The sequence below is a fragment of the Eleutherodactylus coqui genome, chromosome 3 (genome assembly GCF_035609145.1).
Source record: "Eleutherodactylus coqui strain aEleCoq1 chromosome 3, aEleCoq1.hap1, whole genome shotgun sequence".
Classification (NCBI taxonomy): domain Eukaryota; kingdom Metazoa; phylum Chordata; class Amphibia; order Anura; family Eleutherodactylidae; genus Eleutherodactylus; species Eleutherodactylus coqui.
The window spans coordinates 257566109-257710287 of NC_089839.1; the positions used below are offsets into that span (position 1 = coordinate 257566109).

General features: G+C 45.6%; 3 protein-coding genes and 1 long non-coding RNA gene across 4 annotated transcripts; 2 read left to right on the forward strand and 2 right to left on the reverse strand.

The window, feature by feature from the left end:
• The first annotated feature begins 5813 nt into the window (after positions 1 to 5813).
• On the forward strand, positions 5814 to 86348 carry LRRC8D (leucine rich repeat containing 8 VRAC subunit D). The gene is made up of 2 exons (XM_066597337.1): positions 5814 to 5951; positions 83418 to 86348. The coding sequence occupies exon 2, from the start codon at positions 83420 to 83422 to the stop codon at positions 85985 to 85987; it is 2568 nt and encodes an 855-aa protein (XP_066453434.1). The 5' UTR covers positions 5814 to 5951; positions 83418 to 83419; the 3' UTR covers positions 85988 to 86348.
• Positions 86349 to 105277: 18929 nt separating this feature from the next.
• Positions 105278 to 108511, forward strand: LOC136620300 (uncharacterized). Its single transcript, XM_066594999.1, has 5 exons — positions 105278 to 105356; positions 107008 to 107096; positions 107183 to 107324; positions 107467 to 107617; positions 107707 to 108511. Exons 1-5 carry the CDS (start codon positions 105278 to 105280, stop codon positions 108509 to 108511), a joined length of 1266 nt encoding a protein of 421 aa, XP_066451096.1.
• Positions 108512 to 108946: 435 nt separating this feature from the next.
• LOC136621678 (uncharacterized) lies at positions 108947 to 111092 on the reverse strand. The gene is made up of 2 exons (XM_066597338.1): positions 111031 to 111092; positions 108947 to 110325 (listed from the first exon to the last, which is right to left on the reverse strand). Exons 1-2 carry the CDS (start codon positions 111075 to 111077, stop codon positions 109371 to 109373), a joined length of 1002 nt encoding a protein of 333 aa, XP_066453435.1. The 5' UTR covers positions 111078 to 111092; the 3' UTR covers positions 108947 to 109370.
• Positions 111093 to 111121: 29 nt separating this feature from the next.
• Positions 111122 to 111705, reverse strand: LOC136620013 (uncharacterized). Its single transcript, XR_010791109.1, has 3 exons — positions 111525 to 111705; positions 111270 to 111373; positions 111122 to 111177 (listed from the first exon to the last, which is right to left on the reverse strand). It is a non-coding gene; the product is annotated as an uncharacterized lncRNA (long non-coding RNA).
• Between the last annotated feature and the right edge of the window lie 32474 nt (positions 111706 to 144179).

A 144179-nucleotide genomic window follows, 5' to 3' on the forward strand; every position in this document is an offset into this window, starting at 1 on the left:
ATAGACACAATGGAACATGCCTGCTCATGTTATTATTGTATCTTGTCACCACCAGGAAGGTACTGGTTTGACAGGGCTTGGGTGCAGGAACACCCCTGTCACACACCTAGCTCCTGATAGGGTGACTTCTGTAAGGTCCTATAGATGCAGCCTCTGCCCTTCTATTTGGCTGACCTGGAGGGCTATAAATGAAAGCCTGATAGGACAACTAACCCCTAACCCTAATCGGCAGCCAAAAAGCAGTATAGAGGCTGCAGCTGTCTCTGGGCTCCGTCGGTGCTCTGTGCGCTCATTGATTTGCACTTGCTGTGGCGGGTGTGATCTCCTTTCCCGGCTGCAATAGCCCCGGTCACTCACCCAGCATCCTGCGGTTCGCCTCACCGGTGGTTTGCTAGCTTCCCCAGCACTGCATGAGCAGCACCACTGGCGCTCAGATGGACCGCTGTCTCCCCCATTGCATCAGCCGGGCCAGCAGTGCTCAGATGCAGCAGCGGGTCTATCCGCGGCCTTCTCCTTTCACTGCATCACATGCCCCTGCACCGCGTCTGTCAGCTGGCTTCTCCACCAGAGCATGAGGAGCCTGACGGATGATAGTGGGGCATGAGGTCCCCCCACAGCATCAGGAGTTGATCAACTGACAGCAGGGCACGAGGTCCCCCCACAGCATCAGGAGTTGATCAACTGACAGCAGGGCACGAGGGCCGGTAAAGGGGACCGTAGGTGCCACAGTACAGGCCCCCGGGGACACTGATAGCGGGCCCACTAAGAGGACATGGTAAGGGGAGATGGGCACCCACACTGACAGCAGCGGTGGTGGCAGGGTGGCAACACTCAGTGCCAGGACCTGTGAGGCCAAGGAAGGGATGGCTGCTGTGCAGCCAATCACGATGAGGGGGTGTCATCGACTTGCCAAGCAGCCACAATCCTGTCTCCACCCCTACTTCATGGAGATCTCTAGGACAAGACAGATGTATTTGGCGATGTGCAGGTGCACCTCCAATTTGTGATGGAGTGGAAGGGGGTGCACATCATAAGCTAGGCCTCCCCAAACGGGTAGATGTTGTTGACGCACGTATGCATTATTAAGCTAGCGGGGATATCCGGGGTTGCCTGGGATTAACACTTGAACCAAATACCCATTAACACATTTAAAGAAAATCTGTGTTGCCCATAGCGACCAATCACAGCACAGCTTTTATTTTACCTCAGCAGTATAACAAATAGCAACCAATCACAGTACTGCTTTTTTTTGCCTCAGCTGTGTAAGTAATGAAAGCTGAGCTCTGGCAACCAATCACAGCACAGCTTTCATTTCTTACACAACTGATTACACACCTGGGGCGAAATATTGTAAACCATTATTATGACTGGAATAGCAGAAGGAGAAAGTGTTTTAATTCCACACATTCTGATAATACCGACGGATTTGCCTTTTTAATTCTAAAAATAGCATTTGTGATGACGATCAATAAGGCTGAAGGGCAAACCCTGAAGGTAGCGGGTGTACATTTAGAAAAACTTTATGCGGCGGCTCACGTGTATACAGCTCACAAAACCTGTATATCCTGGCAAAAGATGACAGGACCTAAAACATACAGAACTGTCTGACAGCAGATTGTAGTTACATTCCTTTCACTAGTTCAACTTGTTACGTTTCAATATACAGCAAAACACAGATTAGATAAAAAATACAAAGTCCGTGCAGACGAAGTCGCGGGTAACAAGCTAGTAGATTCTAACTGGGGTTTGTTCCAGAGTAATTTTCTGTATTGTGTTGTTGCTATTCAATTGGCATAACAGTATCTACTAGAACATCTCGGGAGAGCAGAGAAATATTCCTTATGTATTCTGCCTGTGACTACATAGGAGCAGTGCAGTATTTTCTTCTGTAGTCGGTATCATAACACTCTGCAGGGCACCTTTGTACAGCACATGGTCACTATATGGCAGTATTAAGGTGCATTTAGACTGAAAGATGATTGCTCAAAAGGCATAACCCTGAAGTAGCTAATTAGGTACTTAAAGAGTTAAGTGCAGGCAGAGCGGGACACCACTGATTGCTAGAACAAAGCAGCTGTTTTGCATATACAAAACAGCTGCTTTGTTCTTGCAGTTATCAGCAGTGTTCCGCTGAGCTGATAGCTCTGAGAAACAGCAGGAGCGCCGACAGCCTCTTTGTTCTGAAAGCTTTCAGCTGGTATCCTCCTGGGAAGTCCCAGCAGGATACCAGCTGAAAGAATGCCATCAGCACCGCCTGCTAAGAAACTTAGGGTGCGGTACTGATAAGGCTCATCACTGTCTGTTGAGCGAAAATTGTTGTCTAAATGTGCCCATCCTGCACTTCTTGCCGAAATTCAGTTTGAAAAGAGTCCTTCAGCAGAACAGCTGATAAGCAGGACTGCTAGGGGAAACAGAATACAGCTGATAGCATTGTTACAGCTGTTTTCAGTTCTCAGCCCTTCCTGCAGAACAGCTGATAGGCAGGGCCCCACGCTGTGCTCTGTCAGTGAGATCTGATTACAGCTGATAACATTGTTACAGCTTTTTTCAGCAATAAGCAGGACGCAGGCTGTGTCTGCTGTCCATGGTGCTGAATTCTCGATGGGGAGCCCATGGCTGAACAATGGAGCTAATTACAGAGCTCAGACCTCCAGCTGCGTTCTGTAACAGCTCCTAGAAGCTCATTTGCATGCAAATAAAGCTAATAAAGTACTAATAGCAATTAGTGCCTATTAGTACTTTATGGCTGAACTGGATGAGTCTCAGGGTGCGGACAGACGAGCGCATAAACGGCGCGTTTTTGCGACCAGACGTATATACATGACCATCTGAGGCAATGGTTTCGAATGTATTCGTTCACATGGGCGATTTTACGGCGCGTAAAAACGGCAATTCGAAAAAAAACGGAACATATGCGACCGAAATACGCGCCAACACATATTCGATCGCCGAAAAGACCTTTGCAAAGTAGGAACAAACGAAAATACGCTTTCTAGCTCTGGTCGTGATCGGTGAAAAACGATCGCTCGGGCGATTATACGTTGCGCTCGTGCGAACGTAAATACGCCTACGCTCGTCTGCCCGCACCCTCAGGCTGCATTCAGACGAACGTATATCGGCTCGGTTTTCATGCCGAGCTGATATACGTTGTCCTCGTGTGCAGGGGGGGAGGGGAGGATGGAAGAGCCTGGAGCAGGAACTGAGCTCCCGCCCCCTCTCTGCTTCCTTTCCGCCCCTTTGCACTATTTGCAATGAAAGGAGGCGGAACGGGGGCGGGGCTAAGGACCGTGAATTAGCCCCGCCCCTGTTTCGCCTCTCCCCATTGCAAATAGTGCAGAGGGGTGGAGAGGAGGCAGATAGGGGGGCGGGAGCTCAGTTCCTGCTCCTGGCTCTTCCATCCTCACCCCCCCCCCCCTGCACACAAGGACAACGTATATCGGCTCGGCGTGAAAACCGAGCTGATATACGTTCGTCTGAATGCAGCCTTATGACAGAACCGAACAGACCCTATTGACTCTAATGGGTTCCATTTGGTTTCTGCTCAGCTGTCTGTCATTTTACCAGATGAAATAGCACGGCAGGCAGCGTTTTATCTTCCGGTATTTTACGCCGCTCACTCCCAGCAATAGACATGAGGAGGTGTCCATAGTGTATGAACCGACAGTCCAGAGTGGAGAGCAGGACTCTACGAAACAAGTCCTTGATGGATGGATCTATGTACCCATCCGAACTCCACAGAAGTCTATGCATATTACCGCGCACCTGAGCATAGCGTGTTTTGAAATGTACAATGCTATTGTGTGCATATAAGTGTATTTTACTGTACTTTTTGCGCCCGCAAAGCGTTAATTTGCGCACAATTGATATGGCTAATTAATCTTAATGCGTTCCAGATGTCTTCTTCCTGCGTAATTATGCAGTGTTTCACACGTCCTTGCATATTGCATGTGCGCATTGACTTCCATGGGCCCCTTTGGCGCACAAAAAAATTGAACGCATTCTATTTCATTTTTTTTTTTGCACGTCCAAAATGTGTGCGTAAAATACGGTAATATGAATGAACCCACTGAAATCAATGGGTTTTATTCTCTGCATATTGTGCACGCAAATACGCCCGTGTGGAGCCAGCCCAGGGCCAAGCTCATATGGGCGGTTTCCAATTGCAAAATCCGCGATTGGTATCCGCGTGGACGACACGCAGCAAAATGCGAGCATTGAAAAGCATGTAAAAGTTGCTTTTTCGATCAAACTTGCAGATACAAATTGCATATCCCGTGAGTGGAGGAAAAATCGCAGCATGCTCTATTTTATTGTGGATTCTGCAAGGGCGCCCTCTATTGAAGTCAATGGAGGCTATCCGACCAGCAGCCTATACGCAAACATTGCCCATGGGCCGTGGGTACCTGCATCATCGCTATGCGACGGCTCGGCAAGTACAAACAGTCAAAACAAAAAAAACTGTACTGCGCATGACCAATGGCGAACATAAGGGACACGGCTGTTCATACCCCATGGCCGCCTCCTCATGTCACGGATTTGTGACATATGGCCCGGGGGATGCCATGTTCCGTGGTGAAACACGTCGTGATAAAGCCAATGGGCTCAGCCTGATGCGGTTCGGGTCTCTCCAGAGCCGGGGTCCGGCCGCTGCGGTTCGGCTCTCTCCCAGAGCCGGGGTCCGGCCGCTGCGGTTCGGCTCTCTCCCAGAGCCGGGGTCCGGCCGCTGCGGTTCGGCTCTCTCCCAGAGCCGGGGTCCGGCCGCTGCGGTTCGGCTCTCTCCCAGAGCCGGGGTCCGGCCGCTGCGGTTCGGCTCTCTCCCAGAGCCGGGGTCCGGCCGCTGCGGTTCGGCTCTCTCCCAGAGCCGGGGTCCGGCCGCTGCGGTTCGGCTCTCTCCCAGAGCCGGGGTCCGGCCGCTGCGGTTCGGCTCTCTCCCAGAGCCGGGGTCCGGCCGCTGCGGTTCGGCTCTCTCCCAGAGCCGGGGTCCGGCCGCTGCGGTTCGGCTCTCTCCCAGAGCCGGGGTCCGGCCGCTGCGGTTCGGCTCTCTCCCAGAGCCGGGGTCCGGGCCGCTGCGGTTCGGCTCTCTCCCAGAGCCGGGGTCCGGCCGCTGCGGTTCGGCTCTCTCCCAGAGCCGGGGTCCGGCCGCTGCGGTTCGGCTCTCTCCCAGAGCCGGGGTCCGGGCCGCTGCGGTTCGGCTCTCTCCCAGAGCCGGGGTCCGGCCGCTGCGGTTCGGCTCTCTCCCAGAGCCGGGGTCCGGCCGCTGCGGTTCGGCTCTCTCCCAGAGCCGGGGTCCGGCCGCTGCGGTTCGGCTCTCTCCCAGAGCCGGGGTCCGGCCGCTGCGGTTCGGCTCTCTCCCAGAGCCGGGGTCCGGCCGCTGCGGTTCGGGTCTCTCCCAGAGCCGGGGTCCGGCCGCTGCGGTTCGGGTCTCTCCCAGAGCCGGGGTCCGGCCGCTGCGGTTCGGGTCTCTCCCAGAGCCGGGGTCCAGCCGCTGCGGTTCGGGTCTCTCCAGAGTCAAAGCCGTACGGTTTCCCCTTTCCTGCTCCCCGAATGGGCCAGAATACCGGACTCCCCAGCGCAGGTGTGAACGCAGCCCGATACGCTGACTACATGTACGCCGTCTGCTGGGCTGCAGCATTATGTGGCCCCACACTGCAGGCTTCTAGCCCTACACATTCTATACGGGACAAGCAGCTCCATGGCCGCCGTTCACCTGCCGGGGTGGAGGGTAACACAGGCGGAAGGCCCCCAAGATGCTGATGACAAATGGCGAGGAGGCTGTTATGCAATGTCTCCCCGCCTCCTCCTCCCGCCCGTGCGTGCAGCCTGGCCGGGCTCCTGCTCCCTCACAACCTCCAGGAAGCCGCCGGCAGTGTGATGTGTGAGCCGCCCGCTGCCCGGGACTGAGGAGGCACCTGCCGGCCGCGGCGGGGGAGGGGAGCGCGCCCCCAGCTCAGGTGAGACGACACGCGCCGCACTAACCCCGTGTTACCCGAGGGCCGTGTGGTCGGGGGGCGGCGGGCGCTGCTGGGGGCACGGGGGGACATGGTGGCTCAGTGAATGGCCTTACAAATGCCTCTAATCCTATCTCTGACGGACTTCACCTCAGCCGGCGCTGAGCAGGTAGCCGTGTGCCGCCACAGACCGGCTCTGCTCGGCGGCCGCTTCACTGCCATTTACAAGAGTACAGAGATTAATGCGTTGGTATGTGCAGACGTCTGCTGCTGGAGGGGGCATCTGCAGGGTCTAGCATGGCATATGACTGGCATGGAGGACTCGGTAGTATGGTGGCATATGACTGGCATGAAGAACTGTATAATGGCATGACTGGCATAGAGGACTCAGTGTAGTATGATAGCATTTGAGTGGAATATAACTGGCACGGAGGACCCAGGGTAGTATAGTGGCATATAACGGGCATGGGGAACTCAGGGTAGTATGGTGGCATATGACTAGCATGAAGAACTGTATAGTGGCATATGACTGGCATGGAGGACAAGTCAGGGCATTATGGTGGCATATAACTGGCATGAAGGGCTCGGCAGTATGGTGGCATATAACTGGCATGAAGGGCTCAGGGCAGTATGGTGGCATATAACTGGCATGAAGGGCTCAGGGCAGTATGGTGGCATATAACTGGCATGAAGGGCTCAGGGCAGTATGGTGGCATATAACTGGCATGGAGGACTGTATGATGGTATATTACTCGCATGGAGGACTTGGGTATATAATGGTATATAACTGGCATTAAGGACTCAGGGTAGTATGATAGCATATGACTGGCATGTAGGACTGTATGATGGCATATGACTGGCATGGAGGACTTGGGGTAGTATGGTGGCATATGACTAGCGTGGAGGACTCAGGGTAGTATGATGGCAAATTACTGGCTTATAACTGGCATGGAGGACTCTGCATATAACAGGCATGGAGGACTCGGGTATATGATGGCATATAATTGGCATGGAGGACTGTATGTTGGCATATGACTGGCATGGATGACTTTCAGGACTGCATGATGGCATATGACCAGTATAAAGGACTTTCAGGGCATTAAGATGGCATTTGACTGGCATGAAGAACTGTATAATGACATATCACTGGTATAGAGGACTCAACGCAGTATGTTGGCATAGAACTGGCATGAAGGACTCGGGCAGTAAGATGGCATATGACTGGCATGGAGGTCTCTCAGGGTAGTATGAAGACAGTCTTCCATGCCAGTCATATCAGCACTGTATGATGGCATATGATTGGCATGGAGGACTGAGGACTATGTGCCAAGACTGTCAGTATTGTATGTTGGCATATGGCTGGCATAGAGCACTATCAGGATGGTAAAATGGCAATATGACTGGTATGGAGGACTCTTAGGACTGTATGTTGGCATATGACTGGTATGGACGACTCTTAGGACTGTATGTTGGCATATGACTGGTATGGGCGACTCTCGCATTATTTTGTGGACGGGTTTTGTGCATTTTAGCAGGTAAAATTGAAAACTCCCAATCCCCACACCTCACCGTTCACACTGGCACTGCCCGTCCCCAAATCCACAATCTGCGCTCATATAATCCAAACCTGTGGAACATAGTCTCAGTGATAGGAGTGATGTCTGTAAAATGTCCCATAAGTTACATGTGTTCTCCCGTGCCGTGAAACCAGCGCCGGGCTGGACACCGGACTGTGTAGTCGCATCGGTCAGTATGGGGTGTCCGCTGCCATTCATGAGTCTTCAGTAGGGTTTTGGGAATTTTCGCCAATATCTAAAAGCTCCTGATTATGTGTTAGATATGGCGGGTGGTCTGTGGGCGGGGCCAGGAAGATTTCCTATAATGGCTTTTATAGCCGTTTCTTGTTGGATCGCTCCTTCAGAGAGGGTCAGACGGTCCATTTCTAGACTTGATTAGTGGTATCCGGCTCGAATCAGCTGGGAGAGACGGCTGTATCTTTCCTTTAGGCCTCTTTCACACGGGCAAATGCGGAAATATTGCGGCAAAATTGCGTCTTCATTCTCACGATTTTTGATCAGCAATGCTTTTATTCAGAATAATATGACATCGCTGCCGCTCGTGATAAAGTCTCTCAATTTTACATCGCAAAAAAGATAGAGAATGGCGCAATTTTTTTCTTACAGCACAGCATCAGTAAAATCATCGCTAATGTGAAGGAACCCATTAGAAAACAGGGGTTTCACAAACATTCGTTTTCTCACGCTGTCGCATCGCGGGAAGATAGAGCGATTTTTGTCGTCTGTGTGAAAGCGGTCTTGGGTCACTCTCCCTTAAGGCCGCTCTCACACAGGCGGTATTTATGGTAAACTGCCTCCATTGATTTCAATAGGGCTTCTCAGACAAGCGTTTGAGCGCAGCCTTTCGAACACTGTGATTTTCGAACGCTGTTTTTTTAAAAATGCACTTCACCACACATGCCCAAGGTGTGTATGCGTAAAACAGCGCTGGCAACCCGTAGCGTTTTACACATTCCAGCCCATAGAGATCGCGCATGGGCTGAGTATGGCACTGTGCATGGCCAGTAATGTGATGTCACGGACATGCGCAGCGTATTTTATTTTTTTTTAAACATTTTTTTAATTCCCTCTCTGTTCAGCATGGGCATGCGTATCGAAACGATACCCCGGATGCAATGTATTGCGTACAGGCAGCGTGTCATACTTTGAGAAATGGGGCATGCTGCAATTTATTCTCTTGCGTATGAGAACACTGTGTCCCACGCCGGGGGGAATGGAAGAATGAAAGTCCATTGACTTTCATGGCTTCTTCCATTTACCGCATAATACGTAAGAAAAACCGCCCGTGGACATGAGCCCTTAGGGTGCGTTCACACAGGTGTATGCATATTTCGGTCAGTGAATATGCGGCATATTCACGGGCCAAAATGCGCTGTTGCTTTTTGGGTTTTTTGCCTGTCGGCAGTCCTTTCACTCGCATGGAAGACCAACACATGGAATGGCATTGATTTTGTGCAGAAATACCCAGGTTTCCTGCGTATTTTCACATTTTGCCCGTTGATTTGAGTGGGCTTCTACGGTGTATAATACGCATCAACATAGGACATGCTGTGTATTCTTCATGTGATCGCACGAGAAAATATGCTGGTGAACAAAGTCATTATAGTCAATGGGTCCTATTCACTGCGTATTACATAGCATATCTGCACTTGTGTGAATGAGCTCTTAGACATGTATGAAAACTTCTACCAGTATCGCACGCCCATGAAAATCACTTGCGAGTACAATGCATATCTTTCACCCTTTTTTATTTTTTGGTAGCCTTCCCCAGATCTGTGCCTCCACACAATCCTGGCTCAGAGCTCCACAGGCAGTTCTTTCCTCCTCATGGCTTGTTTTGGCCTTATATAGATGGGGGGGGGGAGGTGTTAAAATTACGTCCATTCAACTGAATTCACCGCAGGGTGTAGAAAGATCTCATAGATGATCAAGAATAATGAGAGACCCACAGAGCTGAATTCCCAGCATCTTATCAAAGGGTGCAAATACTTATGCCAATGCAAAAATAAAAAAATCCAAAGATTTCTAACATTCTGTTCCCATTTATCATTCTGGGTATGTGCACAAGGCCAAAACATAACAAAATGTAACAACAGTAAAAGGGTCTGAAGACTTTCCGAATGCATTGTACCGTAGACAGTTGGAGGACTACCGGGTACTTATTGCAGAAGGTGATGTTCTCCTATAAAAGAATGATTGTTTGTCACTAAGCCGAGGCTCCCCCATTTCAGTTGTGCCCGCCCGGTATTTCTAGGCTAGAGCCGGACACAACGGATGACTTTTTTTGTGCACCAGCCGGACCGAAAAATGCTGCATGCAACATTTTTCTGCCCAGCGCAGGGAGGCATCAAACTGCTGCGCCTGATGCCAAGTGTGGGATCGATTCTGGCATGCGTCTCCCTCTGGATGACTGGGTATACAGGAGCCGGCTTAAAGCCACAACACGCCGCTCTCTCGTTTTCCGTATTCAATCCACAATATATTTTATCTGTTAGTTCTAGAATTTAATCTATAGTATTTGCTTGGCAAAGAAAGGGTTCATATTGTAGCTGTTTCTTGCATTAGCAGCTTCGGCATACTTCTCTCTCATTGAAATCAATGGCAGCGCCATGCTTTGGTTACATTCCCGGGTCCTCGTGCCCGAAGAACTTCATGTGAATGGGGGCTAAGGATGTAATATTCACACAAGGCAGATGTATGACAGACATGTCTACACTGTCTCAGTGGGGTTTGCAGAAATCTATGTGCTTAACGCAGAACAACCCCATTCAGATGAACGGAACGTCATTGCAGGGACAGACGTTTCTGCAACAAGTCCGCCATATGCGAGCTTTTTTGTAACAAGGGGATTACCACAACTGCCTGGGGGAAAGGCCCGCCGACGCTCTGAAATCAGCCAAGTATGGCAATCGGGTAGACTTGGTTAATTATATTTATTCTATTATTTATAGTACTTTGCACAGGTTTTAGGCAGGTGTGGAGGAAATGCTACAAAGTAGGCCTCCTGCAGTGACCCAGCGCTCACATTCTGCCGCCGTGTCACACAGCCGCACATGCGCAGGTCATAGCCGGCGTGTCTGCGAGGCTCGCACAGAAATAGGACATACCACGATTTGTTTACCACGCGGGTTTTCACTCGGTCAAATCACGTCTGTCTGCATAGGACTGTGTTAGCTAATGCAATTCTATTTCAGCGGGCACGGGTGGAAATTCTACAGGAATTCCCACCACGGAATTTCCACCCGTGTGCTTTTGACCGTTACAGTATGTTCACACGGCAAAATCACTGTGGAATTTTCTAAAAACCACATCAAAACCCGTGTCGTTCTGATGCAGTTTTGGGAGTAGACCGCCATGTGGAATTTGCCCTGTCAATGGGCATGGAATTCTGACGCCTTTCCATTTTTTTGAAACCCCATTGAAATCAATGGGGAAAAAATGATCCCTTCTTTTTGAATTTGATTGAAGTTTGTCGCCTCCAAACATGGAGCAGGGAGATGGAAAAATTGGATGGTGTGATTGCAGGTGTGAAAACACAAATATTGCCCTATGTCGTCAATACGCTCATGTTACATATAATATAGGAAGCAAATATCATGAGCATTTCATCTGTATCTGCCTCCATATTTGCTGTCATTAGTTTTCCTTTCTACTGAGAAAATACTTTGTCTAATAAAAAAAAAATCAATGAATACAAATATGGAGGCAAAAACCGACACAAGTAGCACTTACCGTGTAAAACACGGCTGCGAAAAATATGGTCATGCGAATAGATACATAGATTCACATTAGTTCCGTATTACGGTCCGCAAAACATAGACCACATAAAGCGATAAAATGCCGTTTAGGAATAGGTGAGATTTATACTTGTTTTATATGCTGGTCTAAGTACAGTGTACGCTGGCCTGAAGTACTAGAAATGCATCAACGGGCAAGGGCCTCTTAACCCTTTCCAATCCACTGACGTCTGAAGACATTCTGATTGAAGGCTGTACAGCTCTGATGTTGGAAGATGTCCGGCAGGGTATTCTTACTGTATATTACTGGCTGCTCCGTTGTCGGGGGACCTCTCCAGCATGTCCCATACTGCAGTACTGGCTCTAGCCAGCGGATGGCTCTATTGTATAATGGCAGAAATAGCCCCCCTAGAAAACCCTGACTCCAAAATTGGATTAAAGGAGATGTCCCGCGCCGAAACGGGTTTTTTTTTTTTTAAACCCCCCCCCCCCCCGTTCGGCGCGAGGCAACCCCGATGCAGGGGTTAAAAAAACCACCCGCACAGCGCTTACCTGAATCCCGGCGGTCCGGCGTCTTCATACTCACCTGCTGAAGATGGCCGCCGGGATCCTCTGTCTTCATGGACCGCAGGGCTTCTGTGCGGTCCATTGCCGATTCCAGCCTCCTGATTGGCTGGAATCGGCACGTGACGGGGCGGAGCTACACGGAGCTACACGGAGCCCCATAGAGAAGAGGAGAAGACCCGGACTGCGCAAGCGCGGCTAATTTGGCCATCGGAGGGCGAAAATTAGTCGGCACCATGGAGACGAGGACGCCAGCAACGGAGCAGGTAAGTATAAAACTTTTTATAACTTCTGTATGGCTCATAATTAATGCACAATGTACATTACAAAGTGCATTATTATGGCCATGCAGAAGTGTATAGACCCACTTGCTGCCTCGGGACAACCCCTTTAATATATTTCTTGCATCTTCGGGCCCTCCATGTGCAACAGTCTGACATCTATGCCAGCTACAAGTTGGCATAATTTCATGTATAGTTTATGCCAGCCTCTGGCATGGACTGTAGTCAATCAATGGGTCATGAGTAATTTTTCGCATAAACTAAATGCCCACTTGAAATCAATGGGTTGTATTCACTGCGTATTGCATGCTAATACGTTTGTGTGAATCCGGCCTTAAAGAGGTGAAGCCAGCGTAAAAATCCAAAAAGTCACAAATGTTTGTGATAAATTGCTGAATGCAAAAATGTGCAACTTTTTTTCCCCGGGTACCGCGTATTAAATCTCCTATACAGAGTTGAAAGTTTCCTGTAAACAGAGGCTAGCTGATACTTTGAGAGTCTTGTGTGATAACGCCCCCCCCCCCCCCCCCCCCCCCCCCCGCTATGATTAGTATTATAGGGAATTTATTTAGAGTTCCTCCCTAGGAGTTGCTGCAAATTGTAGGTACATTTTCTGATTCTAATAAATTGGGTTGTTGCCTTCCAGGATGTAACGCTTTTAGCTAAAACCTCTTAGTTGTTACATTGTATCACCTCCTGTTTGCAACAAGCGCTTTAATAATAACAGATTCCAAAAAATTATAAACAATCCCCTGTTGAAGCAACTATATGGTTAGAGGAACCAAGAGCATTGTGGTGCAGATGAAGCCTCGTGATGGAAGGTTTCATTTCCATCTGGAAGCAGCTGCAAGAACCCAGAAGGGTCGCTATGTAATGCTTTATGCCAATGTTTGCCTGCACTGAACAAATGACCCGCAGCTGGCTTTTTCCGGAACAGTTGAAAACATGCAATGTCCTATTAATGTATTATTAATGAGGGGTTAGGAATATTTGTTATCTAGAATTAAACAAAAGGAATATTTACATTTTCTAAACTTTTGGATTAAAGAAACTTTTTACTTCCTGTATCTTTGTTGTGAACTAAGGCCGCCTGCAGACGGCCCGGTCGGATCCGGCAGCGAGAATTCTCGCCACGGGACCCGACCCGAGCGCCTGCAGAGAGCAGCGCGTACTCACCCGCGCCCCGCAGCTCCGGATCTTTCATGTGCCGGCTGCCGGGCAGCCGGTGCACGCGTAGACCGGAGCCGGCGGCCGGTGAGTGATGTTTCTGTGCGGTTTGTTTTCGCGCGGCCAAACCGCAGCCGTCTGCCTAGGATCGCGTTTGCTAACGCAATCCTATGGCAGCTTCCAAGAGCGGACATTCCGCGGGAAATCCCGCCACGGAATTTCCGCCCGTTTGCAGGCGGCCTAAGTGTAAGATTAGGTCTCTTGCCTTGCCCATCTTGAAGTTCATTCCTAGGTAACCATAGGTAAAAGAAAGCCAGTTAGTGGCAAAATGCAACTTAAAGGGCTTTCAATGGAGAATACTATTGCATTCCAGATGAAATAGCACGGCATGCAGCGTTTTATCCAGTATTTTGTACTGGTAACTCCCAGCAATAAGCATAGATTATCAATCGTTGATCGGCTGGGGTCCGCCGCTTGGGATCCCGTCCGATCAGCTGAGCGTATGCTGTAAGCACCACAAATACACCAATTAAGGCAGAAGCCTCCATGCCGACCTCCGTAGTGGCTGGTGCTTGTAACTGCAGGCACAGCTCCCATTGATTTCAATAAGAGCTGTGTCTGCAGTTACAAGCGCTGGCCACTACATGGTAGGTCGGCGGTGAGACTTCTGCTCCAAATACACAGAGGTCGGAGCGGAAGCCTCCGCGCCGACCTCTGTATAGTCACCAGAGCTTGTAACTGCAGTTACAGGCACCGTCCACTACACAGAGGTCGGTGCAGAGGCTCTGTGCCATTGCACCGCTGACAGCATGCGCCCGCTCAGCTTATCGGTCGATGTCCCGAATGGCAGACCCTGGTCGATCAACAATTGATGACCTATCCTGATGATAGGTCATCAATAGTATTTCACTGGAAAACTCCTTTAAAGCAGTTGTCCAATTGTAAACTATTGATGGCCTTTCCTCCAATAATAGTAGATCGGCAGGTGTCTGCCTCCTAGGATTCCCTATGATCCGATGTCCTCTAGGCCTGTGTGCTCATGTATTGAGTTAATTTTTGTAGGCTTCAGACAGCTCTGTTCCCACTTCAGGCCTGGTATTACACGCAAAGTTCCCATTCACTTTAATGCCTGTAATACCAAGCCTGGCCACTGCAGTGGGAATGGAGCTGTCTGCGTCCTGCGGAAATCAGCTCATTGCATGAACACACCACCCAGCCAACCTCACCAGTCTACTATTTGGTCGCCTATCCTGAGGATAGACCAGTAGTAGTTTACAACCGGACAACCCCTTTTACAGGAGTAAATGACAGGGATGGTAGTATTGATCTATTAAAGGGGCTGGAAACTGCTTAACTATTGATGACCCATCCTCAGTATAGGCCATCAATAGTTGAACGGTGGGGGTCTGCTACTTGATATCCCCCGGTGAACATCTGTGTGTATGGAGCTGGAAGCTGACAGTTCTGTCACTTGGCAGAGTCCCAGGTTGGTGTATTGTGTATGGAGCTGTCAGTACACACTGACAGAGAGCTGATCCTTAGTGGTTACAGACCCCTTTGATCAACTATTGATGACATTTCCTGAGGATACCCCATCAATAACTTAGGGCATGTTCAGAGAGGTGAAACCTGCGTTAGATTTTTTTCTGCACAAATTTAGCCTCATATCACAGCCGAAATCTAGAAATGAGCTGCGGACCTCTGCCGCGACTATGCAGTTGTATGGCAGTGGATTCGCCGCGGGTTTAGCTCATTTGAATGTTCAGATCCACATTTGGATTTCCTGCCATGAACTCTGCACCAGAAAGTGGCATGTCACTTCTTTTTTCCGCATGTGGATTTAAAATTTGCGCGCAGAAAAACAATCTGTGCGGTGCCGACTGCGGCACGGATTCCCATTACAAGTTATGGGATGCAGATTGAGCGTCAAATGTGTGTCATAATTTCCGCCAAGAAGTGGACAACCGCTTTAGCGTAAAAATCTATGGTGAACTTTGCTATGGGATGAATTCATTAACGCATTACGCTACTTTTTTAGCATAAAAAGAAGTGTCATGTTTTTCTTGTGTGAGAAAGTGTATACAAAGAAATATGTCGATCTCTGACCTTTTTGGACCACCAAAAGAAGTTATCCCCTATCCAAAGGTTCTCCAAGGTCAGAAGGCATTTAACGGCTCTGAAAAGTTATTTAAGGACATAAAAATGTTATCTCTTAAAGAAATGGCTAACCAACGGCCTTACAGTATATCACTGTCACTAGTAACCATATAATATAACCTATAAGAAACGGTAAAGCTATAGCTTCACAGTGAGAATGGGCCTGCACCACTACTTTCGCAACACAACCAAAGTTGAGCAGAACAGTTAGCCCCCTGCAATGATGTGACTTGGGAGTGACTCCGTACCACCTGACCCAATGTCGGAACCAGACCAGAAGTAGAGCTTCTGACATTGCATGTCTGGGTAAGGATTTTACCTCCCTAGACAACCCCTTTTGAAGGGTTGTTCCCATCTTGGCAGGTTTTCTGCTATCCACAGGATAAACTTGCTGATTGTTGAGTGTCCAAATGCTCGAACCCCCATCATTCCGATTATCGCCCCATTGAGTTTTGAAGCGTGGTCAATAGAGGCTATGTATGTGCACCTCCGCTCAATTCCCTTCAGTGGTTGCGCCAGAGATAGTGGAGTTCAAGCAGATGACTATCTCTGTCACACCCATTGACGTGAATGGAGGAGAGTTGCGCATGCACACCTCCTTTGACCACACTTCAGGGACGTTCCTGGAGTGAAATCTTGGGATTGATGGGGACACCATTGAAGTGAGTGGATCGGAGGTGTTCATGTTTGGCCTCCTTTGACCATACTTCAGGATGCATTAGAGGTGAAATCTCAGAATCAGTGAGGGTCGCAAGCATCCAGACCCCATAGGTCAACAAGTTATTCTCTGTCCCTTGGGAACGGGGAATTACTTGCTGAGAGGGGAATAGCCCATTAAAGAGTAACTGCACTTTTTTCAAACTTTTGATATGTTATTGTGACACGTCAAAAGTTTTAATCAGTGAGGGTTCTGCTGCCGAGATTCCCCCTGATCAATAAAAGTGCTGTGTCTCTTCGGCTAGCTTCGCTGCTTGTTGGTCTCTAAAAAATCTCTATAGACCCCTATGAGTCTGTCTTTAGCTGCCAGTAATGAAGACAGGCGAAGGGCCACAGTGCTCAAGTCAGGGGGACAAAACTATTTAGCACTCAGTGATGGTTTTAGCAGCAGGACCCCCACTGATCGCATCAAAAGTTTACAAAAGTGCAGTTTTTCTCCAAGTCTGTCTGATCCTCCATTTTTCTTTATACTTTTCTTGTAAGGATGGTTTTCCACCAAGGATCTTCCATTGACTAGACCCTAGTAAGGACCTTTCCAACAGGACGGAATATTCTACAATGGCGTTGCAGAATATGCCCTCCTGCGGAATATTCAACACCCAAATCCACACTAACTTGTGGATTTTGACACAGAATGGAAAGTACTAGAATTCTGCTGGTAATTCTGCATCACAATCTGCAGTTTGCTGTATGGATTTTGGCGCGGAATTCATGGTTGTATATTCTGTGACGCTGTTGCGGAACATAGCGTCTCTTGTGCAAGGTCCTTCAGGTTATCTCCACATGGCACTAAGCTGTGTCTGCACTAGAAATCGGCTTGGTGGTCCTGTAACAACAGTAATAAATCTGCCCCATTTTCCTCTTTGTACACCTTATAAACCAGAACACGACGGATTTACAAATGATCCTTGCAACGCACAATAAACTGCAGTAACCTACAAGAGCAGCAGCCTGACAAAGTATTTATTATGTCTGTTGTCAGCTGATTGTACAAGCGCCTATTCCAACATTCTGGGAAGAAACCTTGAATTGTGTTCCACTAAAAGATGTGACCTTTCTGCTTGGTTAAGAGCTAAATGTTTCATCTCCTGTCTCCGTCCCCATATACCGGCTCACTGATTAAGTTGTAGTCAGCGTTTTTGGAACTTTTTGTGGTGTGGGCTGCAGCAGCGTGCTAATGATTATCTGCACGTTCTGTTAAAGGGTTAAGGCCTTTTTCATGCAATAGGAAGTTAATATTTAAATGCCTTTATTTGCTTTAACTTTCCTTATAGGTTTACTGCCTAATGTGTTTCAGTTGGCCATGTTTCTATCAGATACAAACCCATCTACCCACATTACTACTAATATTACTTTTATGTGGTATTGCAGAAGTCATTGTTTTAATGGCTTCTGTTCTGCACCAATACAAAATTTGGGGACACAATAGAACCCTCCTTGAAAGTTAACCACTTTGTGCGCCATGACTTAATTATATACCATAGGCGCGAGGTGGTTAGCATAAAATGCTGTACATTTATGGCATAGGCTCAGGAGCCATGGCATCATTGACCCTCCACCATGGAATTGAGAAGCACCCGTAGGTTGTTGGGGCCTCCGGGTCTGCTATTAGCAATTACTGGCAAGTAAATCACATGATACACTGCAGAACCAAAGTACTGCAGTGTATTTATCTGAGTGATCATAAAATCACAGGTTCAAGTCCTCTATAGTGATGTAAAAAGGTGAAAAGAATAAAAGTAGTTAAAAACAATGCAAGTAAAAAAAAACATAATAACCCCCCCCCCTTTTTTTGCACAATTTTCCAGTTTTTTTTTTTTTTTTGAACGACCCATACAGTAAATTGAACACCCTTCTGTAAAAAAAAAAAAATAGGAAGCCAACGAAAAAAGCACTTCACCTCTCAAAAAAAGACAAAAATGATCAAAAAAAGTCAATTTTACCCCAAAATAGTATCAATGAAAACTACAGCTCATCACACAAGAAACAAGCCCTTGCGCAGCTCTGTCCATGGGTGGGGGAGTTATGGGTCTCTGAATGCAGTGATAAAGAAAAGAAATATTTGCCAAAAAAGGGTTTTATTGTTGAAAAACCTAAATTTATTTAAAAATATTTTGGTATTGCCATAATTGTACCAACCCACAGAGTACCTTTCGCTCTGCCTCCCAAATGATAAGTTGTACAATACCTGATATGTACTCCACAAAGGTATGAATAAAAACGACAGCTCGCCACGCAACAAGCAAGCCCTCCTTTGGCTATTTTGACGGAGAAATAAAAAAAAGTTATGACTTTTGAAACGTGGAGATGAAAATCCACCCAAAAATCGTCATGCCCTTAGGTTCAAAGTAAGGCACGTCCTTAGAAGGGTTAATGGGATCCATTATCTGTTAAGAGAAGCCAGAACACAAATCTGAGTATAACCTGATTATGGCCTACTAATAAGGAATAGTCGGCTCCACCTGCAGCAAGTGTTAATGTTCTAAGATGGCACATAGGCTTCACACATCGGCAGCTGCCGCCTCGCAGTGATTCACTCTCCTACTTTGTATATGAGGCATTGAGCTCAGACTGTTGCTGGGAAGTGTTGTGTTGTGGCAGCAAGTTGACCGTGACCACTTGTCTTCTACAATGTTGACATTGTTGTAAGCATTAATACCAGTGTTGCCAACTTGTAACCTTGTCATTGGATGAATTGTAAGATTACCTGCATTCACTTTGTTGTGGTCATTAATGTCATGCCGGTTTCTAATACTATTTACCGGTCCGCAATTATTCATCAGTCTTTTCTTGTTCTTAGAAATGTGATAATAAAAGTTAGCGCACCAAAATGTAAAGTTATACACTGCAGTACCTGTAGGGAGGGAATCTGATTCCCCAGTAGCTTCAGATTATTCTTGCAGCGTACGATGGCTGATTAGCTACAATATACTAAAGGGGTTGTCCGGGAATTGAACAAAATGGCCGCCTTTGTAGTCTGCAAGAAACATGTTCTAGAATGGGTGAATGAATCTCTAGTCCGAGGGAGCTGCAGGTGAGGGACAGAGCCTAATGCCACACTGTTCAATCCTTACTATTCAGCCTAATGGAAACAAACGGTATGGCGTTTGGCATCGCCCATGGCCTGGCCCTGACTCCATTCCCACCAGCTTGGCAATGCATTCAAGTATCCTAGGATGGGTTTTCTTACATGCTGCATAGTCTGTGGCTATTTTGTTGAATTCCTGGACAACCCCTCAAGGGGGGTTTTCTGGGCACAAACTATTAATGACCTATACTAGGATTCATCATCAGCAGTTAATCACTGGGAATATGCTGCTCAGGATCCTAGGCAATCAGTTGATTGCCCAACACACTTCTCACGGACGACGTTATTGGGGACAGGATCTGCAGTGCCATAGCCAGCTCCACTCCCTTGAAATCAATGGAAGCTTAAGTGGCTATCGCACTTCTGGCAATTCCGCCTCCAACACCGGTCTCGAAATTGTAATAGGAGGCTTCGGCTCCCATTGATTACAATTAGGGTTAAGCCGTCTATGGCACTTTTGCTCCCGTTCCTGATGACCACGTCCACCCCGCTGGACTAACAATGGGTTAAGTAATATTGATCAATGGGTCGCTGGCTATTAACTATTGATAATCTATTATGATGTTAGGTCATCAAAAGTGTTTGTCTGGAAAACCCCTTTAATAAAAGTGTTAGCCCATGAATCCAAAAGTCAAGAAAGGCTGTTAATGGCTGTTTTGAAGTAATCTGCAGTGTCTTTAACATATAAAAATACCTTTGTCATCTTTTTTTGCTGTCTTATGGCCCTCTTAGTGTTGATGCTACTCTGGGCTGCTGGGGGAGGTCTCTGCACAGAATCAGTCTGCTTCTCCTTCTGGCAGCTGACAGTATAGTTCCCTCTTAATTCCCCTGCAGTAGTATTCTCAGCTCTAGCACAGTGTTAATGCAGTGACCCTGCTGCTTCCCTGATGCACAAGGCAAAAATCTGTTTCTGTTGCTGGCCTGGCAATAAAAGGAGGATCCCTATGCAAAGACCTGGCTGTGGGGAGCGTGACTGAGCAAGTGTGCCCTCCGGCCCTCGCCTCACTAAGTGGTCGTGCACATGTATGAAACGAGACTTTATAGAAAGACTTTAAAAATGCTGCAAATGAGAAAAAAAAGTGTTTTCATAACACACAGCCTTTTGTGTAGTAGTTTTAGACACCTTGAAGGTTAGATGGTTTTTCAAAGTTATTCATTTTATGTAGTTTTGGGCTCCTCATGCCCAAAACTAAATAAAAGCAATCTACTTACCGCAGCACCAGACCACTGTTTCGGCAGTGCAGTCCAGCAGTATCCTAACCAGTGACATCACCCGCGGGCAAAAGGCCTGATGACATCATTACCCCTTAAGGACGCATGTTATGAGCTGAAAAAACTAAAAAAAAACTAAGTGCAGTAGAAAAAGTGCAATTCCACCATGTCTGCGAGGATCTTGTTTCTATGGCGTACACACTGCCGCAGCAAAAGTGACATGATAAATTTATTCTGTGGGTCTATACGATTCTGACAATACCGAATTTATAGGTTTTTGGTTTTTTTCTTTTACTGTACTACTTAAAAAAAACAAAAAAAAACATTCCAAAGATTTTACTTTGTGCCGCCATCTTTTGACAGCCATAACTGTTCTTATTTTTCCGTCAGCATAGTTGTGTGAGGCCCTTTTTTCGTTGGACATCCAGTAGATTCTATTGATACCGTTTTGGAATACATACGATTTTCTGATTGCTTTTTTGTAAAACAAAAACTTTCTTGGAAATAAGGTGAGTAAAAGCAGCGCAATTCTGACGTGTATTTTTTTTTCTGATGACGTTTACCGTGTAGGATGAAAAGAGCACGCAGTGGGAGGCGAGTATATGTGGCTTTTTGTTTTACGCACAACTCGTCCCCCTACTGCCACCAATGATATACATGTTAGAAGCCGTGTAGGTGGTAAGAGATTTATCAAATGCAGTCAGCAATTTGTCTTAACTTTGGTCAATCAATTAGCCGAGTCTAAAGATTAAGTGCATGTTTTTAAAAAATGGTGACATGTCAAAAGTTTTAATCAGTGCTGAAGTGGTGAAGCTGGTGCTGAGACCCCCGTTGAAATGACGGGGCTGCAGTGCTAACCATAGAGCTGTACCGCTTCGGCTGTCTTCGCTGTCCGTCAACTCCTCTTAGCAGCTGATGAGGGCCGTGTTGACTTCTATAGACTTAATTTCAGCTATTAGCAGAGGTCTCTGCATCTGGATCATCAATGCTCAAAAGCTTTGACATGTCCCTCTAACTAAATTGTAGTAACTCTTGAAACGTAATAATGCCATTTTTGATAAGTGCGGGACAATTATTTTAGACTGCTGTTTGGAAAATGGTTGTCTGAGACACTCGAAAACCCTTGATTTTATGCAAAAGTACAATATGGGTCCATAGCAGATAAAAGCTGCCTGCACACGGGTCGGTCGGATTGCGCATGCGGAATTTGACCCTGTGCCCAGTTAGCGTCCACATATATCCTCACGTCTTTTTATCTGTCCTGCGGATGGTCCGCACGGCGAGATGTTGGACATGCGCAGTACATTTATTTATATATATTATATAATATTTATTTATTTATTTTTTTTACTCTCTGCTCTTCCCGTGTCATTTCATGGTAAAGACCTGGAATCCACGACTTTTCCGCAATGTTATTGCGGAAGGGCTGCAAATTGGACGGCTTCCATGAAGCATGCTGTGATTTCTCCTCTGCGATGTTTCGCTCGCGATCTATTTCCGCTCGTGTACAGGAAGTTGAGTTTTGCCATTAAATAGTATAGGCGGTATTTGCTGCGGAATCCAGAGGCGGTCGCCTGCTACAGATTCCGCAATGCAAATCTGCCTGTGTGCAGGCGGCCTAAGTACAGATTCATGTGTGTGAATCATAAACCCCAAAAGTAATGGACCGTCCGCTGTACAGTATTCTTAGTGTTGTACGAAGAAGGTATAGATGAATATCGGAGGTAGCATTTCTTTATTCCTTGTTACATGTTATACTGTTGGTATGTACTACTATATTACTGTAATCTCATTGCTTGTATTAGATTTTATCTGCCTTTCCCATAAAAACTTGTTCTCCTATCTGAGCCTCTGGATGAATGTTTAGCCGGCATCCATGCAATATAATGGTATTAGTTCAAAATCCCATCTGAGATGAGCACTGTATCTGTAACCAATTACTAGTGGCCAAAAAGAGCTTAAGAGTAAATATCACTAATGCCTAGAAACCCATTATGTCAATGCCACAGATCTGCCCACTCTTAACAGTGGCCAGAGCAGGTATTGCAGCTTAGACCAGCCACAACCCGCGGACAAGGCATATGGCAGTACAGTGGCCGGTATGATGTCCTGCACCTGTAATGTTTCCTTCTGGTTTGAGCTATGTTGTATGCTCTGTAGTTCATCGACATAGAGTTCAAGGGCAGAGCATCCGCTTCAGCATCACCAATATATACATGATATCTTGGGTTATATAGCCTACTTGCGGAACACCTCCCTTATAGAAGGTTTACTCTTATCTTGATGTTCCAGCTTGCTTTCTTCTGTCCAGCTTCTTCTTCTTAGTATTATCATGCCTGACTATTGTCTGTTTCTTGACTTGTTTTATTTGCTGTTTTTTTTTCTATTCATCATTGATGTCATTTTTAGCTATTTTTGGGCTGTTACTTCCTTTGGCTTCTTGATGACTCTGATAACAAACGATGACAGCAGGTTTAGACTTCAATGCAAATCTGTCTGTCAAAAATTAAAGGACTTGTCCTATTTAGTAAAAAAATAAGTACATTTTTTAAAAAAGCTGGTACTCTCCTCCTGTTTTCACCAGCAACCAAGCCATCTAGCATTTGTTCTTCCTGGCTCCCCCGTCAATCCAGATTTACAAAGGTATTGTACTATTGGCGCCTTTTGGTTGCAGCGGTCACATGCTGTACACCTGGCGTCATGGCTCTCATCACTGAATGTTGATGCCAGTAGTACAAGCACATGACCACAGCGTCCACCAATTGGCTGCAGCAGTACAAAATGTCACTGCTGTCTGCATGTAGATCAAGCAGGGGACTGCCGGGAGAAACGGGAAGTGAGTTTTGTTTCTTATATTGATGCTGCATTTTTCTCGTTCTTTTTGCAGAGGTGGGACTTTTAGATTTTTTTTTTTCTATTGTAGGTGCAGCTCCCGTTGAACTCGATGGGAGCGGCACCTGCAATACCAGTCTGAGCTATGGTAAGCACAATCTGCTTCCTGCGCTGTCAGTAGTGACAGAGGTGCCAGGGGTCCCGAGCAGCCGATCCCTCCTGATCATCTTTTGATGACCTGTCCGGAGGATAGGTCATCGATTGTATAATCCAAAAAATCCCTGAGAGCCCTTCACAAACCGTTTAGGATGAACGTGCGTGGGGTAAAGTCAAGTGGTTTGTCATCCATAAGGGCGCATTTCCATGTAACAAAAAACGTTTGTGGGTGAGGCTCTATCCAGCTGCGGCTGCCAGTTAGAAGCATGATCTTGCCGATAAGGTTGGTGAGATCGTGCGGCTACTGACAGCCGCGGCTGCTCTAAATTTCAGGCACCAGCGGTTTTTGTTACATGGGAACGCACCCTTAGGCCTTCCTGACTCAGATGTTTTTTTTTACAGTGTAAACGTTGTACAACGCTCCCATTCATTTCAATGGGGCTGTTCAACAGCGGTGTATGATCTACCTTTGGCCATTTTCAGCCCTGCTTCGCCCATTGAAATGAGTGGGCAACATTAGCAGCGCTGCTAAAAACTGGGAACAACTTCGTGCTGCGTTTTGGGCTGCACTACTGTAAAAAATATATATTACCGTTGCTGGCGCTGTCTGGTCCCTGGCGCTGCTTTCCGGGGCTTCGGGCACTTGTCAGAGGATCTTTTGCTAGTGACGGGGTTTGAAGACCCCACCTCCAGCAAGGGATTGCTCTGATTGGCTAATCCAGTGCCAATCACAGCCAGTGCTAGATGCACCAATCACAGACATTCAATGAATGAATGGCTCCTGGCTCAGCCAATCAGAGCAATCTCTTGCTGGAGGGGTGGTCTTGAGACCCCGTTATCAGCAAGAGATGCTCTGCAGGCACAGACAAGTGCCTGGCAGCCTGCAGGGATGGCGGACGGCGCCTACTTGGTGAGTACTTGATTTTAGTTTTTTTCAGCTTCCCTGGATACGTTATCAGCTGTGCTGAAAACGCAGCCAAAACACTTGAATTGCAGTAAATGCAGGGTTGAAAAATGCTGCGTTAGGCCTCATGTCCACGGGGAAAATCAGATCCGCTGCAGATTCTCCATGGAGAATCTGCAACGGGTCCCTCCTGCCCCGCGGACATGAGCGCTGAAAATAGCAATAAATGAGAATAAACTCACCTCCCATCCGCTCCGTTTCTTCTCTTCGCTGCGGCGTCATCTTCTCTGCGTCGCGGCCGGATCTTCTTTCTTCGGCCGGCGGATGAATTCGTCACGCCGGCGGCACGTCGCCGGCACGTCGTCGACGTGCCGCGCGCATGCGCCGGGCACATCCGCCGAGCCGAAGCAAGGGAGATGCGGCTGTGAGGAAGAGAAGACTTTCTCGGCCCGCTGCGGGTGAGTAAATGCTTTTAAATTCCTATTTTAGGTCTCCCGCGGATCCGGACGCTTTCCATAGGCTTCAATAGAAGCCCGCGGGAGCCGTCCCCGCGGGAGACCCGCATGAAAATGGAGCATGGTCCAGATTTTTTCATGCTCCATTTTTTTTAAAATCCCTTTTATTGACGATCTGCGGGTATTTATCTACCCGCGGGTGGTCAATGCATCCCTATGGGGTGCGGATCCGCGCGCGGGAGAAGAGTTAAAATCCGCTGCGGATTTTAATTCTTATTTTCCCCGTGGACATGAGGCCTTACTGCAAACACCTGTGTGAGGGAGCCCTCAGGCCGGGCTCACATGAGCGGGTCAGATTCCGCATGTGGCTGGTTACCCTACGTACCTCCTATGACTGTACTGCGGATGACCGCAGAATCTCGTAGGTGCTCACGTGCAGTACAGTTTTGTTTTTTTTCCCGCACGGTCTTAGCAATGACGCGAGTACCCACAGACCACACACAATGTTTATTGCGTATCGGCTACGAGTCGAACGGCCTCCATTGACATTACTTCAAATTTTCTTCCGCTCTTGGAATACAGAATTCATATCTATGATCGAAAAATCGAAAATGCTTGTCTTTTAATGCCTGCATTTTACCGCGGATCGGCCTCACGGAGGGCGATCGTAGACATCTGCAATACAAATCCACCCGTGTGAACCCAAACGAAATGTCAGGCAATGTTATCATGGGAAAGCCTTTCACTCTCCAGCAAAGACCCCTCGGCTCGTTCATTATAAGGGGAGAGCAGCACTTTATTGTGGAGGAACTCCAAGCAGACAGTAATCTCCAATAATCAGAGATAATGTATTAACTTATTATAGCCATAAGCCGCACAAATACTTGAACATGCTAATTATCCTCGCTTTATTGCTTTATAGCCATTTACTGCTGTTCCTTTCACATAGTTTTACAGACTTGCTCAACCCTTTAGTACTTTGAGGCTTAGTGACCACACACAGTTTTTAGCTTTTTAATCATTTGTGGGATTAATAGTTAGTTTTTTTTTATTTTTTAGGCTACTGCAGTCATTGTGGTCTTTTATCTGTACTTTATATCCACATAATATTTGGTAAATAATCCTCTTATAGCCCAAACACGTGAAAATTCTCCTATTTGTAATTCCTAGGTAACATAGTCTACTGAAAGAGGTTTATCAGGACTTTGACCTTTTATTATATGTGTAATTTACATTACTTCGGGTATGACAAGGCCTGTGTAATATTTTTTTTATACTTTTAGGCCCCCTGCACGCGGCAGAGCCGGATTCTGCATGTGGAATCTGGCCCTGGGATTACTTTTATTTTCATCTGCACTGCGGATGGTCCGCACCGCGAGCTGTTGGACATGAAGCATGCTGCGATTTTTCCTCCGCTTGCGGAAACTGCAGTTGGTTTCCGCAAGTGTGCAGGAAGAATCGATTTCCCATAGCATGCTATGGGCACTATTTGCTGCGGATCCACAGCGCGGACGCTCGCCACTGATTCCGCAGCAATTATCCCTCCGTGAGTAGGAGCCCTTAGTTTGTTTTCTTCTTGTTTTGAAGAACTTTTTCTTTTGGCCGGGCCAAAGAAAGGAAAAGGAATGTTTACAACTGTTCAGGATGATTCAAGATTGCTTTACTGTGAATCCGGCTGTGTAATTCTCAAAATTCGGACTTTTTCACATATTAGATAAGGGTTGGTGAGGCCCAGGTAGCATGTGTGTAGACACGCATTTGCATCTGAAACAATGAACAAAAGAGAAATTTTTAATCCAATCAATATTTGGTGTGAGCACCCTTTGTCTTCAAAACGGCATTAATTCTTCTGGGTACACAGTTGCACACAGTTCCTAAAGAAATTCAGCAGGGAAGTTGTTCCAAACATCTTGGAGAACCAACCACAGATCTTCTGTGGATGTCGGCTCGCTCAAATTCTGCTGTCTCTTCATGGAATCCAAGACAGACTTGATGGTGTTGAAATCAGAGATCTGTGGGGCCATATCATCACTTCCAGGACTCCCTGTTCTTCTTTGTGCTGAAGATAGTTCGTAATAATATTGGCTATATATGTTTGGGGTCGCTGTCTAGCTGTAGAATTAATTTGGAGCCAATCAGATGCCTCACTGATGGTATTACATGATGGATCAGTATCTGCCTATATTTCTCAGTATTGAGGATACCATTAATCTTGACAAAATCCCCAACTTCATCTGCTAAAATGCAGCCTCGGACTTGCAAGGAACTTCCACCGTGCTTCACAGCTGCCTGCAGACACTCATTATTGTACCGCTCTCCACCATGCTTCACTGCTGCCTGCAGACACTCATTATTGTACCGCTCTCCAGCCCTTCAGCAAACAAACTGCCTTCTGTTACAGCCAGATATCTCAAATTTTGACTAATCAATCCAGAGCACCTGCTGACATTTTCTGCACCACAGTTCCAATGTTTTCATGCATAGTTGAGTCACTTGACCTTGTTTCTACGTGTAAAGTATGGCCTTTAGGCCAAAATTCCTCTATGAAAGCCATTTCTGGCCAGACCCAACAGTAGATGGTTCTATCTAGGTCCCACTGGTTTCTGCCAGTTCTGAGCTGATGGCAGTGCTGGACATCTTCACTTTCAAAGAGAAGTAAGCAAGTTTCCTTGGCTGACCAAAGTGTTTATGGTCCTCAATGTGGCCTGTTTGTTTGTGCTTTTACAAAAGATCTTGAACAGCACATCTTGAAACCCCAGTCTGTTTTGCAGCCTTTAGCTGGGTGAGACCTTGTGTATGCAGTATAACTAACTTGTGTCTTGTTGCTGTGCTCAGTCTTGCCATGGTGTATGACCTGTGACGCAAAACTGTCTTCCACAACCTCACCTTTGTAATAGAGTTTTGCGGTTCCTCATCCAGTTTAAGCCTCCTACACAGCTGCTTGTTTCAGTTAACAAGTGTTTCAACCCACATATAAAAAAGTAAACATTATCACTGTAATTAGTATAATTGCTTAATCATACACCTGACTATAATCCTAGAAAATCCCTGACTTTGTAAGTGTGCCTAGAAGAATTGATGCTGTTTGGAAGACCATGAGTATTCACACCAAATCCTGATTTTGATTTAAAATTCCTTTTTTCATTCACTTTACATTTTCTTATATTACAAAAATAAACTATTAACACTTCTATTTTTGGAAACCTTCTTACTCTGCAGCATTTTTCCCACGCCTGCCTAAAACATACGACTGCTGTTCTACAGCGTGGGCCTTGGAAATGTAGTTTGCCTCTGCTCCTGGCACCACACTCTCATGAAAGCTGTCTCAAAGAAAATCTGTCTTTGTTGCTCATAGCAACCAATCGCAGCACAGCTTTCATTTTACCTCAGTAGTATAAGACATGAAAGCTGTGCTGTGATTGGTTGCTATGACCAACAAAGACAGATGTTATTTTAGACTGCTTTTATAGACGTGTGGTGCAGGGATCAGAGGCGGGCTACTTTTCCGTGGCCCATCCTGTACTTGCCAATCGTCAAGACATGTGTATTTTAAAATAGCGACTGACATTTTGAACGTGCTAACTCCTTTGGAAGAGTGCTGCAGCTCATTTTTCTGACGAAGGGTTGCGTGTGAGTTGTGTGCTTTAGTACTTTGTCCTGCACAGACTGTAGTGATTTGTATGGAACTAGAAGTAATGTAAGCAATGTAATCAGACATTGCTCACACCGCTTTTCTTTCCCACACCAGTAGGAAAGTATTACCTTGTAGCAAATCCACCACCCAACTAAAGCACCATAAACTAAGTTCATAAGTTATGGTGCTTAATGCTCAAGTGACGTAGAATCCAGGGAGCCTCTTCTCCTACTCACCCGGTGCCCCGTTCCTGTGGTGTTCCCCGGTGAAGTCAGCGCAGGCACACCAGCTTGCCTCTTTTCAGAGGGCTGTACACATGCAGACTGCGCTATTTGTTCCGATTACAAATAATAGAACAGAAGGAAACTGAAAACATTTAGTTTGTTTTTTAGAAACACATTGATCTGCTCCAAAACCAAAACTGAGACGGAACGCCCTAAAACACAGATCTGAACTGACACGAAAAAAGTTCTGGTTCTTTGAATGCAACGAGATCAAAAAGCTATTTTTTAAAAGGGGTTTTATTGTGCAAAGGTGGAAAAGCTTAAACAAAAAAATTGGTATTGTTGTAGAAGACTCAAGAAAAAGTTATAGTTATGGCTTTTCAAAAGTGGAGATGAAAATGAAAAAAAATTACAGTCCTTAAAGGGGTTGTTTCGCGCCGAAACGGGTTTTTTTTTTTTCAATAGACCCCCCGTTCGGCGCGAGACAAACCCAAGAGATGGGTTAAAAAAAAAAATATATATATATATATATATATTACTTATCCGAATCCCCGCTCTGCGACGACTTCTTTCTTCCTTCTCCAAGATGGCCGCTGGGATCTTCACCCACGATGCATCGCGGGTCTTCTCCCATGGTACACCGTGGGCTCTGTGCGGTCCATTGCCGATTCCAGCCTCCTGATTGGCTGGAATCGGCACACGTGACGGGGCGGAGCTACGATGACGACGCGGGACCAGCTCTCTGACACGAGCGGCCCCATTCACCAGGCAGAAGACTGGACTGCGCAAGCGCGTCTAAAAATGCCAGAAGACAGCGAATTTAGACGGATCCATGGCGACGGGGACGCTAGCAACGGAGCAGGTAAGTGAATAACTTCTGTATGGCTCATAATTAATGCACGATGTACATTACAAAGTGCATTAATATGGCCATACAGAAGTGCTGAACCCCACTTGCTGCCGCGAGACAACCCCTTTAAGTTGAAAATCAAGCCCCAACCTTGACAGGCACAATGTGATTGGGTGTAGGTGATGATGCTTATCACATCAAGGGGATGGAAACCCCACATCGGTTGGTCATCACAATGGACATTGCTAGTGACACCTCTAGGTATGACCCTCTAGGGCTCTAATTTGGGTGTAAATGTCACAACTTGGAGGGGCAGAGGCAAGGCGTAATTGGCAGTGACCTCTCAAGTGATGCCTATTCCTACAAATTGTCCCTCTGTGGTATTTTTAAATCAATCAGTCGGCACTGCCATGGACAGATGACGATGGAGACGGGGTATTGTTAGAGGTCTTATTGGCATTCTGTTTCCGAGTTGTACTGACTCCTTTGTCAAGCCCATGAAGACAATCACAAGTAACAGTAAAAACAAAAGGCTGTGAAGTCTAAAGGCAGATGATATCACATGACATGGCTCTAACCATGGTATTCAAACAAACTGAATTCACTGGTATGTCAGAACAGTTCACACACCACTGCCATGGGTACCCCATTTGCGCCATCATACGCCAACTTGTACATGGGCATCTTCAAACAGGATTTTTTGAACTCTGCACATTGTGTAAATGATAATATTCTTCATTATCGTCGGTATATTGATGATCTTTCTTTTTCTATGGATCAGAGATGACCAAGCACTTGAATTTACACTGTGGCTAAGCAGTAATACATTTGGGCTATCGTTCACTATTTAGTTTCCTACTGAAAAAATAGATTTTCTAGATTTATATCTATATTTTAATGATGAGAGTAACATGGGGATATGCACGCATTTCAAAAAAGGGGATGTCAATAGCTACTTGGATTATACAAGCGCTCACCATTCTGCACGACTTAGAAACATACCTTATGGACTGTTCAAGCGCAACAGGAAAAACTCTTCGGAGGATATAATGTCTGAAAAATCAGCCAAAATATAACCTACTAGGTTCCAACAAAAGGGATATCCCAAAAAATTGATTAAAGATTCCCATCTGCCAGGACTTCCGTGGAGAAGGCTGCAGACGTGACTTAGTGCGTGCTTGGTCATACCCAGTACAACACCAGTAGATGAGCACACAGCTTTACAATTTATGTTATCTGGTACCGGGATTTTCTGTTTGGTTATTTCTTATTGTCCTATAAATTGAGCACCAGTACTTACATTTGCCAAACAACCGTGAAGGCTACAGCAGGGTCCAGGGAGGATCAATGCCGAATGTATGATGCCTTCCCTCTTTTACACGCAAAGATAATCTTTCAAATGACTGAAAGATTTAGCAATCTATTTGCATAAAGTGTTAATGGCCATTAATGGACATTAACATTTTATCATCTTCATTTGCATGTAAAATGGCCTCCAGGAATGGTTTGCAGAGCCCAGTGTGTGTTTAAACACACACCATCTGTGCAAATAGCTGCATTGTTCTCCATGCGGCTGCTGGCAGATTGTATTGTTCTTTCCAGGTTAGTATAAACATGCCGTGGGGAGAACAGCGTACAGTCTATTGAGAGATAAATGTGTTTGCTTTATCCTTCAGTGGCTGAACGATGGATTTTAAGTTCACCTTAAAATCATAGTTCAAACAAAAAGTGCCTGCTGCCCACGTTTACATGTAACGATTATGGCTCTTTTTCGTCCGTCCTTTTAACGGATTTTGAGCGATAATTGTTGAGAGTAAAAGGGCCTTAAAGGGGTTGTCCCGAGGCAGCAAGTGGGTCTATACACTTCTGTATGGCCATAATAATGCACTTTGTAATGTACATTGTGCATTAATTATGAGCCATACAGAAGTTATAAAAAGTTTTTTACTTACCTGCTCCGTTGCTAGCGTCCTCGTCTCCATGGTGCCGACTAATTTTTGGCCTCCGATGGCCAAATTAGCCGCGCTTGCGCAGTCCGGGTCTTCAGCAGTCTTCTATGGAGCCGCTCGTGCCAGAGAGCGGCTCCGTGTAGCTCCGCCCCGTCACGTGCCGATTCCAGCCAATCAGGAGGCTGGAATCGGCAGTGGACCGCACAGAAGAGCTGCGGTCCACGAAGACGGAGGATCCCGGCGGCCATCTTCAGCGGTAAGTATTGAAGTCACCGGACCGCCGGGATTCAGGTAAGCGCTGTGCGGGTGGTTTTTTTAACCCCTGCATCGGGGTTGTCTCGCGCCGAACGGGGGGGGGGGTTTAAAAAAAAAAAAACCCGTTTCGGCGCGGGACATCTCCTTTAAGTCTGGAGGCATGGGATATTGATGTCTAATAACTTGTTATTATACCCAAGTGCAGTAGCACGCTCCAATCAGGCTGTTGAAATGAAAATGTTTATTAAATGGTCAAAAAAAAGCTTCTCCAACAGGCAAATATCCCTTGGAAGATGAGTGTTTGTTGTGTTTTAGTTGTTCCCATTCTTCCAATTTTGTGGTAATTAATTGTCTAGTATAATATCGCCCCACTGCTCTGATGTTGTAGATGTATCCTATAAAATAATTGGTTTCTGTCATTGTTCTGCTTCACGTTAGACCTTGAGCTCAGTTCTTGGTAAACAGATTTCACTATTTGCTTTGCTGAACCCGGCCTTGCTGTCCGCCTTTCGCCTTCCATCCAACTCTGAACGTGTAGAGGAGGCAGTTTGTATAGTAACGCAGGCATTCTTCTGCGGTCTGCTGCAGTGCATTATGCTGCATTGTCTACACCAGCCAAAAGTGATTATATTGTAGGAAAAACCCTATTAATGCATGTAAAAGATATGGGGGCACTTACTTATGTTCTTCAGCAGTGAACAGAATTCAGATTTTATATATTCATTTGAGTGCGAAATTAGAATGGATATATAGATTTATTTTGGACACTTTCATATAACACAATTGTATACGTATAAGACTGCGTTCTTCCATACCAGAAATGTTTTAATAGTAAAACTAGTTATGGTGATTCTCCTCCTTTGGCCCCCTGCACACGGGCGGAAATTCCGTGGCGGGATTTCCCGCAGAATTTTTGCCCGTACACTCCTGCATAGGATTGCATTACAATACGCAATCCTATGCAGACGGCCGCGATTTGTCTGCGCGAAATCACGTGCAGAAAACAAATTGCGGTATGCTTTATTTCTGTGCGGGGCTTACTCCCCGGCCGCCAGCTCTTGTCTGCGCATGCACCGACAGTCGGCACATGAAAGATCCGAGCCGCGGTAGCAGGTGAGTGCCGCGCTGCTCTCTGCAGGGGCTCGGGTCGGGTCCTGCTGCGAGGATTCTCGCAGCCGGATCCGACCCGGCCGTTTGCAGGCGGCCTTTAGGTACCTATTTCCCTGAAAATAAGACCTACCCTGAAAATAAACCCTAATTTTCCAGATTTTTGAGGATGCAGCAGGATTTTCGAGGATGCCAGAACTATATGCCCTACTTCAAAATACACTTGAATACATGCATTTTGGGCTGACAATCATTTTGCAATAGGGTTTCATTTAAAAAAAAATCTCTGTATGAGAAAAAAAAACAAAGCTGGAATTGATTTATTTTAAAGATATTATATCACCAACAACCCACATGACTGTAGCTTTCACTATATATAGACACTACAGTCCAAAGGTCCTTTAATACGGGCAGATAATCTATCCCTCCTAATGACCACTGCATGACAATGTGCATGTCGGTCAGGGCCCGATCCTTCTGCGTACACTGGCAGTCCATCTGCTGCATGGGGATGATAAAATGATTGTTTATCCCCATGCGGTTGTCATTGATTGGCTGCACGAGTTTCCGTTCACACGGGAAGATGTGCAGCTAACTGGCGAATATTTTCATGCTTCTCTAAACAACAGGATTGGACGAAGAACAAGCATTTGCTCATTCATCGCCTTCTCATTCATCCTTTTACATGGCTTGATTGTTGGGGGAACAAGTGTAAGAACGTTCAAGCCCATTCATTGGCCCTTGTAAAAGGACCTGTAGTCTCAATAGGTGATCCATTAGTTTCCTTGACTGATGGAGTTCTTATCTCTTCTCTCCTGGCTCTTTGTCAGCTAATTTATGACCATAACAAAGATAAACAGTCTTGTGGTCATAAACTAATAACATGCAGAAGAGGAGATGGCAGAGGGAATCTAATGGCCCTTTTACATGGAACGATCATCATTCATTTCCTCATCATTCATTTTCTCGCTTGATCATGGGAATCTAAATGATATCACTAAGTGTAAATGCTTGCAGTAACTGAACAAGGAACGATAATTTGTTTGCTTATCATTCATCTTTAGTTTGTACATAAAAGGCGAACGACAATCACCTGTGTAAACAGGCAGTGTTCATCTATGACTCTTTAAAGTAGCCACTTCTAGTTGAGGTCAGCTTCTTTCTACAATTGCATTCAGATATTGTTAAGAAATTTCCTCCGAACATTGTTGCAGAAGCTCCCACAAATGTGCTGCACTTGTAGGTTGCTTTGCTTTTTTTTACCAGTTTTTAGTCTTCTGTCCTGTTCATCCCAAATTAGCCCAACGGAGGTTTAAAGGGGTTTTCCAGGGAGAATGCTATTGATGACCTATCGTTAGGATAGGTCATCAATTGTTGATCGGCTGGGGTCCGTCGCTCTGGATCCTGACCGATCACCTGAGCTGGCGCATGCTGTCAGCACGACTAGTACACAGAGGTCAGAGCTGAAGCAGCGGAAGTCTCCGCGCCGACCTCTGTATAGTGGCCAGTACTTGTAACTGCAGGCACGGCTCTCATTAAAAACAATGCGAGCTGTACTTGCAGAGACTTCCGTTGCTTCAGCTCCGACCTCTGTGTATTCATGACACTGACAGCATGCACCCATTCAGCTGATCGGTCAGGGTCCCAAGCAACGGCCCTTAGCCGATCAACTATTGATGACCTAAGGATAGCTCATCAATAGTATTCTCCCTGGAAAAGCCCCTTAAATCTGGAGACTTTGCAAGCTATTCCTTACTTTGAAGCCTAACACTTCTTCTCCTCTTAAGTAGTTCTGGATCATTAAGAAGGTTTTGGATCATTGTCTTGCTGTAATATGAATCCCTGACCAACTAGGCGTACACCAGAGCGTATTGCATGGCTATCAAAATGTTTTTAACTTACTTTTAAACCTTAGAATCCTTTCACATTATTTGCTGGACTAGAACTTTGTTAATGTGAAAAATTACTGGAAAACTTGAGGTGTTCTAAAGCTTGTTTAACATCCTTAGCCCCAAAGGGTCAGAAACCCACAGCCAATGCAAATCCGTTTCAGAAATCCAATCAGTTCATCACACGGATTAGCCTGATTCAATGGCAATAATCCGCTTGATTTCTTCGTCAAGAATGAATGTCTCAGTTGTTGTTTTCTGATTACTTGAATTTTGTAGGAGCTACAGTGCAGATTCAATAGGATCGTAAATAAACACATTCTCCACTGTGAAACATGTATAAAAAAAAAACAATTGAGGGTCATTCACAACTTTTTTTAGGCCAGGTGTTTTTTGCCTAAAAAAGATGCAAAATTTTGTGCTAAACCTGCTTGCCCAAAAATCTACCAACTTTTGGTCTTTTGCACTGCTGTCCACCACTCTCCCTAAAAGGGGGTGTGGCTTGTTGGAGGGAGGCATGGCTGCCTCAGGGCGACACATTTACTTATAACTGTACCAGAAATCTGGCATTAATTATACTACATTTCTCCATAGATGCATGAAGGAGCTGAGATGAGAAAGTGTGCACCTCTGCATATTTTGCGTGCACCGTGCTCGAGTGTAAATAATAATACCGGCATTTGAAATGCCAGTTTTTAATGTTTCCCCCAATGTTTGTAGTGCCTTTTTTTAACCTCCTATGGCCCCGTGCACACCGGCGGAAATTCTGCAGCGGGATTTCTTGCAGAATTTCTGCCCGTGCCCGCGCCCGCCTGCATAGGATTGCATTGCGAAACGCAATCCTATGCAGACAGCCCTGATTTGTCCGCGTGAGAACACACGTGGAAAACAAATCGCGGAATTTCAGTGCGGGTCTCGTAGTGGCCTGCACAGAAATGTCAGTAGTTACGGGCCGGCTCCGCTCTGAGCATGCCCTGGCTGGTCGGCAGCCGGCGCATAGCAGGAGACGGAAGACGCCGGGAGCCGGTGAGCCGCAGGGCTGTGCAGGAGCACAGGTCCGCATCCAGCTCGAGAATTCTCACAGCAGGATCCGACCCGGCCGTCTGCAGGCGGCCTATGACTAACATCTGACTACAGCGTTTTATTGTTGCAAAAAGAACGTTGGAAAAAAACATTGCAAAAAAGACAACATTTTTAAATAAATAAAAATAAAAAATGTAACCACCCTTATCCAAACAGAAAATTCCATCAAAATTCCAGAATTATATCTGCGAATGCCAGATGGTGTCATGCAGCTGCTGGCATTGGGTGGCATTGCGCCTCTTATTAGTGGTCTCATTATGCAGCAGCATGGATTGTTAGCAGCATGTTCACCTTCTTGCACTCCAGGAATGTGGGTTATCATGTCAGAACATACCAGCAACAGAAGAATGTAGGAACATTTTTCTTCACTTCAGTGGTTGTCTCGCTTCTATTTAAATAGTAAGGTGTGACTTTAAGAGGAGCGCTAATATATATAGTGCAGTTGTACATTTACTACTTACGGTGTTTTATGAGCCTAAGCATTCCTCAGGGCTTTGATGTCTCTTAGGAACTGAAATGGATTTATGAATCTCTTTGGGTGTGAGATTCCTTCCGTCTCCGTGTTGTATTGATAGTTGTCTAGCGTAATATGACTTTTTATACCACTTTATAAAAAAGATTGGTTCCCAGGAGACGGGTAATCCGTACATCAGGAAATGTACTACTTGTAATGGAGGGTTATTATTGATGTTTCTAAACATTATGGATGGTCTTCACTAGGCAGGCTGCCTTCTTTCCATGTTGACTTACAGACAACCAATAGCGGATAATAGGAGCGGTAGGGGCGACCAACTCGGGGCCACCTAAACTGCCCTTATTATAATCACTGTTCGTATCGGCTAAACTGCACTAATATAATTGCCGCTGCAGCCCCCAGAGGTCCATTACTTTACTTACCAACGTGCGATGTTGGGCATGCAGGGAGCGGACGGCCATGGAATAAGTGATTAGCACGCTGGGAGCATGTGCCAAACAAGTGTTCAGTAGATTGCTTTCATTTATGTGCTCCACTTTAAGAAGTCAACCGTTCTACCTTAAGTCTGACATCTAAAATAGCTACTTTTGAAGTGGTTGTTTAATGGGAGACGATCAGTTTTAGGTTTTGCTTGCTACTGTGATCAGTTGAGTCTGGGGCCGGGCTCACATTGCTGTATGCATAAAAGCCTACTTGACTCACGCAGGGTTTTAGCGTTGTGGAGCCGGCGGTGATCTGGCCTATCTTCACATATGGCAACGTTAATGTCCTGTGCATTACAGCGCGTCTCTCACACTGTCATGCGCAGTACTCCTGTTTTTAAAATTTTGTTTAAAGTTCCCACGCTGTCGCTTCACAATGACGTGTTTGCGTATAGGCGGCGTTGATTAGAGCGCCCATAGAGGACAAAGGACTCTTTTGCGTGTAATATTACGCAATTTTAACACGCAAATGTGAGCGAAACAGCGTAAGGCAATGTATTTGCCTGCGAATTACCACATATCATCCCAAGCATAATACGTGGCAATCTTGCGCTTGCGTGAGCCCGGCCTTAGGGTATATTCACAGGGTGGACTCTGACATAGATATTTCCATATGGTTTCTGCCTCTAAAACTACGCATATTTCTACAGGGTATTCGCAGTAGATTTTGTGAATGGGCAAAATCTTTGCGGAATTTCCAATGCGATTCCACACAGAAATACAATGGAAACTTGGCACGCAGACTTTGGTCATTGACCAGACTAAATCTGTGTGTAAATACGCAGCCGGATATGTGGCTTAGCCGCAGATTTCTGCTACAGTTTTAGAGGTGGAATCCACCAATTCTACACTTCTCTAGTAGTGACTGCAGTATTACAAGATGACAATTCAGATGATTGGCAGTCCATGTTGAGTATGGTCGAACAGTTCTGGCTCAGTGAGAGGAGTCCCAAACATTGGACCTCCATATATGACGTCTTCCTGCTACATTAGGCTTTCAGACAGGGACTGTATTTGTGAGATAAGTCTTTTAAAAACAGTTTTGAGTTAAAGTATAAGCGGGTGAGTTGAGGGTCTATTTGGCATTTTTCTAAACATGTAGTTCTAATGACCGGTGAATGGGATTTTCTGAGTTATTAAAAAAAATTGGTAAGTGCAGCGAAAAGTAGAAAACAAGAATAAAAGCTTGACCTTGAGCCATCATCCCCGCTGGGCTTTGCTTACTTGGTGCCATTTCATATACATGTTATCTCTACAGTCATTCACTACCCCCAACGATAGTGCTAAGGCCGGTGACTGGCTGCAGTGTACACACATATATATGGAACATCACCGCTGTAGCCAAGTAAAATCTAGAACGGCAGCGACTTGAAATGCTTTTTTCTATATAGTATTTTTTATTCATTTTCTTCCATTTTCAGAATTTTTTAAAAATAAGATGGAGAACCCCTTTAAGAAAAGAGACTTAAACATTAATATTCTATTACACGGGAGGGAAAAACTAGAAGTGCTGACATGTGAGATTCATTCCCGTCCTCTTCCATCTGCTGTGTGGGTGGTTCCCATAATCATACACAGGTTCTCTACAATGCCAGCTTGCCAGTAGGTCTAAAATATGTCTGACACTTCTCTATGGAAGTACGGTCCTCGCTTACAGGCTGGGCTCTGTGACCAGAGGAGATCTGCCTCGGAGCACAGACGGCCCAGATTGTCTTAAGTGCTCTTACGTGAACATAATCTGCACAGCTTGTCCTCATATTGGCCGGGTAGAGTTGACATATGTACTCTAAGTATTGTTTTTGTTTGATTTGCAACTGGTTTCAAGCAGGATCAACCTACAGCATCCTGTTTCCTGCAGAGCTGCATCTCCGCATCGCACTGCAGCGTGTATTTCCTGTGATGATGTCTTCTGGGGCACCTTAATTATATTTAGCTGATTACATTTGGCATAGCCCCTTTTTTTAGCTAGTTGATGTAATCTCATTTTTGCACGTGGGCTGCTAGTTGTTAGCATTCCTATCTCAGTGGAAAGCTGGCGATTCACACTAGATGACTTCCACTGAGCCCTCTCTCTCCTGAACACCTCAAGACCCTTCTGATAAAAGGCCGGACTCGCATGAAAGGGTCGCATATACGCAGTGGAAGACCTGCGAGCCATCGGGGAACGTAATTGTGAATGGTTGCATAAGATCGCGGATTCGTGTGCTTTTTAATGCATTGATGTACACTTATGCACAGCGCATCATCCACCCGGAAGAAAACTCACAAGTAGGGAATGACATTAGAACATCGCACTGCATTCGATGATTCTCTCATACTCACACTGTCTCTCACAATCTCATACATACACACTCTCACACTCTCTTTCAACCTTTCTTACACGGTCTCTTACTCCACTCTCTCTTTCACTCTCTCTCATGCTTACACCGTCTCTCACTTTCACTTTTTCACTCTCATACACTGCCTCTCATACTCTCACACACACTCTCTCTTTCACACTCTCATACTCGCACTCTCTTTCACTCTCATACTCACTGTCTCTCACACACTCTCTCTCATACTCACAATGTCTCTCACACTCTTTAACTTTCTCTCAATCTCTTTCACTCTCTCACACTTACTTACACTCTTTCACTCTCTCACACTTACTTACACTCTTTCACTCTCATACTCGCACTCTTTCACTCTCATACGCGCGCACTCTTTCACGCTCATACGCGCACTCTTTCACGCTCATACGCGCACTCTTTCACGCTCATACGCGCACTCTTTCACGCTCATACGCGCACTCTTTCACGCTCATACGCGCACTCTTTCACGCTCATACGCGCACTCTTTCACGCTCATACGCGCACTCTTTCACGCTCATACGCGCACTCTTTCACGCTCATACGCGCACTCTTTCACGCTCATACGCGCACTCTTTCACGCTCATACGCGCACTCTTTCACGCTCATACGCGCACTCTTTCACGCTCATACGCGCACTCTTTCACGCTCATACGCGCACTCTTTCACGCTCATACGCGCACTCTTTCACGCTCATACGCGCACTCTTTCACGCTCATACGCGCACTCTTTCACGCTCATACGCGCACTCTTTCACGCTCATACGCGCACTCTTTCACGCTCATACGCGCACTCTTTCACGCTCATACGCGCACTCTTTCACGCTCATACGCGCACTCTTTCACGCTCATACGCGCACTCTTTCACGCTCATACGCGCACTCTTTCACGCTCATACGCGCACTCTTTCACGCTCATACGCGCACTCTTTCACGCTCATACGCGCACTCTTTCACGCTCATACGCGCACTCTTTCACGCTCATACGCGCACTCTTTCACGCTCATACGCGCACTCTTTCACGCTCATACGCGCACTCTTTCACGCTCATACGCGCACTCTTTCACGCTCATACGCGCACTCTTTCACGCTCATACGCGCACTCTTTCACGCTCATACGCGCACTCTTTCACGCTCATACGCGCACTCTTTCACGCTCATACGCGCACTCTTTCACGCTCATACGCGCACTCTTTCACGCTCATACGCGCACTCTTTCACGCTCATACGCGCACTCTTTCACGCTCATACGCGCACTCTTTCACGCTCATACGCGCACTCTTTCACGCTCATACGCGCACTCTTTCACGCTCATACGCGCACTCTTTCACGCTCATACGCGCACTCTTTCACGCTCATACGCGCACTCTTTCACGCTCATACGCGCACTCTTTCACGCTCATACGCGCACTCTTTCACGCTCATACGCGCACTCTTTCACGCTCATACGCGCACTCTTTCACGCTCATACGCGCACTCTTTCACGCTCATACGCGCACTCTTTCACGCTCATACGCGCACTCTTTCACGCTCATACGCGCACTCTTTCACGCTCATACGCGCACTCTTTCACGCTCATACGCGCACTCTTTCACGCTCATACGCGCACTCTTTCACGCTCATACGCGCACTCTTTCACGCTCATACGCGCACTCTTTCACGCTCATACGCGCACTCTTTCACGCTCATACGCGCACTCTTTCACGCTCATACGCGCACTCTTTCACGCTCATACGCGCACTCTTTCACGCTCATACGCGCACTCTTTCACGCTCATACGCGCACTCTTTCACGCTCATACGCGCACTCTTTCACGCTCATACGCGCACTCTTTCACGCTCATACGCGCACTCTTTCACGCTCATACGCGCACTCTTTCACGCTCATACGCGCACTCTTTCACGCTCATACGCGCACTCTTTCACGCTCATACGCGCACTCTTTCACGCTCATACGCGCACTCTTTCACGCTCATACGCGCACTCTTTCACGCTCATACGCGCACTCTTTCACGCTCATACGCGCACTCTTTCACGCTCATACGCGCACTCTTTCACGCTCATACGCGCACTCTTTCACGCTCATACGCGCACTCTTTCACGCTCATACGCGCACTCTTTCACGCTCATACGCGCACTCTTTCACGCTCATACGCGCACTCTTTCACGCTCATACGCGCACTCTTTCACGCTCATACGCGCACTCTTTCACGCTCATACGCGCACTCTTTCACGCTCATACGCGCACTCTTTCACGCTCATACGCGCACTCTTTCACGCTCATACGCGCACTCTTTCACGCTCATACGCGCACTCTTTCACGCTCATACGCGCACTCTTTCACGCTCATACGCGCACTCTTTCACGCTCATACGCGCACTCTTTCACGCTCATACGCGCACTCTTTCACGCTCATACGCGCACTCTTTCACGCTCATACGCGCACTCTTTCACGCTCATACGCGCACTCTTTCACGCTCATACGCGCACTCTTTCACGCTCATACGCGCACTCTTTCACGCTCATACGCGCACTCTTTCACGCTCATACGCGCACTCTTTCACGCTCATACGCGCACTCTTTCACGCTCATACGCGCACTCTTTCACGCTCATACGCGCACTCTTTCACGCTCATACGCGCACTCTTTCACGCTCATACGCGCACTCTTTCACGCTCATACGCGCACTCTTTCACGCTCATACGCGCACTCTTTCACGCTCATACGCGCACTCTTTCACGCTCATACGCGCACTCTTTCACGCTCATACGCGCACTCTTTCACGCTCATACGCGCACTCTTTCACGCTCATACGCGCACTCTTTCACGCTCATACGCGCACTCTTTCACGCTCATACGCGCACTCTTTCACGCTCATACGCGCACTCTTTCACGCTCATACGCGCACTCTCTTTCACGCTCATACGCGCACTCGCATTCATTGACTTCAATGGAGGCCGTCCGCTCAGTATGCACGCTAATAGAGTATGCTGAGATTTTTCTTCCGCTTGCGGAATACGCAATTTGTACTCGCAAGTGTCAAGATAAATTTGAAAGTACATGCCTTTCGACGGCCCACGTTTTACTATGGATCTTCCGGGCGGGAGGCGATTGCGGAATTGGCAATTCTAATACGTTTGTGTGAGACTGGCCAAAGCTTATTCTCCAGTAGACCAATGTATCGGGTGGGTTGAAATCCTACATAACCCGATTCTTCCAGAGATGCTCTTCCGCCTGGTCTGACATTGGATGTGGAGAGATCCAACTGCATGCTGGGTGTTACGACAACTGCAGGTACTGTGCACACCTTACATTCAAGGGAATAGGGAACATGCAAGATACTGGAAGCCACATGATTGCTTAAAGGGGTTTTCCCACTACCTAAAATTGCTTCACAGCCACTTTGTACTTCATGGCTGCTGTTGACCAGGTCATGTGACTACTGTAGCCAATCACTGGCTCTAGAAGGTCACTCATTGGTTGCAGCAGTCACATGCCCTGGTCAACAGCAGCCCGGAAGTGCAGAGTGCTTGTAAAGCAATTTTAGTTAATAGGAAAACCTGTGTCTCTCCACACCTAATGTTACATTGGAGACTATCCCTGCAGGTACACTTCAATGGTCCTGTTAGGCAGGACGATGACCGCCACTTGTCCCTCTGTGCTGTCACACGGGAGTGAGGATCATTGGCATCGCTCACAGCGGCATGTAAGCGGAGCGGGCCGGGGAGAGTTCTCTCACCTCCATTCATAGTAAGCAAACAGTTGTTCAAAAGTGACCGACTGCTGTTTACACGGATCGGCTTGTCATTCAGTTTTCTCGTTTGGTCGCTGCAGGCATTTACACGGGACAATTATTGTGCACATCACCCGTGGGAATCTGATCGCTAATCGTCCAGTGTAAAAGTCTCTTCACTCTTGGGGTAATGTTTGGCGGTCCTGGTGTATATAGGGTCTCTAAGTGATACTGCCAAAACTTAGAATGGACACTACACTTTGAGACAATTGTGTTAATATAAGATCCAATGTGATCACTAGCAAAAGCCCAAATCACTTGACCTAAAATGACCTTTTTGTGCTGAAAATCCCCTTTAAAGTGCTGACCACTAGGAGTCGCCCTCCTTTCTAATTTGCTGTCAGGTGAAGTCCATCTCTAGTAAGAGATGACAAGACAGCGCAGGAAGTGGAGGAGGGTGCTGACTCATGCTGCCCCCACACTGGGGATCGCTGGAGGTGAGGTATGACGCACATCTGTAGACCTTCTTGTCAAATTGAAAATTTATGTAAACAATGAAAATAGGAGTTAAAAAAAACCCTTTTCAGTTAGCCAACTGGTCCGTACCTGATATGTGTACTGTGCATGTAAATATCTTGTAGCAATACCGGTATGAATAAATTATGAAACGGTGAAAACTGTTTTTCATAAACACGACAACCAATATTCCTTAAATTAACATTTATTGGAAAAGTGCAGTTATCCAGCAATGCGATAAAATAAACACAACTTCACTATTCTATGATTATGTTTACAATTAGACGTTAAATAACTATTTGGCTAAAGAATGGCTATGCTGCTTAAAGTTACCATTTGCGCTGCGTATTATGCTCGCAAAATTTGTGCATGTAATTCGCAGCGAAAGGAACCTATTGACTTCCATGGGTTCATTCACATGAGCATATTTTGCACGCATATTTCGTTCACGCAAAAAACCCCAGCATGTTCTATTTTCGAGCGTATTGCGCACAAAGCTAGCACATTAAACTAATAAAACTTAATTTTCCAGTAAAATCAACGGGTGCAAATACAGTAAAATATGCACATGCACGCAAATACACAGTTCAAATGCACATGCAAATAAGCCCTTGTGAAGCCAGACTTAAGGCCCATTTATACGCAAAGATTATTGCTCAACATCCGTTCAAACAATAGCATATGAGCGATCATCGTTGCATGTAAACGCTGCGATCGTTCACTTTCTGGCTGAACGATGATTTTAAGGTGAGCTTTAAAATCCATCGTTCAGCTGGAGAGAGATAACAGGGACCGCACGCTGTGTTCTGCAAGGGTATCAGAGATTAAATTGTATTCTGCCGACAGCCAGCCCATGCGAGAACAATAGAGCTGTGTGCAGAGCTCAGACCACATGCTGTGTTCTGCAAGCAGCTCCCGGAGGCCCCTTTACACGCAAATGAAGCTGATCAAGTGTTAATGGACATTAGTGTTCATTAACACTTTATGCAAAATGATTGCTAAAGCTGTCAATCTTTCGATCGTTTGAAAGATTGTCTTTGCGTGTAGATGGGCCCTTAGTCTTACAGATTGCTTGTTTCCGACTAACCTAGCATCGTATACGGTACATTGCATTAGTTTCAATGGTGAGGGATATAGAAGATCAATAAACTAGCGCCAAAATGTTAGCTTTCAGTTAATGGGCTTACTATTAATATGACTAAATATAACACGTTTATTACATCAATAATTGTCCAGCTGACTCATAAAAACTGCTGAGTTGTTTTTTGCATCGACAGCCGAATCTTAATAAATGTTAGATAACTCTGTTTTAAAGAAAAAAAATGCTTTTCAAAATAGAAGTGGTAATAGTTATTTTTGGCCAAAACAAAATCCAAAGTGAATGAATAAGGCCACCTGCAGACGGCCGGGTCAGATCCGGCAGCGAGAATTCTCGCCACGGGACCAGACCCGAGCGCCTGCAGAGAGCAGCGCGTGCTCACCCGCGCCCCGCAGCTCCGGATCTTTCATGTGCCGGCTGCCGGGCAGCCAGCGCATGCGCAGACCGGAGCCAGCGGCGGGTGAGTGACGTTACTGTGCAGGGCTCTGCGAGCCTCGCACAGAAATAGAACATGCTGCAGCTTTTTTCGCGCGGACAAACTGTAGCCGTCTGCCTAGGATTGCGTTTGCTAACACAATCTATGGCAGCTTCCAAGAGCGGAATTTCCGGCCGTCTGCAGGCGGCCTAAAAGAGAAATCTAAATCCAATCAATATTTGGAGTGAACACTCTGCCTTTAAAACGGCATTGGTTCTTCTAGGTACACTTGTACACAGTTTTTGAAGGAACTTGGCAGGGAGGTTGTGCCAAACATCTTGGAGAACTAATGGTTGTTGCTACTCCTCTCTGGCCACCATTAGTCTCCGTCCCTCTCTCCCTTTAGAGTGTAGCACCACATCTGTCTTCCTCCTTCACAAACTATCACCCCATTATACACGTTGGCTTTTATAGTCCATTGCCAGGACCTAGTGGTGAGGTCATTACATTGGAAAGTCAACTTGACATCTTCTGGTTCGCTGATTCCTAATCTTGCTGCCCAGCCTTTCGGCTGAATGCTTGTGCGTCAGCTTAGTTCTTTAATATGCTGACTATCCTGTCTCTTAAAGTGCCAGTAAGTAAGCCCCAAGTACATGTCAGATGCACACCTAGTAAGAATAAATGAATACATTTTACACCTATGTATATTTTATAAAGGAGGGGTATACAATGAATGCTACACCTATAGAAGTCTAGGAAGTTGGGGGAGAGACTCGCAGCAGCTAATGAAGAATAAGAGATGGAGGCTGTAGAAGGTAAAACGCAGGATGCAAGTCATATGAGTGCCAGAAATTGTACACACTGCTCCGCTTATTCTGAAAAGGCATCTGAGAGTGGAGGTAATTATTAATATATACACTTCGACTAATGTAACTGTTTATTCTGTTTATACTGAGCCTCGTGTGGCGCAGAGTGTAAGCTCTCGCGTACGCCCTGAAGGCTGCAAGTTCGATCCCCGCATGATTCAGGTAGCCGGCTCAAGGCCTTCCATCCTTCCGAGGTCAGTAAAATGAGAACCCAGCTTGGTGGGGGGTAATAAGTAATTATTACCTGAAAGCGCTGCGGAATAAGTTGGCGCTATGCAAATACCAAGATTTATTTATTCTCCTTGTATTTAGGAAGCCAAAAAAAACACAATAGATTAAGAAAACTTCCATGTATTGTGGATGATGTTGACAGTTTTACTTACTACAATGTTATCAGTGAGCAGCATTATGTATTTGGGCCTAGAGAAGGTTTTTATTGTACTATATCTTTGTGTACTATAGATTATTGTGTACATGAAATTATTGATGACCTCTAGTCTTGGGGCAGTTGTCGGTCATTATGGTTACCGTATGTCTTCAAAGGGTTTATGGGGAATAAAACCAATTAAAAAAGGCTGAAAATGGTTACAAATAAAGCCTCCATTAGTTACTTCACTGTTTTTTCACTATTCATTTATTCGCCCATAATCGCTGCCACAATCAATCGTTGGCTCCCTCTGTCATGTCACTAATCGCAATGTTACTGTGGCAGGCAGCGATTCATCATTATGTTGGCCCATACAGAGAGCAGTGGAGGAATGGACAGATCAACCGCGCAGGAATGTTGCAGGAATGGAGTGTAATAGGAAGCTAATGTAAATCGATGTACTTATTCACATGGCTATTAGACCTTTCACAGATGTTTTTTAAAAACGCAGTGTGGCATCTTTCCATTTTGTCTTAGTAATCGTATTCTTTTTTTGTTGGGTAAATGTTACAGAAATGTTTTTGCCCAGCAGAAAATAAAACTAATTGCAATAAACACAAAGGCAAATACTAATGTCATCTGATTGTAGTGTCATCTATAACACGTATTACGGATGAGTTACAATACACTTGTCTGAAATTGGCCTAATAGTAAGGCTGAGGTACAGTAGCGTAGTAATAAAGAGGTTCAAATTAAATCCTTAGTCTTTCTAGTTAAAAAGCCAAAGACCAACTTTGACCACTTGATGTTTCTCATCAGGAAATGCTTTCCAACTTCATGCCCCTTGGAGCCCTCAAGTCTTTCAGTGGGTACACTGAAGTGCTGCCAGACCTTATTTATCTACTTGGACTTTGATTTTGGAGATTTTTTGGTTTGGATCTCCTTACTGGCGATTGCACACAGGTCTAACCCTTATTGGGATAATTACTCGTGCTGTTGATTCAACTCTCTTAGCGATAATGGAAACCACAACTGATCCAAGTGACTCCACTGTGAGTCTATGGGGTCCGTCAGGCACCTCTTGTATTTATCATGCAACAGATCCAACTATGAACCATGGTTTCCACTATAAACAGAAACCATGATGCAGGTGTGAACTGAAGTCCATCTATTGGAACACAACTCCAAAAAGAACTTTAGAGATCCTTTGGTCATGGACAAACCAAGAGGGTAGCACCTCTTTTCTGGCTATGGTGTGGTCGTCTTGGTTTGTCCAGGACCAGAGGATTACACTTGAACTAATAAAGTATCATTGTGAAACTCGACTTTTGACATATGCAATAGGTTGCTCAACTCAACATCTACTGAGGATCTGAAGTATGCTGATCCTTTTGTATTGATGTGGTGACTACTGGGATAAGACTAGGGGGTGGTTTGTTGAAGCACTTTGTTAGGTTATGTTCTCACGTAATGGAATTAGAGTGGAATTTCTGCTGTGGAAAATCTGCAGTAAAATCCATGAAAAGAAGTGCATCAAAAACGGCAACAGACTCCACCCCTTCAATCGAAATGGTGAAATCAACTGCAGATCATGTCAAAGACTGCACCAAATGACATGCATTGCGAAGTGGATCACCCCGAACTCCACTATGTTTGGACGTACCCTTAAGAGTATTTTATTACATTAAGGAAAATATAATGAAGAAACCTGAAATCCACGTTGTGTGCCAATGTAAGGGATGTATTTAATGAAATTGCTCAAAAAGTGCTGCTCAGATGTACCGTACAAAGTGGTTTCAATTTCCTTTACATTATTTTTAACTCCGGCTGTGCTGCAGGAAGTTCTGGCTCATGTAAAGCTGATTGTTGCATTTTTAATTAAAAGACAAGCTTACTGCTTTCATTTGAACTTTTACCCCTGGGAGATGTCCATTCTAAATCCTACCCAATAAAAATAACCCTATTCTTCATAGACTCTAGTTGTCACGCTGTTCTGACTTAGTTTCTTTATAAAGTTACATACCAGGCAAATGCTACGCTGGTCTGAAAGGTAAAACGGCATTGTGTATTATTACTGTTGGATGCACCGCTCTTCAGAGGTTAGCCAGACTCCTCAGTGTAGAAGCCTCGAGAACGATGGTGGCACTTCATAAATAGTGACGCTTCAAAGCATTGACGCATTAAGCAAAGGCCATTTTAATGGGATTTAATAAAACTTTCTATGATAAAATGATTAGAAGACTTAAGCCTGGTTTAGACACAACTTTTATTGCTCAAAAGATGTATTTTTACAGCGCAAGGGGATCGCTCAAATGCTTAGTGATCACCTTGCGCTCCGAGCGGGGGATGCGGAAGACAAGCGGGGCTGTTTGTCTTCTGCATCCAGCTGTTCTCTGCTTTGAGCGCCCGGCTGTTATACAGCTGAGCGCTCCAAGCAGAGGATGCAGAAGACAAGCGAGCGCCGCTTGTCTTCGAGCAGAGAACAGCTGGATGCAGGAGCACCCCGCTATTATACAGCCGAGCGCTCCGAGTAGGCTATGAAAAACAAAGCTGGACCGCTTTGTTGTTCATAACCCTCTTGTCTTGTCTTGTCTTGTCAGGGAGTGGGATACAGCTGAAACAATAGTATCAGCTGTATCCTGCTGTGAATTCCTGATAACTGATCGCTAATCTGTCAGCATGCTGAAAGATCACCGATCAACGACTGCTTAATGAAAACTGCACGATGTCAGTGCAGTTAGACACAACGATTATCGCTCAAAAGATGGCTTTGAGCGATTTTTCAGCGAAAATCGTCGTCTAAAAGGGCCTTTAAGGCAGCCCTCAAACAAGCCAGGTTGACAGCCAGAAACTTGGTCAGCCATGGAGGCTAAGTGCGGCAAACAAAGCCTACAACAAACAGTTTTTTTCAAAATCAAGATTAACCCAACTCTTCTGTTTGCCAACATCCTAGGAGGTAATGAAGCCCAAGAACAATGTGAGCATTCTTCTACTGTGCTCACAACTCGACTTAAAAGTGTTCTTCATAGAAGAGTCACGGCTCATGCACATTCATAAAAGGCCTGATTAGCGGCTAGTTTCCTTGCACAATCGCATACCTAAACCCAAACTTCCACACAAGCATACTGATATCCTCTTATTAACTTGCTCCCACATCTGGACATCATTGTAGATACACATTGTACATCCATCAGCTGCAACATTGAAACTGCTTGCCTAATTTTGTCAGATCCCGCTTATGTCTCCTACACGACAATGACCCATTGAGCCATGGACTCCACAAGACCTCTGAAGGTGTCCTGTGGTATGTGGCACCAAGATGTTAGCCGCAGATGCTTTTACATCTTTTACTTTTCAAGGTGGGGCATTCATTGATCAAACTTGTTTCTTCACCACATCCCACGGTTGCTCAATCAAATTGAGATCTGGGGAATATAGAGATCAAATCAACTAGTCTCTGCCATGTTTCTCAAACCACGAAGATGTTGGTAGGCACTTTTGGTGTTGGACAAGAGTCAGCATTGGCATTCTGGTCATCTTAATCATGCTTGTTGGGGTGCCTTCTCGCATATCGATTTTAGGAAAACTGTGAATTTTTTGGAGCATATGTTGGCTGTGCGTTAATAGGTAATTATGACATGCACTACAGTTTGTTGGCAGCGTGTTTGTTGCATTGTGTTCTAGGCATGGCGGCTTTCCATAGGCTTCTCTGTATGGGGGAAAAAAGACTGAAAAAAAATACCCATAATAAAAGGCCACACACAAAACTCTTAAAAACAAAACAAAAAACTAAATTCACGCAGTTTTGGCAAACTCCAAAACAGCCACTAAAATGTAGGAAAAGAGAGCCTTAATACCGATTGTAGTCAAATAGACTGATCCAGCATCTCAGTACTGGTGAAATAACCATAACGTACCTCAATAAGAAGGCCTGGATGCGCTACACGATGGTATGGTGCGCCAAAAATATGGATTTAAATTTTGTGTTGTCGTCCTTGCAAGGAAGAGTGTAAAACCCAATTGCAAAGTTGAAGAAAGGCATATGAGAAGCAGTAATCCATTTACCATATCTTTCTACATCCCGTGGGACCGCTAGGATGACTGAAGTAGGGAAAGTGTTCTCTGGCATGGAGCCATTGTACAGTGCAGTCCAGGTCTGATGCTATCATTGTGGGACCATGTAAGTGAATCGCCAATTCAGTGCAGATGCAATGCAAATTACTCGTGAGAGCATGGCTTAGTCAGAAGACAATGCAAATTTCAGCATGACTGTGTGAGTTGGAATTTTGTTCATTCCAGTGACTCAACACAGATCAGTACCTGAATCTCTTTCAGACGACAGTGGATGACCTCCTGGATGATCTGCCCATATTCTAGCTGAAAACGTCTACATCAAGTACGTTTTTCTTACATCAGTCATAGTACGCTATTGTTATTTCATTATAGGACATCCATACTGAGCTATAGGACTCTTACAGTCTTTTTGACTGTACCCGTATTTCCTTTGGTAGAGCCTTGTGAATGTGTTGACTGCAAGACCTCTGACCTTTTGGCAACATATTTATTGATCAAAGACCCTAAACTGAACAGTACTGATCTAGAGAAAGGCAGAAAACCTTTATGAAGTTGTTGCCATTTGCCCCATTTTAGGAAAAAAAAAAATTCTCGACTTTAAATCCCAATAAATTCCTACTACCCAAGTCAGTAAGAGCGCAGTAATACTATATCTTGCAAAAAAAGCATTCAAGCCCGTTTTGATCCTGTGGCACTTAGTCTTATCATTCAGAAGCTGTTGAAGAAGAAATTGAGTGAGTTATAACATGGTCTCCATCGACCTTCCAAATTAAAAGGCTATTCCCAAAATCAACTGTTAAGGCAGATTTAGACTGGACGAATGTCAGGCCAACAATGCCCGACATTCATACCCGCACATACTCTCCTCGCGCTCCCCTGCCTTTCTCCATTTGACAGTACTGAACGGCTGCTATTTACACTGAACGATCATCGTTTAGCTCATCGTCCATCGTTTATGCAGCATAAACAATGGACGATGAGCTGAACACTGATCGTTCAGTGTAAATAGCAGCCGTGCAGTATTGAACGGCTGCTATATTAAGTCAATGGAGAGGGGCTGGGGAGCACGAGTAGAGAAATGTCCTGCAGCCTCCCCGCCCCCCCCTGCTGGCTGCTCTGTGAGCGAGCCAGTGATACGAAGTCCCATGCAGCAGCAGGGGATTGAGTGTATGCAAGGACAAGTGTCGGGCATCATTTGCCCGACATTCGTCCCGTCTAAATGGACCTTTAGACCCCCACTAATCAGTCTTTGGGTAGGTGATAACTGCTGAGACCACCACTGATCCCAAGAACGGGGATCCAATGTCCCTCTCCCTTCCCTACAGTGCGAAGGAAATTGAATGGAGCCGAGTTGAAGGTGTGCAGTGCAGCTTCATTCATCTTTAATGGGACTGCTGGAGATAGCTGAGTGCTTGTACTTTGCTATTTTTGTTAGCCCCATTGAAGTGAATGATGCAGATGCTCCTTTGTTGTTGTTTTTTTTAATTCATTTTATTGAACACAGAACAAAAATGTCATTGGGAAATAGCATAATCAACATGCTATAGGGGAAAGGAGAGTGCAGGGTTAGAGAAGATGCCCACCAGTACTCCATATGTGAGCAAATTTATCAGGACTAGAGAAGAGCAAGCATGCTCGTTTAGAGCAATTACTAGAGCGAGCATCGCTTTTTTCGAGTAACTGCCTACTCGTGTGAAAAGATACGGGGGTGAGCAGGGGGTGGGTGGGAGAGAGATCTCCCCTCTGTTCCCCCCCCCCCCCCCGCTCCACCCTGCTGTCCCCCAAATCTTTTCGGACGAGAAGGCAGTTACTCGAAAAAAGGGATGCTCGTTCGAGTAATTGCTCTAAACGAGCAGGCTCGCTCACCTCTAATCAGGACATTTTTAGCACTTATAAACCATCCTTTCAAAGTAAATCACCTGATTTATCATTGATTTCTAAAAAAGACAAGTCTGGAGGTCAATCCATTGCATCACGATAGCGTTCCCAGAATCTCTGCGCTCATCTGCCCGACCATCCACTCAAGTTTTGCATTGCTGCTTGGATGACGTAGTATCATAGGAGAAGAGAGGGGCGGGCTTACAGGGAAAGCCTGCAAACAAAAGCGGCGGTCCGGCCCGGCCTGCCCACCAGACCGGAATGCATGATTTGCATGCGGCGTGACAACTTTTTAAATAATTCCTTAGGTATAGATTTATAAAGAGCCATATGGCAAAATAAGTTTTGTAAACAGGTGTAGGTAACAATTCTAGCATAGTGCTTAAAAGTTGATGACCGGTTCCCTTTAAATGCCAGGATAAAAGTGGATTTAATCCCTGTGTAGCAAAAAACAAGAGGGCGCCTGCACCAAATGTAGGCAATGTGCTACTTGCTCCTTTAAAAAAAATGCCCGGCTATTGCCGAGTACAGCAGCCTTCGGAAGGTGCTGTAGACTTGACTCAGATAATACAATTACTCCGTAATCACTGAATGACTTCATTTTCATCATGACTGATTGTTTCCAATTTTCTCCCGTCCTATATTTCATTTTGATATGCCAGAGCCGGTGACCGTCGGCACAGATTAAACTTTTTATATTGGGGAAACATCATTTTCTTTTTTAACAGCTGTGTGAATAAATAAATCGGCCTTTTCCCATCTCAAACTAATTGTAGAGTCTGCCGACATCAAAATGTAATTAGTAATTCAAAGAATTGTTTTATTTGTAAAGATTTGAGAAGCAGCTTTGGAATATTAAATGTTTTGCCCTCCAGCAGAAAGCTAATAAGAGATGTTTTTGCTTTGATCCACGGGGGCCCCAGTGCACGTCATTCACAGGAAGGATTAAATTATAATGTAATCGTAGTTTAAATACTCTAAAAGTTTTAGGCCACTTTCACACGGCAATTTTTTTGTTAGTATTTTGCATCCGTATTTGTAAACCAAATCCAGGAGTGGGTCGAAAATATGAAGACAATCGTGTGAAAGTGGCCTTGCAGTGTTTCGAGAGACAGTAACATCTCATGATTGACTCTTCTTTGTCGTTACTGTTTGGCTTGACTTCCTGATTCGTTTCCTGTCATTTTCTAAAGGCTTAAACAGTGTTATGTTTTTTTCTTATGCCTTCCATATAGCTACGGAAGGTGGCTTTACATTCAGATGGCCGCCAGCCATATATTTGTGTCACAACCCATAACCCTGCCTTTAAATGCCAATTTTGTAAATGTTTTCACTCTACTGCATATGTAACCCTCAACAGCGAGCGATCAGACCACCAGGACACACAGGTATTTAAAAAGGGGCTTTGTTGCAGCCTGCCATGAGGGAGTTGTAGTGCCACAGCTGAAATGTGTTCTGTGGGACAATTACCAGTCCCCTGTTTAAGTGCTGGAAGTGGAGGAATGTTTGAACTTTCCTACGTTACTTGAAAATGGAAGGGGTAGGGGGGGGGAGAGACTGAGAAAAAAGAGACCAGGGCAGAGGAAGTCTGTAAAAGGAGAGATGGGATCGTGTGTGTGTTGCGTGTGTGTGTTGCGTGTGTATGTTGCGTGTGTATGTTGCGTGTGTGTGTTGCGTGTGTGTGTTGCGTGTGTGTGTTGCGTGTGTGTGTTGCGTGTGTGTGTGTGTGTGTGTTGCGTGTGTGTGTGTGTGTGTGTTGCGTGTGTGTGTGTGTGTGTGTGTTGCAATCCAGAAAAAGTGATGGTTGGAGCAGGAGAGAAGTAGTTTGAACTGCCGTCCAAGGTACTGGTGTAATAGAGACTGAGGCGATCACTAGTAAAAAAAAACAAAAAACTTAAGCTCTAAATCTGAGCAAAGTCGGTCTTCAGTACTTCTATATTTTTTAGGACGCCATACACTTGCAGAACATACTAAGGGTAGTAGGTCCTTAGAGTCCATATATACTACTAGCTGATATACCCAGCTTCGCCCAAGTTAATTTGGTACTGGTGTTTATCTGGTGTTCACACGGAAAATCTTATGAAGTCGTCGTTACTTTAGAGATACCAAGGAAAAAAAATATGTTCACCATTTTGCATGGTTCTTTGCGTTGCCCAGGAAACACCACGTGGAGGTAACCATGCGACGTTTCCTTTTTATAAAATGGCATCAGCAAATGAAAGAATTAGATTCTGTATAGAGATGAGCGAACGTGCTCGGCCACGCCCCTTTTTCGCCCGAATACCGCGATTTTTGAGTACTTCCGTACTCGGGCGAAAAAATTCGGGGATCGCCGTGGCGGCGCGGGGGGTTGCAGCGGGGAGTGGGGGGGAGAGGGAGAGAGAGAGGGCTCCCCCCTGTTCCCCGCTGCTACCCCCCACGCCGCCACGCCTCTCCCCGCCCCCCGGCGCACCCGAGTACTTTTCACCCGAGTAGTGAAGTACTCGAAAATCGCGGTGCTCTATTGCGAAATCGCCCTTACCGAGTACGTTCGCTCATCTCTAATTCCGTACATAAAATTTGGACGCTAATTCTTTTGCGCTTAGAATTGAATAATCGAGTTGGGACCAATTAGCTTTTCCTACTTATGACATAATCAATGCTCGTTCCAAATTTTAAGTTTCTATGACATTGGGAAGTGAGAGAATTAGGTTCTGTACGTAAAATGTGGACGCTAAATCTTTTGCGCATAGAATTGAATAATTGAGTTGGGACCCATTAGCTTTTCCTATTTATGACATAATCAATGCTCGTGCCAAATTTCATGTTTCTACGACATTGGGAAGTGAGCGAATTAGATTCCGTACGTAAAATTTGGATGCTAGTTCTTTTGCGCTAGAATTGAATAATCGAGTTGGGACCCCTTTACTTTTCCTATTTTGGACATAATCTATGCTTGTGCCGAATTTCATGTTTTTACGACATCGGGAAGTTAGAGAATTAGTAGTCAGTGAGTGAGGGCTTTCGTCTTTAGATAGATAGATAGATTAGTCTATATGTATGTACAGACTATTAACTTTTAGTTTCTTTGTCCAGCTAAAGGTGCTAGTTGTTTGTGCCAACTTTCTAGTTTCTGGTTATACCCAGACTACGGTATTCTACACTCTCCACTCCTGACCTCTGCTTTTTGTATTGACCATTGTCCTGTCTGTCGCCTGCCGCAACTCCTGGCCGCTTGTACCATACTGAACGTATTCTGTGTGCCCTGACCTCTGGACTGTCTGTTGAGATGAAGTATACACTCCCTGTCTAGATCAGTGTATTTGTTAATCAACTGTATTATATTCTATAAAGATATTCTCTTCCTAAGTTACAAAGTTCATTGGGAATTTGCGTCTTTATCTGACCTCCTACGGATCCCAAGATACCTATTATCAGTCATTTAGACTGTTGGAGAAAAATTCTTGATATTATTTGTGTAATATATAATCTCCCAAACTCCCTGTTATCAATTAATAAGAGTTCTTGAAGAGATAACTGCTGTGGCAAGTTGGGGTTACTCTCCTATCGGATTGCCATTTTTCATCAGAATGGTTGGCACATGTACATAAAGGCTCCAGAGACTTGTGTTTCTTTGTGATTCTGGCGCCTGCCAGCATATATTCCATATACACAGCAAAGTTCATTATCAATATCCCACTATGGTATGAGCCTAGGGGTGTCCTCCCTGTCAGAATCAGGGCCATTACTCTAGGGTATGAGTGTAGGGGCGTGCTCCCTGTCAGACTCAGGGTTTTTACTGGTCCACGCTGGACCTATGGCTTACAGCCCTTTCAGCTCTGCTAAGCCGTATTTTTTTTTTTTACCTTTCTGCCACACCCAAAGGTTATGTTACTTCCTGCCACACCCAAAGGTGTTTTCCCTCACCTCAGGTCCAGGAATGCCTGTCTATAGCCCCCTACACTGCCGTACAGCCTTTCACATTCTACAATAATTAGTAATGAAGAGTCTTGTTAACAAACTCATTTTTTTTTTTTTTTTTTTACTGCTTCTTGCAAGCGGCCTTGACATGCTTGGAGAAGAATGTAGAAGACTAGTAGCAAACGAACACCACTGCAATGTGTAAACAGTGATTTATAAGCTTTAGCCTTGTGGTGTTAGTACCCTTTTTAAAGAGGTAGTCCTGAGAATAGAAAAAAATGGCTTGCTTTTTCTAGGAACATCGCCACTCCTGTCAATGGACAGTTTCAGGTACTGCAGCTCCACTTCATTTGAGTGAATTAAGCAGATTTGTAATAACATATACAGCACATGGACGGCAGTGGCATTGTTTCTAGATAAAAGCAGACCTTTTTCTCATCTCAGACTAATCCTTTAAATAAAATGTGTGGCTAATCAGATAATGTAGACTTGTGCGACTTTCTAAAGCTATGATCTAATACGAAAATGACTAGAGGAAATAACAGGGTTGGATTACATTGAAGTTTCACAATTCTTCCAACGCACGGCTGCTCCGTTCCATGTTATCGCAGTCTTTCATGAAAACCTTTTTATAGCCTTGATTTTACTACTTTGTTAAAAGCCTGTTTATTGTAAACCTGAATTTCACAGCACATTAGTTGAATTTGTACAATGTATGCAGGCATTATAGTTGTAACACTATTATCTGCGGAAGCAGCAAGAAAACAAATTCTCATTCCAGTGTGGGTGGTGCTACTATTATCAGATCTACGCCTGGTGGGAGAACTCATTTTTGTATTCTCCCTGGAAAGAACCGAACATCACCTGTCCATTCATTACTGTAGTGTTTCTAACCTCCTATAGAAGTAGTTAGTTCTGCTTTGATGCAACATACATTAACAATGAAGAATGAACAACTGGGAGGAGTGATATGGTATATATACTCATTGCTAAAAACAAAATCAAGTAGCTAGGAGGAGTTGTTGGAATCAAATGAAACTTTGTATATGTGTGATTGTGCCGTTGATATAAGTACGTTATTACAATGTCGGAGCAAGAGGATAATTTATTGTGGAAAACTGACCCCTTAAAGGGATTCTCTAGTACCATGTTGTACCGCCTCTAGCATGGATACTAGATGTGATAGGGAGGGCATGTAGGCTCTAGTATCCTGTTGGGCCGCCTCTAGCTTGTATACAAGATGTGATATAGGTGGGCATGAAGGCTCTAGTACCCTGTTGTACCGCCTCTAGCATGGATACTAGATGTGAAACGGGAGGGCATGGAGGCTCTAGTATTCTGTTGGGCCGCCTCTAGCTTGTATACAAGATGTGATGCGGGCGGGCATGGAGGCTCTAGTACCCTGTTGTACCGCCTCTAGCATGGATACTAGATGTGAAACGGGAGGGCATGGAGGCTCTAGTATTCTGTTGGGCCACCTCTAGCTTGGATACAAGATGTCATACAGGTGGGCATGGAGGCTCTAGTACCCTGTTTTACTGCCTCTGGCTTGGATACAAGATGCGATACGAGCGGGCATGGAGGCTTTAGCACCATGTTGTACTGCCTCTAGCTTGGATACAAGATGTGATACGGGTGGGCATGGAGGTTCTAGCATCCTGTTGTACCGCCTCTAGCTTGGATACAAGATGTAATACAGGTGGGCATGGAGGCTCTAGTGCCCTGTTGTACTGCCTCCAGCTTGGATACAAGATCTGATACAGGGGGCATGGAGGCTCTAGTACCCTGTTGTACCACCTCTAGCTTGGATACAAGATGTGATACGGGAGGGCATGGAGGCATACAGGTTCTGTATGGTATTCAGCAGGATATCACTCCACATTTAATTTAACTGAGCCTTTAGAGTATGAAAACTCTTAGGCTGTCAAAGTTGGCGTCACAGATGGTCCAATGCATGTTCTATTCGTGATAAAACTGGCAACCGGGCAGGCTATGGAAGTGTGACAATGTTGTAAAGGCATTCCTGTGACACCCTTGTGTGCGCGGCTGAGCATTATCCTGCTGGAAAGTGCCTCTTGGAAGCCGCCATGAGAAGCAACACACATGGGTACAGGATATCCTGAACATATCGCTGAGCTGTCAATGTCCTTTGTACTATGACGACCTACTATCGTATGCAACGGCCGCTCAGACCATCACATGATTGAGACGCTTACCTCTAGGTCTCCAGACACAAATACGGACGTCATCTGCGTCCAAACTAACATGGATTAGACTCTGAAGACAACTTGGTTCCACTCCATGGTAGTCTAGTTTCGTTGTCCACGACACTATTGCACACGGAAGTTATGGTGGGTACTTATAAAAGTTGACGTCAGTCCTGGCTGAGGACTCGCAGCGCAAGCACCATCATCAGTTTGCGCAAGTGCGGTGATGATGTAACGCATGATGTCTCCATTGGGCGGAGCTGGAGATGTCACTTAGAAGTGAAAGGGGCAGTTTTTCGAACACTGGGGAGGAAGAGGGAGCCTAGATTGTAGGCAGCAGTGGACCGCCCATCAGGCGGTGCAATGCTAATGTTCATATGGCACAGATAAACATAAATATCTGTACGGTGGAGTCCTACGGAACTAAAATAATGGTATCTGTGGATTTCACTTACCATCACACATTGTGCAGTACATTTGGTTTGTAGCACAAAAATAGGTGGCAAACTTCTTTTAAACTAGATCACTCCTTTTAAGAATTCCTAAACCTCTTCAACCCCTGTTATTCAATATTCGGTTACTTGCTTAATTGTTGGGTCTATGACGGCATTCAGTTTCTGTTTTGGTCGGCGTGCTGCTTTTCTATATTCTGATTTGGGCTGTATCCAAGAATAAATATCCCTGACAAGGTTAAGGGATTCCAAAAAGTTGGAGAGTTCTCTTCCCATGTATGCCACAAGGGATTTGTCAGTCAGACTGTCTCTGCAAGAGTCACACTATTGTCTTGGACTTACTTTAGTTTTCTTCTTCCTCCCTGCTTTTAAAGTGAGATAGCATAATATAATGCAATTCATTTCACACTTTCCTTTTGATATTTCTTGGAAGTTCCATTCTGCATTGCAAAGTATCAATTTTACACCATTTTCTGCAGACCCACCTGAAATAATGACGTTGTCATTTTATTAAGGTATTTCTTTGATGTTACAATCTATAGACAGAATTAGTCTTGCTCAAGTAGAAACTTCACAAGTTTGTAGTGGTCATATTTCTATTTTTTTTTTATTCTTTACTATTTTATTTTTAATGTATACAAGTTGCAAGCTTGATGGTCTGTTATCATGCTCTTGAATTTGAGGCTCTAGTAAAAAAGAAAAAAAAACTTTTTTCAAATGTACAATACATGTATTACCAACGGTTCCCATTTCACTGTTGTAGCTTTCCACTTTTATTCCTTTGTCCATATCAGTTGACAGAGACAGACAATTACTGCATGTTACCAAATGGGTGCAAAGCCACATGATACCACGTTGACACCAACATTAAATTACTGACTCAAAAGGACTGACAAAGTGGCTATGTATTTGAAAGTGGTCTTTTTTTTTCCATACTGAGACAAGTGGGATGTAAACTGCCTCAAATGGTCATAAATAGAGATGAGCGAACCTACTCGTTTCGAGTAATTACTCGATCGAGTACCGCGATTTTCGAGTACTTCCGTACTCGGGTGAAAAGATTCGGGGGGCGCCGGGGGGCGGGGGGAGGCGTGGCCGAGCGGGAGGGTAGCAGCGGGGAACAGGGGGGAGCCCTCTCTCTCTCTCCCTCTCCCCCCCCACTCACCCACGGTGCCCCCCGAATCTTTTCACCCGAGTACGGAAGTACTCGAAAATCGCGGCACTCGGGCAAAAAAGGGGCGTGGCCGAGTACGCTCGCTCATCTATACTCATAAACTAAGAGCCTTGCCAAGTCAAAAACTGGTTTGCGCTTCAGTAGCCATTAGGGTGCATTGGACAGTTAGAGGTTTTTCCCATATAAAATCATTGGTGGCAGTGGATCAAGCGCCAGCCAATCAGAGCTGGCGCTCGATCATTCAAAGCCATTCAGTAAATGACATTACTCAATGGCTGTGATTGGCTCAACAAGCGCTGGCTCTGATTGGCTAGGCCACAGCGCTCATGATCCAATCACAGCACTCGCTTGCTGGAGGTGGGGTATTGAAAGCCCCATCACCTGAAGGAGAGTTCTGTGTGAAAGCCAAGGACACTGCAGCCTGCCTCATCGCTGCCGAGGATCAGAAGCACTAGGGACCCAGATGCTGCGGACCAGGTGAGTAGCCGCCCCCCCCCCCCCCCACCCCCTGAAAATAAGACACTGTGCCTCTTTTAGGGGAAAGCGATAAATGATTTTTGTAGCAATGATTTTGTAGCCTGTGTGAAAGTCTCCTAAATCACAATTTTTGCGGCCAGACTCAAGTCATCTAATCTTAGACCTATGATGGAAAGACCCGAAGCATTCAAAAAATATTATGATTGGAAGAGTTGAAGACCAGCAACAAAATTAATACCGTCACAGAGATCATGGACAATTTATTGCAAGGCTTGAAGATCCAAAGAGAAGACTGCACCTTCTGGAGAAACATGAGTCATTCGCTTTGATGAAATATTTTCGATGGCGCCGATCGATGAAAGTGTACCACTCCTTAGTACACATAAGAAAACAATGAAGGATTTATAGATGTACGAAGCTTTTAGGATTTCCTTTGATATTTAGCCGGATGGAAAGCTGAATATACTGTGTAGATAGCCGTTCTCCTCACACCTATAAACATATTCTTCAAGGAGAAGGGGAAATAAGCCATTGCCGAAACTTTTGGCCAGTGGCTTATTTCCTGCAGGAAGTAGAGCAAAAATAGCATGGTACTATGTTAGCCAGAAAAATCTCCGTAACACTAAATACTCTTGTACAAAAGAGACAAAAGCATTATGGAGATGATACCTTTATTGGCTAACCAATAAAATGATGTAGGCAAGCTTTCAAGGCTAATTAAGGCCTCTTCATCGGATGTGTCAATATTTGATTTTATCATACTGGTTCAAATTGGGTAATTCCTTATCTGAATTTTACAGACAGTATAAATGCTGCACAGACCTTCGGAATAGCAGAACTGTCACATATGTTCCGCCTCATGAGTAAGAGGAACAGTCTTGTAGGGTAAGGGCCACGTCAGCATCACAAGAGACCTAGTGACTGTGAGTGACCTACTTAGAGTTGTCAGCTCTACGATTATTTTCCTAAGCCATCTGAAAAGCTAATATTTTTGCTGTTGTTTTGTAGACGTCCTTCAATGTTCTCATTTGTATTCACGGCATGCGCAGACCTTGCGTGTAGAATTATTGAAAAAAAATATATTGTAGAATGTGATTATTTATGTTCTTTCTTGGTGGTAGTCATTCATTTTCAGGGATTTGGAGAGGCCTCTTAAAAAAGCCGCCTTAGTCTTGTGTATTCCATAAATATTTTTTGAACGACTGAAGGGTCCCTAAGAGGCTCGTACTGTTTGTCTCTTCAATGGTTAAAAGTTGGTAAGCCAAGTATTGATTGTGAGGTTGTTGCAGTTTGCAGATGGGGCTCCGTGTCTCACACCTTCATCATCAGCTAACGGAGGGTTTTCTTTCATTATTAACTAATTTGGCGCTTTCTGTAATTAGGCTGTGAGTCTACTATACACGTTTTGATAATGTTGAACAGCTTCTGTTTGATCTCTGTGGGAATTAGTATTAATTATCTTCACTGGCTTTGACTCTAATTGCAAAACCGTTTCTTGACTTTAAGGGTACATACACATCAGCGCAACGTTTAGATTGCCCATGTGAAAATAGCCTGAGATGATATTAAATCAAACAATTCTGTACCTCATTTAGTGATAATGCTGTATCTGATTCTGGCAGGAATTGAAGTAATTAAAGGGCAGATATAGCATTGCAACAGTTTAAGTGATGCTTGCACTTGGCACATGGAAAGGCAACAATAGGAAATCTTCATGTGTATTATCTTGGATGATTCTGAACTGTTGTAGGGTATAGTAATATCATATATAACCTTTTGCCCCCCCCCCCCCCCCCACATTCATGTTAAAACTTGAAAAAATGCTCCCAAAAATGTCACTTTTTTTATTGTAGATTTTGAATTGATGTCTCATATATGTAAATATACTTGATGCATAACTCAGTTGCCTTAAAGGAAGTCTCTCACATAATTTTAGTGATACGAACAGATTACAGCTACATGTGTGCTGTTATGATGAATCCATAGAAATCCTACTGTCAAAGGCCTTAAATAAGCCCTGGCTGCAGGAAAAAAATAATACATCACCTAGAAGCGCTGTCAGCTCCAGTGTGTCTACTCCCCGGGTCCCCGGCACTCTTCTTCATCATGTTGTTCTGGCCAGGGATTGAAAAATTCCCACCTTCTGGAAGTGCTGCCTCTGATTTGCTGAGCGCTTTGACCAATCACAGCTGAACAGCTGTGATTGGTCAAAGTGCTCTGCCAATAAAAGGCAGCACTCCCAGGAGGCGGGTGTTTTTCAATCCCCGGACAGAAGAACATGAAGAGGAGGAGCAGGGGACTGGGACAGCACTTCTAGTTGAGTGAGTGTGTGTGTGTGTGTGTGTGTGTGTGTGTGTGTGTGTGTGTGTGTTTTTTTTCTTCCCTGCAGCTAGAGCTTCTTTTTGGGGTAGGGCTTTCCTGCCTTCATCCCATTGCTTTCAATGAGGCAGCAGCATCGACCCTATTGAAAGCAATGCTGGCACAGTGTTCAGTGACAAGGGGACTCCCTGCAGGGATGAAGAAATCCCCTGTCACAGCAGTGGCAGAGGAGCGCGATGTTCTCCCTATGTTTTCAACAGGGCCAGGGCTGCTCTTGCAGGCCCCATTGACAACAAGGTGAAACCCCTGAATGTTATTGACCCAGGGGTTTCATATACAAGGAATCCCCTGCTGCAGCTGTCACAGCCGCAGCATGGGATTGATTTCAATGGGCTCGCACTATATGTGCGAATTTCACAGTCGTGTGACCGCACAACAAGTGCAAATAAAAAAAGTGTCTGCCGCTTCGGCCATGCATTTTTTAAACGTGCGCTTTGCGTTTCGTTTTCAAGGACCTATACATCCGTGAGAAATACGCTTGTCTGACTGATCCATTAAAGAACGGGCTTTGTTAGTCCTAAACTGGACTATTCTGTTCCTGCAGAACAGAGGTCGATCTAAACTGTTGGGCATTAAAAGAACTTGCCTCATGATAGGGGATTGTTTAAAAAAATAGTTATTCACCCTTCCTCTGTGCCTCCACAAAACCAACCTGGTCCCTTCCGCTACAGTCCTCATTGAAACAGGAAGCAGTCACCTGCCGTTCAAGCACAGAGGTCAGCAATTGCGTGCGTTGGTCATGCTGAATGTAACAACATCATCCCTTCCCGTTCCAAAGGGGACCATCGAAGACCGGGTTGCCAGGGCTGTACCGGAGGCACAGTGTTAAGGTACGTAATGCCATTCCTTATCCTAGGATCCATCAAGTTTAAATGAACGTTGTAGCAGGGAAGCCATGTTAACAATGGTGGTGATGGTGGCATGTAACAGTATAGATCTGCAGCCCTTCTGCTTTCTGGGAGTAAATAACCCAAATCGCCTAGAAGCATGGACACCTGGCATAAGAAAGCTGAAGGGCATCCTAAAAAATATGTACGTGAAAAACACGTTTTATTCTTAACCTGGTAAATGCAGGAGTTTACTTGAAATATTGTATCTCACTATAGACAATTATGGCTGCCTGTCCATAGGCGTTGTGGTATCCCGCGTCGGATCTCCGCCACCCGGGAGCAGGAGCCTGCAGACGGATCTCTGCGGTCAGCCTATCTGACAGATAAGCTGACTGTGGAGAATCGCAGCAATTTGCAGCATGCTGCGATTTGCTGGCCGCGAGCGGAGAATTGCTGTGATTCTCCACTCATGGACAGGGGGGCTGCGCTTTCCATGGCAACACTATGGAAAGTGTGCATTGCATCCCTCGCGGCCAGATTATCACCGCAGGGAACGCAGTCCAAAAACGCCTGTGGACAGGCAGCCTATGGTGTTGTGGGATCTGTTCCTTTCTACGGTAGTAATCTGGTTCAGGTCTTGTATTTGGTTCTCTTCATCTTCTGATCTGGTAGGAGTGGTTTTAGGTGAGACATGCTTGGTTTTACCTATGAGTATTTGGGAGGACTATTTAACCCGGCCTTGCTCTTAGCTCATTGCTGTTTAATTAAGTCTCCCTCTGTGGTTGAAGTCAGAGGTCGGTGCTGGATCTTCTGTTTTCCTGTTCCTTCATTAAGCATAGTACTGAAGTTTCTATTGTTGATATTTTGTTCTCTCTGGTTTTCTCCTCTCCTACATAGGGTCAGCTAATGGCCTAGGTACGTGGTCAGGTGCGCCCTTGTTAGGGCGGGTTATCTGCGTATAGAAAGGTTCCTTTCCTGGGTAAAAGGGTTTATAGGGACAGGGTTTCCCCTATTGTCTGTTTTGTTTGTTGTTTACCATTGTTTTGTGTGCACTTGCGGTCTGTAGGTTCACAGCCCATGAGTCTTTCAGGTTTTAGGATCCACCGCGTCCTGATTGGACGTGACATATGGCATAAGTAAACAAAGTTCCATAAATATCCATATGTGGAACCTCCCACTTGGTTCATCTGCTATTTCAGGCCTTTTTTTGTTGTTTTTGCAATTCCTATGGGCATTAATAGAGAAAGCCACCAGATGTATGGCCTTTTCTCTGTTCATTGTTTTGGATGCAATGCCTGTTGGCTGTCTTACCAGGGTGTCCTATTTTTGAAGCCTTTTGTTTGTATTTTTCTTGTTTGGTCTCTATCTGGGAAAGCCAGGTGATCTGCCTACTTAGGTTTTATATGGCTGTCATGCGGTCACATTTTATTATCCGCATTGCAGCTACAAAAACTGGACCCCTCTCGTTTCTCCAGAACCAAACCTATATCTCCATGGGATCTCATGGTGTTCACAGTTCAGTAGTAGGTTGTTAGAGGACATTGCTAGCAGTATTGCTGTGATTAACAACTTTTCTTTAATTAATTTGCACAAGGTGAACAGAAATGTTAATGTTCCTTTGCAGTAATGTCGTATCCTCACGTGATGGAGAAATGTCCGCGTGTTATTTTGCCTGTAGGAATATAGAAAAGTATTACCGTTTTTTTAAATGTTCTCCAGTTTTAATGCATTATACTAATCTCAGTTTAGCACAAGAAGATTAGAGTCAGTGCTTATTTGAAGATCTCTAGTATTTTATATTCGACCTGTGGTGGTCAGCAATTTAAGTCCATTACAGGGAGGGATTAAGTACAAAGAAAAAAGTTTGGTACGGTGTTAGCCAGTAGAGCAAAAGGGGATTGTTCTGCTAAGAGAAAGGAAGTAATCTTCTAGATATGATACCTTTTAATGGCTAACAAAAGGAGAGGACGTTACAGCAAGCTATCAAACCTACTTAGGTTTTTTTCCTCAGGCCTGAATTGACAGCAGCATTGTGTCAGAATTGACAGCGGCAGTTAAAAGATTAACAGCTCCGATGAGCCACGTGGCTCATCACAACTGTTGCCGCTGGGTGTCAGCTGTAAGAAACAGCTAGCACCCGGGATGTATAAAGAGAGGTCATCCCGCGACCTCCCTTCATAAACGTCCTGCATTTGCAGGACGTAAAAACATGATAGGCTGGTCACTAAGGGTTTAAAAAACACATGTCCTGTTTATATAATATATATATATATAACACCTGTATGAACTATTTTATTCTATGTTATAGAATTTCTGGTTATTTTTAACTACCGTAGATCTACTTGAGTATAAGCCGAGGCACCTAATATTACCACAAAAAAATGGGAAAATTAGGTGCCTCAAGTATAAGTATAGGGTGGGAAATGCATGGTCCGTGCACCATTGCGTTCAAAGGTTTGAAAGCAATGGTCTGCCGCCACCCCCTGCAGTGATTTTCAGGGAAGGGGTTTAAATATAAGCCCTTCCCTGAAAATCATCCCTAGCAAGTGTACAAAATAAAAAAAAAAAATATATATATAATATTATATACACACTCACCTGTCTGCCGTGGCTCAAGCGCATTTAGCATTTAAAATCCCCACCTGCTGAAAGGGCTACGTCTGATTGGCTGAGTGCCCAACCAATCACAGGCAGCTCTCAGCCATTCATTGAATGACAGCTAAGCGCTGCCTGTGATTGGTCACAGCTCTCAGCCAATCACAGGCAGTGCTCGGCCATTCATTTTAAATCCCCGCTTGATGAAAGAACTTCATTACAGTGATAGGACCCAAGCGGCTAGACACACCTAAGCCCCTGCAGCAGCGGACAGGTGAGTATATTTTTTTAATTTTTTACACATGCTAGGGATGATTTTCAGGGAAGGGGTTATATTTAAAGGGGTTGTCCCGCGGCAGCAAGTGGGTCTATACACTTCTGTATGGCCATAATAATGCACTTTGTAATATACATTGTGCATTAATTATGAGCCATACAGAAGTTATAAAAAGTTTTTTACTTACCTGCTCCGTTGCTGGTCCTCGTTCCCATGGAGCCGACTAATTTTCGCCCTCCGATGGCCAAATTAGCCGCGCTTGCGCAGTCCGGGTCTTCTGCAGTCTTCTATGGAGCCGCTCGTGCAGAATGCAGGCTCCGTGTAGCTCCGCCCCGTCACGTGCCGATTCCAGCCAATCAGGAGGCTGGAATCGGCAATGGACCGCACAGAAGAGCTGCGGTCCACGGAGACAGAGGATCCCGGCGGCCATCTTCAGCGGTAAGTATTGAAGTCACCGGAGCGCGGGGATTAAGGTAAGCGCTCCGGTAAGCTTTCTTTACCTCCCTGCATCGGGGTTGTCTCGCGCCGACCGGGGGGGGGGGGGGGGGGGGTTGAAAAAAAAAAAAAACCCGTTTCGGCGCGGGACAACCCCTTTAAAGCCCTTCCCTGAAAACTACTGCCGGGGTGCCGGCAGTCCATTGCTGTCAATGGGGCCGCCGGCAGCAGCCGTGGCCCCATTGAAAGCAATGGGAGAAACTCACGACTCGAGTATAAGCTGATAGGGGCTTTTTCAGCATAAAAAATGTGTTGAAAAAGTCTGCTTATATTCGAGTATATACGGTATTAATTTTTAGAACTTTTAATATATTGTACACTATATAATATACATTTTTATATATTTTTTAAATGTTTTATTCAATCCATACCTGCACATCCCGCTGTTTTCTTTTGCCCAAGCACGTCACCCGTTCCCCTCGTTTCCCCTTCTTTCCTTTTCTTGTCACTTCATTCGGAGGCTTTGTCTTTACTTATGGGAACAGACTCTGATAGTTGCTTTATGACCCCAGGTACCATTGTTCTTATTTTTGTCCTTACTTTTTATGCTATGGAGCACTATCTCTTTGCAAGGAGGACAGAATTTGCATGTGGCTTAATACACAAGCAAATTTTCTCTCAGACCAACATAGTCTCGTGTGGTGCAAAGTGCTAAGGCAGCAAAAATGCAGTCTTGCTCACGACCTGAAGGTTACAAGTTCAATCCCTGAATGGTTCAGATAGCTGGATCAAGGTCGACTCAGCTTCCATCCTTCCGAGGTTGGTAAAATGAGTATCCATAAATAAATTCATCAATAAATAATTTACTTGAAAGCACTGCGAAATAAGTTGGCACTATACAAATAACAAGATTTTTATTTTAGTCCAAGATAGAAAAATTGCAGCATGTTGTATTCTTAGGCGATTCTTGTTCAAGAATCGCCCATTATTTCCTATGACAGCAAAAAATTTGCATACAATTGTGATGCATTTTTTACTATTTGGAAACGCATCAGATTTTTTTTTCATGCATGTGAAAAAAACATGTACATCAATGTGAATTTCATATTTTTAACACCAAAACCTATCGTACATGCCCAAAAAGGCAGAAATGAGTGTGATGTAGGTCACTGACCTATATTGCACTTGCCCATGTGAATATAACCAGACTGCAGCTGCCATTACAGCACCTATAGAGATGGTCACTTAGTTTTCCTTAATCACTTCCCATTGCAGTTTTTCCATCCCCTGGCTTCCAAGAAATATCTAGAATTTTCAAAATATTATTACATTTTTTTTGTAAGTCCCAGTCGGGAAATTAACCATATGATCGCTTGTACAATACCCTGCATTACTTTTCATATGTAGAGTAATATGCTTCCCTTTACTTTTAGTGGGGCTTCAGGAGGCTATCCGAGCTATTGAAAAATGTCATTGAGGTCCGGAAAAGTTTTAAAATCTAATTATACAGTAATGAATTTTTTCAATATCTCGGACAAGACCTTCAAAAGGAGTACTACAATGGAAGACCTGGAGACCTTCATTATGCCCCTGGCTTCTATAACCATTACTCTTCACACCACAATCTCGTTGCCGGAAGGCTGATTGGATAGTGTGGTCAGTAGTGATTAGAGGGGGCTCCCGCTGTCATCTAAAGCGTAATATGGCTGGGATCTGTTCTCTCTGCTATCAGTTGTATAACACAGCCAGGACCCACCGAGAATGAAGCTGACTCGGCACCTGAGCCCACTGGCTCCATACAATCCATTCCGACTTTTGTCATACATGTACTGCAGATATAGCAAATCTTCTTATGTAAGGAATGAAATATAGGCCTTAATACTTCTTCTTCCTTATTGCTGTATGGTTTGCCAGATTTCCAATTTAGTTGTCCGGTAAAGCTGTGTGGTAACTCTTGTAAGAACATTAATGGAGGTCATTTTATGCTCTTTCCTCGGGGAGTTCTACTGATGGAACACTAAACCTAGAAATGTGTTATGAAAATAGCAAAAATTAAAAAATGTTTGCCCGCTCACCACTACTTGAGGGTTCGTCAGTTCACCACTTTACTTCTATCCACACAAAAAGAAACACACTACATCAGCCACCGGTAGAGAATAAGTATCAATGGGGATCTGCCACTCGGCACCAAAAATAGCACTCTGAGTATGAACCCTGTGGTTGGCCTGAAACACGTTAGCATCATCTTTGTTTTCCTACCCCGCGTCGTTGATGCTTTCGCTATGATGGAAAGCTGTGTTTGTCTTCGAAGACAAGTGCGGGATCACCCATTGCTTCATGATAAAGTAAACAGAAAATAATCTAGCCCCCACTGTTTGCATTGTACATTTCCTGAAACAAACAGGTTTGTAGAAATGCTGCCGAGAACTCGGGGATTAACCCACTGTTAAACTATTGCATATTTTCATAGGGAATGACTAAGGAAACTTGGATTAGCCGGGGGCGGGTTATGGTTTTCTTGTCCTATTGCGGAGGGGGGAGGCTCCTGCTGAAGCCAAATGCAGGACAATGAGAAGGGAGTGAAGGGCGTATAGCTGATCTAGAACAAATAGAGAAGTTTTCCTATATTTCTCAGTTTTAATTGTAATTTGGGACATAATAGGATCAAAGGAGAAGGGGAAATTAAGGGAGTAACTGCTTGGTTATTATTTTATTTTCTGTGCATATTGTGTGTTTCCAGGAAGCATTATCTCTAAGGTAGTGATTTATTTAGCCTCACCGGTTCTTTTAAATATTACAATTTTAATAGAACCTATTGGGAACAAATGAGGTACAATGTTGCATGCTGTTAATATAAAAACAATGCTGTTTTACGATAATGACTCAATAGGTTATTTGTGATTTGTTGCCTGCATTCAGTGTGCTGAAGTACAATGAGGCAACAAATCAGAAATGATGATCTAATCCAACATTATCTTAAAACAATCTTGCAAGTAGAAAAACAATAAGTAGAACAACAGACGGTTGTGTGAAGTCAGGAGGTTATCGCAGTGACTACCCATTTTATTATGTACTGCTGCCATTCAAAACTAATGTTTTTTTTTACCTAAGTGAACATAAAAATGGGCCTCAAAAAATGGTATAATGCTGTGGATAGAGCGAATACAGTACATCTAGTATGGTATATGCGGTTATGTATCCGTACTGTTTTCTAAAGACTGTAAGGAAATGGAGAAATGCACTGAATGGCTGCTTTATTAGAGACGCAGATCTGGTGGCATGTTGGACCTCCTTTTGCCTTCAGAACTACAGCAGTTCATCGTGGTACAGATTTCACTAGGTGCTGAAATTGTTCTGAAGAATTGTTAGCCCCTGCTGACAAGAAGCTTCCTGTAGTTGCTGCAGATTAGATGGAGGTACTGACTTGCTCTGAACAGCTGTCGGAAAGGGTTCATCGATTCATGCTGCTTGTGCCAAATTCTGACCCTACCAACAGCATGGTGCAGCAGAAATCTGGATTCATTTGATCAGACAATATTTTTCCACTGCTCAGTAATCCGATTTTTGTACTCCTTTTGCCCGCTGGAGTCTCGCCTTTCTGTTTCTCTTAGTCCGGTTTCACATCAGCTTTGGGACCTCCGGTCAGAGCTTCCGTCACAGATACTGCTCTGTATACTGGAAGAAAAAGCACTGCATGAATTGCTTTATTTCCGCCTAAAAGTTGGGCAACTGGGCAGAAACCAAACAAAACCCCATTATAGTCAAAAGGGTCAATTTGGCATTGTTTGGTTCCGTCCTGACACGGGGTTGTTCAGCTATGGGGATTCCCCTTTCCTGCTCCCGAACAAAACAGGAGAGTGGAACCCTGGGTGCAGTGGTGAATCTACCCTTAGGCAGCAAGATATTCGAACTGGTCATCTACTACTATTGCCCATTCATGCTAAGGAATGATGAGTTACGTGTTTGGTCATGTTAGTTGAAACATCAGCATTGTATTTGACTGCAGTTTCCTTGACTGTGCACCGTCTGTTCATTGGGATGATTCTAGACATCCTCTAACCTCTTTTATCGCTGAGCTATGTGCACAGGATCCCCATTCACACTATTTTCTGTATACTCTACACCATTGCTCGAGAAAACCCCACAAGGTTGACAGTGAAATCCTAAGGCTGACTAGTCTAGTGTGGGGGGTCTGGAACGCAGACCGAAATGCGAATGTTGCCTGTATCCAAATTAAGAGGAAATATTATATAGAGTACTCATAGTTGAGAACCATAATGACCCACTATACACAGACTTAGTAAATCAGAATGAATTCCGTTTATTGTTGTACATTGCTAGTTTATATGCAAGTTGTAAAGAAGGCGTTTCCAATATGTTACCTGATGCCTGGTTACAAAGTACTTTTGGCGACTGTAAATCAACAAGCTTTTCTAAACAAAAGGTATCAACAAAACTGTTTGAAGTAGACATAGAAACAGTTACAGTGTGATAATAAAGATTGATTCCTGGCTGTCTACTGGATGAGTACTTTTGTTAATTACATTTCTCGTTTGACTAGAAATGTAATCTTCAAAGTCCATCAACAATTTGCACATCAAAAGAGGGGACATTGTTTCTAGTTTTCACATAGACAAAACTGGTCCAGCCACCTACTGGGAGTCAGCACAAAGTTGGTAAGTTGGTATTCAGTAAGATAGCTGAATAAAATCTAATTAATCATACATTTAGTATTCTAAAATCAATATTCAAATAAACGCTTGAATATACCTTTTTACATATGATTCTATATCCAAATTCTACTAGCAACTTCCGGAATGTTTTACATATAATACATAACATTATATAACCAAATAACTAATGTCACATTCATTACACTGTTTCCTTATCTTTCTTATGTTAGGTTATTGATTAATATTGATTGACCCCTATCATTCCCCCATTTGGACATCAGAGCCACCATTATCTCCTGGTTCTGTCACCCATAGGTGCCGGGTTCTCAGGTAGGAATGGTGCACTCTATGTCCATCAAGATATGAAGACATAATATCAAATATTGCAAGTCAATCAAGTTCACAATACAGTAATCTTAGATTTATCAACATCAATATCGTCATCGTCATATTAGACACTTAAAGGGGTGTATAAAATCGGCATTCAGTACATTTAGCTATTCATAAAATTATTACCTTAATTGCAATATATATATATATACACACATAAGATTATACTAGTCGGACGATTGTAGAGTAGTTGTTACTTCTGTTGCCTTAATTCGTTGGCATTTCCCGATTTCATTAGAGTCACAAGTAAAATTACAACATTCTTCAGCCAACGCAACATTTCTCACCTAAAACCGAGTTATATTCGTCCAATGTGTATATTCAATGGTATCGCAATGGGAACAATATTCAAATAAATTAAGGAAGGTGTTTTCCTGAACAACATTGTCATCTACTACATCACTATCATTGTGAACTATTGAGCGTATGTCTCGAAGAGTCTCTACAGGAGTGGGGACAGATAATAGAAAAGTCCGCAAAATGTCCTCTCCACTCCTGAGGTTGGGCATACACGTGTGGAAAATATTTGCCCATCCAGTCCATCGCTTGTCCATGTGGATCGTTCGTAGTGGTGTTTCCCAATAAGAAGACAGTCCAATAAGACAAATGCAGAAGTCAAAATCAAAATGTCCATTACCTCCCCCACCCAAACAACGCCGGGATCCCACCCATCACTTTTCCTCTGGCTCGGGAACTTTCTTGCAGTGGGAGGCATGTATCCACTTTTACAGAAGTAGGCGTTGACAACAGAACTTGGTATGGTCGTCAAACCTTGGGTCCAAGGCCTTTACTACGTGTCTTTTTGTGACCACCCAATCTCCAGGTGGCAAGAAATGAGTCCCCTCTAGGTTGTCAGGGTCTGGAATTGGGGAAAACACTAGATCGGGTGTTATTTTCAGTTTACGACATAGTTCTTGTACATATTCAATAACCTTATCACACCCCTGCTGTAGGGCCTGTGGATGGTACAGGCCTAATCTTGGCATAGAGCCAAACAACACTTTAATTTAAGCATATCATTTCAGTTCTTTCAGCTTTGTCTAAACTCTGCGGGTGGTATGGAGTGTAAAACGCTTGTTCCACTCCCAGGCTGACATCACCTCTCGCATCACTTCACCTGTAAATTGTGTACCTCTGTCACTCTCAATTGTCTCTAGTACCCCAAATCTACATACAAGTTCTGACACAAGTTTAGCCACTGTACATTGTGCGGTGGCTTTGAACAGGTCCACGCACACAAGGACGTACTCATACCTGCCTGATTTGGGAAGCTGGATGTAATCGCTTTGTAATCTCTGAATAGGATACAGTGGTCTGGGTGTGCACTTCACATGCCTTCACATATGCCTTTGCCAACCTGTCGAACCCTGGAGCATACTATACCTTGTCCACAACAGAAACCATGGCATTCCGAGAGGCATGCACTTTCCCGTGAGCTAGGACGGCGAGGTGGGTGTAGGCAGCCGCTGGTACATCATCTACGTCCCGTAGGACGCCAAATCCCAAATCAACAAGAGTGGTGGGACCAAGATCCAATTTACAGCACAAGGGGTCTTGCGTCCTGTCCAGGAGAGCTGCAGCCTTGGCTGCCCTATCCCCTTGCTCTCTGGTGACTGCCCCTGCGTGTGTGCTTTAACCTTTATTATGGCCACCTGTCCTGGCAACATGATAGCTTAATGGGCTTGCCTTGTGCCGTGAGAAAGCTCCTGGACCGCCAGATGGGTCCATAATCGTGTGCAGTACCAAAGGCATACCTGGAATCAGTGTAGATGTTAGCAGTGGTAGCTTTTTCAATCGTACAGGCCTCAGTTCCTGCGCTGACATGTGTGGCGGCAGTGGCTTTTGTACAAGTATCTCATTCAGTGTGACTACTTCAAAACCTGTTACAAACCTTCCTTTGTCATTCAGGTATCTAGATCCATCCACAAACATTTCAAGGTGGGGGTTTAGGAGGGGTTTGTCAGTGACATGTGCGAACCCAGCTGTCACAATCATGCTGGTGTTCTGCGTCAAAGGCCTCCTCTTCATCATCAGTCAGAGAATTTGCAAAAAGCTGGTCCTCTGTACTTACTCCCCCATTTGAATCAGTGTCACCTAATGGCAATAAGGTGGCCGGATTCAAAGTGGTGCAACGTTGAAATGAGACATTGGATGAAGAGTGTACTGCAAGTTCCATTTTTGATCTGTCTTGCACGGGACAGATGTCTATGGCTTACCTGTGTCAGGATACCATGTATGTCATGTGGGGTGTAGATCACCATGGTGTGATCTAAGAAGTTTCTCTTTGCTGGCTTTGCAGCCATTCTACTCTGATGGAGGAAACACAAAAGGCTTAGTGATGCATTGAGGTAACTATTTGTGTCAGCAGTACATAAAAGTAAATTAAAAACAAATCATCAACATATTACAAGAGGGCGGTGCCCTCGCGAATTGGCCAGGCGTCTAATACCAGTTTCATGAATCTGGTGAACTGGTTTTGGGCTATACTGTGCCCCTTGTGGCAGCACTGTCCAACAGTACTGCTTTCCTCTGAAATTAAATACAAACAAATACAGACAGTCTGTGAGGTCCGTCTGACTGGTAGCCCAAAGGCTCAAAGGAACGACACTAAGAACTTGTTTCTCTGCGTGCGTAAGAGTGAAGACAGGGAGAGGTGTCGCTAGGTCTGCTGCCATCCGACCGAAGGTCGGGTGACTTTCAGACCTGGGGTGTATACGAGTCTCACCGGACGGGTGAGATTCGATACAAGATCCCAAGGATCCCATCATTTCGATTCCCAATATGCTTTCAGGACTTTCCAGCACAAGGAAGCGCATGAGGCATCGTGACCCTTTAAACATTACCTCTAGCGGTTCAGTTTCTGCCAGCTGAATTGGCATTCCTGAAACCCCTTGCACCAATTACTGCTAGACAATCAGGCTGGTATTCTATTTAAAATAGATCAGAACCTTGTAGCAAAAAAAAAATTAAAAATTTTGAAATTGCTGACCTGCAATACCTGGATCAACTATGTCAGATGTCCAGTTCCTTGGGCTAAATAATGACTCAGGAATTGGAGTTTGTCTTGGAGGTGGCTTACTATTTGTCAGGACCTGCGGAAAGCTGAGTTTCTGCAGTAGCTATCAAGACAAATACATGAGCCGGATCCACCAAGAGAGCAGTTAGTTTACAAAACCTCCTCTGAACTGTCACTTGAGGTCTCAACCCGTACCGATCCATCCGGTGAAAATTTGATGGATGCAGATAAGGCTTGTAAGATATCAGTACAAATAACAGACATGAATTACAACAAGGCAGAATAATCCACAAACATCTATCCACATTAAAATATGATATTCTTTAAGCAAATTCATTATTAATCTGATCCTGCCTGCAATGTCTCATCAAATTTAAGAAGGGAAAAAAAAAACTTCCTAACTGCCCAAGCTCCTCACCCCCTCCTTTGTAGACAAAAGAAGGATGAAACATTACCTACTTTTACATTATCTAGCTCCACCCCTTCGATGCTGGTCATCTGCATGTCTCTCCTACAGAACATTCTCTCAGAGACAATGCAGTACTAACAGCATTTAGCAGTGATATAGACGTCCAACCAATTACAGAACTGACATTTACACAAAAAGCAAAAATACATATATATATATCTTAAAATCCCTATGTTCTCTATTTTTAAGACCGTATAATTCACATAATTCATTACAAGTTTCTTATTTCATCAGCGTCTGTCTTCCTTTCTATGACACTGAATTTTATCTCTATGAAACAATAGCTAAGATATTAATAAGCAACTAAAACATTCAGACTTCAAACAGCATTAATTATTAGTAATTACTAGACTTATACTTCTCTCCTAGGCTGGTCTGTGTTGAGGGTGGAAGAACACCTCTTCCTATTGTTCTTCCCTCCCATCTCCTTACATCACCTAGCTCCACCCCCTGTGGTCTGGCTCAGCGTTTGGTCTTTCTTGCCTCATTTAGTTTCTAGCCACCGGACAGTATATACCATATAACACAAGTATCTCATGTGAAGTAGAAACTGGGATTGTATTTACTGTTCATAGAATTTCCCATATTGAACAAAGTATATATATATATATTCAATATATATATATCTAATATAATACAACATAGGGCAGCCAAATATAACCAATTCTCAATTCACATTTCTTTGCAAAGACAAGTAGGCCCTCTAGTCTACAGAGAAACTTCTCCAGACAGATAGCAAAGCTGTATAACAGGTTCCACTGCCTGTGACCATCTTCTATTGTGTGTAAATAACCTGGGCTGACTATTTAAGATTAACCCAGAATGTAATACACTTGCCCCCACCTTACAAAACTGCAAATTCACACTCACTAAGGGGGTTTTATTCATTCCTATACGGACTGATAATATGTGAAGTAGAAATTGGGATTGTATTTACTGTACACCAGACTTCCAATAATGAGCGAATTATGTATAGATAAGAAAAACTCTTAGTACCGCGGTTTTTACACAATTTGCTCAGAATAGGCTACCCAATGACAAACACAATACAACTTATGCCCATTTCTACCCACATACTGATATTCACCACACTGCGACCACTCAGCGGCCAATATATTATAGGGGGCTTTATTCCACCCTGGCATAATTAACAATTCATCGGACACGTCTTTGTTCTTAGCTACCGACATTTTCGTACTATTTCGGATTTTCTTAAACGGCGACATTTTCACACTATGCAAGATTATCACAAGAAATTCTTCAACTATCAGTTTATCAAAATTTTCCTTTAAAACAAACTAGTGTATTACTCTCTGCGTAATCCTGTTCACAGCGCTATTAATGTATTGCTGCAAGGAGCAAGACTTAGTTCAAATTACGCTTTTAAAGAGAGTTAGACACTATAAAAGGTTCATACTATAGTTGATTGGGACCCTAATAAGTGGGATGGGGACCAATATTCATTTGCCAATTTCTTTAGCTATCTTTCACACCTTATCCTCTTTACCAGCAGTATGGACAATGGCTGGCGGCTTATGTACACCAAGAGGCTTATTGTTTTGTATTCTTTCACACACATAAAACAATTGTGTTTCACTATTTTCTGTGCAGTCTTTTACTATTTCTCTAGCTGATTTCTATATAGGCATACTACTTGCCCTGTACGTTTCCCATATTGTCTGTTCCTTTATCTAAACCGGCGTCTCTGATATCTTTCATATGCTTTTTCCCGTACTATTGCCAGAACCCATAGTTAAAGGTTCCCGCTTTTCTAAGTCCTATCTTTCTATATTTTATATGTTTGTCTGCGTACGTCTCCCCCTTCCCTTTCTCTTATGGACTTACCTCTTGATTTACCACTGTAACACAGCATTGAGGATGCATACGGCTTTCCTCAGATAAATCTGGCGGTCCCTTCTGCCAAGTCCGAAACTGGCAGGATAACTATTTATTTTATTTCCCACTATTCATCACTAAGTAAACAGGACCTGATATCACCTAGTAAACTAAGGACCCCTGGTCCTGGAATAGTTTTACGGACTCCTTAAGGGGGGGTTTAGGGGACTTCTGGTGATATTATAACAGACTCAGTAAAAGCAAATTATGGCTAACATGACACAGACAATCAACGTACAGATTTCAACAATTACTACAGGCAACATGGCAATATACACACAAGGGTTCTTCCGTCTAGCACGGTTACTAAGAACACCGTAAATAACAGGCAGAAGCGTCCTATATAACATACAGCAACTCACCCCCTGTCGACACGAGGACTGAATGAAGTCAGGAGAGCCCAGAGCTTGAGTGGCAAGTCAAGGGCTTACCGTACACCGGTGTTTTGTAGATCTGGGGTCCCGTGGCCTCTCGTCCGGCTGGTCGGCAGGTAGTGTCGTCAGGTATCGGCTGCAGGTAAGGAGTTAGCTTCTGCCCCACGTTGGGCGCCAAATAAACTGTGGGGGGTCTGGAACGCAGACCGAAATGCGAATGTTGCCTGTATCCAAATTAAGAGGAAATATTATATAGAGTACTCATAGTTGAGAACCATAATGACCCACTATACACAGACTTAGTAAATCAGAATGAATTCCGTTTATTGTTGTACATTGCTAGTTTATATGCAAGTTGTAAAGAAGGCGTTTCCAATATGTTACCTGATGCCTGGTTACAAAGTACTTTTGGCGACTGTAAATCAACAAGCTTTTCTAAACAAAAGGTATCAACAAAACTGTTTGAAGTAGACATAGAAACAGTTACAGTGTGATAATAAAGATTGATTCCTGGCTGTCTACTGGATGAGTACTTTTGTTAATTACATTTCTCGTTTGACTAGAAATGTAATCTTCAAAGTCCATCAACAATTTGCACATCAAAAGAGGGGACATTGTTTCTAGTTTTCACATAGACAAAACTGGTCCAGCCACCTACTGGGAGTCAGCACAAAGTTGGTAAGTTGGTATTCAGTAAGATAGCTGAATAAAATCTAATTAATCATACATTTAGTATTCTAAAATCAATATTCAAATAAACGCTTGAATATACCTTTTTACATATGATTCTATATCCAAATTCTACTAGCAACTTCCGGAATGTTTTACATATAATACATAACATTATATAACCAAATAACTAATGTCACATTCATTACACTGTTTCCTTATCTTTCTTATGTTAGGTTATTGATTAATATTGATTGACCCCTATCACTAGCACCGATGACCATGCTTCCTTTGAACTTCCTCAGACCACTTGATTTTCTCATTCTGATGTGGATTGACACTGAAATTGATCCACGGAAAACTTTCTTGGGATGGGATGACTGTTGGGTACTTTAGCTCCCGACCATCATCCCATGTAAAAGGATCAAAATTCTCTATTGCAGATGCAAACCTTTTTGAGACAGTGACTCGGTGGTTAGTACTCTTGGCTTGCTGCGATGTGGCCTTTGCTCTGAATTCAAACAATTGAGTTTGTGTGTCCTCCCATTGTTTGCATGGGTTTGCTCCAGGCACTTCTGAGTGCTCTTACTCTCCAAAAAACATACTGCTAATTGCCTATGAAAGTGATCCTAGTACTTCATTAAGAGATAGTGAGCCCCAGGAATATGTTGGCACTATATAACCAACATAAATAAATGAACACTAGGGCCTATATTCTGTTAATGGATGAAGGTAAGAGGCTGCTTTGTTAGCTGTTGGGATATTGCTGCCTGTACCACTAACCAAATCTCTTCTGCGTAGAAACCTATTAGGCCTCATGTCCACGGGGAAAATCGGGCCCGCTACGGATTCTACATGGAGAATCTGCAGCGGGTCCCTCCTGCCCCGCGGACATGAGCGCTGAAAATAAGAATTTACCTATCCGTAGCGGGCGGCGAAGGTCGGCTCTTCCTCACGGCCGGATCTACTTTTTCGGCCGGCGGATGAATTCCTCACGCCGGCGGCACGTCGCCGGCACGTCGTCGACGTGCCGCGCGCATGCGCCGGGCACATCCGCCGAAGCAAGGGAGATGCGGCCGTGAGGAAGAGAAGACTTTCCCGGCCCGCTGCGGGTGAGTAAATTCTTTTAAATTCCTATTTTAGGTCTCCCGCGGATCCGGACGGCTTCCATAGGCTTCAATAGAAGCCCGCGGGAGCCGTCCCCGCGGGAGACCCGCACGAAAATGGAGCATGGTCCAGATTTTTTCATGCTCCATTTTTTTTAAAATCCCTTTTATTGACCATCCGCGGGTATTTATCTACCCGCGGGTGGTCAATGCATCCCTATGGGGTGCGGATCCGCGTGCAGGTAATCCGCTGCGGATCCTAAATCATATTTTCCCCGTGGACATGAGGCCTTAGACAAGATGCTGCAAGCTGATACTTGGCTGTGTTACTCTACAGACAAAAGCAGTCAGTGTTTTAATAGCAACTGTACTTTGAGAATAATGCAGAGGACTGGGTGAATATTCTGATTATGTGTAGTTGAGGATATTCAAATTAGGGCCAGGGCTATACAATTAGGTTGGTTGAGGCCTTTTAATTTTATTAATTTTTGCTAAGTGTTTTTAAAGGTTTTTTTTTACCAGAATTACAAGTTATTCCCTATTCACAGGCTAGAGGATTGATAACTTGTTGATTGGTGGGGATCTCACCACTGAAACATCCGTCAATACCGAGAATTGGGTCTGTGTTTTTCTCACTGCGAGCTTATGGCCCCCTCTGCAGTGAGGAGACTGAAGGGAGTGCTGGTCATGGAAGCGTACTGAGGCTTTATTCACTTTCAGTGGGACTGCAGAGATAGCTGAGTGGCAAACACTCAAGAATTTCCATCAGCCCCATTGAAATGAATGGAGTACCAACCGTGCACGCTCAGTCAGTGCTCCATTTACTCTGTCACTGCTGGGGAAGACGTGACCCTACAGTGACAGGCAGAGGAAGACTCAGGACCACCGTTGTCAAAGACCATAATAGTCCTTTTCAAATGCATAATAAGTATCTGAATGATGCCTTTACAAAATTCATAATACCTTCTAGTCAAATAGAAAATATGTCTGGTAGAAATGTAAAGGATAGTGCAGCGTCCCGTAGAGTGACACCAGACACATGGCATATGCTGAGGAGCTGGGAGGGCAAGATGCTGGCTTGTCATGGCCCAGGATAGGGATGCCCAGTAGATGGCAGAACAAGGAAATCTTTTGTCATGGGTGATACCACCGCTCTGGTACACACCAGAACGAACTCCGGCGGAGAATAAAATGAGCCACAGACAGATATGAAGTACCTCAAGTCCCTGGGAACAGTCAGGGCCTGGAATAAACTTTACTTGGCAAAATACAAGGCACAATTTAGAGAAATAACAGTGCAGGATATTAATTGACTTGAACAGTAGTACCTCCACATGGTGATCCAGACTTCAGAACACCCGTGCGTGAATGATAGACTTGGGAGTACCTCTGCCCGGTGATCCAGACTTCCGGACAGCCAGGTGTGAAAGACAAAATGGGTGTACCTTTACGTGGTGATCCACTAGATCTGGACAGCCGCGTAGGAAATTATCACGTAGACAGTACCTCTGCCCTGGGCCTTGACAAGCACTCACTCACGGTTGCTCTCACTCTACTTAGGTGGGGCTCACTCCTTCCTCCTCACATGCACATCCAAGCTGGGAAAACCTCTCCTCCTCTTCCATGCTTTACATGAGGGCTAAGGGTACCCCCATGTAGCTGAACTTCTTACCTACAACTCCAGAAGATATGGACCCTTTCCCGCTCTCTAACACTCACTTTCATAACCTCTCTCATACCACATGACAGGACATAAATTGATACATTTACAGACAAGCAGCTCACACTTTGCAGACATTAACCTCTCACTTGCTGCAGCTGTGCAATACACATAACAGAATGGCAAGAGTTTCGCACAGAGCATCTAAATAAGACACACATGTATGGCATTATGGAGGGGCCAGGAAAGCACGTACTGGGCCACTACAATAGTATTTTTAGCATATGTTTTTGGAGCTTAATCATGTAACCGCACTTCTCCTGTTGGCTGTGCTTTTTAGTAGTTGCACTTTGGCAATGGCGTTTCTTTATTACAAACCAAACGCGTGCATTAGCATTAAACATGATTAGAAATAGCTAGGTGAAATAAATTTTCTGCTGGTAGTTTCTGGAGAGAGAAAGGTTCTCTTTGTCATTAGCTCTGTAGGCCGCCTTGGTTCATTCATATTTAAATGCAAGCACAGAAGGGCTGAAGACATTTTCTGTATTGACCACACCTCTCATTCCACATAGCAGAACAGTAAGGCTTTTATTGGCGCTCACACACTGTGTTTTGTTCTCTCAGAGGTCAAAATCCATTATCATTCAATGCATTTAACATTTTAAAAGTGCTGAACATAACAATTAGTCTAAATACAATCGCTTTGCCCGCATGCAAAAATTGTCCTGTTTTTTTAATGAAAATGTGCTCATGTTTTATTCCATGGCTTCAAGTGAAATTATCAAATTCTTGTAAGGAAAATATGTATTTGATCTCCATAGGAATACATCTTGTGCTTATTAATTATATAGGCATACAATACATTTTTGCCCACAAGGTTAGACCTGATCGAACCACTTTAAGAGGATAACCAGCATGCTTGACAACATTTTGTAAAAAATCAGAGTGACTGAGCCATCTTTTTCCTATTGAACAGATCCGGAAGGGATCACAGCTGAGGTTACGGGGACAGACAGATGTTTCACTGACAGTTGGCATTAGAGAGACATCTGGCATCTTCACTTTCATGTAATGTCTAGCTGCTGAAGAGATAACAATAAAATGCAATGACACTGCCAAGTGTGTACAGGCCTTGACATGGAGCATATCTCTCTAATTATTGCCACAATGCTTCTTCTTTCAGTGTGCACAATGTGTTATCTGTACGTTTTTATACTTTTAAAAACTTTTACAGTGTGCATTAGGGTATATTCAGTTGAGAAAGGGTATCCTCTCTCCTTAAGGAGAGTACCTAGCAGGTGAGTGAGGAGACTTATAAGGCCATTGGAGATGAGCGAGCACGCTGGTTTAAGGCTGATGCTCGAGAGCATCGGTCTATTCGAGTAACTGCTTACTGTTCTGAGCACCATACGGGGGGGAGAGAGAGAGATCTCTCTTACTCCCAGCCCCCTTCCCCCTGCGCACCCCGCATGGTGCTCGGACGAGTAAGCAGCTACTCAAAAAGACCGATGCTCGATCGAGTATCAGCCTTAAACGAGCGTGCTCACTCATCTCTAAAGGCCAATGCATGCTCCTCTGGGAAATATATGCAAATAAGGAAGATGGAACAATACTTCTGCAGTGCCACCTTTTGGATGGCAGCATTCCTGCAAATCAATGTCAGACCCAGAAGAGCTTGCATGGCCTTATAAGCCTCCTCACTCACCTCTTAGGTATCTCCACACACCCGCTAGGTGCTCTCCGTGAGGAGAGCTAATACCCCTCCTGACCCAGGTTGCAGGCCTCTCATTAGCCAAGCTAGAAACCTACTGCACACTGATAAGGGGCTAAAACCCCGAAACAGCTGCCTGTGTATGGTGGTTTTCTGGCTTGGTTTTCAATCCCCAATCATTGTTTTAAAGACTTGTCTAAAGGGTTTTACATTGATTTGCAGGAATGCTGCCATCCAATAGGTGGTGCAGTAGAGGTATTGTTCCATCTTCGGTATATTCATGCACAGCAGACTTGTTGTAGAGTTTACTATAACTGTCCTATACTTCTGAATGGGCCTACCAGAAATCCATTATGCTTGACAGCAGAACCAACCCCATTTGGATGAGTATTACTGGTCCTTCAACCATAAGTGAATTTACTTAAACATTGATTTTCTTTTGTCGTTTGAGCATGACCATATATAATGGTCCTTCTCTTCTTTTGATTGATGGGGATCCTGCAGATCGGATGCCTACTAATCAAACTTTGGCTGCATTGTTCTTACGATAGGCTATCAATATTTCTCTCTGAAAACCCTTTAATTTTGTTACTTGTTTTTAGCTATTAGTGAAATATTGTCGGCATTTTGGGAACCTAATAGTACATGTGAATCATTTGCTAACTTGACTTTTTGTGTTTACTTTTTGCAGGAATGTTCACCCTTTCAGAAGTTGCTTCGCTTAATGACATACAGCCCACTTATCGTATTTTGAAGCCATGGTGGGACGTGTTCATGGATTATTTGGCGGTGGTTATGCTCATGGTTGCCATCTTTGCTGGCACCATGCAACTAACCAAAGATCAGGTTGTTTGCTTACCAAAGTTAGAATCCGCTGTATGTTTAACAACTCCAGCAAGCAGAGAAGGACAAAACAATCCACAGGACTCTTCAAAATTTGAAGAAACTACTACTAGAGAGACTAGTAAAGAATGGTTACGTACCTCACATGAAGTTACACTTGAGACCGAGTTGAGAGCACAAACAGACACTTTGATTAATCCAACTCCTTCGATTCAGGTTCTTAATAAAATGTCAAGCAGCCCTGGGGGAAGAAAAACAAATCTGGATTATCAACAGTATATATTCATCAACCAAATGTGCTATCATGTGGCACTCCCATGGTACTCCAAATATTTCCCGTACCTTGCACTTATACATACAATTATATTAATGGTCAGCAGCAACTTCTGGTTTAAATATCCAAAGACCTGCTCAAAAATTGAACATTTTGTCTCCATACTTGGGAAGTGCTTTGAATCTCCTTGGACAACAAAAGCTCTGTCCGAGACAGCTTGCGAAGACTCAGAAGAAAATAAACAGAGGCTAACTGGTGCTCAGTCACTCCGAAAGCATCTTTCAAATAGCAGTGAAGAGGGAAGTCCAAGCCCCAGTACTCCAATGATCAGTAAATCGGGGTTAAAGTTCTCAGCAGACAAACCAGTAGGGGAGGTGCCTGGAATGACCATCTTGGACAAAAAGGATGGGGAGCAAGCAAAAGCTCTTTTTGAAAAAGTTCGGAAATTCCGTGCTCACGTTGAAGACAGTGATTTAATTTACAAACTTTATGTGGTTCAAACAGTGATTAAGACCGTAAAGTTTATTTTCATTCTTTGTTATACCTTGACTTTTGTAACTGCAATTAGTTTCAAACATATCTGTACCCCTAATGTGGAGCACCTTACAGGATATAAAGCATTTGAGTGCACTCATAACATGGCTTTTATGTTGAAGAAGCTACTCATCAGCTACATTGCCCTCATTTGTGTTTATGGCCTTGTCTGTATATATACCTTGTTTTGGCTGTTTAGACGACCTTTGAAAGAATATTCATTTGAAAAAGTGAGAGAGGAAAGTAGTTTTAGTGACATTCCTGATGTTAAAAATGACTTTGCTTTTTTATTGCATATGGTGGACCAATATGATCAGCTATACTCCAAGCGTTTTGGTGTCTTCTTGTCTGAAGTAAGTGAAAATAAACTACGTGAAATTAGTTTGAACCATGAGTGGACCTTTGAAAAACTTAGGCAGCACATTTCTCGAAATGCGCAGGACAAACAGGAGCTACATCTGTTCATGCTTTCTGGAGTTCCAGATGCCGTTTTTGAACTAACAGATCTTGAGGTTCTAAGACTTGAGCTTATTCCGGAAGCTAAAATTCCAGCAAAAATTTCTCAAATGACTGCTCTTCAAGAGCTGCATCTTTATCACTGTCCTGCAAAGGTTGAACAAACTGCATTTAGCTTTCTAAGAGACAACTTGAAGTGCCTGCATGTGAAGTTTACGGATGTGGCTGAAATACCTGCCTGGGTCTATTTACTGAAAAATCTACGGGAGTTGTATTTGATGGGTAATTTAAACTCTGAGAACAATAAAATGATTGGACTTGAGTCTTTGAGAGAGTTACGACATTTAAAGGTTCTCTATGTGAAGAGCAATTTGACCAAAATACCATCCAATATCACTGATGTGGCTCCTCATCTAACCAAGCTTGTGATTCATAACGATGGCACCAAGCTTGTAGTTCTTAATAGCCTTAAAAAGATGATGAACGTAGCAGAGTTGGAACTCCACAACTGTGAATTAGAGAGAATCCCACATGCTATATTCAGCCTGGGCAACCTACAAGAGTTGGATCTTAAGCTGAACAGCATCCGCACCATCGAAGAGGTCATAAGTTTTCAGCACTTAAAAAGATTGACTTGTTTGAAGCTGTGGCATAATAAAATAGTCAACATTCCTCAGTCTATATCACAAGTGAAAAATTTAGAGTCCTTGTATTTATCGAACAACAAACTTGAGACGCTCCCCGTAGCTCTCTTCCACCTGCAGAAACTGCGGCATCTGGACGTGAGCTACAATTGTATTTCGGTGATTCCTCTCGAGGTTGGCTTACTTCAGAATCTCCAGTATTTGTATGTTACAGGGAATAAGGTGGACATCTTGCCAAAGACATTGTTTAAATGCATCAAACTAAGAACTTTATGCTTGGGTCAAAACTGTATCACATCATTACCAGAGAAGATAGGACATCTAGTACAACTAACACATCTAGAACTAAAGGGAAATTGCCTAGATCGCTTGCCTTCTCAAATCATGCAATGCCGTCTTCTCAAGAAAAGTGGGCTGGTGGTTGAGGACCATCTTTTTGATGCTTTACCGTCGGAGGTGAAGGAAGCATTAAACCTGGATACAACTGCACCTTTTGCAAATGGGATGTAAATGTAGGCTATTTGCAGAACAAAAATTTTGACATAATTTTTTTTTTGTCAGAGTGTAGAAGACTTAAATTGTTGAAGTGTTTTGCTGAAAAAAGGCGTAATCTACTTTGCTCAACACAAGCAGTGTTTTTTCGACAGTATGTTTACTTACTGAGTTTCATTTGTTCAGTAGCCAAGCAAATAACTGTCTTTAATGCAGGTATATTCACATAATTCAACCAATTTATACATTTTGCAAATACTAGAGATTACAATTGTTCTGTTTTCTTACATGATTTGCAGATATCCCTGTCTGGCTGTTTACAAATTACCTGTATACCCACATGTTTATAGATCAGATGCCTATTAAATTTTGGTTATAATTGTTTTATTTTTTTAATATAAAAAAATACACACACTTCTAATGACAATTATATATGTTCTATGTACATAAATGGCTCCCAATGAGCACCACCATTTGAGAAAGTCGGAGTACTTGTTTACACATATGCTATTACTGTATGATTTCGCCTGTGCATACATTTTCCTGGAGCTGGCCATAGAGATGAAATCAAATTCAGGCAAATCGGCCAATTGTGGTAGGATTGGGTAATGCCCTAATGTATATAGGGTTTCCTGACAGTCCACTGACAACAGATTGGTCAAGAAGGATCTGCCATGTTGGATTTAAGCATGTCTGATTCTTCTCATGAAAGATGAGCTGCTGTCAGAGATTTATCTGCCTCCTTCTATGGAAATAAACAATGCCCCCCTTGGGCTGAGAGTGCATGTTTAGGGGGAGATCGAGAAGAGATAGCTGTCGGCTGCAAGCTGTTGGTGGGATAAGCAATCTCATGTGTAAGACCCTAAAGCTGACCATACACAATAGATGTATGTAGACTAGAGATGAGCGAACGTACTCGTCCGAGCTTGATACTCATTCGAGTATTAGCGTGTTCGAGATGCTCGTTACTAGAGGCGAGCACCACGCGATGTTCGAGTTACTTTCACTTTCATCTCTGAGACGTTAGCGCGCTTTTCTGGCCAATAGAAAGACAGGGAAGGCATTACAACTTCCCCCTGCGACGTTCAAGCCCTATACCACCCCCCTGCAGTGAGTGGCTGGCGAGATCAGGTGTCACCCGCGTATATAAATCGGCCCCTCCCGCGGATCGCCACAGATGCATTCTGACAGAGATCAGGGAAAGTGCTGCTGATGCCGGAGCTGCTATAGGGAGAGTGTTAGGATTGTTTTAGGCTTCAAGAACCCCAACGGTCCTTCTTAGGGCCACATCTGACCGTGTGCAGTACTGTTGAGGCTGCTTTTTGCAGTGTTGCACATTTTTTTTTTGTATATCGGCCGTGCAGAGCATTGCGTCCTGCAGTAATTTTACATAGTCCAGGGCCAGTAGTGGTGGTGAAGCAGGGACAGTGAAAGACATATCCAGTCTGTATAGGCAGTGGGCTTTTCCAAAACAATTTGGGAAAAAAAATCTTTTTGGGCTGCCTGTGACCGTCCTGACTGTACTGCGTCTCTGCTGGGGGTAGTTGTCCTAATTCATACACAGCCAGCTAAGTGTTACAGCAAGCTTGCGCAAAATTCTTTCCTGCCTCTGCTGTGCGTTCCGTAAGCGAAGTCAGCATCCAACCACAGGCCAATAAGCGGCACATTTAATTACAGCGTTCTGTTTCTGCACTACTGGTAATACAGCATGCTGAGGGGTAGGGGTAGACCTAGAGGACGTGGACGCGGGCGAGGACGCGGAGGCCCAAGTCAGGGTGTGGGCACAGGCTGAGCTCCTGATCCAGGTGTATCGCAGCCGACTGCTGCGGGATTAGGAGAGAGGCACGTTTCTGGCGTCCCCACATTCATCTCACAATTAATGGGTCCACGCGGTAGACCTTTATTAGAAAATGAGCAGTGTGAGCAGGTCCTGTCGTGGATGGCAGAAAGTGCATCCAGCAATCTATCGACCACCCAGAATTCTGCGCCATCCACTGCTGCAACTCTGAATCCTCTGGCTGCTGCTCCTCCTTCCTCCCAGCCTCCTCACTCCATTACAATGACACATTCTGAGGAGCAGGCAGACTCCCAGGAACTGTTCTCGGGCCCCTGCCCAGAATGGGCAGCAATGGTTCCGAATCCTCTCCCACTGGAGGAGTTTGTAGTAACCGATGCCCAACCTTTGGAAAGTTCCCGGGGTCCGGGGGATGAGGCTGGGGACTTCCGGCAACTGTCTCAAGAGCTTTCAGTGGGTAAGGAGGACGATGACGATGAGACACAGTTGTCTATCACTCAGGTAGTAGTAATTGGAGTAAGTCCGAGGGAGGAGCGCACAGAGGATTCGGATGAAGAGCAGCAGGACGATGAGGTGACTGACCCCACCTGGTTTGCTACGCCTACTGAGGACAGGTCTTCAGAGGGGGAGGCAAGTGCAGCAGCAGGGCAGGTTGGAAGAGGCAGTGCGGTGGCCAGGGGTAGAGGCAGGGCCAGACCGAATAATCCACCAACTGTTTCCCAAAGCGCCCCCTCGCGCCATGCCACCCTGCAGAGGCCGAGGTGCTCAAAGGTCTGGCAGTTCTTCACTGAGAGTGCAGACGACCGACGAACAGTGGTGTGCAACCTTTGTTGCGCCAAGATCAGCCGGGGAGCCACCACCACCAGCCTCACCACCACCAGTATGCGCAGACATATGATGGCCAAGCACCCCACAAGGTGGGACAAAGGCCGTTCACCGCCTCCGGTTTTCACCGCTGCCTCTCCCCCTGTGCCCCAACCTGCCACTGAGCTCCAACCCCCCTCTCAGGACACAGGCACTACTGTCTCCTGGCCTGCACCCACACCCTCACCTCCGCTGTCCTCGGCCCCATCCACCAATGTCTCTCAGCGCACCGTCCAACCGTCGCTAGCGCAAGTCTTGGAGCGTAAGCGCAAGTACGCCGCCACGCACCCGCACGCTCAAGCGTTAAACGTGCACATAGCCAAATTTATCAGCCTGGAGATGCTGCCGTCTAGGGTTGTGGAAACGGAGGCTTTCAAAGGTATGATGGCGGCGGCCCCGCGCTACTCAGTTCCCAGTCGCCACTACTTTTCCCGATGTGCCGTCCCAGCCCTGCACGACCACGTCTCCCGCAACATTGTACGCGCCCTCACCAATGCGGTTACTGCCAAGGTCCACTTAACAACGGATACGTGGACAAGCACAGGCGGGCAGGGCCACTATATCTCCCTGACGGCACATTGGGTGAATTTAGTGGAGGCTGGGACAGAGTCAGAGCCTGGGACCGCTCACGTCCTACCCACTCCCAGAATTGCGGGCCCCAGCTCGGTGGTGGTATCTGCGGCGGTGTATGCTTCCTCCACTAAACCACCCTCCTCCTCCTACGCAACCTCTGTCTCGCAATCAAGATGTGTCAGCAGCAGCACGTCGCCAGCAGTCGGTGTCGCGCGGCACGGCAGCACAGCGGTGGGCAAGCGTCAGCAGGCTGTGCTGAAACTACTCAGCTTAGGAGAGAAGAGGCACACGGCCCACGAACTGCTGCAGGGTCTGACAGAGCAGACCGACTGCTGGCTTGCGCCGCTGAGCCTCCAACCGGGCATGGTCGTGTGTAACAACGGCCGTAACCTGGTGGCGGCTCTGCAGCTCGGCAGCCTCACGCACGTGCCATGCCTGGCCCACGTCTTTAATTTGGTGGTTCAGCGCTTTCTGAAAAGCTACCCACGCTTGTCAGACCTGCTCGGAAAGGTGCGCCGGCTCTGCGCACATTTCCGCAAGTCCCACACGGACGCTGCCACCCTGCGCACCCTGCAACATCGGTTTCATCTGCCAGTGCACCGACTGCTGTGTGACGTGCCCACACGGTGGAACTCTACGCTCCACATGTTGGCCAGGCTCTATGAGCAGCGTAGAGCTATAGTGGAATACCAACTCCAACATGGGCGGCGCAGTGGGAGTCAGCCTCCTCAATTTTTTACAGAAGAGTGGGCCTGGTTGGTAGACATCTGCCAGGTCCTTGGAAACTTTGAGGAGTCTACCCAGATGGTGAGTGGCGATGCTGCAATCATTAGCGTCACCATTCCTCTGCTATGCCTCTTGAGAAGTTCCCTGCAAAGCATAAAGGCAGACGCTTTGCGCTCGGAAACAGAGGCGGGGGAAGACCGTGTGTCGCTGGATAGTCAGAGCACCCTCCTGTCTATATCTCAGCGCGTTGAAGAGGAGAAGGAGGAGCATGAGGAGGAGGGGGAAGAGACAGCTTGGCCCACTGCTGAGGGTACCCATGCTGCTTGCCTGTCATCCTTTCAGCGTGTATGGCCTGAGGAGGAGGAGGAGGATCCTGAAAGTGATCTACCTAGTGAGGACAGCCATGTGTTGCGTACAGGTACCCTGGCACACATGGCTGACTTCATGTTAGGATGCCTTTCTCGTGACCTTCACGTTGCACGCATTCTGGCCACTACGGATTACTGGGTGTACACACTGCTCGACCCACGGTATAAGGAGAACCTTTCCACTCATACCCGAAGAGGAAAGGGGTTCGAGAGTGATGCTATACCACAGGACCCTGGCAGACAAACTGATGGTAAAATTCCCATCCGACAGCGCTAGTGGCCGAAGGCTCAGTTCCGAGGGCCAGGTAGCAGGGGAGGCGCGGAGATCAGGCAGCATGTACAGCACAGGCAGGGGAACACTCTCTAAGGCCTTTGACAGCTTTCTGGCTCCTCAGCAAGACTGTGTCACCGCTCCCCAGTCAAGGCTGAGTCGGCCGGAGCACTGTAAAAGGATGGTGAGGGAGTACGTAGCCGATCGCACGACCGTCCTCGGTGACGCCTCTGCCCCCTACAACTACTGGGTGTCGAAGCTGGACACGTGGCCTGAACTCGCGCTGTATGCCCTGGATGTGCTTGCTTGTCCTGCGGCTAGCGTCTTGTCAGAGAGGGTGTTTAGTGCGGCTGGGGGAATCATCACAGATAAGCGTACCCGCCTGTCAACCGACAGTGCCGACAGGCTTACACTCAAGATGAACAAAGCCTGGATTTCCCCAGACTTCTCTTCTCCACTAGCGGACAGCAGCGATACCTAAACAATACGTAGGCTGCACCCGCGGATGGAAGCATTGTTCTCTATCACCATCAAAAACGTGGACCTTTTAGCTTCATCAATCTGTGTATAATATCCTCCTCCTCCTGCTCCTCCTCCTGAAACCTGACATAATCACGCCGAACAGGCAATTTTTCTTAGGCCCACAAGGCTCAGTCATATAATTTTTGTAAACAATTTTTATACCTTTCAATGCTCATTAAAGCGTTGAAACTTTCACCTGAACCAATTTTAATTTTAACTGGGCTGCTTCCAGGCCTAGTTACAAATTAAGCCACATTAACCAAAGCGCTTAATGGGTTTCACCTGCCCTCTTGGTTGGGCATGGGCAATTTTTCTGAGGTACATTAGTACTGTTGGTACACCAATTTTTTGGGGCCCTCGCCTACAGTGTAATCCAATTAATTTTTTGCCCACCTGCATTAAAGCTGATGTTACATCAGCTGTGCTGGGCACTGCAATGGGATATATTTATGTACTGCCGGTGGCTTCCTGGCACCCACCCATGCTGTCGGTCCACACGGAGTTGTAACTGCATGTGTCCACTTCTAAAAAACCCCAGTCTGACTGGGGCATGCAGTGTGGGCCGAAGCCCACCTGCATTAAACATGACATTACCTCAGCTGTGCTGGGCACTGCAATGGGATATATTTATGTACCATCGGTGGGTTCCAGGGAGCCACCCATGCTGTCGGTCCACACGGAGTTGTAACTGCATGTGTCCACTTCTAAAGAACCCCAGTCTGACTGGGGCATGCAGTGTGGGCCGAAGCCCACCTGCATTAAACATGACATTACCTCAGCTGTGATGGGCAATGCAATGGGATATATTTATGTACCGCCGGTGGGTTCCAGGGAGCCACCCATGCTGTCGGTGCACACGGAGTTGTAACTGCATGTGTCCACTTCTAAAAAACCCCAGTCTGACTGGGGCATGCAGTGTGGGCCGAAGCCCACCTGCATTAAACATGACATTACCTCAGCTGTGCTGGGCACTGCAATGGGAATTATTTATGTACCACCTGTGGCTTCCTGGGTCCCTCCCATGCTGCCGATACACACTGACTTCACAATAGGGAGTTGTACCTGCCTGTGTCTACTTATAAAGAACCCCAGTCTGACTGGGGCATGCAGTGTGGGCCGAAGCCCACCTGCATTAAACATGACATTACCTCAGCTGTGATGGGCAATGCAATGGGATATATTTATGTACCACCGGTGGCTTCCTGGCACCCACTCATGCTGTCGGTCCACAGGGACTTCACAATAGGGAGTTGTACCTGCCTGTGTCTATGAATTAAAAACCCCGGTCAGGTTGGGGCATGCAGTGTGGGCCGACGCCCACCTGCATTTAATCTGACGTTAGCTCTGCTGTCCAGGGCACTGCAATGGGATACATTTATGTACAGCCGGTGGGTTCCAGGGAGCCACCCATGCTGTGGGTGCACACGGAATTCCCATTGCGGAGTTGTACCTGCCTGTGACTATTTATAAAAAAACGCGGTCTGACTGGGGCATGCAGACACCTTGACAGAATGAATAGTGTGTGGCACATAGGTTCCCCATTGCTATGCCCACGTGTGCAGCTCCTGATGGTGGTGGCACAGGATTCTATTTCTCATTGCTTCTGTACAGCATTGTGGGCTATCGCCCCGCCCCTTTTAAAGAGGGTCGCTGCCTAGCCGTGCCAACCCTCTGCAGTGTGTGCCTGCGGTTCCTCCTCATGGCAGACGCACTTATAAATAGACATGAGGGTGGTGTGGCATGAGGGCAGCTGAAGGCTGCGCAGGGACACTTTGGTGTGCGCTGTGGACAATGGGTCGTGCGGGGGGCTTGGGCAGCATGTAAACCAGGAGAAGTGGCAGCGGAGTGTCATGCAGGCAGTGATTGTGCTTTGTTGGAGGTAGTGTGGTGCTTAGCTAAGGTATGCATTGCTAATGAGGGCTTTTCAGAAGTAAAAATTGTTGGGAGGGGGGAGGGGCCCACTCTTGCCGCTATTGAGGCTTAATAGTGGGACCTGGGAACTTGAGATGCAGCCCAACATGTAGCCCCTCGCCTGCCCTATCCGTTGCTGTGTCGTTCCCATCACTTTCTTGAATTGCCCTGATTTTCACAAATGGAAACCTTAGCGAGCATCTGCGCTATATAGAAAAATGCTCGGGTCGCCCATTGACTTCAATACGGTGATTATCGCTCATAATTCATTCAAATGACGGAAATTTAGTGATGATTGTCCAGTGTAAATCCAAAAAAATCGTTTACTATTCGTTCACTTCTCGGTATTGCTGAATTTCAATCCGCATAAAAAACATTGCTGGATCGCGGGATTCTCGCTGAGTGTAAATGCACCCCCTACACATAGAATAGGAAGCGCTGAGTGAGAAGCCTGCGATCCAGCGGTGAACTCTGCCTGTTTAAATGCTCTGCATGAGCGCCATCAACCTTAGCAGTGATGTCGGCACTCGTGCAGTCGTTTAGAGGACTGTAGTCCTGTCTGAATCGGACATAACTCCCTCTTCCTTGGCAGCAGATGTTGGGGTAAATAAGGATCAGGTTACCTATACATCAGCGTGATCTCGGCCTGAGAAAGTCGGCTGGGCATCTCGTTCGCCAGCATGCATTTTCACAGCAATGCGTGAAAACTTCAATGAAGTAGCAGTCCTCCAGCGTGGCTTTCAGACGTGTTGGAGGATCGGCAAGTGTTTCCCATTGTTTCAGTGGGAAACCTCACATCACACTCTGTGTGCCATGTGTTTTACTGACCCATTGAAAACAATGGGTGATCTCGTGCGAAATGGCCTATGCTGTGTTCTTTTTTGCGCTGGCGTATTATACAATTTGTACACGCAAATGTGAGCGACACAGCGTAAGGCAATATATTTGATTGCCTGCGACTTATTGCGTATCACCTGCTCGTAACCTGTGTGAGCCCGGCCTTATGGTGGTTAGAAGATGGCTGGAGTAAATAATTCCTTTTTAAAGATATTTTATTCTTTATGAGTAGCACTGCAGAAATAAATTTGGTATTGTTGTAATTGTACTGACCCACAGAATAAAGTTATCATAACACTTTTCCCGTAGCATGTGCTCCATAAAAACAAGAATCCCCAACCCCCATGGCAAAATTGCGTTTTTTTTTTTCCCATTTCACCCCACTTAAAAAATTTCTAAGTTATTCAGTAAATTATGTCAGCTATGTCAATGGAAAAATAAGTTATGATTTTTTTGTAATTACAGAGGAAAAAACAAAAATGTAAAAAAAAATGGCCACGCCCTTAAGGGGTTAAAGTACACTGCATTATTTTACTTTGCTTAACCAATCCTATCTGAATTATTATACTAGTTAGATAAGGAATGAGGATCAACAACTCTATCCATACAATAGTGTTATGGTCCAATAGTACAGAGGTCCCCAACTCCAGTCCTCAGGGACCACCAAGAGGTCATGTTTTCAGGATTTCCTCAGTGTGGCACAGGTGATGTAATTATTGTCGGTGCCTCAGACATTGCCACAGGTGTTCTTACTATAGGATATCCTGAAAACATGACCTGTTGGTGGTCCCTGAGGACTGGAGTTGGGGACCTCTGCAATAGTAGATCGTTCCGGACAGAGCCTTACCTTAGGATGATACTATGAGAGTGGCTATATTTTGTGTGGGTGTGAGTGCTGTCTCAAAGTGTCATTTTAATGTATGATGTGGTTTGCTACACAATGCACACACTAGTTCATTCCCATATAAATCATATTATCATTAGGAATCATGCCGACCAAAGTTTTGCCAGAATATTAAAGTCAGTATTTTTCCCATCACTATGAATCATTCCTCGTCAAGTCCAAACTATGAATAAATAAAGTATAAGTTGGGATAAGTCCATGTTGAACTTTTCTTTAAAGGGGTTTCCAAGATTTTAGTTTTAGCAAACCGTATTCCCCCTTGCCATAAAATAATAAACTGTCATCTGCTGCTGGCTTCATGCATCTCCCGCACTACTGCTCGGTCCTCCCTGACCATGCTTTTTTTTTTTAACAGGCTGCAGCGCACTGAAATCTGTCTCTTTTCAGATTGCGGTGCGTGTGCTCTCCCATAGACTTGTATAGGAGAGTGCACACGGCAATCTGAAAAGAGTCTGATTTCAGTGCGCTGTGCCATCTTCAGAGGGGGACACCATGGGAACCAGGAAGCGGTTGAGTTAAAAAAAAAATGCAATACTCTGCTCCGTCACCTTCCCTAACAGCACCGTAACTTAGTTTATGGTGTTGTAGGGAGGTGACTGGTTCCCTTGAAAGAGGAATTTTACCCTGATTCATCTTGTGACAGCTAAGGGTCTGAATTAGGACCATAATCCATTCCTTAATCTGAGGGCTCATTCACACGGGTGTATGTTCACCCCATATTACGGTGAATGGAGCCAATGAAAGTACATGGATTTTCATAAATCCATCCATATTGGCAAGTAAACACTGCGTGCAAGTAAAAGATTGCAGCATGCTCAATTACTCCGGCTTGCCCTCTTTTTTTCTATGGCTAGCGTATGAAACGCTGTCCAATCGCAATACATTGTGTAAGGGCGATGATACATATGCAACTCCCCTATGAAACAGCTGAGAATTTGAAAAAAAAAGACAGTCACACTGCGCATGACTACGGTCTTGTGAATGAGCCCGTAGGCCTAGTGCCCACGGCCGTGATGGCTCCGCAAGCGGAGTACCGCAGCAGAATCCGTCACGGCCCCCCCCCCCCCCCCCCAGAGACCCCATAGTCACCTCTGGATCCACTCCATGACGTCCCACATCCTGTGCCGGCGCAGTACAGCACATGACGCGCCGACCGTGTCATAGGGCAAGGAAGCGTTTCCATGCTATCTACTGCTGTGCTACAGGGGAAGATAGCGTGACGCACGGCTTCTATTGACTGCAATGGAAGCCATCTGCGCGTACGCCCGCGGCAAATAAAACATACCGCAGGTAATTACGGGTGTATTCCGCACCGTGAGCATTGCGCTCTTAGGTTCAATAAAATCTAATAGCTGCGGGGCAACGCTTTGGATTTCCGCTGCTTGATATGCGGTGGAAAACCGCTTGTGGGAATTTGGCCTAAGGGTGAGTTTACAGAAAGCGGGACTGCTGAGGAATTTTGGTTACGGGACGCGAGCCAAGATTCCACAAGGTAAAGTACAATGAATATTAATTGGGTTTTAAAAAGCCCCGTTCACCTGCAGTGGAAAATATCTCCAGCGGAAGCTAGTCATGCTGCGTATTTTCACTACAGAATTAATTGCACTGCAGTGAGTGAATTGCACATTAATAATCCACAACACAAATCTTTGAAATGTTTTGGCAATGAAGTGCCATTGATTCCAGGAGAGTCATTGTGAGTTCTGCAGGAGATGCCCAGTGATGGATCAGCACCAAAAAAGGAATTAGACCCCCTTATCTCTAATCAGGAAAACTTTCAGAAAAATCTTTCTTGGATTCACATTGTAGGATCAATCCCATTTTGGATTCTAAATTAATGGCTCTTCTATGCAGGTGTATTATGGCTACTTACCTGCAACCTCATGAACAGAGGAGAGTGATATGGAAGCTGGTTTAGAGTGGCATGGGAAGTCCCCTGTGGTAGCATGGAGCTGCAGGAACTCGGATCTGCTGCTGTACGGCGCTTCATCCGATGCCATATATTAGAGATCTTTTCCACGAGGTGACAGTATATACCTCTGTAAAATAACGTGATGGAGCGGAATCCCACAAGACAAATATCTGTTTAGCCCCTTATGAAATCGGAGGAATACAGAGCTACACAAGTCCAATCCACTGTCTGATGTCTAAAGACATTCTAATTGAAGGCTGTACATGTACAGCTCCGATGTAGGAGGACGTCCGGCAGGGTATTCTTACTGTATATTACTGGCCACTCTGTTGTCGGGGGCTTCTCCAGCATGTCCTATACTGCAGTACTGGCTCTAGCTAGCGGATGGTGCCATTGTATAATGGCAGAAAGAGAAATCCCCCTAGGAAACCCTGAATCCAAAATTGGATTGCAAAGGGTTAAGGCCCTTTTACACGCAACGATTATTGCTCAAAATTCGTTCAAACAGCCGAAAGTGAGCGATAATCGTTACGTGTAAACACTGGCAGTCATGCACTATTCGTTCACTTGTCGTTTGCCGCTAGTTTTTAGCCTGCATAAATACCATCGTTAAGCTGCTCAAAATTTGTTCCATTTGAATAGAATTCTTGCAGTCTGTTGAGTGGCTTGCTGGCTGTAGGGGGAAGTGTTTGTTCGCCTTGCATACACAATGATACTCATGCCAGGAGAACACAATGGAATCATGCCAGCCCGATAATCCTTTGCATAAACACATGCTTACCTGAGCAAACAAATAATACTGAGTTTACTTTAGCTAATGAAGGAAATAGAGATGATTCTGTACATGTACTTTTATGCGAAAATGTTATCAGTTCGTTCAGCCGCTTAAGCTAATTATCTTTGCATGTAAAAGGGTCTTTACAGTAGTGCCTCCCTCCAGTTATTCTCCCAGCTCTCTTTGCAAATTATACTTTGATCATTGAAACCAAAACATAAAATAAGTGGCGAATTCTTGTAAAATGAGACTATAAACCTCACAGATTTTACATATATATCAGATTAAGGCCTCATGGCCACGTGGTTAAAATCCGCAGTGTTTCTCCCGCACCGGATCCGCACCCCATAGGGATGCATTGGACACCCGCAGGTAGTTAAATACCTGCGGATGTCATTTTTCCCATCAGGCGCTGATCCACGTGCGGGAAAAAATCCAGACATGCTCCATTTTAGTGCGGGTCTCCCACCGGGACGGCTCCCGCAGGCTTCTATTGAAGCCTATGGAAGCCGTCCGGATCCGCGGGAGACCCGTACCAGAATTAAAACTCACCTGCTCCGGACGATGCGGTTCTTCCCCTTTTCGTGGCTAGATCTTCTTTCTTCGGCCCGACGGATGTGGCACATCCACCGGGCCGAAGAAAGAAGATCCGGCCGCGAAGAAAGGAAGAACCGCAGCGTCCGGAGAGGTGAGTTTATTCTTTTTAGGCCTCATGTCTGCGGGGCAGGAGGGACCCGCTACGGATTCTACATGAAGGCCTGATTTTCCCCGTGGACATGAGGCCTTAAAGTATATGCACGTGGGCAATTTTAAAAGTTGCATCCGAGATTCTCAGGCGCAACTCGCATCAGACAGCATTCTGACATCCCGAACAAAAAGAACAACTTGCATTTATTTAACTAATTATTGTTGGGAGCATTGATGTGTTTTTTGTTTGTTTTTTGTGCACGACTTGCACGCGAAAAAGTACAGTAAAATACGCCAATATGCATCCAAAAAAGCACCGTTCATTCTACAGAAACACTGCGCTCATGTGTGCGCAAATATGCATACGCATATGTGAATCCAGCCTTAGTCTTTGCATGATGTTCCTGCCATACTCGCTTAGTGGGTGCATTTATGTTGCACATGCAGTGTTAGTTTAGTATATGTTCCGAGAACGCTAATGATGTATATATCAAATGTATCAATAGGCTGACATTCTCGTGATGCAGATTGAAAGAGTGCTCTTTAGGCCTTCGTCAAGCCAGAATTAGCTAGTCAACCTTTTTTGTCAGTTGCAGTATAGAATAGAGTAGACAACACAAATCTGTACAGAGGCATTAACCCTTTCCAATCCACTGTCTGACGTCTAAAGACATTATGATTTAAGGCTGTGCAGCTCTGATGTTGGAAGACGTCCATCGGAGTTCTTTTACTGTATATTGCCAGCCTCTCTGCTGTCGGAGCCTATCCAACATCTCACCTCATGCAGTACTGGCTTTAGCCAGCAGATAGCGCTGTTGTATAACAGCAGAAAAAGAGTAAGCCCCCTAGGAAAATGAGAATACAAACTGGATTGGAAAGGGTTAATTAAAAACTGTATTTTTTTAACATGAGAGACGAAGGGCAACTTCCCTCTATACAGTGCCATATGTCTTACTATAGTGGTGGATATTCTCCCAATGTATACCTCCTACATACACTGCAAACACAGTATGAATGCAAGCTTAGCAGGGTATTCCTGAGGAAACCACTGATTCAATATGGTGACACCCATTGCCTAATTACAACAAGCAGAACACATACTGCTGTAGATATTCATTTAAATGAAAAGGCAAAGGGAAGGAACCTTTTGGTGTACAAGTGGCCATGGATATTTGGTGATCCTGTCATTGTGAAATACATGGTACATTTGATCAGACGGCTGAACGCAGAGCCTCTCCTGCAGCATACTGCATTATGCTGCTATGCAGAGGCGTCTCCAACAATTCGGCTAAAAGCAAGCACTATAGCTCTTGGCTCTGTGCAGTGTTATTGCAGCTGAACTCCTCTAATATTGCTTTAACTGCGTAACTTTTCCAGTCAATAAACTTCATCTTCAGAGATTCTTCTTCTTTTCCCAAATCTGAAGTATAGCAGATGCAGTTAAATCTCAGAGTAACTGCTTTATTCTCACACTGGACAACAATGTTACCAGTTAACTTTAGTATTTAATTACTATATGTGGCTCGTTTATGGAGGCACATGTATAGCCACTGCAGAAGTGCAGTTATTACAATGGCCACTAGAGTACAAAGTAATAGAAGGCTACAGTGGGTTAGGTGTAAAACCCAGAGAAGAAAAAGTGTGGCGGTGTATAATGGGCCCGATTTATGAGCACCTGAGGGCTTAACCCTTTGCAATCCAATTTTGGATTCAGAGTTTCCTAGGGGGCTTTCTCTTTCTGCCATTATACAATGGCACCATCTTCTGGCTAGAGCCAGTACTGTGGTATGTGACATGCTGGAGAGGTCCCCTGACAACAGAGCGGCCAGTAATATACAGTAAAAATACCCTGCCGGACGTCTTCCGACATCGGAGCTGTACAGCCTTCAATCAGAATGTCTTTAGACGTCAAACACTGGATTGGAAAGGGTTAATAAAAAAAATAGGGTTGGCTTCTCAGAAATAGCTCTGAGCTCCTTGCTTCTTGGCTCTAGTCTGTCTGTGGACAGAATCTCTAAGCTGTGGCGCGTAAGGCACGATGGGGTGGACACCACCAGTCCTGACACAAGACACATGGTAATTGGTTGTTGACCTTTTGATATCTGAAGTTTTGACATAGGGACTGGTAATAAGGGCAATGCAAAATGTTTAGGTAGAGGCCAGATGGCCAGGGTTTTGTTTATGTACCTGTGCACTATCCAATATGTGAAGTGCTGTATACAATTGCTGTGATGCAATAACACCAGATATGAAGAACGTTTTTGGTTGAGGACTGAGCGTGACAAAAGATGCCGATCCTGAGCCGTGACTAATGTTTCAAAGTGACAGCGCTGGTCCCTCAAAATCGAGTTAAGAACCAAATTTTGAAAGAACTTACAGGTAATTGCAAAGTAAAGACTACTTCACATGACCTTACCTTCAGTCTGTGTGCTGTCCAAGTTTATAATGAACTACACTCTTACTACACTTGCACCCATAGTGGTCGGTGTATCGGTATGCACATCATATTTTCTTTTTTACATGGACCATGTGATAAAAAATGGCAGTGTGCGCTACTCTGGTTCAATCTGCAGACAAGAAATGCCAATTCAAGTCAATGGGGACATAAATCGGAGGAATAGCACATTGGGATGCACTTTACAGATATGTTGCTAAGTGATGCAGAAACGCATGGACCGCTTTGGATGTGAGATAAGTTCTGCTTAAGTAGCCTCTCTTATCTGATTTGACATTTCAAGCTGTTTCAGTAACTCCTTCTTGTTTAGTGGCAAAGTGCCACAACATCCATTTGCCTAATGACACGTGGTGAGACCATTCAATTATCTAACCAGCAAGCGGATGCTGCATCTTCATTATCTGGCTCAATGGGTCATTTTCTTGTCCTTTTTTATAACCTTAGGCAGCAGCTTTATTTTGCAGATACTAGATATTAGTAGAAAAAGGTAAACTTTTATCAATTGATACAAAATGGCTTTTAGTCCCCTTGAACTTCAGTGTGTTGTGGCCCATTTCACTAATGTGCCCCAGCGCATAGACAGTACATACCATGTATAATGGTGCCAGTCCTAGTGTATATATACACTGAACCATCTCTTTATTAGAGAGACCCATCCAGCACTCTGGACCTTCCACGTCCTTCCGAACCGCAGCAACTCGCCATGGCATTCATCCATATATATCAGAGGACCCAGGATGTGCTAAGAGGACATTTAATACATCATTCCTCCACTTCCACCAGCCTGAACCGTTGACATCTAACAAAAAAAGCTTAGTTGAGTTATACTTCCTGTCCCAAATTCTGACTCTCCCTCCAGCTTGGTGCCAGAAAAATCTGCAGTCATCTGACCAGGCAATGTTTTTCCACTGCTCAGTGATGCAAGTTTTGCTCTCTTGGCCCCTTACCCTTCTATTTATCTTAGCAATGATACTCGAATTGGTGGTCTGCTCTTATAGCCCATCCATGCTAAGAAAGAATGAGTTGTGTATTCACCTACGTTGGAGCACCAGCGTTGTATTTGTCTGCAATTTGCTTGACTGTACACCTCCTCTCAAACAAACATGATGGAATGTATCCTAAAGGTAGTGCGAACACTTAGAGGAATATTGCAGGCAAGATAATGACATTTAAAGGGAAGGTTCTTTCAGATCCCCTACTGAATAATAACCTGTATGAGCAGTTTAGGAGAAAGTATGTGACAATGTATGAACTTCAAGCCATTGAGGCATTTGGATTGCCATCTACATCTAGTGCATTTAGTAGTATATGGAAAACACTGAAATGAATGGTCATGTTGAGTCTGTGGGAACGGACCCTAATAGTAGTGTGAACATTTCAGGGTCCTTTTCACAGGACGATTGTCAGATGTTTACGTGCCCGCCAATCATCCTAACGATTATTATTCTTGGCAGTCCGCCTCCATTAATAGTAGATAGTTGTTCATAGATGAATGACTGTCTGTTTACACGAGCCGATCATTGTTTGATTCTTATGCCTTCACAAACAGAACAACAATTGCTAAAGGCCCATTTAGACACAATTATCCCATAAAAGATGTCGCTCAAGCGACTTTTGAGTGATCATCGTTGTGTCATTCACAGCGCAAGATGATCGCTCAAGATGAACGATCACCCTGCGCTGCCCGTGGAGGATGCAGAAGACAAGAGGGGTGTCCCTGCTTGTCTTCTGCATCCAGCTGTTTTCTGCATGGAGCGCCCGGGTGTTATACAGCCGAGCGCTCCGTGTCGGGTATGGAGAACAGAGCTGGACCGCTCTGTTGTTTAAAACCCGACTTGGTATCAGGGAGCAGGATACAGCCAGCTGAAACAATAGTATTAGCTGTATCCTGCTGTGAATCCCTGATCAGGCTCATCGTTGTCTTCAGCACGCTGAAAGACGACGATGAGCGGCCTAATGAAAACTGCACAATGTCCGTGCAGTTACACACAACGATTATCACTCAAAAGACGGATTTTGAGCGAATTTTGAGTGAGAATCGTTGTGTCTAAATGGTCCTTAAGTCAACTACTTCATTTATTGTTCAATCGCTGGCAGTGCGTATACTTAATTCGTTCAGATTTACACCTTCCAATGAGAATCTGACCAATAATCGTTCAGTGTAAAAGGGCCCTTAGGAATATTGCAGACAAGATAATGAAATTAAAGAAAAGATTCTCATTGTAATTGTCTTTCAGCTCCCCTAGTGAATAACGGGTTGGGGCTGATCCCCAGTCATTGTGTAGTTGATCGTCCCAAGTGCTCCATATATCCTAATGAGTTAAGTTTAATCAATGTTTGTTTATTTTTGTATATTCTTTGTTTTATTAAGATAACAACAAGCAAACCGGTTATACCAACGTTAGTCACATTGCAATTGGATACTTGTATTACAACTTGCTGAAAATTACAGAAGTTTTTTAACATTTTAAGGGTTTGGAAGCAGTGTAGTGGAAGAGGATAAGGAAGGTAAGAAAGTAGGGGTAGAAAGGGGTGTGAGTGGGGGTTCACATGTAATCCAAGGACAGCTTGTGACTGAAAGTGTCACCTTAAGAGACATTACCGCCTGTATTTAAAATAAGCAGGGCTACAGCGAGTTGTGGGATTTATTTGGCAATCAGTTGTCCATGTTCCTAGTCCATCTTGAGTGTGTTTGGAAGAAGAGTGAAAACCACTTGGCCAAAGCCCCCATATATTCCACAATTTCTCGTGGGTCCTATTTGAGAAACTCTTCAGCTCCTCAAACTTACGTATATCGTTAACCTTGGTCAATCATTGAGAAATATTTATTTTCACACTATAGAGTCAATACATGTGTCGCAGGTGACCCAACAAGGAACAAACAGACAATATATCAACATCAAGTAGATATGTTCTCAATGGGGAAAGATGTCGACATATTGACAAGGACTATTGCCTGCGAGATACCCAACATGCCTGATATTTCCCCTAATTGATCATCTGAGAAAAGTCAAGACACCTCAATAGCAGGCAGATGCAGTCAACATTCACCTAATGTGTATGGGCAGTTTAAAGAAGTCCTGTCATATCTTCATGTCAGTGAGGTTAGCTGCATTGTATAAGGCACTAGTCAGGCCCCACATGGAATACTGTGTACAGTTCTGGACACCGGTGCTCAGGAAGGATGTTGCAGTGCTTGAGGGGGTTCAAAGAAGGGAACTAAACTAATAAATGGAATAGGAGGACTGGAATACCTAGAGAGGCTAACACAATTAGGATTATTCAGCTTGGAAATAAGACGGCTAATGGGCTTTCAAATAACTATGTATAAATACATGAGGGGACAATACAAGGATCTCTCCCAGGATCTGTTTATACCCAGGACTATGTTAGTAACAAGAAGGCATCCGCTACTCTAGAAGAAAGCAGGTTTCATCACCAACACAGAAGGGGGTTCTTAATTGTAAGAGCAGTGAGACTGTGGAACTCTCTGCCTGAGGACGTGGTGATGGCAAAATCCATAGAGAAGTTTAAGAGGGGACTAGATACCTTTCTAGAGGGTAAGGATATTACAGGATATAGACATTAGGTGATCAGTGGGTTTGTAGTTCTGGGTTTTACAGTCAAGTAAAAACTATCAAAGGTTGATCCAGGGATTATTCTGATTGCCATTATAGAGTGGGGAAGGAATTTTACCCCCAAATAGGCTAATTGGCTTCTTCCCTTTTGGGGTTTTTGCCTTCCTCTGGATCAACTGGAGGGTGGATATAGGCTGAACTAGATGGACATTGTCTTCATTCAGCCTAACATACTATGTTACTATGTTATTGCTTCGCATCCGCATTCCCACTGACTACTGCAGTCTTTCTGTTGTTCATACTCACCTTTTCCTCTTCTCTCATAGTAGCTTGTCTTAGATTTGGCTATCAGTGCTTGGAACGTGTTAATTGTCAATCAAATCTGAGAATGGTGGGGACCACCCACTTGAAACATTCCAAATGTCAGGAGCCAAATCTAAGGAGAGTCTGTATGGGGAAGCAAAAACAAAACAAGCGATAAAGCGAGCAAAACCATGGGTGCAAAGTTATTCAACCAGCCCTGCTAACATGAAGACATGGCAGGTCTTATTTAAGTATGTGGGACTTCAACCAACTATAGTGAAAACCATTTTCTCCAAATAGAAAATAATCATACTTGCCAACTCCCAGAAAACGTGGAGATCTCCCTCACTCCTGGAAGAACGGGCAAGTCACCCAGGTGCTGCTGCAATCTCCCCAGGGATCCTTCACTGGGTCCCCAAAACTCTATCCAGCTCCTTCTTTGCTCATGTTGACACAGCATAGCAGACTGCATACAGCATATCCTGGCGACTAATAAAGAAGCTGAACAGAGTTTTGGAGGCTGCTGCTATGGCTGCAAGGAGAAGGAGAGTTATAACTTAGAGAGGTAACTATTGGTTTGAAGGGGCACAGTGGGTACACATTATTGTTGTAGAGAAAGAGAGGAGCGCTATTGCTTTGTGGAGACATAAGTGGGACTCTTACTTTAGAGACAGAGGGGGTATTATTTCTTATGGTGGTCACTTAGGACACTTTAACTTTGTGTGACACCAAAGGAGGCAATAGAACTGTGTGGGACAAAAAGGGGGGGGGGAGGGCTATTACTATGAAGGGTACTGAGAGGGGGATTTATGTAGGGTAGGAGCAGGATGGATAAAGTGTACAGAGACAAGTCCTGTCTGGAAGATGTCCTGGTGGTCCCAACCTGGCTAGTAAAGAAACTGGAAAGTGAATGACTCCAATCAGAGAAGACACCACCAATGGTCACTGGAGGTAACTGTACTGTAATCACTATCACTGTGTATATATACATAATATATACTTTGAACACATTCTTTGGTGATTGCATTATTTAACTCTACTACAGATGAGCTGCTGTATCAAGACCTGTTGTGTTATAAAATATATCTTATGCCTTCTCCAATGATTGTGTGTGTTTTGTATATATAGTATATCTATAAAAATAAATAAATAAAAAATATATATATATATGTATGTATAATATTTATTTTTTAGGGTGAGAAGAGGCAAAGCAAATGTCTTGGGGCTTGAGTCCCTGAACTTTTAGCCTAGGGTCACACGGGGCGGATTTGTTGCTTATTTCCCGCGGTTGGCCGTTGCATATCCGCATTGCGGCCATTCCGTCGCGGTTGCAGTGCAATGCAGTGCGAATGTGTTTGGCCAAAATCCCGTTCTCACAGGGCGTAAAATTTTCCGCAGAGCCGCAGTGCGGATATGCAACTGCGTCGCGGTTTTGAAATATGCAGCATGTCCAATCTTTTGACGGTTCCGCAGCGTTTTTTTTTACATAGGGCCCCATGAACACAGCTACAACCGCAATGAAAACCGCTATTGCTTGTTTTGCAGCGGTTTTCATTGCGGTTCCGCAGCAGATTGTTCGCATGAAAAAGAGGGGCAATAAAGTTTGTTCCCAGGAAGTGGTTCAGCGGCCATTTTAGCTGCTTGGCGCCATTTCAGCCAGGACTTGATGGAGACTGGAAGCAGGGAGCAGGAGCTCTGCCGGCAGAACCCCCCCCCACAGCGGCACCAGAGCCCCCCACAGCGGCACCACAAGAGCCCTCCACAGTGGCACCAGAGCCCTCCACAGCGGGCGTGACCAGAGGCCTCCACAGCGGGCGGCACCAGAGCCTTCCACAGCGGGCCCAGACCCCCCCACAGCGGCACCAGAGCCCCCCACAGCGGCACAAGAGCCCTCCACAGCGGGCGTGACCAGAGGCCTCCACAGCCGGACCAGGGCCCTCCACAGCGGCACCAGAGCCCTCCACAGCGGGCCCAGAGCCCTCCACAGCGGTCGGCACCAGAGCCCTCCACAGCGGGCCCAGAGCCCTCCACAGCGGGCGGCACCAGAGCCCTCCACAGCGGGCCCAGAGCCCTCCACAGCGGGCGGCACCACAGCCCTCCACAGCGGGCCCAGACCCCCCCACAGCGGCACCAGAGCCCCCCACAGCGGGCGGCACCACAGCCCTCCACAGCGGGCGGCACATCGGATAACGAAGGTAATGCACTACTTCGCCTATCATTGCTCTTTTGCGTCCTTTCTCTTTTGCATTGCAATGCATTTTTCCCGCCTTTTTCCTCCCTTGCTTTGCTGCACAATTTATGGCCTTTTCATCTTTTGCATTGCAATGCATTTTTCCCGCCTTTTTCCTCCCTTGCTTTGCTGCACAATTTATGGCCTTTTCATCTTTTGCATTGCAATGCATTTTTCCCGCCTTTTTCCTCCCTTGCTTCTTTCCCCTTCGGCATCTGACGCGAAGATGTGAGCCTCGTTGTTATTTTGTGCAAATTGAAATTCTGCGCCACTGGGCACTAATGTTGTGTATGTAATGAAATGCAACCATTCTCTGTTTACTCACAGGACGAAAAAGATTTTCGGTTGTCGGATATATCGGGAGTATGGCGTGGTACCAGCGAATGGGTATAAACGTTGCCAGGATGATAACATTGGTGAGTTTAGTGTGCGCTGACACAACCATATCCACCCACTTGGAATGCTATTCAACTTTTTTTCTTCTTTCTTCCCCCCCCTTCAGGTTGAAAGTAGGCCTGAGATATGGGACCCAGCCGAGACGGGCTACAGCGACCGAGATTTAAAGGCAGACGCCTGGCTATCGGTATGCACTGGCATGTATCCCGATTGGGACTCCGGAACTGCTGCCCTCCACAGTGAAATACGTAAGTTTACACTCCTGAAACTGCTTTGTTGTTTCTTCCTTGGATGTACTCAGAACTGTACTGCATCTAACAACACTCTTTATTGCAGGTGTCGGTGGTACTGCTTGTACCCTGTTTAATTGTCCTTTTTCATTATTTGCAGTTAAAGATGTCAAGAATCGTTGGCGGTCGGTTCGGGACCGCTACAAGAAGCATGAAAAAGATTGTGAAAAAAGTGGCATGTCGCCTTCACAAAAGAAATGTCCATACCAGGAGCAACTGCGCTTCCTCCGAACTAGTCGAGTGTTGCGCGCGTAAGTGCAAATAACTCTCCTAGCTCGGGTTCGATGTGGTGTCATTTTGAGGTTCTAGGTCTCTAATGTTACTCTTGTTTCGCCAACAGATCCAGCGGGAACATTGGGGCCGCGCCTCCCACGGACACCACCGCTTCACCTGACAAAGATGGGCCGGGACAGGAGCCGTGTGACGATGAGTCCAGAGAAGGTACCCCAGCCTTGGAGGACAGCCAGCGTAGCACGCCCGATTTGAACCCCACTTCTGTTTCTCCAGAAGTGGGGGAACAAATTGTGTCGTGTGGCAATACTACTGCCCCTGCCAGCAGAGCATGTGTTAGCAGGGTGGTGACTTCCGCGCGGGCCAGCCGCAGCGTTGCTGCTGGCCCGCGTCGGAAGAATAGCAAGGCAGATGCCACCCAAGAGGCGCTGTCTTTATTACGCCGTTCTGAGACGGCCGACCAGTGGGACACAATGGGTACAGCCATTGCGTCCCGCCTTCGTGAACTCAGCTCAGAGCGGCAGTGGACAATTCCGCCAGTTCTGTACACAGTGCTAGAGATTTTCGAATCGCCAAGAGCCATTGCCGATAGCACTGCCATTATTGTGGCAATGAAAAATGCAGCCTTTCCTGTTCAACACTCAAACCGCATGCTGCCTGCACCCCAATCTTTCCCTGATCAACCGCCCAGGGTTTCTAGGACACCGGTATACCCCATGCACCATGGCTCTCCTGACACTGGCTACGGCGACACTGCCTCAGGCGGTTCCCCATCACAAGCGTCATTTCTATCACTCATGAATAGCCCTCTGCAACAGACATCGCAACAGTCCACCTCACGACTGTGCACGCCACCAAATGCATCTCAATGCATTATAGGAGAAAACTCTTTTACTTATACGACATTGGAGTAATCGCAAACGTTGAGTTTGGGATAACTGCAATGTCCTACAGCAAACCATCGGAAAGTACAGGTTCCGTGGTGCTGTTGCCGTGTCTGCCAATGCACGGATTATGCTGGTGTCCCAGAAATCCGACGGATGGTCATGGGAACGATTGGGGTTGCAAACATCGCTCACTCCCAGCTAAGATGTGCTCTGCGGCAAAAGAGGCAAGGCGCACTAATTCCATTACGGCAGTGGAACGCACGTAAATTTCTTTGCGGCCTGTGCTACTGTACGAGAAGGACTGCCTTTTTTTTTTTTGTTTGTTTTCAATTTAACGCTGCCTTACTGTCCTCCAAGGTTGGGGTACATCACTTCTCTTGACTCATAGTCCTTTCTTTCCCTATATTTATTTTCATGTCTGTCTGTTTCCATGCTCGCTCTATGTTTGTAACAGGAGTTCGAGCATGGAAAAAAAAAATGGTGATGACAACAGGGCCATTCTGCGTGCCTGTTGCCATCATCATTTTCGCTTGCGGCATGACCGGCAAGTGTGGCCAGAGCTATACTGCTTGTGGATTGGCCAGTGAAGGAGAAAGTTAGTTGTATTCAAGTAGTGGTAATTGGTATGTGCGCTGAAAAAAAGTAGACGGCTCAACTAATGCTATGTTTATTTTGCACAAAATAAAAAACCATCATTGTCTAACCAATTCCGTTTCTTTACAATGCAGATTATATGTTTTGTGCGCCGGAAAAATTTGGAGAACAATCTTTTTTGTGAAATATTAAAACATTTTATTATGAAAACTGTTTAACACAATTTTATTGAAGTTTTTAAATTAAAGGTGGAGGAGTGTCCTTTTGTGCCTTCAATAAAATACGTATTTCTCTACGCAGTTTGGTTTCCGCTTCCTTCTGGGGCTGGGCGCCGGGGGAGGGTCACACTGCAGTTAGGGCTGCACACCACCGACACAGGAGAACTGCCATGGCACGGTGCCTTCGTGACTAAGGAAATAGTCAGTGAAGAGTTCGCGTACCTGCACTGCAGTAGCAGGCGTCCTACCTCCCCCCAGTTGATGACCGTGTCAAAGGCAGGATCAAGTTCTTCGACATCTACCTCTGGGCGATAGTCCCGGAGGTAGTTGTGAAGAACACAACATGCCTTGACAAGGTCATCAACTGTGTTAGGGTCTACTAACAGTGTAGTCCCTAGAACTCTCCACTGACTCACCATAATCCCGAAGGCACACTCAACCACACGACGTGCCCGGCTCAGCCTATAATTAAAAATCCTTTTCCGGGCATTCAGTCCTCTCCGCGGGTATGGGCGCAACAGGTTTGGCATCAACGGGAAAGCCTCATCCGATACCATCACAAAGGGGACTGGATGTGTGGTTCCCGGGAAAGGTTGTGGGGCTGGGAGCGTGACGCCATCTCGGAGAATTTGCATCCCAATCTGTGATGTTCGCAGCACCCGAGAATCCCCAGTGCTGCCATAGGCGCCGACGTCGATGCAAACAAATTTGCTATGTGCATCAGCCACGGCCATCAGGACAATTGAAAAAAATTTTTTGTAATTGAAGAATTTGGAGCCTGAGTGGGCTGGCTGAAGCACACGCACATGTTTGCCGTCGACGGCGCCTATGCAGTTAGGAAATTTGGCAACATCTTGAAAGCCTGCTGCAACACGTTGCCAAGTGTCCTCGGTAGGTGAAGGCATCACGATGGGCTGCAACTTCTGCCAGATGGCGCTGCATGTGCACCTCACAATTTCGGTGATGGTTGATTTACCAACACGAAATTGGAGATGCAGGGATGCATAGCTCTCTCCTGTGGCCAAGAAGCTGAAAAGAAGCAGAGAAGAGAAAAAAAAATTAGTACACAATGAAGACTTGCATTACATCAACACTTCTATGTATGCAGTATTCAGATATTGTTCTCAACACGAAATAGATCGGAGAATGCAGAAGAATTCGTGTGAAGGAAATAAGATTTGCAATTGAAAGGTATACATGGGATGTGGGGGGGGGGGGGGGCGTGAAATTCTCACTATCCATTCCACACATGGTTCAGATTTCCATTCTCCCCATCCCAAACAAAAGGGGAGGGAGAATGAGAAAATGAAAACATGTTCCTGCTACACTCAGAAAGGTAACTTGGTCCCGTTCACTGCCGGTGCACAAAAAAGGTTGCCCAAGTTTGCTGGTCTGGTAAGTTCAACAATGTAGCTTCTGACAATGTCAATGAAGTCAACCAGCCACAAGATGATGCTGTTCTAATGCCACGCACGGGCAAATAAAGACCCACCCGTCCCGGTGAGATCGGGGTAGCCGTGCAGGTGTCATGATGGGCGTGGTGCTAATAACAGGGGTGCTTGATAGCCTAGCTGTGAAAAAGCAGTGTGACGTAATGCTATAGCATTACGTCCTACTACCGGAGCAATCAGTGCATAAAAAAAGGTACCGCGCAAAAATCACAGAACCAAAAAAAAAAAAGGAAAAACAAAAAAAAAAAATAACTACAGTGACACAATAAGAAATGTAACTTACCGAAGGGTGATGAGCAGCCTTTCTTCTGCAGTGATCGCCTTCCTCATCTGCGTGTCCTGGTAGGTCAGATCCTGGCGCACCAGCTCCAGAAGGCGGTCAAAGGCCTCCAGAGGCAGGCGACAAAATGAGACGAACTTCTCAGGATGGCTGCAGAGAGAAAGAGAAAGGGAGAGCGGGCTAAAATTAATAACAATTCAGAGTGCAACATCAAACCTATTCCCATGCAACACTTCACTTACTTTTTAAGATCGTGGTAGAGGCTCGCAAAATGGCCCTTCGTCCCCCTCTCGGTTAGTAGGGGATGAACCCAGAAACGTCTCTGACGCCGGGAAGCACGATCAGTCTGAAGAAGAATAAGCACATGAATTTTTAAAGCACATTAACATGAATTAAAGCACATGAATTTAAAGCACATGACTGCAATTACACTCTAGTCCGCAGTGCATAAACAAACAACAAGGAAACTAAGCACACAATGACCACAAATCGCTCACCTTTTCAGATTGTTCTCTATCCATCATAAGCACAAATGTAATCAGTCTGCGTCGGTATGCGCGGCTCAGACGGACTGTTGCTCGGTCCATGTCTGCAGAGAAAATGGCCACAAATACAAAGCTCTTCCTACCCTATGCAGAAATGGGTGGGATCGATGACCTCACAGGAAACAGTTTTTTTAAGAATCTGCACCTAGTAAAAGACGCAGGCAAATCTGCAAGAAAAACCGCGCCTCTCCAAAAATAACCGCTGCGGTTTTTTCCGCAACAAAGGGCCTGCGGATTTACCGGCGGCAGAACCGCAGATAAATACGCGGTCAAAAACGCGTCTTAATTGGGCCATTGCATGCGGATTTGCCGCAGAAACGGAAAGGTTGCGGCAAATCCGCAGCGGCAAAACCGCGAACTTTCAGCAACAAATCCGCCCTGTGTGAATCCAGCCTTAAGATTGTAGCAACCAACTTTCCAATGCAATGGGAATACTCCTTTAAAGGGAGTCTGTCAGTGCGAACACGCTGTCCAAACTTAGGACATGACCTTATAGAGCAGGAGAAGCTGAGCAGAATGATATATAGTTTTATGGGGAAAGATTCAGTAGTACTTGTATTTTACTCATTTATATCTCAGCACATTCTGAGCTGCACCGTCCAATGGGCGGTCCTATCAGTGATTGACAGCTCCTCCTGTATGTACAGTCATCCACAGATAGCTGTCAATCATTGATAGCTCCGCCCATTGGACTGTTCAGCATATAAATGAGTAAAATACAAGTTCTACTGAATCTTTCCCCATAAAACTATATATCAATCTGCTCAGCTGCTCCTGCAAAATGGACAACATGTTTGTGTTGACAACTACCTATAAGTATTAAAAACATATATATTATAAAGTAAAAAAAAACAAAAACTTCACAGTATATACACATACAAATTAACACAATAAGAGATTAACATAATTGGTATTGCTGCATTTTTTTAAAAGTACAATCTATTAAAATATCGCATTATGTATCCCATGTGGTGAACGCATTCAGAAAAAAAAAAACAATGCCAGGATTGTCCTCTTTTGGTCACCCTCATCTCCAAGACCAGATTAATTGACTAAGGGCTCATGTCACGGGCGTATGTAAACATCAGGTCTACCGGCAGAGAGCCAAAAGAGACTGCACATGGCTGCGTATGGCACTGCGCATGCCCGCATATCACATGCACACGGACGTGCGCAGTGTGATTATTTATTTATTGTATTGCGTATGGAGTTTCATATGCAGCCTATACAAATGTATAGGGCTCATGCTGCGTACATACACAGAGAAATACAGCATGCTGCGATCTATTTCTTGTGTGTATTGAAACGCAGCGTCTACACGCCAGTGTGCATGAATCCGTGAAAGTCCATTGGTTTTTATTGACTCCATTCACTGAATTATCACTTGTCTGTGCAACACACGTGTAATATGTAGAGATGAGCGAGCATACTCGCTAAGGACAATTACTCGAGCGAGCATTGTCCTTAGCGAGTGTCTTCCCGCTCGGAAGAAAAGGTTCGGCTACCGGCGCGGGTGACAGGTGAGTTGCGGCCATGAGCAGGGGGGAGAGAGGGAGAGAGAGATCTCCCCGTCGGCAGCCGAACCTTTTCTTCCAAGCAGGCAGGTACTTGCTAAGGACAATGCTCGATCGAGTAATTGCCCTTAGCGAGTATGCTCGCTCATCTCTGGTAATACGCTGTGAAAACACGGTCGCGGACATGAGCCCTAAAAAGTGATCAAAAAGTTGTATGTACCTCAAAATGGTACCAATAGAAACTACAGGTTGACCTGCAAAGAAAAGCCATAACCCTTAAAAAAAAACTCTCCTGAAATGTTGTATTTTGCATTTTACTCCAGTAAGAAATTTTTCTAAAAGATTTTCAATACATTATATAGTATTGTAAATGGTACCATTACAAAATACAACTCCTCCTTCAAAAAATAGGGCATTAAACATCTATGCTGATGAAAAAATGACAGAGTCATGCTTCTTGGAATGAAAAAATGAGAATTAAAAAATGTTAAATCTTTGGTCTTGAAAAGGTTAATGAAGTGTATGAATATATGCGTATATATAACTTCCCAATATTCTGACTACGGTTCATGTATCCATTAATGTTTGGCTCTCTTTTCTAAAACTCTCCAGTCATTCATTGTGCCTAAGCTGCCACCTTGTGGTGTATCTAAAATTTGCAGAATTTATGTGCACAAAATATATTTAGTTTTTTTTCCGATTGAATTAAGTGGGATTAAAGAGTTTGTCTGGAACTTGACTGCACTCAGGATCTCCACCAATCAGCTGATATCGGACCAGCTATCATCACAGACAGAAGCAGACAGCTCTATCCGTAGTGCAGCAGTCCAGGTTGGTATTGCAGGCGCTGATCTCATTGAATTCAATGCTTGTAAAACATAGATTTTGGTGTGGAGTTCAGGTTTACTTCTAGAGATTACTTTTATGCTTTGTGTGAATTGAACCCCTTTAATTTTTTATTTCATTTTTGGTTTTTCCTCCACTTTTGAAAAATCATAACTTTAATTTTTCTGTTTACACTTTTACCTTTGCTGTACTAGTTATACATTTGTGTAGAAACGTGTAAACCCTTACCTTCTAGGAAAACATTTCCTCTATCCTTGTCAATACAATTCAAACATTGATACTGGTATATGCCTTTCCTGCATTCTCAATTCGTATGGAGAGTAGAGGGGAGAGGCAAAGGAGAGGGGAAAAAAGTGTGTGTGTGTGTGGGGGGGGGGGGGGGGGGGGGGGGGGGGGAACATGGGGTCACATGGGTCAAAAAAAAAAAATCCTTCAACATATTTCAACAGCCTAACCAACCATGGACCAAGTTGGCACCATTAATTTTTTGTCTTCTGCATCTCTCTATAGCGTTCTGAACAGATACATATTCTCTGTCCCGGATGCGTATAAGCGCTCCGGAGCTTGCGGGTATCCAGCGCACTCCCCATGTCAGTTGCACTCCACCAATTGGGGGTCTTCAGTCATAGACCTCGTCAGGTACCATGCAGTCATTTTGAAAGACTCATGTATTGCTCTTTTTACTCTGTGCAGTAGGATATCAATAAAACGTTCCCATATCTCGGAAAAAACCCTCTACCTGTGTCTCCTTTTGGAGAGAGGCCTCCACCCAATCCACACATAATAAAGGAGAGCTTCTCCAAGAAGAGTTTGAAGGGGGGAGGCCCCACGTCAATCTTTCTGTAAGGGTGGCTTCACACGAGCGTGTGCTTGTGCTGTACATGGGTGCGTACAAAGGTGCGCACCCACGCATTGTCTTCAATGGAGCCACGAATGCTGCCAGCGGCTCCATTGAAGGCAATGGTCTGCTGGCACCCTTTAATTGTTTTTCTGGGAAGAGCTTTAAATATAAGTCCTTCCCTGAAAAACAACCATTTTTGTGTAAATAGAAAAAAAAATAAAAAAATAAAAAATATATATATACTTACCTGTTTTCTTTATCCCCGCGAGGAATAAACAATTCCATGCTGCACCTGTCACAGATGTGACAGATGCAGCGAAGGAATTCTTCATCCCTGCGGGGAATAAAGAATTCCTTACTGCAGCTGCTACACATGGCAGCTGCGGTAGGGGATCCAGCTGCCAGCACCCAGTAATTGTTTTTCAGGGAAGGGCTTTAAATATAAGCCCTTCCCTGAAAAACAAGCCAAACTAGTGAAAAAAAAACATTCTAACATTCCTTCAGCTGCCGGCTGTAACAGCTGCAGTAGGGAATTATCTATTCCCCACAGGGATTTAGAATTTCTTTGCCGCATCTGTCACAGATGTGGCAGGTGCAGCAGGGAGTTCTTTTTACCCTGCGGGGATGAAGAAAACATCTGCCGCATGTGGCAGATGTGTTCTTCATTCCCGTGGGGGACACGGCAGCGGCGGACAGGTAAGTGTGTGTGTGTGTGTGTGTGTGTGTGTGTATATATATATATATATATATATATAATATAATTTTTTTTTTTTTTTTTTACACTAAGATGGTTGTTTTTCAGGGAAGAGCTTATACATAAAGCTCTTCCCTGAAAAACAATTACGGAGTGCCGGCAGACCATTGCCTTCAATGGAGCCACTGGCAGCAGCCGCGGCTCCATTGTAGACAATGCTTGCATTCACTATGGTGCACGTGTGTCCTATCTCTGCACGCACAAAAACACGCTCGTGTGAAGCCACCCTAAGACTGTTTTCACCCCTGCTATGGCGACCATGAACAAAAGCTTACGGCTTGCTGGGGTACATCTTTGTTTATCTGGGTTTATATACTCGAAGATTGCCCAGATCGGGTTCAGTGGGGCTGCAGAAGTCCGGATAGTTATAGTGAAGCGGTGTACTCTGTTCCAGAAACTCCGGACCACCACGCAGTCCCACAGACAGTGATGGAGGCCCGCCCCCAGTTCCCCGCATCTGATATTCCAATCTTGTAGCTTCGCTGTGGTGTGATATATGCTCTGTGATATAGTTGCAGAGTCATCTCGATATACCTACTTGATGGGAGGGGAGATTATACTATACTGCAAAGCTTTTAAGAGCAGCCGTACTGTTAGTTCAGGTATGTCTATGGACCACTTAGAAAGTGCTGTTTTTGCAATATCATGGTCTATCGGGATGTTTAGAAATTGGTAGGTTCTGGTTATGTGGCGTCTTGCTCCAGGGGGATGCCTCAGTTGCATCTGGTTCAGTCCCAGGCACTCATTTACAGGTATTTTAAGCAATACTCTGTCTATATAGCTTTTGGCCTGTAGGTATGGGAGGAAGGTGAAGTGAATTTGTGGGTATTTAGCCTGCAGATCTCTCAGTGACATCATTTTATGTGTGTTTCGGTGTAATAAAGATTCGATATTGACTATTCATCCATCGTGCCAGTGACGGAATTCGCCATGTGAAAAATTGGCCTGCAAATATGGGTTATTTAATAGTGTTACATAGGGTGAGAAATCCGTGTGTAGTGAGAAGAGATGAGCGAACGTACTCGTCCGAGCTTGATACTCGTTCGAGTATTAGCGTGTTCGAGATGCTCGTTACTCGTGACGAGCACCACGCGATGTTCGGGTTACTTTCACTTTCATCTCTGAGACGTTAGCGCGCTTTTCTGGCCAATGGAAAGACAGGGAAGGCATTACAACTTCCCCCTGCGACGTTCAAGCCCTATACCACCCCCCTGCAGTGAGTGGCTGGGGAGATCAGGTGTCACCCGAGTATAAAAATCGGCCCCTCCCGCGGCTCGCCTCAGATGCGTTGTGACATAGCTGAGGGACAGTGCTATCGTGTTGGAGCTGCTGTAGGGAGAGTGTTAGGAGTTATTGTAGGCTTCAAGAACCCCAACGGTCCTTCTTAGGGCCACATCTAACCGTGTGCAGTACTGTGGAGGCTGCTTTTTGCAGTGTTGCACATTTTTTTTTTTTTGGTATATCGGCCGTGCAGAGCATTGCGCCCTGCAGTAATTAGACATAGTGCAGGGCCAGTAGTGGTGAGGCAGGGACAGAAGACATATATTGTGATGCAGGGACAGAAGACATATTATTGATTGAATATAGGCAGTGGGCCTTTGCAAAAAAATTTGTGGGAAAAAATCTATTTGGCCTGCCTGTCACTGTGCTCAGTGTTCTGGGTCTGTCTGTGCTGGTTGTAGTAGTTCGACAAAATCATACGCAGCCAGCTAAGTGTTACAGCAGGCTTGCGCAAAATTATTTCCTGGCGTTCCGTAAACGAAGTCAGCGTCCAACCACAGGCCAATAAGTGGCACATTTAATTACAGCGTTCTGTTTCTGCACTACTGGTAATACACCATGCTGAGGGGTAGGGGTAGGCATAGAGGACGTGGACGCGGGCGAGGACGCGGAGGCCCAAGTCAGGGTGTGGGCACAGGCCGAGCCAGTGCGGTGGCCAGGGGTAGAGGCAGGGCCAGACCGAATAATCCACCAACTGTTTCCCAAAGCGCCCCCTCGCGCCATGCCACCCTGCAGAGGTCAAGGTGCTCTACGGTGTGGCAGTTTTTCACAGAGACGCCTGACGACCGACGAACAGTGGTGTGCAACCTTTGTCGCGCCAAGATCAGCTGGGGAGGCACCACCACCAGCATGCGCAGGCATATGATGGCCAAGCACCCCACAAGGTGGGACGATGCCCGTTCACCGCCTCCGGTTTGCACCACTGCCTCTCCCCCTGTGCCCCAACCTGCCACTGATATCCAACCCCCCTCTGAGGACACAGGCACTACCGTCTCCTGGCCAGCACCCACACCCTCACCTCCGCTGTCCTCGGCCCCATTCCAGACGTCGCTAGCGCCACTGTTTGAGCGCAAGCGTTAAACGTGCACATTGCCAAATTGATCAGCCTGGAGATGCTGCCATATAGGCTTGTGGAAACGGAGGCTTTCAAAAGCATGATGGCGGCGGCGGCCCGGCGCTACTCGGTTCCCAGTCGCCACTACTTTTCCCGATGTGCCGTCCCAGGCCTGCACGACCACGTCTCCCGCAACATTGTACGCGCCCTCACCAACGCCGTTACTGCCAAGGTCCACTTAACAACAGACACGTGGACAAGCACAGGCGGGCAGGGCCACTATATCTCCCTGACGGCACATTGGGTGAATTTAGTGGAGGCTGGGACAGAGTCAGACCCTGGGACCGCTCACGTCCTACCCACCCCCCGAATTGCGTGCCCCAGGTTGGTGGTGGTATCTGCGGCGGTGTATGCTTCCTCCACTAAACCACCCTCCTCCTCCTCCTCCTACGCAACCTCTGTCTCGCAATCAAGATGTGTCAGCAGCAGCACGTCGCCAGCAGTCGGTTTCACGCGGCGTGGCAGCACAGCGGTGGGCAAGCGTCAGCAGGCCGTGCTGAAACTACTCAGCTTAGGAGAGAAGAGGCACACGGCCCACGAACTGCTGCAGGGTCTGACAGAGCAGACCGACCGCTGGCTTGCGCCGCTGAGCCTCCAACCCGGGCATGGTCGTGTGTGACAACGGCCGTAACCTGGTGGCGGCTCTGCAGCTCGGCAGTCTCACGCACGTGCCATGCCCGGCCCATGTCTTTAATTTGGTGGTTCAGCGCTTTCTGAAAAGCTACCCACACTTGTCATACCTGCTCGGAAAGGTGCGCCAGCTCTGCGCACATTTCCGCAAGTCCAACACGCACGCTGCCACCCTGCGGACACTGCAACATCGGTTTAATCTGCCAGTGCACCGACTGCTGTGCGACGTGCCCACACAGTGGAACTCTACGCTCCACATGTTGGCCAGGCTCTATGAGCAGCGTAGAGCTATTGCGGAATACCAACTCCAACATGGGCGGCGTAGTGGGAGTCAGCCTCCTCAATTATTTACAGAAGAGTGGGCCTGGTTGGCAGCCATCTGCCAGGTCCTTGGAAACTTTGAGGAGTCTACCCAGATGCTGAGCGGGGATGTGCAATCATTAGCGTCACCATTCCTCTGCTATGCCTCTTGAGAAGTTCTCTGCAAAGCATAAAGGCAGACGCTTTGGAATCGGAAACGGAGGCGGGGGAAGATGGTATGTCGCTGGATAGTCAGAGCAACCTCATGTCTATATCTCAGCGCGTTGAGGAGGAGGGGGAGGAGCATGAGGAGGAGGGGGAAGAGACAGCTTGGCCCACTGCTGAGGGGACAGATGCTGCTTGCCTGTCATCCTTTCAGCGTGTATGGCCAGAGGAGGAGGAGGAGGAGGAGGAGGGGGAGGAGCATGAGGAGGAGGGGGAAGAGACAGCTTGGCCCACTGCTGAGGGTACAGATGCAGCTTGCCTGTCATCCTTTCAGCATGTATGGCCAGAGGAGGAGGAGGAGGAGGAGGAGGAGGAGGATCCTGAAAGTGATCTTCCGAGTGAGGACAGCCATGTGTTGTGTACAGGTACCCTGGCACACATGGCTGACTTCATGTTAGGATGCCTTTCTCATGACCCTCGCGTTACACGCATTCTGGCCACTACGGATTACTGGGTGTACACACTGCTCGACCCACGGTATAAGGAGAGCCTTTCCACTCTCATTCCCGAAGAGGAAAGGGGTTCGAGAATGATGCTATTGTGAGGGTATATATATATATTGCCATATGTGTTTTTTATGCTTTTATACCTATATGCAAGTTTTATTCAATTCCAAATGAAAAAAACTTAATACGTCGCCTTAAATCAGATATCCCAAGGTTTTGCAAGGCTTTGCAAGAAGATGTTCTAGAAATTCAGAGAAGATACCGAACCAGACGCAAGGACGCATGTACTTGGCCGATTTCCCAGAAGCCTTGGAACAAGATATTAAGATGTTCAAATGTACATGACTGTTATATGATTTTCACTGTCTCAGTCCGCAAATCCGGACTGCCCATATATGGTTATGAGCCCATCACCCCCTAGTGGTGAGAGGGCAGAGGGTATAAGATCTCATGTAATCTGTAATAAAGTGCGCAGTTTTTTCTCCCGTGTGAGAAACTATACCAGACCTCTGTGTGGTGTCTATTCTTACGGCCGGCAACGGGGCAAGTGGGGTGGGGCCGATTGGTGCTGCACTTAGAATTTTAACCCTCATAAATGGCGCAACCAACTGGGGCGGTAAAATCGGAGCTTACAGCGCAATTCACCCGGATCCACGCTACTGAGAAACCGTCCTACTGCAAACCGAGCCTGATCAACTCACTTAGAACTCCAGGTAAGACAAACATATATTTATGTTGTGTTTTACGCTGAGAGTCTTGCAGCAGGACTGACTATCTGTGGTTTGTGACCGGACGGGTTGGGTTAAGAGTTCTACACGGTAACTCGTGTGGGCTCCGGGTTTGCCGTCATGGACCACTGACCGTGATATGCGCACCAATGGCTCACCCAGAAATTAGTCTGTAGTTTATTTGTACTTTGAAGTCCGTAGCGTTTTAGCGATAGTGGAGATTGTTTGTTGTATCTGCAGAATTTTTTTTTCTCTTACTTTTCATTTGATCTCACAAGAGAAGGGACCCTCAGGTTAGTTTAGTTAGTTGTTAATGGTTTAGCAGAGAGGGATGCATTTTGTGAGATGTCTCATGGAAAGAAGGGACTTTCGGTCGGTTTGCCTTATATATGGGGCTAGCGATTTGATTTCAGAGAGATGCATTTTTATGGGACTGGTTCCATAAGGAGAAGGGACCCTCGGTTGTTCTGCCGGTATATAAGGGGCTGACAATTTGAAAATTAAGAGGGATGCATTCTATGGAGCGTGTTATTTTTTGTTGTTTTTGTTGTAATATGCGTAAGACCTTATTAAAGAAGATAGAGCCCCTCAAGGGCTGCCGCCGTGTGGATGAATTTGTAGAATGTAAGAAAACTCTAATGAAAATGTGTGACACCGACCGCATGGCAGATTACAAAATGGTGTCTGGGAGGGAGGTCTTTAGGACCGAGAGGTGCCTTGGAAGACCAAGGTTTGCTAGGAGAGAGAGAGACAGAGAAAGTTACGTATGTACACATTATTTGTTTAAGAAAGTGTCCGTAAGTGAAATGTTGAAAAGTACAGTAAGTGATCAAGAGGGCGTCAGGAGAGTGTCTATTGAAGGTTATATTGGCAGTTAGGTAGGGGAGAAAAGTGATGAAGTAACAAGCAAGTCGATAAGAACGTTACAATGCATGTGATTGGTTGGCAAAGAGAGATGGAAATGTGTATAATACAAGATAGATAATAGATAATATGTATAATCCATACTAGGTGGATATATGTGTGTGTATATATATATATATATATATATATATATATATATATACTGTATGTGCAAATAGTTAGCTGAGATTGCGTGTAGGGGAGAAGAGGTTGTTGACATATAGCTGCTAACTTGTGTTTAGTCTCCAAGGTCAGGAAGATAACAGCGAGAGAGAAAATACAATAACATCCTTGGTTAATATCTTGGCTTGCTTGCAATGAATTGAAATGAATTTAATTAGTTATACTGTCTTAGTAGGCAGGGAAATATAGTAATTTCTAATGTATATTCTTACTTATACAGGGGTTGAAAATGAATGTTGCAAGGTCCCAGGATATGTGTTAATTATGATTTCAAAATGTTTTTTCAATAGTTTAAGCTAAAACTTATTTCAGTATGTGTTTCATAGTCGCGGAGAGATAAGAGATTTGTTTTGAAAAAAGGGTGGGGGCTTTCAGAATTCACTCCAAATTCAGGGTCAGAGATTCTAAAACACTTCAGCGTTTAATACAGCATATAATAGCTTCAGTAGATAAGAAATATAGAATATTTCAGTCACTTAGCAAAACTTTTTTTCACATAATTTGTCAAAGATAGCGTTCATTCACAATCTCATCTCAATAGAATTATGTACTTTATAAAAATTATAGCACTCACCTCGGTGTTTTTCAGCTGATGTATGTATGTTTGTCAAACTTTTTTTGTCCGTGCATCTGTATGGACTGGTACACCTTTAAAGGGGGGTGACGGAGCAGACTTGAGCGCATGGATGGATGTGAGTTAGTGACCCGTGTTTGAGCTGTGGTGGAATGTGTGATGTGGATATTGACTAGGGATGGAGGTCCTCCCCATGCATGGGACTTTGCTTGGTTGAGATGTGGACGTGTGGACGGTTAAGCTGAAATTAAGTTGAGAAGACGGACGCAATGTGCCAATATCGAAGGGGTGGAGCTAGATGATGTAATAGTACGTAATAATGTTTCATCCCTCCTGCACAAGGGAGGGGGGAGAATTTTGAGCAGCTAGTTTTTTTGTTTTTGTTTTTTTTTCTCCTGTCTGAAATTTGATAAAGATATTGCAGGCAGGACCAGACTAATAATGAATTCACTTAAAGGGATATCACATTTCAAATATTAGTAGAGGTTTTGTAGATTATTCTGCCCCGGTGTAACTCATGTTTCTGTTATACCTGCTAACATTTTACAGGAACTTAAACCCGGCTACTATTGTTCCAATTGAGTACCCTGGTTTAAAGGGGGGGAGGAGAAGGCATAGGTGATTTAGGTATGGCAAGTCAGCCATTTTAGGTATGGCAAGTCAGCCATTGTAGGTATTGCAAATCAGCCATTTTTAAATTTTTTGCAAGTCATTTTTACATTTTTTAAATTTTTTTTTGCAACAAGGTTCTAATCTTTTTTAAATAAAATGCCAGCCTGATTGTCTAGCAGTGATGCAACAAGAAAATTTAAGTTTTAAAAAGTTACTGAAAGCCCTTGTTAATAATGCATATTTTGAGTTGTTTTTTATAGATGGTACCCAGGGTGATTGACAACTCCACACTGGATATACGGTGGTTACACAACAAGATGTCCTAAAAAGCAGAATGTCTCCGCATGTCGCAGTACAAGAAGCGGAATTAAAAGCACTCACGGAGGCGTGTGGAGTGGCCACAGGTAAGACGGCAAACATTTACACTGACTCCCGGTATGCATTTGGCATAGCTCATGATTACGGCCCAACATGGAAGGCCAGACAGTTTTTTACCACAGCGGGACAGCCAATTAAAAATGTTGCAGCGGTGCAGTCTCACGGAGGCCCTACTTCTACCTGACAAGGTGGAAAGCTCACACCAATTCCTACACCGGAGAAGCAAGAGGCAATGCCATCACAGACCACACAGCAAAAGCAGCGGCCCTCAAGCCGTGGAAGACAGAAGAAAAGAAGAATTTGACTAAACTTGGACTTTGATAAAAACATTGAACTTTGATATGCTAAAGACTTTGCAGTTAAGAAAAAGACAAATGGACTAAAAAGGGACGGCGTATGGTGAACAGTCAACAGAACTTGCTTACCATAGTCCCTGTGCCCAATGATGGCCCAACTGACGCACGGAAAGACGCACCTCTCAAAGCAACAATGATGTCAACGCTTGAACAAGGACGGGTGGCTCCTTGGTTTTCTGTAGCTGCTGCATCATTTGTCCAATTTTGCATGATCTTTGCCGTAAAGCAACAGGGCAGAAGTAAATTTGCCACATCACACTTGCCGGGGCCACTCTACCCATTTCAGGGATTGCAAATTGGCTACACTCAGCTCCCACTTGTTGGGAAGCATGAATACGTGCTTGTTGTTGATTTCTTTTCAGGTTGGAGACCTACCCTGTTACCAAAGTAAATAAGCAGGTAACCGCACAGAAGCTCATGAATGAGGTAATCCGCAGATATGGGGTACCAGAAGTGATTGAGTCAAACAAAGGTACACACTTCACAGGTGAAATAATGCAACACATCATGTCTGTTTTGGGTATTTTCCAGGCTTTTCACACACCCTACCGTCCGCGGAGTAGTGGGAAAGTAGATACAAAAGACAATGAAGAAAATGGTAAAATTTTGAATTGAGTGTTTTCCATTAGTTTTTTTTCCTTAGGAGGATACATGCCACAGTATCAGAGTTTGGGGAATGATTTTCTTGTTAATTTTGCCATAGGTTTCTCCAAGGAATTGTCAATAATGTATTCTGTAGTCTCTGCTTTTATCCCAGGTCCTACAGATGAGTGTCACAATCTAAAACCAGGTGACAGGGTCTATGTGGAAAAAGTTGAGCGAGAAACCCGGTTTAAAGATCCCTACCAGATGTTGTTCACCACCCCAACTGCAGTCAAGCTGGAAGGAAAACCCACTTGGATCCACACTTCGCACTGAAAAAACTAATGATCCTGCATATCCTTTAAATGCTATAATGTGGTACAATTCCTCTAACACACACCTTTGACTACTGTACACTAGCCCCCTGTTTCAGAACAAATTAATACAATGAAATGTGCAATAAGAGTACACTGAGGATGAGAATCCAACACCGCATCGTGCTAGGAGAGACATTGACACTCCAGGTGGTAACTTTGATCCACATGTACACATAGATACAATAGGAGTGCCAAGGGGGGTGCCAGATTAATTTAATTCTAGAGATCAGGTTAAAGCAAGTTTTGAGTCCTTATTTGCTATTGTCACTGTTAATAATAATGTAGATTAGATGAATTATATCTATTACAATCAGCAGAGGTTTGTAAACTACACCAGAGATGCTTTACAAGGTTTAGCGGACCAGTTAGGGCCCACTGCATCCATGACGTTTAGAGATGAGCGAACACCAAAATGTTCGGGTGTTCGTTATTCGTAACGAACTTCCCGTGATGCTCGAGGGTTTGTTTCGAACAACGAACCCCATTGAAGTCAATGGGCGACCGGAACATTTTTGTATTTCGCCGATGCTCGCTAAGGTTTTCATGTGTGAAAATCTGGGCAATTCAGGAAAGTGATGGGAATGACACAGTGACGGATAGGGCAGGCGAGGGGCTACATGGTGGGCTGCATCTCAAGTTCACAGGTCCCACTATTAAGCCACAATAGCGGCAAGAGTGCCCCCCCCCCCCCCACTGTCAGCATAAAGATCGTCCTCCTCTGGCACAGCTGTAACAGCTGTAGCAGAGAAGAACGATGTTTGCCCATTGAATTCAATGGAACCGGCAATACAGCCGACTCCACTGAATGCAATGGGCTGCCGGCGATCGCAGGATGAATGGTCGGAAAGGGGTTAAATATATAACCCCTTTCCTGCAATTCATCCAGAAATGTGTTACACTAAAAATATATACCGGCGTATAAGGCGACCGGGCGTATAAGACGACCCCCCAACTGTCACCTTATACGCCGGTAATACAGTGGAGCAAAGAATAAAAAGCATTACTTACGTTTTTAGATGATCTGCGGCGCTCCTGCAGGCTGTCACTCCCTCCTGGTCCACGGCAGACAAGCTTTCTCCACGAAAGACTTTAAATCCCTGCCTCCAGAAGCACATGTGCCTTCAGCCAATCACAGCCAATGACAATGATGTCATTGAATGGCTGTGATTGGCTGTGTTTCTGGAGGCGGGGATTTCAAGCCTTGAAATCCCCGCCTCCAGAAACACAGCCAATCACAGCCATTCAATGACATCATTGTCATTGGCTGTGATTGGCTGAAGGCACATGTGCTTCTGGAGGCAGGGATTTAAAGTCTTTCGTGGAGAAAGCTTGTCTGCCGTGGACCAGGAGGGAGTGACAGCCTGCAGGAGCGCCGCAGATCATCTAAAAACGTAAGTAATGCTTTTTATTCTTTGCTCCACTGTATTACCGGCGTATAAGGTGACAGTTGGGGGGTCGTCTTATACGCCCGGTCGCCTTATACGCCGGTATATATTTTTAGTGTAACACATTTCTGGATGAATTGCAGGAAAGGGGTTATATATTTAACCCCTTTCCGACCATTCATCCTGCGATCGCCGGCAGCCCATTGCATTCAGTGGAGTCGGCTGTATTGCCGGTTCCATTGAATTCAATGGGCAAACATCGTTCTTCTCTGCTACAGCTGTTACAGCTGTGCCAGAGAAGAAGGATTTGTCTTCTATATGTTCTCAATGGGGTCAGCGCTGCTGCCGCTGGCCCCATTGAGCGCATATAGAATGCATCCATAGCGAGCAGCGGGAGGGGCAGACTTTCATATCAGGCGGACACCTTATCTCCCCAGCCACTCACAGCAGGGGGGTGGTATAGGGCTTAAACGTTGCAGGGGGAAGTTGTAATGCCTTCCCTGTCTTTATATTGGCCAAAAAAAAGCGCTAACGTCTCAGGGAAGAAAGTTTAATTTACCAGAACACCGCATGGTGTTCGTTACGAATAACGAACATCCCGAACACCCTAATATTCGCACGAATAGCAAGCTCGGACGAACGCGTTCGCTCATCTCTAATGACGTTCCAAAATAGAGTGGCCCTGGATATGATTTTAACAGAAAGAGGTGGGGTATGTAATTTCCTGTATGTGTATTATCCCTTTGATCAAAAAGAGTATGAGTAAGGGACTGCATAATGTGACACCGTTTCCCTTGTTTGAAAAAGATGAAGAGCCAGTTCCGATAATGCCAACCACGTACGTTACCAGAAGAATGGAGAGATGGACTAGTACTGTGTCTGCCTCAGTCTCATAAGATGGACTGTCAGTGGACTTCCCATTTGCCTAGGGAAAGTGCAGAAGACCTTAGGTTCCGGCGAGGGCACACCCTGTGGGGTGTTAACTTGTACAGATAGAGGGTATGGAGGCCCGGAAATAAGCCCAGGGAATCCATGGCCTCCTTCTGAGGTGAGGTAGGGATCCCTTCCCTTTTAGGAGTAGGGACTTACGGGCAGTGGAGAAACCCTGACGCAAGGGAGAGACGACCGAGGAAGAGTGCAAGGTCTGATGCTTGATCTCCATATTAAGTTTTTTAGGGGGGTTTGTGAGGGTATATATATATATTGCCATATGTGTTTTTTATGCTTTTATACCTATATGCAAGTTTTATTCAATTCCAAATGAAAAAAACTTAATACGTCGCCTTAAATCAGATATCCCAAGGTTTTGCAAGGCTTTGCAAGAAGATGTTCTAGAAATTCAGAGAAGATACCGAACCAGACGCAAGGACGCATGTACTTGGCCGATTTCCCAGAAGCCTTGGAACAAGATATTAAGATGTTCAAATGTACATGACTGTTATATGATTTTCACTGTCTCAGTCCGCAAATCCGGACTGCCCATATATGGTTATGAGCCCATCACCCCCTAGTGGTGAGAGGGCAGAGGGTATAAGATCTCATGTAATCTGTAATAAAGTGCGCAGTTTTTTCTCCCGTGTGAGAAACTATACCAGACCTCTGTGTGGTGTCTATTCTTACGGCCGGCAACGGGGCAAGTGGGGTGGGGCCGATTGGTGCTGCACTTAGAATTTTAACCCTCATACTATACCACAGGGCGCTGGTGGACAAACTGATGGTAAACTTCCCATCCGACAGCGCTAGTGGCCGAAGGTGCATTTCCGTGGCTCAGGTAGCAGGGAAGGTGCAGAGATCAGGCAGCATGTACAGCGCAGGCAGGGGAACATTATCCAAGGCCTTTGCCAGCTTTATGGCTCCCCAGCAAGACTGTGTCACCGGTCCCCAGTCAAGGCTGAGTTGTCGGGAGCACTGTAAAAGGATGGTGAGGGAGTACGTAGCCGATCGCACGACCATCCTCGGTGACGCCTCTGCCCCCTACAACTACTGGGTGTCGAAGCTGGACACGTGGCCTGAATTCGGGCTGTATGCCCTGGAGGTGCTTGCTTGTCCTGCGGCTAGCGTCTTGTCAGAGAGGGTGTTTAGTGTGGCTGGGGGAATCATCACGGATAAGTGTACCCGCCTGTCAACCGACAGTGCCGACAGGCTAACACTCATCAAGATGAACAAAGCCTGGATTTCCCCAGACTTCTCTTCTCCACCAGCGGACAGCAGCGATACCTAAACAATACGTAGGCTGCACCCGCGGATGGAAGCATCGTTCTCTATCACCATCCAAAACGGGGACCTTTTTGCTTCATCTATCTGTGTATAATATTCCTCCTCCTCCGCCTGCTCCTCCTCCTGAAACCTCACGTAATCACGCCGAACAGGCAATTTTTCTTAGGCCCACAAGGCTCAGTCATATAATTTTTCTAAACAATTTTTATACGTTTCAATGCTCATTAAAGCGTTGAAACTTTCACCTCAACCAATTTTTATTTCTACTGGGCTGCCTCCAGGCCTAGTTACCAATTAAGCCACATTAACCAAAGCGATTAATGGGTTTCACCTGCCCTCTTGGTTGGGCATGGGCAATTTTTCTGAGGTACATTAGTACTGTTGGTACACCAATTTTTGGGGGCCCTCGCCTACAGTGTAATCCAATTAATTTTTTGCCCACCTGCATTACAGCTGACGTAACATCAGCTGTGTTGGGCACTGCAATGGTATATATTTATGTACCGCCGGTGGGTTCCAGGGAGCCACCCATGCTGTGTGTCCACAGGGAGTTGTAACTGCATCTGTCCACTTCTAAAGAACCCCGGTCTGACAGGGGCATGCAGTGTGGGCCGAAGCCCACCTACATTAAACATGACATTATTACCTCAGCTGTGATGGGCAATGCAATGGGATATATTAATGTACCGCCGGTGGCTTCCTGGCACCCACCCATGCTGTGGGTCCACAGGGAGTTGTAACTGCATGTGTCCACTTCTAAAGAACCCCAGTCTGACTGGGGTATGCAGTGTGGGCAGAAGCCCACCTGCATTAAGCACGACATTACATCAGCTGTGTTGGGCACTGCAATGGGATATATTTATCCCATTGGGAGCCACCCATGCCGTGGGTGCACACGGAATTCCCATTGCGGAGTTGTACCTGCCTGTGACTATTTATAAAAAACTGCGGTCTGACTGGGGCATGCAGACACCTTGACAGAATGAATAGTGTGTGGCACATAGGTTCCCCATTGCTATGCCCACGTGTGCAGCTCCAGATGGAGGTGGCACAGGATTGGATTTCTCATTGCTTCTGTACAGCATTGTGGACTATTAAAGAGGGTCACTGCCTAGCCGTGCCAACCCTCTGCAGTGTGTGCCTGCGGTTCCTCTGGCAGACGCACTTATAAATAGACATGAGGGTGGCGTGGCATGAGGGCAGCTGAAGGATGGGCAGGGACAGTTTGGTGTGCGCTGTGGACACTGGGTCGTGGGGGGGGGGGGGTTGGGCAGCTATTTTGGGTACAAGTTTCTGTGCTGTACTACTTTTAAGAAAAATAAAATCTATGAAAAATATAAAATTATTTTCTGCCACCATCTTTCATTTTTCCATCATTGTATATGAGGGCTCATTTTTTGTGGGTTGTCCTGTAGTTTCTATTGCTACCATTTTGGAGTCTGTGTGACTTTTTGATCGTTTTATATTAAATTTCTTCTAGGAGATCGTGTGACCAAAAATGTGCAACTCTGGCATTGTTTTTTAATCTGATGATGTTCATCGTGCGCAATAAATACATATTACATTGATAGATCTGACTTTTTATGCGGTGATACCAAATATATTTTTATTTATTTTTTTGTATTCTTACTACGGGAAAAGAAGGGTTTTTTTGTTTGTGTGTTTTTTAAACTTCCTTTTATTTATTTTTTTAAAACTTTTTTTCACGTTTCTTTTTAGTCCCTTACAGGGAATTTTAACTTGTGATCGTTTGATCGCTCATACAGTATAATGTAACACTACAGTATTACATTAGATCACATTTTTACAGGCAGTCTATGACGGTGAGCCACAGGCATGCTTTCATAGGCATTTATTAGTGGCAGCCCTGGTGGCCTTCAGAGGGCCCCTGCCTGCCATGGCAACTCGAATAGCACCCTGCAGCTCATTACGAGGTAAGGGAGGCATTCGGAACACCGAACAACATTTGGGACATTTAGAGGATTAACAGCCACAATCATCAATACCACTAATTGCGGCTGTTACAGATGAGTGTCTTCGATCACAGACAGCTGGTAAGTGCCTCGTATGGAGTGGATTCGGCTCATGACCCTGCTCCATATAAACCCCGCACACCAAGGACATAAATGTACAACCTATGTGGTGTTAAGGTGTTAATACGTTTCTGATTTAATACTGAGTCATGGGGATTTTATTTTCTCGGACTGGTTAGGGAAAAAATCTGCCTTTACCATTGGATGTATTGGTTTTCGCCCAACTTTTGTAGAAAGAGCTACAGTTGCAATCAAAATTATTCAACCCCTCCACCATTGAAAATTAGGCTTATTTGACAAACGTTTAGCTGTTTGCAAAAAAACGCAAAGCACTCAAACAAGAACAATAACAAAATAGCTCAGTACAACTAATATAACAAGCGGTTTCTCCAAAATCAGCACAAAGTACCACTTCTATTGACTACTACAGTTTAAGAATTATCCAACCCCTTGTGACAAACCTCTTCAGTACTTAAAACACTCTTTTCCTGTTATGATCTGCTGTAAACATGATGTATAGCCAAACAGCAACTTTTGAGAACGTTCCTGAGGAATGTTAGCCAATTCCTCATGGGCACTAATATTCTTGGGTTTACGTGCGACAACCGCCTTCTTCAAATCCCACCAAAAATTTTCAATGGGGTTCGAATCAGGCAACTGTTAACATTGTATTTGGTCTAGTCAGTCTAAAGCAACACTCGTACCAACGCACATTGATACCTAAGTAAGAAGGGAAATTTTCCCGGTCTTAATTGTGCCTGTTGTAACAACTTGCTCAAGGGATGGAGTTTCTCAAACCCAAGGACGGGCAAGACCTATAAAATCAACGGTAGACACTCTTGTACATCAACTTTTCCCTTATTAGTTGTCCTTGTGGGTTATTATATGTCAGTGAGACTATCAATGATGCAAGATCCGGAATTGGCAAACATAAAAGTACGGTAAGAATTGGCCGTTTGGATGTTCCGGTAGCCAAACATTTTCGCGAAGCTTGTCATTCAGTTAGCCAGTTACGCTACATATAATTGATCATGTGCCCCCGGATGTTAGAGGGGCGACAAGGAGAAGCACCTGAAACTCCTTGAATTAAAATGGATCTTCGAATTGGACACCCTCTATCCAAAGGGTCTTAAGCTTAATTTCCACTCACTGCCGTATCTTTAGGTTAGAGCCTTTCTATGATTTCTATTACTAGTCTTGCTTTGTTTATATATTTTGTGTGGTTTTAACATGGATTTTAATGTTTGTTTTTACTTGTTTTTTTGTCTTTTCAGGGTTTCTCCGGTCATGTTAATATGGTGTGATCTCCCATTTTCTGCGATTGGCCATTTCATCTTTATTCTCTGAGGATATGCTAATTTGCTCTTGATAAATATTGACATTGACAAAGTATATTGGTATTTTTTACCGTTACCTCTGTGCTGTTTAATAAAAATATTATATTGTTAGCAGTAACCTATTGCAATTCTTTTCTGTTATTGCCCCAATAGTGTTCTATATATGAGGTGTTATATTTTTTTTCTATAATTGTTGTTTGGAAGTCATTACAAAAGAATGTGGGGTTACCATGATGGGAAAGTAGTTACGTATAGCACATATGATAGTGGGATGTGCCATAGGTCAAGTGGGTTTATACATGGGTCTCCCCTCCTCTAGTTGCTATTTTTGTGGACTGGTTACCTTGAGTTGGTTACTTTAGCAATTTTTGACACCATTGTACCATGGCCTCACACTCCCATTTGTGAGTAGTTACGTGGTCACAATACTGAGCATGCTCAGTTAGTATGGGGCTATGGTCCAATAGAAGTGCTCTGGTGTGCTACAACGCTTGCGCTACTTGCAGGTCATATCACGTGGGTAATCCCACGATAGTTCGTTGTGCTCGCGCACGTGCAATAGATAGCTGGATGGGGGTATCGAGAGCACTTTATAGGTCACGCGTTTCCGGAATAGTGACTTTGATTGTCTTCCTGTGGCCTCTCACACTATTTACTAATGAGGTAAACATTGCCCATTCATGCAAACTATGCAAATTTTGCACCTACATGTTGGAGTATGATGATGCACACTCCTTGGACGGTGGGAGCTTCACACCACAGGCCATTCTGGATCAAGACATCTGGTAATATTTAATTAAAGGAGTGTGTAACTGTGTTTTTAATGGCTAAGGCTACTATATATCGTATGCATTTGCATGGTATGTTTAAGGTAGACAAAGGCCACGATGTGCTGGCCGAAACATCGCGTCTGTTGATGTATTGGATCTAAAAATAAAAACTTGGATTTTATCAGAGTTCTGCCATGGATTTTCATGCAGATTTAGCCACAGTCAATAGAACCAATCTGTAACATAGTAACATACATAGTAAAATAGTATGTCAGGCTGAAAGTAGACCATGCCATCCAGTTCAGCCTGCCTCCATTCCCCCTTGTTGATCCAGAGGAAGGCAAAAAACCCCTATGAGGCAAAAGCCAATTTAGCCCATTTGGGGGAATAAATTCCTTCCCGACTCCATAATGGCAGTCAGAATAATCCCTGGATTAACATTTGAAACTTCCTACCTGACTCTAATACCTGGATCAAGAACCCCGCTGGTTATTTAATGTCTATATCCTGTAATATCATAGCGCTCTAAAAAGCCATCTAGTCCTCTTTTAAACTCCTCTATCAATTTTGCTATCACCACGTCCTCAGGTAGAGAGTTGCACATTCTCATGCTCTTACAGTAAAGAACCCGCTTCTATGTTGGTGATGAAACCATCTTTCCTCTAACCATAGAGGATGCCTTCTTGTTACCGTCTCAGTCCTGGGTATAAACAGATCATGGGAGAGATCCTTGTATCGTCCCCTTATGTATCTATTAGAGATGAGCGAGCACCAAAATGCTCGGGTGCTCGTTACTCGAGACGAACTTTTCGCGATGCTCGAGGGTTCGTTTCGAGTAACGAACCCCATTGAAGTCAATGGGCGACCCGAGCTTTTTTGTATCTCGCCAATGCTCGCTAAGGTTTTCATTGGTGAAAATCGGGGCAATTCAAGAAAGTGATGGGAACGACACAGCAACGGATAGGGCAGGCGAGGGGCTACATGTTGGGCTGCATCTCAAGTTCTCAGGTCCCACTATTAAGCCACAATAGCGGCAAGAGTGGGCCCCCCCCCAACAACTTTTACTTCTGAAAAGCCCTCATTAGCAATGGATACCTTAGCTAAGCACCACACTACCTCCAACAAAGCACAATCACTGCCTGCATGACACTCCGCTGCCACTTCTCCTGGGTTACATGCTGACTAACCCCCCTGCATGACCCAGTGTCCACAGCGCACACCAAATTGTCCCTGCGCAGCCCTCAGCTGCCCTCATGCCACGCCACCCTCATGTCTATTTATAAGTGCGTCTGCCAGAGGAACCGCAGGCACACACTGCAGAGGGTTGGCACGGCTAGGCAGCGACCCTCTTTAAAAGGGGCGGGGCGATAGTCCACAATGCTGTACAGAAGCAATGAGAAATCCAATCCTGTGCCACCTCCATCTGGAGCTGCACACGTGGGCATAGCAATGGGGAACCTATGTGCCACACACTATTCATTCTGTCAAGGTGTCTGCATGCCCCAGTCAGACCGCGGTTTTTTATAAATAGTCACAGGCAGGTACAACTCCGCAATGGGAATTCTGTGTGCACCCACAGCATAGGTGGCTCCCTGGAACCCACCCGCTGTACATAAATGTATCCCATTGCAGTGCCCTGGACAGCAGAGCTAACGTCAGATGAAATGCAGGTGGGCTTCGGCCCACACTGCATGCCCCAGTCAGACTGGGGTTCTTTAGAAGTGGAAACAGATGCATTTACAACTCCCTGTGGACCCACAGCATGGGTGGGTGCCAGGAAGCCACCGGCGGTACATAACAATATCCCATTGCATTGCCCATCACAGCTGAGGTAGTAATGTCATGTTTAATGCAGGTGGGCTTCGGCCCACACTGCATGCCCCAGTAAGACTGGGGTTCTTTAGAAGTGGAAACAGATGCATTTAAAACTCCCTGTGGACCCACAGCATGGGTGGGTGCCAGGAAGCCACCGGCGGTACATAAAAATATCCCATTGCATTGCCCAACACAGCTGATGTAACGTCAGCTTTAATGCAGGTGGGCTAAAAATTAATTTGATTACACTGTAGGCGAGGGCCCACAAAAATTGCTGTATCAACAGTACTAATGTACATCAGAAAAATTGGTCATGGCCAACCAAGAGGGCAGGTGAAACCCATTAATCGCTTTGGTTAATGTGGCTTAATTGGTAACTAGGCCAGGAGGCAGCCCAGTTAAAATAAAAATTGGTTGAGGTGAAAGTTTCAACGCTTTAATGAGCATTGAAACGTCTAAAAATTGTTTAGAAAAATTATATGACTGAGCCTTGTGGGCCTAAGAAAAATTGCCCGTTCGGCGTGATTATGTGAGGTTTCAGGAGGAGGAGCAGGAGGAGGAGGAGGAATATTATACACAGATTGATGAAGCGAAAAGGTCCCCGTTTTTGATGGGGATACAGAATGATGCTTCCATCCGCGGGTGCAGCCTACGTATTGCTTACGTATCGCTGCTGTCCGCTGGTGGAGAAGAGAAGTCTGGGGAAATCCAGGCTTTGTTCATCTTGATGAGTGTTAGCCTGTCGGCACTGTCGGTTGACAGACGGGTACGCTTATCTGTGATGATTCCCCCAGCCGCACTAAACACCCTCTCTGACAAGACGCTAGCCGCAGGACAAGCAAGCACCTCCAGGGCATACAGCGCGAGTTCAGGCCACGTGTCCAGCTTCGACACCCAGTAGTTGTAGGGGGCAGAGGCGTCACGGAGGACGGTCGTGCGATCGGCTACGTACTCCCTCACCATCCTTTTACAGTGCTCCCGCCGACTCAGCCTTGACTGGGGAGCGGTGACACAGTCTTGCTGGGGAGCCATAAAGCTGTCAAGGGCCTTAAAGAGTGTTGCCCTGCCTGTGCTGTACATGCTGCCTGATCTCCGCGCCTCCCCTGCTATGTGGCCCTCGGAACTGCGCCTTCGGCCACTAGCGCTGTCGTATGGGAATTTTACCATCAGTTTGTCCACCAGGGTCCTGTGGTATAGCAACACTCTCGAACCCCTTTCCTCTTCGGGTATGAGAGTGGAAAGGTTCTCCTTATACCGTGGGTCGATTAGTGTGTACACCCAGTAATCCGTAGTGGCCAGAATGCGTGTAACACGAGGGTCACGAGAAAGGCATCCTAACATGAAGTCAGCCATGTGTGCCAGGGTACGTGTACGCAACACATGGCTGTCCTCACTAGGAAGATCACTTTCAGGATCCTCCTCCTCCTCCTCAGGCCATACACGCTGAAAGGATGACAGGCCAGCAGCATTTGTACCCTCACCAGTGGGCCAAGCTGTGTCTTCCCCCTCCTCCTCATCTTCCTTCTCCTCCTCCTCCTCCTCACCGCGCTGAGATATAGACAGGAGGGTGCTCTGACTATCCAGCGACATACTGTCTTCCCCCGGCTCTGTTTCCGAGTGCAAAGCGTCTGCCTTTATGCTTTGCAGGGAACTTCTCAAGAGGCATAGCAGAGGAATGGTGACGCTAATGATTGCAGCATCGCCGCTCACCACCTGGGTAGACTCCTCAAAGTTTCCAAGGACCTGGCAGATGTCTGCCAACCAGGCCCACTCTTCTAAAAATAATTGAGGAGGCTGACTCCCACTGCGCCGCCCATGTTGGAGTTGGTATTCCACTATAGCTCTACGCTGCTCATAGAGCCTGGCCAACATGTGGAGCGTAGAGTTCCACCGTGTGGGCACGTCGCACAGCAGTCGGTGCACTGGCAGATTAAACTGATGTTGCAGGGTGCGCAGGGTGGCAGCGTCCGTGTGGGACTTGCGGAAATGTGCGCAGAGCCGGCACACCTTTCCGAGCAGGTCTGACAAGCGTGGGTAGCTTTTCAGAAAGCGCTGAACCACCAAATTAAAGACGTGGGCCAGGCATGGCACGTGCGTGAGGCTGCCGAGCTGCAGAGCCGCCACCAGGTTACGGCCGTTGTCACACACGACCATGCCCGGTTGGAGGCTCAGCGGCGCAAGCCAGCGGTCGGTCTGCTCTGTCAGACCCTGCAGCAGTTCGTGGGCCGTGTGCCTCTTATCTCCTAAGCTGAGTAGTTTCAGCACGGCCTGCTGACGCTTGCCCACCGCTGTGCTGCCACGCCGCGCGACACCGACTGCTGGCGACTTGCTGCTGCTGCTGAACATCTTGATTGCGAGACAGAGGTTGCGTTGGAGGAGGAGGAGGAGGGTGGTTTAGTGGAGGAAGCATCCACCGCCGCAGATACCACCACCGAGCTGGGGCCCGCAATTCTGGGGGTGGGTAGGATGTGAGCGGTCCCAGGCTCTGACTCGGTCCCAGCCTCCACTAAATTCACCCAATGTGCCGTCAGGGAGATATAGTGGCCCTGCCCGCCTGTGCTTGTCCACGTGTCCATTGTTAAGTGGACCTTGGCAGTAACCGCGTTGGTGAGGGCGCGTACAATGTTGCGGGAGACGTGGTCGTGCAGGGCTGGGACGGCACATCGGGAAAAGTAGTGGCGACTGGGAACTGAGTAGCGCGGGGCCGCCGCCGCCATCATACTTTTGAAGGACTCCGTTTCCACAACCCTATACGGCAGCATCTCCAGGCTGATAAATTTGGCTACGTGCACATTTAACGCTTGAGCGTGCGGGTGCGTGGCGGCGTACTTGCGCTTGCGCTCAAACACTTGCGCTAGCGACGGCTGGACGCTGCGCTGACAGACATTGCTGGATGGGGCCGAGGACAGCGGAGGTGAGGGTGTGGGTGCAGGCCAGGAGACGGTAGTGCCTGTGTCCTCAGAGTGGGGTTCGATCTCAGTGGCAGGTTGGGGCACAGGGGGAGAGGCAGCGGTGCACACCGGAGGCGGTGAACGGCCTTCGTCCCACCTTGTGGGGTGCTTGGCCATCATATGTCTGCGCATGTTGGTGGTGGTGAGGCTGGTGGTGGTGGCTCCCCGGCTGATCTTGGCGCGACAAAGGTTGCACACCACTGTTCGTCGGTCGTCTGCACTCTCAGTGAAAAACTGCCAGACCTTTGAGCACCTCGGCCTCTGCAGGGTGGCATGGCGCGAGGGGGCGCTTTGGGAAACAGTTGGTGGATTATTCGGTCTGGCCCTGCCTCTACCCCTGGCCACCGCACTGCCTCTTGCAACCTGCCCTGCTGCTGCCCTTGCCTCCCCCTCTGAAGACCTGTCCTCAGTAGGCGTAGCAAACCAGGTGGGGTCAGTCACCTCATTGTCCTGCTGCTCTTCCTCAGAATCCTCGGTGCGCTCCTCCCTCGGACTTAATGCCCTTACTACTACCTCACTGATAGACAACTGTGTCTCATCGTCATCGGCCTCCTCACCCACTGAAAGGTCTTGAGACAGTTGCCGGAAGTCCCCAGCCTCATCCCCCGGACCCCGGGAACTTTGCAATGGTTGGGCATCAGTCACGATAAACTCCTCTGGTGGGAGAGGAACCACTGCTGCCCAATCTGAGCAGGGGCCCGAGAACAGTTCCTGGGAGTGTTCCCGCTCCTCAGAATGTGTCATTTTCATGGAGTGAGGAGGCTGGGAGGAAGGAGGAGCAGCAGCCAGAGGATTCTGAGTTGCAGCAGTGGACGGCGCAGAACTCTGGGTGGACGATAGGTTGCTGGAAGCACTTTCTGCCATCCACGACAGGACCTGCTCACACTGCTCATTTTCTAATAAAGGTCTACCGCGTGGACCCATTAAATGTGCTATGAATGTGGGGACGCCAGAAACGTGTCTCTCTCCTAATCCGGCAGCAGTCGGCTGCGATACACCTGGATCAGGAGCTCGGCCTGTGCCCACACCCGGACTAGGGCCTCCGCGTCCTCGGCCGTGCCCACGTCCTCTAGGCCTACCCCTACCCCTCAGCATGCTGTATTAGCAGGAATGCAGAAACACAACGCTGTAATTAAATGTGCCGCTTATTGGCCTGTGGTTGGAGGCTGAGTTCGCTTACGGAACGCCAGAAAATAATTTGGCGCAAGCCTGCTGTAACACTTAGCTGGCTGCGTATTTATTTGGAGAACTACTACCCCCAGCAGACATGGACCCAGAACACTGAGCACAGTGACAGGCAGGCCAAATAGATTTTTTTTCAATATTTTTTTCTAAAGGACCACTGCGTATATTCAATCAATAATATATGTCTTCTGTCCCTGCCTACACAATTCTGTCCCTGGACTGTGTCACGGAACTGCAGTGTTGCACTGTTATTAACTGCAACAGACCGGTGATTTCAGAGCCAGGAAATCATTTGGCGCAAGCCTGCTGTAACACTTAGCTGGCTGCGTATTTATTTGGAGAACTACTACCCCCAGCAGACACGGACCCAGAACACTGAGCACAGTGACAGGCAGGCCAAATAGATTTTTTTTCAATATTTTTTTCAAAAGGACCACTGCGTATATTCAATCTATAATATATGTCTTCTGGCCCTGCCTACACAATTCTGTCCCTGGACTGTGTCATGGAACTGCAGTGTTGCACTGATATTAACTGCAACAGACCGGTGATTTCAGAGCCAGGAAATCATTTGGCGCAAGCCTGCTGTAACACTTAGCTGGCTGCGTATTTATTTGGAGAACTACTACCCCCAGCAGACACGGACCCAGAACACTGAGCACAGTGACAGGCAGGCCAAATAGATTTTTTTTCAATATTTTTTTCAAAAGGACCACTGCGTATATTCAATCTATAATATATGTCTTCTGGCCCTGCCTACACAATTCTGTCCCTGGAGTATTACTGCAGGGCGCAATGCTCTGCATGGCCGATATACCAAAAAAAAAAAAATGTGCAACACTGCTAAAAGCAGCCTCCACACTACTGCACACGGTTAGATGTGGCCCTAAGAAGGACCGTTGGGGTTCTTGAAGCCTACACTAACTCCTAACGCTCTCCCTGCCTCCACACTTCTGTCCCTGGACTATTACTGCAGGGCGCAATGCTCTGCACGGCCGATATACCAAAAAAAAAAAAAGTGCAACACTGCTAAAAGCAGCCTCCACACTACTGCACACGGTTAGATGTGGCCCTGAGAAGGACCGTTGGGGTTCTTGAAGCCTACACTAACTCCTAACACTCTCCCTACAGCAGCTCCAACACGATACCACTGTCCCTCAGCTATCTCACAACGCATCTGAGGCGAGCCGCGGGAGGGGCCGACTTTTATACTCGGGTGACACCTGATCTCCCCAGCCACTCACAGCAGGGGGGTGGTATAGGGCTTGAACGTCGCAGGGGGAAGTTGTAATGCCTTCCCTGTCTTTCAATTGGCCAGAAAAGCGCGCTAACGTCTCAGAGATGAAAGTGAAAGTAACCCGAACATCGCGTGGTACTCGTTACGAGTAACGAGCATCCCGAACACGCTAATACTCGAACGAGTATCAAGCTCGGACGAGTACGTTCGCTCATCTCTAGTATCTATACATGGTTATTTGATCGTCTTTTTTTCCAGTGTGAATAATCCCAATTTTGATAGCCTCTCTGGATATTCCAGTCCTTCCATTCCGTTTATTAATTTAGTTGCCCTTCTTTGGACCCCCTCAAGCACTGCAACATCTTTCCTGAGCACGGCTGTCCAGAACTGCACAAAGCATTACATGTGAGGCCTGACAAGTGCTTTATATAGTGGAAAAATAATGTTCTTTTAAAGCAGCCCAGAACTTTATTTGCTTTTGCAGCAGCTGACTGGCATTGATTGTTCCGGTTAAGTCTAGAGTCAACTAGTACCCCCAGGTCTTTTTTATCTCACTTTTCCCTAGCAGTACCCCATTTAGTGTATATTGTTGACATCCGTTTCTCCTGTCCATGTGCATAACCTTACATTTATCAATATTAAACTTCATTTTTGTACCCAAGCCTTCAGCTTATCTATGTCCATTTGCAGCTGTACTTTGTCCATTATTGTATTAATCATCTTGTATACTTTTGTATCGACTCCAAATATCGATATTTCACTGTTCAGTCCCTTTATCAGGTCATTGATAAATATATTGAACAGAATGGGGCCTAATACTGAACCCTGTGGCACCCCACTAGCAATGGTGGCCCAATAAGAGTATAAACTATTTATTACTACCCTCTGAGCCAGTTCTTTACATAGTAACATAGTATGTTAGGCCGAATGAAGACAACATCCATCTAGTTCAGCCTGCCCAGATACATGCGTTTTCACCCAGTCCGAGCTGCCTCGTTTTATATATCAGCCTATTATGCAACATGGTGTCAAATGCGTTACAGAAATCCAGATATACGAGATCAATAGACTCTCCCAGGTCCAGCCTAGAACTTACTTCATTGTACAAGCTGATCAAGTTAGTCTGACATGATTGACCCCTCATGAACCCGTGCTGATGAGGAGTTATACCGTTGTTTTCCTTGAGGTATTCTAGGATGGCGTCTCTCAAAAACCTCTTGAATATTTCTCCGATTATTGAAGTGAAATTCACCAGCCTGTAGTTACCAGGCTTTCTTCTTGACCCCTTTTTGTATATTGGAACCACATTGGCAATAAGCCAATCCAGTGGTAGAACCCCGGTGTCAGTGGTGTCCCTAAATATAAGAAATAGCGGTCTGTCTATTATGTCACTCAATTGCCTTAGAACCCTTGGGTCTATTCCATCTGGGCCCAGTGATTTGTCAATTTTAACCCCTTAACGACCAGCCCATAGTGTTTTTATGTCCTCCCGAAGTGGGCTTTATTCTCTGAGGACGTAAAAACATGCTTCCTGCAGAGAATAATGCCCCTCGGGCTGTGGACGTGACAGCTCCATGCTGTTGGTGTCCGCAGGTAGCTGACAGCATGGAGCTGTCATCCTGGGCTGTTCGGAGCCCCCCCCCCCCCCGGCATTGCGATCGGCGCTATGCAATGGATAGCGCCGATCGCAAAAAAGTAAATAAAAGTGCAATAAAAGTTAAAGATTCAGCTGCTCTGATGGATCGGATCCATCGGAGCAGCTGAAATTACTCACCGATGTCCGCCGCACGACTCCCAGCTGTCCCGATGCTACGGGCACCGTAGCCGTCCTTCTGCGCATGCGCGCCAGGCGGCATTACGTCAGCCGCATGCACAGAAGGCCCGGCGGCGCGGGAGACTTAAAATCTCCTGGCTCCCGGCTCCTGTAGGTAGCCGGGAGGCAGGAGATGTCAGCGGGGACTGCGGTGAGCGGTCCCCGGTACCGCGATCACCGTTATACAACGGATAACGACGATCGCGGAAAAGTGAAAAAAAGTGTAAAAAAAGAAAAGTTTCACCTCCCCTCATGGATCGGATCCATGAGGGGAGGTGAAAATACTCACCTCAGGTCCGCCGATGTCCTCCGGCCGGTGTCGGGACCCCCCGCTGGCTTCTGCAATGTGCCGATGCGGCGCGCATGCGCAGAAGCCGGCGAGCCCGGCAAATTCAAAATCTCCCTGCACCCGACTGTCACAGATAGCCGAGTGCAGGGAGATATGACTGGAGACCGCTGTATGCGGTTTCCAGTCATATGATCATCGTTATCCATCAGATAACGGTGATCATATAAAGTTAAAAAGTAAAAAAAAAAAAGTTAAAAGTAAAAAAAAGTTTAAAAAGTTAAAGTTTCATCTCCCCTTATGGATCGTATCCGTAAGGGGGGATGAAATTACGTACCCAAGGTCCCAGATTTGTTCCCTGGTGGGATGTTGATCCGCGGATCTTACCCCAGCTTCGGCGCATGCGCCCGTCAGCATGATGGCGGACGCATGCGCAAAAGTGAAAGATTGCCCAAGAAATATAAAATCTCCCTGCTGCTGGCTACAAAAGGTAGCCAAGAGCCTGGAGATGTCACGGGGAGCCGCGGTATGCGGTTACTGGTCACGTGATCGCCGTTATCCAATGCATAATGGCGATCACGTAAAAGTTCTTTAAAAAGTGGCAGTTTCATTTCCCCTCACCGATGCGATCGGTTGGGGGAGATGAAACATCTTCTCGGAGGCTTCCGCATTTGAATCCAGATGCGATTATCCTCCATGGACCCTTCAGGCTGCTGCGCATGCGCCCGCCGGCAAAATGCCGGACACATTCACAGGAGCCGGGGAGCCCAGGAAATTTTAAATCTCCTTGCTCCCAGCGACCAACAGTTGCTGAGTGCTTGGAGCAGTGACCGGCGGCCTCGTTGAGCAGTCCCTGGTCACGTGATAAAGTAGCGAACTAACATCAGGCCGGTCACACATGACCGGAGAGGAATTACAGGTTCTGCATGCGCTTGATCAGCGGTAATCCACGGATCAATCGCATGCATTGGATTACACAATTCCCCCCAATTAGCGGGTCGGAATTGCGTAATCCACTCGCAGAAACAGAACACGGCATGCTATATTTTACCACGAATATCTGCGACCTAGAGCCCATTGTGCTCTATGGCCGCGGATATACTCGCACCCCATATGCAAACACATTGTGTACGGGCTGCGGGTACCCGAGTCATCTCTAAGCGACGGCGCGGGAAATGCAAACAAAAAACCGCCTGTGTGAGTAGGCAGTTATGCGCAGTACATTACGCAACCGTACGCAGGGTCACAGCCGGGCTTACAGCTGGAATCCGCTGCAGGCCTCGGTAAGCGGATTCCGCCTATGGCTACGTGAGCACGGCGTTATTCAGACCGCTACCAGTAATCCGTAATTTACAAGAAGCCCCGGGAACGCTCGCCTTCCTGCAGTTCCAGGAGCAGCTTGTTGAGCGCCTTCTCTGTGAGACCGCTGCACCGCAGCAAGATTACAAAGCCTCACAGAGCGCCACTTTCTACACCCCATCCCCGCCGCTGAGGTTATGAAATACCCCCCAAAATACATGAGAGGAGGGGGGGGATACCCGGTTTTCTTGCCCCATGTGCCCAGCCCAACCAGCCTCCGTAATTACCCCTGTCTTCGGACATAAAACGCAGTTGATATTATTACCTTTATCTAATATTTAGGGAATGCCAAAAAATGGGGATGGCGGGGGGGAGGGGGGGGGATTATTTTAGGAAGTCAAATTTTTTTCCGTATAAGTGGGCAATGGGGCCTGGAATTTATTCAGTTCTGCCCTGAAATCCAGCGGGCATTCCCTCCATTATGGGCCTAGCCATGTGTCCTGTAAGTAGATTAGGGCCACAATGGGTATGTTTCTGAACAGGGGACAAACAGGGGTATCCATTTTGGGGTGAAAGTCTTCATTCCTATGTACACTGTACAAAAAAAACAGTTTTTAAATTGACAAAATTGCCAAACAAATGAAAATCGTAATTTTTTCCTTTTGCTTTGCTTAGATTCATTCAAATACTTTGGGGTCAAAATATGCAGTACACCCCTTGATGAATTTGTTAAAGGGTCTAGTTTTTAAAATGGGGTCATTTGTGGGGGTTCTCTATTGTTTTGGACGCTCAATGGCTCTACAAGTGGGCAATGGGGACTGGAATTTATTCCGTTGTACCCTGAAATCCAACGGGTGCTCCTTCCATTATAGGCCTAGCTATGTTTCCTTTAAGTAGATTAGGGCCACAATGGGTATGTTTCTGAACACGGGACAAATGGGGGTATCCATTTTGGGGCGAAAGTCTTCATTCCTATGTACACTTTCCAAAAAAAACAGTTTTTAAATTGACACAATTGCCAAAAAAATGAAAATCATAATTTTTTCCTTCTGCTTGGCTTAGATTCATTCAAAAACTGTGAAGTCAAAAAAGTCATCATACCCCTAGATAAATTCGTTAGGGGGTCTACTTTTCAAAATGGGGTCACTTGTGGGGGTTCTCCATCGTTTTGGTCACTCAATGGCTCTACAAGTGGGCAATGGGGACTAAATCTCCTTCAAGCAAAATTTCTGTTCCGAAAGCCACCGGTTGCTCCTTTCATTTTGGGCCCCATTGTGCATATAGACATAATACTAGGGCCACAATGGGTATTTTTATGAGCACAGGACAAACAGGGGTATCCATTTTGGGGTGCAAGTCTTCATTCATATGTGCGGTACAAAAAAAACTGCTTTTGAAATGACAGAATTACCAAAAAAATGAAAATCGTATTTTTTTTCCTTCGGCTTGGCTTAGATTCATTCAAAAACTGTGAAGTCAAAAAAGTCATCGTACCCCTAGATAAATTCGTTAAGGGGTCTACTTTTCAAAATGGGGTAACTTGTGGGGGATCTCCATTGTTTTGGTCACTCAAGGGCTCTACAAGTGGGCAATGGGGACTAAATCTCCTTCAAGCTAAATTTCTGTTCCGAAAGC

Bases quoted from the DNA above. Each gene is read 5' to 3' on its own strand.
- LRRC8D (XM_066597337.1), top strand. From the start codon at position 83,420: ATGTTCACCCTTTCAGAAGTTGCTTCGCTTAATGACATACAGCCCACT.
- LOC136620300 (XM_066594999.1), top strand. From the start codon at position 105,278: ATGGATAAAGTGTACAGAGACAAGTCCTGTCTGGAAGATGTCCTGGTG. The intron at 107,097-107,182 runs GTGAGTTTAGTG...CCCCCCCTTCAG, and splicing joins TTGCCAGGATGATAACATTG to GTTGAAAGTAGGCCTGAGAT. The intron at 107,325-107,466 runs GTAAGTTTACAC...CATTATTTGCAG, and splicing joins TGCCCTCCACAGTGAAATAC to TTAAAGATGTCAAGAATCGT.
- LOC136621678 (XM_066597338.1), bottom strand. From the start codon at position 111,077: ATGAGGAAGGCGATCACTGCAGAAGAAAGGCTGCTCATCACCCTTCG. The intron at 110,326-111,030 runs GTAAGTTACATT...GCTTCTTTTCAG, and splicing joins AGGCTGCTCATCACCCTTCG to CTTCTTGGCCACAGGAGAGA.